Genomic DNA, 141,620 nt, shown 5'->3' with positions numbered 1-141,620 from the left:
CACAGCAGGTTTTTAGCTCTGGGGGAAAGGCAGGAAAAACAACCTAGCAGTTAATTTCTCCATTTATAGTTATTCAAATAAAATTTTTGCCATTCAGCCTTAAAGAGCAGCTGATGCTTCATTGGAAGGGATAGGGAAAACAATAGTGCTCGACGATTTACAATGCAGCTCTGCCCTGGGGCACATACCATGCGTTTCTGTGCTTTTTCCTTCATCTTCTCACTTTCTGCTGTCATTTTGTGGAGCACCAGTGACCGTGAAGCACTCTTTGCCTTGAGCAGGATGCATGTGTGGGCTGCAAAGGGTTGGGATGCTGTCACTTTCCCTGCTGGAACAGGGTGGCAGTGCCATTGTAGGGGCTTTCAGAGGCTGTCCCCTGCCAGGTCTTCCCTGCCGTCCCCCGAGAATTACAACATCAATCAATCCCCAGAGGTGTTTTGGGCATGGCTGTGACTGACCAGCTCCTGTTTTCTCAGGGTGGGAAGATCCCTGTGCGATGGACAGCACCAGAGGCGATTGCGTACCGCAAGTTCACGTCAGCCAGTGATGTCTGGAGCTATGGCATCGTCATGTGGGAGGTGATGTCATTCGGGGAGAGGCCCTACTGGGACATGTCCAACCAGGACGTAAGTGTCGGGGGCTCGCTGCTCTGCCTTACTGGAAAACGATGAGGTTGAGGTGGAGCTGGAGCTGCTCCAGACTCCGCAGCCTCGGTGGCTCTCGGTTTCTGAGATGAAACAGGCTGGCGAGCGAGAGGGATGGCGGGAGGGAATCTGGGAAGAAAAGCCAGTGGGCTGGTAATTGGACTTCAGGAAGCTGCAGCGCCTTTGAAAATGTTCAGAGGGTTTGCAAGCTGGGAAAGAGCTTTGGAAGTGCGACTGCCGCACTCCAACGCAATCCGCCGAGATAATGAGTGGCAGCGCTCTGCCGGAGGAACTGCGGTGCGCGGAGCATCAGAGTGGAGATTAACCTCCTGCTGCAGCTCCTCCCGCTCATTTTGCTGGTGGCAGCGGGTTGGCAGCACTGTCCCCATGCCATCGTGCTCCTCACGTGCCGCTCCGTGCCCTGCAGGTCATCAATGCCATCGAGCAGGACTACCGGCTCCCGCCGCCCATGGACTGCCCGGCTGCTCTGCACCAGCTGATGCTGGACTGCTGGCAGAAGGACCGCAACACCCGGCCTCGCTTCGCCGAGATTGTCAACACCCTCGACAAGATGATCCGCAACCCGGCAAGCCTCAAAACTGTGGCTACCATCACCGCTGTGTGAGTCCCCGAGCAAGGTGCCGCATCTGGTGGGACCAGGATTCAGGGACTGTGTCCTCACCTCAGTGCCTCTCTGTTCCCTTCTAGGCCTTCTCAGCCCCTCCTCGACCGCTCTATCCCTGATTTCACTGCCTTTACCTCAGTAGAAGACTGGCTGAGCGCCGTCAAGATGAGCCAGTACAGAGACAACTTCCTGAGCGCTGGATTCACCTCCCTCCAGCTGGTCGCCCAGATGACATCTGAGTAAGTCTGGTGTCACCGCGTGGGTGCTGGTTTGTGGGACCGGTCAGCACAGCTGTCTGTTGACATCCCTCTGTCTGTCTTGCAGAGACCTCCTGAGAATAGGAATAACGCTGGCTGGGCACCAGAAGAAGATCCTGAACAGCATCCAGTCCATGCGCATGCAGATGAGTCAGTCTCCGACCTCGATGGCGTGACGTCCCTCGCTCGACGGGGAGGGAACGGGGAGGGCAGGCAGCGGAGGTGGGAGGGGAGGAACTGATGGGAGCCGTGGGGCCGCAGCTGGAGAGGGGCAGCCAAGGCCGGACCGCGGAGGACGTTCCTGGGACTCGCCTCGGCCTGGTGACTTCCATCTCTCACCAACAGAAGCACACTTACCGATGTCACGGGGGACAGCGTATAAATAAGTATAAATATGTACAAATCATATATTTAAAAAAAAAGAAAAAAAAAAAAAACACACACACAAAAATAACAAACCCCAACCACCAGTGAAGACAAACCAATGTGCGTTGGGGGGAAACAAACCCAAATCCTAGAGACCAGACTCCAATCCCACCGCCAGTGAGCAGTAGTCAGAACTGAGGAGGAGGAAGCAGGGGGCTGTTGGGGAAGGGAGTGGCGTCACATTGGGTTTCCCATCCAGAGAAGCCTCCGGCAGCGACCACCTTGATCTTCTTTTCTTCCTTGACTCCCTCCTGCCCGGCCCCTCCTGCTGCCCTGCTCCCTTCTCTGCTCGTGGCCTGGTGGAAGCCTCCGCAGCCGCTGACCGTGGTGTCCAGGTGTCGCTCTGCCAACTACCAAAGGACTTCGCTGACCACTGCATGGGGGATCCGACGCAATCCAGTTAATGTCTTCATATTGAAGAAGAGATGTACCTTCAATAGAAAAAAACTTTTGGGTTTTTTTTTCTTTTGCTTGCATTTTTTTTGCAAAAAGGGAAAAAAAAAAAACAAAAACACCACACACACAAAAAAAAAAAAGCCGTACTAAAAAAAACAAAACAAATTCCATCATGGCAAATGGAAAGAGGTGTTCCCATGTGTGTGTGTGCGCGCGTGTACGTTGTCAACCTACTGTGGACTTGCTGCTTGCCCGTGACCAGAGATCACCACCGACCTCAATGCAGGCGGGAGGAGGAGCCGCGGTGCGTGGGTACTGGGTTGTGGAGGAGGAGGAGGAGGAGAGATGCTCTGGGGAAGAGACTGCTGAGGCTTCCACAGCCTCGGGGATCTGCAGAAGATGGCTACGGAGAACTTTATTTCCCCTATCTTGTGGACCTAAGGATTTTGATATTGAGTTACGGACTTAGGTTTCATGGCTTCAGAGGTAGGTCCGTGTGTCTCGTGTACCTCTCATCCTTTTCTGTATGTTTCTGCTTGCTTCCTTGAAGCCTCTTCCAGCGAACATTTTCCCGTGTTTAATTTGACTTTTTATTGTTATTTTTTATTGGTTCTACCACTGGTCTCTTTTGCAAATTGATCTAGTTAAAATTACTAGATGCATGTCAGTGTTTACACAGAATATTGTAAGTCTGGGCAATCTAACTTCTCTCTGTGGATCGTGCGGAGAGTTTATAAAATGAATGAACTCTTAATAAGGCTTTTACTTAGCTGGCTGTGTGCGACTTGTAGAGATCCATCATTGCCAGCACCGAGGCCGGCAGTGGGAGCAGGGACTGGGGGCTGTGGGTGGCTGTAAGGTGCTGGGGCTGCATAGTGCCTCCTGGCCTTACCGTGGTGGTTCAGGTGTCCATAAGAAGCCCTTTACCCTCCCCCCAATGCAGCAAGCATCCATCCATGCCCCCTCCTCCCACCCCCTTGCCCATGCGTACTGTGGGGCTGCCCCGTGTCTGTGCTGTGGGTTTGTCCCACATCTGCGTTGCAGGGATGCCCTGTGCCCATGCACACTGTGGAGGTGCCTTGTATCCTAAGGGCTGAGCCTGCTTGCTTCACCCATGTCCTGCGTGCCAGCGTTGGGGCCACCAGAACTTGCCCTTGTTGGGCTCCTGCCCTTAGGACATAGGGTGGGAGGGTGGAAGCTGGCACGCTGGCAGAGGATGGGCCGCAGCGTTGGGTGCTTGTTGCTCCTCCATGTTTTCTCCCTATGACCTATCATGGTCACACAATACAGGACTGAGCTTGTTTCGCCTTGCTGAGCTCCCCTCAGAGAAAGGCAGGGTGAAACACACCTGGTTTACAGCAGCAGGGCTGCTCCTTGTGCTGCTGGCTGGAGGGCCGCCATGCCTCGGGATCGGCACTGCCCCAATCTGCAAGCTGGGATGTTGTCACTGCACACAGCCTTCAGGAGGGGTGGGTGCCACGCATACTAACGTGCTGCCTCTCACATTGGTATTCGCTGCTGGTGATGGATCCTTTGTGGGTTTTTTTTTATGATTTCTCTTTTATTAGAAGGAAGCAAAAGGCATTTAAAGGGACGGGTGGCAGTGACACGGGCTAAATATCAAGCCTCTAGCTTTGTGGCTGCACATGTGGGGCTGAGGACAATGTGGCAGCGCCGCAGCCTGTTAGCATCAAGCTGCATGCATCTGGCACTTCTTGGGCTGCACTGGGGCAGGCGGTTCCTATGTCCTAGCTTTGTCACCAGCCTCGTGCTGGAGCTGCTGTGATGACACCGAGGCTTGGGGCTGCCCTCTGCAGCAGCATCACACCGGGGCACAGGGCTGGGCAAGGAGTTGGGATGGGGCTGGGCAGTTCCTTGAGGGCTGAAACATGGTTGGCAAGAGAGCTGTCATCAAGGAGTGCCCAAGGTGGGTCACCGTGTCTTGCCTAGCCTGGTGCCTGCAGGGATTTTGGGTGTTCCTTGTCCTTCCGGCCAGAGCTGGGGTGGAAGCATTAGGGCCTGAAGCATCCCAGCACTGGCTGAGCTGAGCGGGTCTGGCTGATGGTCATCACCCCTGGGTTTAGAGGTGTTTGCACATAGGAGATCCCAGGTGCTTGGCCATAGCCATGCGACTGCATCATCCAGGTCTTTCCAAAAGTCTCTCCCATCAGAGATAGACAGGAAGCTGTGCTGGTGCTTCACTGTGGAGCTGGGCAGGAGGCTCTGCCTTGCTGTAGTTTGTTTATTGGACCAAGGAGGAATGCAGATTTGGGCCAGCTGGATGCTCTGCAGCCTGAAGGAGACTGCCAAATGGTTTTGGTGAGGAAAGAGCAAAAAAAAAAACCCAATCCCAAATGGAAAGTTCCCGTTTTACATCATCCTCTGATCTGTGTTGTGCTTGGCATCGGGGTTCCTTTCCTCGATCCTAAATTGGAAGGGACAGCTCGGAAATGATATTCCTTCTGTGTTTGTCCGTGGCAGCTCCTGGGAGTTGGGTGTGAGATCCCCTCTGCTCTCCAGATGCTATCCAGATCTTGGAATTCTCTGTCTCCAGTAGGCAGTGGGAGTGGGCTCTGCTCAGTAGTGGGAATAAAAGGCAGGAGCGTGCTTTAGGCATGGAAAAGGAGCGTGTGCTAATAGCAGCATTATGTGCCTCTTTCTAGAAAGGAAAGGAATGCGCCTTGTGCCATTTAATGACCTTCAAATTAACAGTTCTTTGAAAGCACTTATGTATATTTAATTTAAATGTTGCTGCAAGTCAGAGCGGAGCTGGCAATGAAAGCAGCAGGCGGCCGATTCTTAACTAAGAGCGAGCCCAGACCTCTGCTTCTGAGCCTGTTGGCTTCTGTTGTGTGTGATGCTTCTCTCCCTGCCCCCAGCACCTCCCCGTGGTTCATTATGTGCCATCCCATCGAGCAGCCGATGGAGGGGCAGAGGATGGGATGGGACTTCATGCGTTCACCCAGGTGCTCCTTTCCCCTTCTGCCACGTCCCCGGCGCACAAAGTCCTGCAATGCCTCCATCACCAAATCCGTCACGTCCTGCAGGGGTGGATGCTGATCTTGGAGCGACTGGAGTGCAAAATAATTTTCCAAGAGCTGGAAGGACACATTCTCAAGCAAATCCTTTCCATTTGGGAAGAGCCAAAGCACCAGGAGGGGTGCTGAGTGGAGTGGCCATGGAGGGGGTTACCCCCTCACATGGGAGCACTTGTGGAGGTTAATCCAATCCAAACACCCGCGTGCATTTAAGTGGATTAGCCCAACGAAGTGCTTCCCAAAACAGACGTGCCCTTCCAGAGCAACCGTGGAAGTGGATTAGGCAAAATCTGCTTACGGCTGCATTAACCCCAGATCAGCGTTAGAGGGATTAGCTCAGTTTGTGCTATCCACTTAAAAAATGAATCTGAGTGAGCTTTTCTCCACGTCTCCAAATAAACAAGCCTTGCTCTCCATCCTCGCTCCCATTTCGTCCCTCTGGTCCATCTGTCTGGTGTGTGCACTGCCCAGGAGCAGCTTCCCCGTGGGCTGGGCTCTCTCCTCTGCCTGCTGCTTATCCCCAGGGGTCTCGTTAGGCAATTGAACCCTCTTGCCAAGGTGGGGAGAGAGGGCAGGGAAATTATGGTCAACATCAGCGCAATTATCAACGGCAATTAGCGCTGCGCAAGGACCGGCAGCGGGCGGTGCAGACCCTGCCAGCGGCTGCCCTTGTCCCTGGGGATGGCTGATGGGGACAGCTCGAGCCAGGGGGGTGCCTGTGCTCACACTGCCTTCCTGGGGGGGTGGCTTCACACATTTGGATTGCTGCTTGTGTTGTGAGCCTGGATCTCTGGACGTGGCGCCAAAATGTATGCTTAGTAAATGCACGATGATGGCTTTTCCCCTTCGCCCTTCCCTCCCTCCTTCCTTCCTTCCTTTCTTCCTTCCTTCCTTTCTCTCTCCCTCCCTCCCTTCCTCCTCCCTCCCTGCCCTTCCTCTCTCTCTTCCCTCCTTTCCTTCTCTCCTTTCCACTCCCTCCTTCCTCTCTTTTGTCTCAGTTTTTCTTCCCCTTTCTCACATGCCCCTTCTTCTACCAAGCGCTAAATTACCAAATAAAAGTTTCATTACTACCAGGCTTTGCTAGAAATGATTTTCATTCAGCAGAATGATGAATTTTAATAGGACCAAAATGTCAGCCACGGCTGGAATTTTTTTTTAAAAAGCATTGGCATGTTCACACAGGGGCAGCAATCTCTGGTTATCAGTGCCCAAGCAAAGGGATGCAGCAGTCAATTGCTTTGTTGTTCAACATGTCAGCTTTATGTTTCTGCAGCGCAATTGTATATTTAAAGCATCCGCTTTTTGGAAGGGGCTGAGTGAGCGATGGGGTTTGGCTGCTTGGAGAAGGAGGTGCTCCTGAGAGTGCTGTTTGGGTTTTGCAGCCTCCAGGCTTTCCCTTGGCAGCTCTGTGTACCTTTGGAAAGAGCAGGTTTTGTTGGATGACGGTTTACTTGTTCTGCTGGGCGCTGCCTTTGACATGGGAGACGGCAAAGAGCATCCATTGAGGGTTGCTGTTTCACTTTGCAAGAGCAGCGGACGGGCTTGGCAGACACCAGTGGGGTTGAGCAGCATCGTGACTCTACAACACGTGCTCTGCAGGGCTGTGCATGGGGACGGCTCCTTCTCACCTTCTGTCCCACTCTTCCCTTGCAGGGGCACAGAAGCACCGGCAGCACTGCCGCCTCCTCCACCGACGAGCAGGGCTGTGAGATGGTGGGACCTGCAGCACCCCGTCCTGTACATAACCCGTGAGCTGTCTGTAACAGGTTTTCAACCCCTTGTAATTTCTTTTAATTTCGGTTTTTCTTTGGTTTTTTTTCTCTTTTTTTTTTTTTTTGCCCCTTCCCCGGTTTGTCAATTGTGTTGAAATTGTCGGAGTTTGTAATGGTAACTTTCAGAGGATATTGTACTAAAGAGAGAATTGCACTCAATAAAAATTATGAAATAAGCTTGGTTCCTTCTCTTCCCCTTCCCAGAGGCGGTCTTTCTGCTGCTGCCTTATCTGCAGCTCAGAGCCCGGTGAACATTGGCCATGAATATTCATTCGGGGAGCTGGCAGCGCTCCATCACTCCTTGACTTACCTCGAGTTTTGCTGCATATCAGATTTGGCTCTCCAGTTTGTAAATGAAGTGACTTTATTCCCACTGATCCCTATCAGAGGTTGCTTGCTGCAAAAAAAGAAAAAAAAAAAAAAAAAAGCCACCAGAAGGAATGTTCTCGGTGTGGGTTTTTACACAGGGTGCATTTTGAAACAGTTGTGTGCAGTCATTTTGGGGAAGCTGTGCTGGAAGTGCTGACTTGGATGGAAGTGCGTGGTGAGCACAGAGGCTGTGTGCTTTTCAGGGTATGTCCCAGCCTGCCCACTGAAGTCCAGTGCTCTTCTGGATCCTATGTATATAGGTTCAGAAATAGGTGTTAACATTGGGACGGTGCATGGGGTGGGTGAAAGGACTTAGAATCATTTGAGTTGGAAGGGGTCCTTGAAGGCCATCCAGCCCAGTTCCCCTGCAGTGAACAGGGACACCTACAGCTCCATCAGATGCTCAGAGCCTTGTCCAGCCTGACCTTGAGTGTCTGCAGGGATGGAGCATCCACCACATCTTCCTGTGCTTCTTAGTCTTCGGGTGATGCAGGTGGGATCAACATGTCTCTGCTGCCCCATGATTCTGCGTATGAAGCCCCCAGCAAGGAGGCTGTAGGGTTTCTCAAACCTGGCATCCAGAGGTCAGTGTCCTCATTCTGTCTCCGAGGTCATTAAGAGCTGATGTTTCTGATGGCTGCAGTTCCTGCAGGCAGGATTCTGCTGCCTCAGGCTCTGTCTGCATGGATACCATGAAACCTCAGTGCCTGTGCCATGAAATCCAGCCTTCCCTGGCAGCTCCTGCATACACAATACAAACAGGCAGTGGCTGACTGAAGGCAGAGTTGAGCTTGTTTGTGTGCCCTTACTTGGGTTGATAGTTGATTTAATGGGCAAGCGGTGTGGTTTATATGAATGCTTGTGCTTCTTGGCTGCTCTGGGATTTGGGGTGCTGAGACGATATATCCCTTACACAGGTCACCTGAGGTTTTCCCCTTAAGTACCCAGAAGACATTTACAGCCAGTGCTTAAAGTTCCCAGAGCACCATATCCGGGAATATCCTTTTAATAGGGTCTGCAGGAGCTGTGCTGACAGCTTAATGGCTGAGCTGGGCTCTGCAGGATGCAGGGTGAGCCCAGCATTGCTGCTCCATCGCTCCCATGGGGCGTCCACACACTGCCACGGATTTCCATATTGCCAGGGGAAGCTTCTTTCACCTCCCAGCCTGAACAAAATGGCATTTGGGAAGGCCACACAAAACAGTTTTCCTGCCCTCGCTGCCCTTGCACCCCAAACTGGGGCTGGCTGGACTGGGTCGTCATCAGATGGGGGAACTGCTTTGCCCTACAGTGAGAAGAGAACGGAGGTGGGTTGGGTGCCGAGCACCCCGAGGAGGAGCAGCAATGCTGTGGGGCACGTGAGGGTCACCCGGGGTTTGTCCCCATTGTCTGGTGACAGCCACGTGTCACAGCAGTGGGGCGCAGGGTGTCCATAAGGCTGCCAGCTGGCACCGGGGGATGCAGCATTGAAGGAGGTGGGACAGGCAAGAGCCCATCTTCTCCCACCTCCCCTCCCTGCTGTGCTTGGCAGTGAAAGGCAAATAAAAGACAAACCCGAGAGGACTATAGGCTAAATTGTAATTGGAGCAATATGGTCCGATTATAAAGTTCTGTGCCAACCCGCATTAAATGGCAGCATCTGCTGGAGTTATTGGAGGTGCCTCGTCACCAATTAAAAGCACTCGTTCTTTCCTGAAGGGCTGGGGCTGTACTGGGAGGGCTCAGCCCCAACCCCTCAGTGCCTGCAGGGTTTTGGGGCTGCTCTGCAGGGCGCAGCCATGCTGCGGTCCTACCAGGTCTGGTGGCTGTTCCCCCCTCACTGCTTGTGTCCCACTGCCCCAGGGCAGCACTGCAGGTTGGATGTCCTTGCAGGCCTTTTCCGTGGCAGGAGCTCTGTCTCAGCCTGGAAGCATGATGGACGTGCACCTGGAGGAGGTGACAATGGCTTGTCCAGGCCACCTGTCTGCTGAGCCAGGTGTCTGACGTGTACAACTTCCCCAAAGCTGGACCAGTGCCACTGCACTGCACTGGAGCTGGAGGAAGGGGAGGGATGAGCCAGGTTGGATGTGTGTCCCTGGGTGCTGGTGAAAATCCAAAGTGATTTGGACCATGGGCTTGTTAATGTACAAATGTGTTTACTGGCTCACATCTGGCTGGGTTGGTGGCTCCAGCCCCTGGCACGATGGGCACCAATTGGCACTCAACAGGGCACTTGCTGCAGGAAAGGCAAAGCTGAGCAGGGAACCATCAGTCGGGTTCTGCTCAATAAGCCTGTGCAACCCTGCCAAGTCCCTGAGCTTCCAAGTCCAAGAGCTTCCCTGGGTGCTGCTGAGAGCAGAAACATCTGCCGGTGGGAGAGCAAGTGACCAGGAGGTGTCTCGGTGCTATGGCAACTCTCTAAGCCCTAGGTGTTGATTTAATACATTCTGCCACATCCTGGGATGCTTTACAAACCGCAGCCCCTGCACTGAGTGGGAATCGCTCCCCGGCACGAGGAGACCACCTTGGAGGCTGCTGCAGTGGGGCTATAAATCCAGTCATGCTCCTGCCTGCAAGGATCTGAGTGTCCTGGCTGCTGTCAGCCCTGGCAGCAGGGTGGGCTCTGCTCCAGAGGGGAAGAGGAACACTTCAAGTGTGAAAACTCACCCGCAATCCTGCCCTCAGATGAAGGGATATAGTCTGATGTGTGCTGACCCCAGTGCTCGCACAGCCAGCACAGGTGGCTCTCTTCATAGCCCCTGAATTGCTTTCCCACTGGAAAAGCAAGGGCAGGCTGCTCTGCTTTCCAGTAGCTGCTGCCTTCACCCGACTTCGCTCTCATCTTATCTTAGGAGGATAAATCCCTTTCTTTGCTAGAGAGTAGGTTTAACATAACATCCTGCTAAGCTTTCTGCAGTCCCAGCCGGCCTGCACCCTCCTCCTGGTCATCTCTGTACCCTCTTGCTGCTGCTTTTCCTTATCTAAGTGTGTATCACGTTGGATATTAGGAAAAAATTCATCTCAGGGCACAGCTGCATAGGGAGGTGGGGCAGTCACCTGGAGGAGTTCAGAGCTGTGGGGATGTGAGCAGTGGGCATGGGGGGCTGGGATTAGACTTGGGGATTTCAGGAGTCTTTTCCAGCCTTAACGATTCTGTGAAATGCAACCTCAGGATTATAGGCACCGGATTTTGTAGTAGCCCATAGGTATATGTAGTAGCCCATAGGCTAGCAAGGCAGGAGGCGGTACCAGCTGTGTAGGACCTCAAGCCTAAATGGCCATTAGCATCAGGCTGGCCTTGATTAAGCCTGATGGCAGGTGTGTTATCTAAGGCTTGAGGGGATGTTGGAAGTTTGTTCCACCTGCTTTAAGTAGGCATCCCTTTTCAAAGTGAAGGATCAAATGAAGGGTGCCATGCTTGGCTTGTGATGCTCCAGGTATTTCACGGTTGCGCGTCGTGAAGGGGCTAAGGCGGGCTGCTGAAAAATCACCTGGAAGAACTTGGGTAAGTTTCGGCTGTGCTTTTCAGTGAGGTTTTCCGAGCACGTGGGGCTCTTGGTCAGAGGTATGGATCTGCTCTCAGCCTGAGTGAAGTACAGCAGGAGCTGCAGGACTTAGTGGAGCATCTCTTGCAGCACGCTCCGTGCTGTGGAGCAGGCACGGTGCAGGCGGCAGGGAGCCCGTTCTCTTGTTTCTATCCTTTGTTACGAGCTCTAAAGCGAGGCCGAGCAGTCTGGCCCACGCCTTGGTTCGTGCTACCTGCCCCTCCTTGCTACGCAGGCCACGTGTTAGATCAGCGCTGTTTTTAGCTCGGGGTGAATCTGAACTGAAGAACGCTGTGTGCGATAGCCAGGAAGGAGCTCGGGGCTGGGAGCAGCGGAGCCTTTCTTACGGCAGGGTGAGCTGTGCTAATAAGCCCTTCCTGAGCCGCTCCGCCTGCGGTGATGGGCAGAATGGCCTCCGAGCCTGGGCTAATGAGCGCTGCTGGCCGCAGCACGGCCACAGCCCTGCCTGTGAGGAGCAGCAGAGTGTTGGGTGATGCCAGCAGGGAGCTGCGGCTGCACTGCTGGGAGAGGTGGCGAGAGCCGCGTTGCTGAGCCGGAGGAATATCCTGGGGAGAAAGCAGCACCTGTTTGCAGCCTGTTCTCACCAGGAGCCTGGAACTGCAGTGCTGTGAGGTGGGTGCAAGGTGTTGCTATTGCTCGCAGGCACAGGCTTCTCTTCTCCAGGCCATCTTCTGCTCTGTGCTGCAAGCTGGCTCTGGTGCTTTCAGCTCCTCTCCGAGCACACGGGGGCTCAGGGAGGCAGCGGCGGGGCCCTACAGCAGCTCTCAGCATCACAAAACATCAAAAACACCAAACAAAACCACACAAATTAAAGGCCAGGCTGGATGTGGCTCTGGGCAGCCGGATCTGGTGTTTGGTGACCCTGCACGTAGCAGGGGGGTTGGAACTAGATGATCATTGTGCTCCTTTTCAACCCAGGCCATTCTGTGATTCTGAATCCCACAAAGCGCAAGGGAACCTGCAGCCAGGTGTGTGCCCACTGCCTGCCAGGGCTCTGGGTGAGCTCCAGGCCTGCCTGCAGCTCTGCTGTCTCAGTGTCACGGCGTGCACAGCTCTTCTGTCAGCAGCACGTTGCTGTGGCTTTGGAGCTGCACCGTGTGCCCTCCCGTCTGAGCTGAGCTGCTGTGAGTTGTGCTCTCATTAGATAGCAGACAGCAGCACGGACGGCCGTGACAAGCAGCAATTACGGCACTGACAAAATAAAAGTTTGGAGTTGTTTTGCAAATATTTTTTTCTTTGAAGCCTGCGATACGGCAGCAAGAAGTAGGCGTAATTACACATAAAAATGTATCTCCTTTATAGTCTTTTAATTATCTACTCAGGTGAGCGGTAATTTGAGGGGGGGAAAAGCTTTAAATCTGTTCATTTCTAATAATAAAAAAATGAGGCAGGAGAGCGTTATCTTAATGTAATTATGCGGAGATACAGTTGATGAACTGGAGAGCAGGGATCTGTGCTGCGATCCAGAGACCCTGTGCTCTGCTTCCTCCTCCAGCACTGCCTGCATCCTTTCTCCTTGCCTGTTGCTGGTGGAGAGGCTGTAGGAACTCTAGGAGGCATTCAAGGCCAGGCTGGACGTGGCTCTGGGCAGCCTGATCTGGTGGTTGGCGACCCTGCATGTAGAAGGGGGTTTGGAACGAGATGAGCGTTGTGGTCCTTTTCAACCCAGGCCATTCTATGATTCCGTTCTATACCTCGCATCCTCCAAGCAAGCTCAGATGGGTTGAGATGGAACTTGATACCTGTGATGCTAAACCTATGTGAGTCTTTTGCTGTGCTGCTCTTGGATGAGGTAGCTTTTAAAGGACGTTATTTCCATCAAGCTTTCCAAGAACACAATGAGTGCTGAGCTTTGATTTCCTTATAATGGCTCCTCGGAGCCTCAGATGAGATGAAAACCTGTCTTTTTTGAGCTGTGTGCTCAGCAGTGTGATGTGTGTCCTGTAAAGCTTGCAAGCGGAATAGGAAATCCATCTTCTGGGAAAGCAAGCTAAGGCTCAGGGCAGTAAGGTTATGCAGTGCTGTGGGTGCTCCTATAACTTGCACAGCAACCCATGCCCACCTCTCCCTGAGACTCCTTAGGAAGCTGGAGCTGATTGTGCCTCTGTGTGTGCTTTCCCAGGAAGGCAGAAAGCCTTGCTGCCTCTCTGCTCTTCTTCCGTTATCGTGAATGTCAAGCATTGTACAAACAGAGGCACTAAATGTCAGATCCTGTCCCTACAAGCCCCGCTTGTGATTGGAATGCTCAGACATGCTCTGTGGTCATCTTGCTCCTGTTTCCTTCCTCTGATAAGCGGCGTCCCTTGCACCGCTGTGCTCTGAGCCATGGAGCTGTGCTCTTTGTGCTGCTGTGGGCTTTCACCTCAGTGTCTCCATCCTCTGTCCCAGCTGCTTGAAATGCTTTGGGTCAGCTCTCTGCCTGGCTGTCCTCTTTAGGGATGCTGCTATGTGTCCCAGTGGGTGCTCAGCTTCTGGTGGCAGTCTGGTTTGTGACTGGAGAGGGATAACAAGGCTTCCCCATCTCTGTGGTATTGCTTGGTACCTCTCCAGGCACTGAGCTAGCCCCTTTTCCACCCTTGCAATGCACTTGGTGAGAGCAGGCTGCCAGCTCTCTGCTTGCGTGTCCTTGAAGCTTTTCCCTAGGAACAGAGGATGGGCCAATTCCATGTGCACTGGTGACACAGAACTCTCGACTGTATTCCACTTGGTGCCTTTGAGATGGGATTTCTCGCTTGCGCCATGCCATTGACGCGCAGTAAAATAATACATAAAACACATTCAGTAACTCAAAGCAAATATTGCATGCTGATGCCCAGAAATTTGGAACTCAGCCTGTTCAGTGCAGGCTCACAAGATGCATTTTAATAATTACAAACGAACCTGTGGCGAAAAGAGTCTTTGTGAGCACACCTGTAATGAATGCTGATGCTGCCATTCCCTGCAGAACGCCGATAATCGCATCTGTTGGTGCATTAGAGCTGATTTAGGGGTAAGCAATGGCTTCAATCTGAATTTGCTTTACTACCTATTGACTGTAGCAGGCAGCGTTTTTTCTATTATTGAAATATTTGTAAATATTTTACCAGGCTGAGGTTTTGGTTTTGTGGTGTGTTGTTGTTCTTTGTTGTTTTCTGTAGTGTGAATTGACAGTGCTGGTGTTGGCCCTCCATCTCGCCCAAGGAACTCATGGCTGTCCCCCCCTCACCTCCTTTTGTCACAGTAATTGTTCTTCCCACAGTGCCTGCCGCCTGGTTTGTAAGCTTATTTCAGGCATCACGGTGGGGATTAGTGAGAGTGCTGCCTATTGTGTGAAGGTTCGTGCTATTTAAAATTGGAAATAGAACAAAGGCAATTCAATTCCAGCCCCCTTTCTAGATGGGTAGAGCAGCATTTGCTGGTACAGTCCAGGAAATGTGTGTGGGGGGGAAAAGCAGAATTTCTGGTTGCTGTGTGTGCTCCTTGGCCTTCATCCAGGGATGGGGCAGGTTGGTGTGCTGAGATCCCTTCGGCTGGGGGGCTGGGGAGAGGGAACTGAACAAGGGAGAGTCCTGGGGACCCTTCACACCGTGCACGAGAGTGGCTCTCTGGGTGCTGTTCCTTCCCTGCGCATCCCATCTCCGCAGCAAAAGGAGCAAAGAGCGTGGGGTGTGGATGTGTGTGCGTGTAGGGGGTGGTGAGAAACTCCAGATATACAAAAGCTGGAGCAGCCACAAGCAGCTGTAACCTTAGCAACAGTGTCTCAGGATTTGAATGTAATTATACCTCAAACGTGATAAACACTCCGAAGGACTCCTTATGTGGAGATCATACTAAACAAGTCTTTGAAATTGCCCTCATCAAATATTGATGGAGGGAGAGTTTTAAAAAATAAAATAAATGAAGGCACCCAGAAAAGAGAGAGAAAAGGTGAACCTGTGCTCTTGCCCATGGGCTGTGGGTTAATGGGAACCTGTTGGCTGGGGCAAGCCCCACCAATAGCTCCAGCCCACAACAGAATTAACAGCGAGGGCGGGAGGATAAGAGGAATAAAACCATCAGGTGAGGCAGCCTGTATCGATTGGTGTTTTGTTTTACGTTCGGCGTGCAGGAAAAGCGATCCCAATAAACACCATCTATCTTCTCCAGCTGTGGTGAGGGAGGTTTAATTGCTGCAGGAGGGAGAAGGGGCGGCTCTGCTGGGCCACGGCATCCCATCCTGCTGGCGGGGAGGGCAAGTGGCAGCTGTTGTCTGTGCTGTGGGTCATCAGGGAGCGTCAGGAGGATGCAGGCTGGGGAGAACAAATGTTGTCTGCTGAATTGAGAGCTGGGAGGAGCTTCTGCTGTTCTGAGTTTGCTGTTCTGAGAGGATAGGCAGACTGCACGTGGTTGCCCCTGTGCCATTTGAGCGGTCCTGAGCGTTAAGTGCTTGTGCATGGGTTGCTGCTGCATGGGCTGACAGGCACCCAGGAGGTAAAGGAACATCTGCATGGGTGCTGGGGTGCTGCTGGGGCTCTGTGATGGCTTCCTGGGGCTGTAGGGTCTGTTGTTTAGTAAGCATTTGCAGAGCAAACGTAAGTGGCAGCTGGAGCCTTGAAGAGCTTTGCTATGGAGCAGCGACCAGTGCTGCAGTCAGGAGTTCCAGCAGGTGCAGCTAGGGGCAAGAGGGATGCTTCCACATTTTAGTGGGAGTGATGGGGGTTCCCAATGTGCTGGAAAGATCACCAGCATCTCTGAGGGTGGCAAAAATAACATGCATCCTGCAGAATGACTGCAGCTTGCAAAGCACTTCTCAGGGTAGACCTGGCCAATGCTCGACCAGTAAGAAAGCTTCAGCCACCCTGATCTGCAGAGCCAATCTGAAGCCAAATGATAGGCCAGTTCAGGCAAAGGTTTCAGAGCATGTGACCTAAAAAGTGGTGCCCATACTGCATACCCATGGCTCTGGTGTCCTCAGCTCTGTGCCACAGCCAACACGCTGCTGACTCTTTGCCAAAAACAGTTGGCCAAGCTGCAATGCACTGAATCCTTGTTGAGCACTGCTGGCTATTTTACAGGCTGCTTATGTACAGCTGAAAACCTCCATAGTGCTCGTGCTGGGTATTGCTTATTGATGACATAGCTGGCAGAGGAAATAAGGGGGAGTTCCATCTTTAAAGAGTTTTGCAAGTGTTGGTGGGGTTGGGCAACACAATTTGGCTATGGCTGTTGGGTGGAGGTGTTGGCTGAACAGTGTAGAGGGTCAGGGGGAAAGAACTGATGGCTGTTGTCTTATTTTGCCAAGAAAACAGCAGTGAACTGAAGGCTGCTCTGCCTTCTGCAAAGCTACTGTCTGAAGTTGCTCTCCATCCAAGAGCAACTGGAGCGGATCCTGTGTCGCTCGTGATGGTGAGCAGTTCTTGTTGGATGGACCAGGAAATAGGGGGCTGGACAACACGTTGTATTTGAAGCCTCTGAGAAGGGAGCCATGATGCCTTGTTGCATCTCTAGGTTAAAGACAAATATTGTGGCTTTCCTTCCCAGTGAAAATTACTATTAATTTCCCTTTCTGGAGTCTTTGGAAGGGAAGGAAAAAGATTCCTTTGGGTTCTGATGTAGCATCCCTGAAAAATGCTCCTGATGACCCACAGCACAGTCAACAGCTGCCACTTGCCCTCCCCACCAGCAGGATGGGATGCCGTGGCCCAGCAGCTGGTCAGATCCTTCTGAAGGGAAGTTGCTGCGTTGCAGAGCTGCGAGGTGTGAGTAGGAGGGCAAATGGGCACAACCAGGCAGTGTGTGCAAGGCAGTAATGCCAGGCCAGGTTAGACGTGATGCTTGGTCCTGAACTTCCAGGCTAAGCAGGCAAGCAGAAGCCCAGCTTAGGAGCTGCAGCTCCCGGGGTTGCTCCCCAATGGTTCCTCTAAAGGTTAATTCTCCTTTGGAAGTGCCTAGAAGGAAACCTGGAGCGTTCAGAGAGAATTAGGCTCAGTATAAAAGGTCTTTAAGTTTGTAGGGCTTTTTTTTTGGGGGGGGGGAGTCTTTGCTATTTAAATGTTAAAATTTGCTCCTATTCATTTCCTTTTTTGAGAAATAAAATAAAATGGGAGGAAAAAAAACCACAAAAACAAAACAAACCCAGAACAACAAACTCCTAAGCTTGCCCCCCAGTGCAGGGGCACAAAGAGAGCCGTTCCTAGAGTCAGTAGCAGGGTACGCCGCGCTTCCTCCTGCTCCAAGGTGGCAGAATAAAGAGCTCCTGCAGTAATCTTTTTTTCTAAGAGTTGCATTGTTAAAACCTTCCTTAGGGAAATCCAGGGAGCATAATTGCTCTGGTCTGACTCTGCCCGCTGAGCCGCTTGAATTAAGTGGGTGTTTTGGCATCCTGAGCGGAGCCTTGTGGGAAGTGACCTTCGCCTTCCGCCGCTGCACTCTGCAACCTGCCGCTAATTAGGATGGAGAGAGCCCTGCTTTGTTTCCAAATACTAGTTTACCTCTGTCTTAGCTTTCTGCCGGGAGCCGACCGCGTGACTCGGTGCATAATGAACGGGGCGCAGCAGATGGTAGCGCTCCGGAGCCGCCAAACACAACTTGTAAGACCACAAAGCCGAGCGGGAGGGAGAGGTCGGGCTTTGAGCCGCTCGCTGAGCCTATTCACTGCAAAGCATCTCATTACCCAGCGTTGGAATTAATGGCTGAAACAACGCTTTGTTGGAGGGGAATTTTCTTTTCCGTGGTTGTTGGCGTGGGGTATTTGCAAACTTGGGGGGGCCTGGTTGAAGAGCGGCTTGGCGGGCATTGGATGGGCAGGTTGGAGTGCTTGCCCCGAGGTCACATCTCTGTGCAGTGAGAGTTGCTTCGGCACCAAGCATCGTGCAGAGGAGAGGAGGAGTTCCTGCCTTTTGGAAGGCTTCGTGTTTCCAACTTGAGAGGAGAAAAGGGGGGGGAAAAAAAAAGGACAAAGAAAATGAAGTTTTCAAAGGTAAAATGCAGCGCTTCCCCTGCGGGAGAAGAGGGAAGATGGAGCACTTAAAGGGTTTACGCCAAATTTGTTCCCAAAGAGGATTAGTTAAACTGTGCTAAATTTCTATGTGAACGCCCTCATTCAAATGTAATCCGGTTTATCTTAATTTGCTTTGGAAATGAATTCAGTAAACCCAATTAATGTCACTTCAGTTCTGAGCGAGAGCATCCCCATCGGGATTTACTAACTTTGCATTAATCCACTTTAAATTTGCACCTCCAACTAATACCCACAAACTTTACTCAGCACTCCTTGTTTGACATCTGGAGACGAGCAAACGTGACCCATCAGGAACCTGACAGGTTGATGGGGATGCGCTGCAGACCTCTGCTTGAGCTCTTGAAACACCACAACCCTTCTGAGAAATGCTGCATCTGGGGCTGAGAAGCGTTGGGCACGTGAGTCAGCTCGTGAAGCAGCAGGGTGGAGGAGAGGGCTCCATGCATGGCGCTGGGATGGCTCAGCTCATCTGCACAGAGCAAAAACACAACATCACAGCTGCGGCAAGCAAGTGGCTGGGTTTGCTCGCCTCTGCTGCAAACCACTTCACAGCCTGCTGACACACGTAGCACCATGAACCCCAGCAACCTGTCAGTCCTGCAGGGCTGGAGCTTGCTGCTGTGGAAGTCTGCAGGCGGTGTGGTGGGCTGGAGGAGCAGTGCTCAGGCTCTCAGAGGGCACAGCTTGCCCTCAGCTTGCTTATTGCTGACCCAGGGGTTGCACAGCCTTGTTTACCAAGCGCTGCTGCGGTGATAAAGAGGTTGTTTGGCTGGAAGGCATCTTTATGTGAGCGTAATGCACTTGGCCCTGCTTGGAGATAAGGGATGGAGAGGGTTGGCTGACGTTTTGAGGCCGGCCCTGCCCCTACGCAGGAGGCTGTAGAGGAGAAGGGGAGGCTCCGGGGATGGAAAGCAGGAGGGTGTGGAGCTCTGCATGGAGCTTTTCTCCCCCAGGTGTGTGGGAGGCCTGCTCTGATGTGGCCAGCACAGGAGCAGCTGAGAGAAGCAGAGGACAGAGCACATGATGGCTGCTGGGAGCAGGACTGCCACCAGCACAGGAGGAAAATGCTTTGGGTTGTGTGTGGGCAGGCAGCCGTGGGCTTGCCAAGGTGTAGCAAGGCTCCATGCATGCACCTGCATGAACAGGCGAGCTCCATCGATCAGAGGGCAGAGTGAACGGCCTCACGCTTTGCACGTGTGGTGTGAAAGGAGGATGCTGGCAGCTGCTGGATCAGCCCCCATCCTGGAGGCTTTGCTGGGTCCCTGCTTTGCAGAGGGGCTTCCTTCAGAGCCCTCTCATTCACACTGCAGCTCTGCCCTGTCCTACTGCCCTCTGGAGATGCTCCAACATGGTATTTTTAGGTGCTTCCTCCCTGGTGGTGCTCTCTTACAGCATGTGTTGGTGCTGGATCTCCAGGTACGCGCTCTGTGCAAAGTAGCTGGACTCCAAGAACCTAAGAAGGTGGATAGATGAAAGCTGTTGCTCTAGGGAAGAACTTAAGCAGCCTGAGCCAGGTTGTGTTTGTGCCTCTGCTTCCTCCTTGAAGGTGAACAGCAGTGCTGAGGGTAACTGAGCTCCTCTTGGAAAGGCGGAATGCGTGTGGGGAGTGCATGGTACCAAATGGGATGGGGTGGAGATAACACAAGTGAGATGCACATCTCAGTGAAACCTGTCTGAAGTGCTCAAGTGAACTCAGTTTCTGTGCCAGGTGAGAGGGAGCAGCCTGGCCTTAATGCAATGATGTGAAGATGCTCGTATCCCAGCTCAGGCCCTTTATGCAGCCCCAGCCAAGCAGCACATTTTTATTTTTATATATATTTTTTAACCTCCTTGGCAAGGTATGAGCACCATGAGAACAAAGCTGAGGCACAGGTTAGAACTGTGAAGGGATAACAGTTTGGAGATTATGAAATCCTTCTCCTGACCCCTTCTTCTGCGTTGCTGATGAAGGTGGGCTGGGAGAGAGCTGTTAGTTGAATTGGGCCCGTTTTTGCAAAAGTCTTTAGGAAGTCTGCAGAAGCTCTCAGTGAGCTAATTGTCCACCAGCTTATTCCCACCTCTCTCCTCTTGGTGTCTGTGGAGCTTGGTTGTTTCGTGCCAGCTGGGAACTTTCACCCAAATGAAAGCACCCAGGTGATGGGGGGAGGTTGATAAAGCTCATAGGTCGCAACTGTGTGATGTGGACCTCTGTGGCCTCAGCTTTACACAGAGTGCTAATTTGCTTCCAGCATCAGCACACCCTTCATCTGTGCCCGTGCTGAGATGCAGTCAGGTAGCAGAGTGTCTGCCTGAGCACAGAACTGTGAGCAAGGGCCGGTGATGCCAGCATCCTCCTCCTGTGCTGCGTGAGTGTTATCCTGTGTAAGCTTTCTAGGAGTTGCTTCTCAGCGAGGCAGAGCAAGGCTGGGTCTGCCTACCTGCCATCTCCTCTGCTCCTCACCAGCCTTCCTTGTGTCCCTGGGTGCTGCTGAGCAACGCTGACGCTTGGATAGAAGCGCCGAGTTGGCAACTTTTAATATCGCTGAAACATAATCAGCTTTTGCTTCTACAGCAATTAGCATGTTATTACCCATAATGTTTTGCATGGCAATTTTGTTGTAAACATTTGTACTAATTCACCATAACCTAATTATTTTTATGACATGTAATTATGAAGTATTTTTGGAGGAGGAATGGTTTCATTTTCTATTTATACTATTATTTCCTGGAAACAGCAGCTATTTTGAACACCAGGAAAAACATTCCCTCCCCCCCCTATTCCCCATCTCCAATTAGACTTTTTAATTTTATTTACTGCCACAACTTGTCTGACTAGCTCAGTAGCTTGGACTGTGCTCTTGTGGGGAAGTGTGATGGATTTTGGGAGAGATTAATTGCACTGTAATTTGCGATAGCATAACACTTAGGTGGAAGAACGTCACAGGTGGCTTTCTTCACTGCTCGGTGGGTAGGTGTGACGAGTCCCAGTTACAGCATCTGCTGTAATGTCCCTTTCCTATGTAGTTAAGGAGTGATTAGGTGAAGCTGTTGCCTTTGGAACTTGCCTTGCAGGAATGCAACCAGCCTGAATGCGGGATCTCTTGTGGGAGATACCGGTGGTTTCTGGTGTTGGGAACGTGCTGAAGATCTGGGAGGGCTGCTGTCCCTGGACTAGGACAGCAAAGAAACTGCCCAGCCTGCCTTGTGGCTTTGTGTGGCTGAGAGAATGGGGATGTAGGGTAATAATCATAAAATCATAGAATGGCCTGGGTTGAAAAGGACCAGAATGATCATCTAGTTTCAACTCCTCTGCTATGTGCAGGCTTACCAGGCTGCCCAGAGCCACAACCAGCCTGCGTACCAGTAGGTGTGTGGGGATGCTGGACTCCATTGCTCAAAGATTGGGATATGGGTAGGACAAGAGTGAGGGGGAAATGCCTGAGCTTCAGTAGCAGCTCCAGAGGAAGATCCACGATCTACAGAGGCAAATACAAAAGTAGTGTATGAAACGTAGCGGTGGGAGACTCCATTTTCAGGGAACCTTGTGGGATGATGTGAGAGGTAATCTTGAATCCCTGCAGCCGGGGAAGGAAATTGAATTTGTCTTACCCGCTCCCCACATGTATTCTGCTCGCTTGGTTATTGCAGCAGGCAGGGAGCTGCTCACCCTGCTTTAAAAGGTTGCAGCAGCAATCACGCTGCTGTGTGTTGCACATGCTCAGCCAGCATCTAATGGCAGGAGGCCTCCCTTAATCTCATTCACGGAGCTGCCGTATAGAAAACGTTCAGATTTCAGGCTTAATCTTAACAAGTATGAAACTTGGCAGGCTGAAAGGCTGTATGTCTTGCCTGATCCCCAGTCTGGAAAGGCCTCAAAAAGGAGCCGTGTGTAGCACATTGACATGCTAGAAGGATTTCTACAAAAAATGCTTTTTTAGATGGCCGTGTGTCATATAAATGAGATTTATTTCAATGCCTGTCATGATAGTTGAAGCTGTAACAATCTCAGTGATTGCTAACCCTGTGGCCACGAAAGCTCTGTATGTTTAACACTGAGCTACGTGAGAGGTGAAGCATCCTGGGCTGTGTCCATGTGTGTGTGTGCAGGGTGGTGGCCATGCTGAGCGTGTCAAGTGTTACAAGCAGACTGCTGCTGCAGAAGCTGCCTAAAATTATCTGTTAATCTTGTGATGGTGATGAGGAATGTGAAAATTGGGTTAAGGAGAACTCGGTTGCTTTTTAAAATCATTCTCTGTGCTGGATATTAGTGCGAAGACACACGTCCAGCAAGCCTGCAAGTAATCACAGGTGCAGATCTGAAATGATACAGTGATTTTTGTGACTGCAGGACCTGAGAATTGAAGTGGGCTGGAATGTGGAGATTTTTTAGCAGCTTTTCGCCCCCCCGAATACTAACAGCCTCCACAGAATTCCCTCATAAGTCACTTGTCCAGCAGCCCTGCTTAAACAAGGTTGCTTTATTTTTGGGCTTTTCGTTGCCTGTCAGAGCAGGGAAGGTGACTTACAAAGTTCTTTCATCTCCCAAACCCAGTGTTATCCTTGATCTTTCTGCAGAAGTAATGAATTGAGATTGTGCTGTAATGTCTATCTTATGAAATATCTTGAAAGTGACGTGAACTCTGCACCGAGCTGCGATCCAGCTGATACTGTAACTGAGGTTTGCATTGGCGGAATGCTTTATGCTCAGATGTTTGCTGTGATGTTGGTTTTTTTTTTTTCTTTCTCCCACGGATTACACATGAACGAGGTTATTTGTACACCTACAAATGGTTAAATGTGTCCAGGCTTGGTATCCTGCTTGGTGCCTATCAGTTGAACTTCCTTATAGGCACCTCTGTTACACATGTTGGCAGGGAACTTGAGAAGGTCCCAGGTGGCTGGCAATCATTTCCCCATCCCATGATAACACAGGAGGATCCCTTCTGTGCATGAGTTCTCTGTACAGGAACTGTAAGTCATTAGCAAGACAAGTGTAGCTGGAATTGATGACAACAAGCCAGTCCTGCTATTTTAACAGGCCTAAGGAATTGTATCTGTACCTGAATGGGAGCAAATAGAAGGACATTTCTGTACTTCCAATGTATCCAGTGAAGAGATCAGGCTGTTTGTTTGGCTTGGTCTAATATTACAGAGGTCAGGAAATTGGAAACAGCAGTTCATTGCAGTGGAAGAGTTTGCTAGCTTATAACTGGAAGTAAGACAGTCAAGAGGTCTCCGATATGCTTTGATATTCTAGGAGTTATCATCATTGTGTCACTGCTTTGTTTTGTTTTTTGGTGAAAACAGGTAAAATATAAATCAGAGGTAAAAGGTCACATCTCCTGTATCGAGAACCTTATAAAAAATCCATCCCTTATCACTGCTGGAGGCCTCTTGAAAACTGAGTTAACTGTCTTTAAAGATCACAGGAGCCGTATCGTGTGTGCAGGTAGCCAGATTAGTATTGTAGAAGTGGAACACCAGCATGTCTCATCTGCCTCAGCTCTGCTGACAAAGCACGTTCTCCTCAGCCTTTGACATAACCTGACGTGCTGCACGCTTTACATATATGGAAAAATACTTCTCTATTAGCATATATCGCTGCAAGGCTTAGCAGAAGGGGGATGGAGGCAGCAGCTTGCAACGGGCGATCCTCTTGAAGCAGCTGTCTTAGTGCTTGTCAAAACAGATTGTAAAATGACTTTCAAAGGTCGTGCAAGTGTCAGAAGGTTATTCTGCAGTGTACTGATCTGTGGCGGCGAATGAAACTAAATGCAGAGCTGACAGGTATCTGAAAACCCAAAAAGCCAAACGTGCACAACCTCGTAACGGCCACGAATTTCATTTATTTGCTGTGATTACGCCTGGAACGTGCTGGGGGGTTCTGCAGTGCCAGGATATTGAGGAGAAGTTGCAGGAGCCGACAGATGGGCTCGTGTGTGTACGAGGGAACGGCTGGGGTGTAAGTGCTCAGAATTTATGGTGGCCATAAAGACCTGTGGAAATGATTGATCCTGCTCACTGCGCGCCCAGATAATGACGGGTATTAATATAAAACAATAACCGATAGCCTCTGATCTGGGAATTAAATTTCTCCTTCCATGATGTCATTATGATGTCATGCTTTATGGCCTATAATTTTAAAATCCATCTGGGCTCGGAGCTGTTGTCACCGTGCTGAGGTTGACGCGTATGGCATCGTGCGGTGCGTCAGCTCCAGGCTCTGATGGCACTGATTGAGCTGTTGGGCTGTGCTTTTCATTTAATCTCTTTCTTTCCTCATGACTGTGATTTAAGGTGCCTTCCCCTCCCGATAGGAGAGTTACAGCTTTCTTGGGGTGTATCGTGTTCCAGCCCAACTATGGCTGCTCTGTGTAAACTGGAAGGGTCTGTGGAGGGCACTGAGCGTAGTTCTTGGATGCAGTTTTCTCAGGAAAAAAATGGATTTTGTGGCCTGGAGGTCCTTGCTGAAGTGAGAATGATCGTTAGGGGATGTGAGGTTTTAGGGAGCTGTTGTGGTGTTTGATCCCCACAGTGATACACAGGTGCCCAACGTGGTGGGTGATGGGGTCAGGCCAGACCTACAGTCCTGCCTGCCCAAGGACCTCGCAGTGCTCAGGCCAGCTTCTGCCACACTCAGAGCTAGGGAAGACCTGGGCAAGCAACCTGCTTGTGTCCTCTATCTCTTTCCTTTCAGCCCAGGAGCCGTCCTGGGCTATCTCTGAACGCCAGCCTCAGCAGGCCAGTTGTTTCCTTTCCAAGTGCCTGTCAGCACACAGCAGTCCCCTTCAGACCTCCATCTGTAAGCCGACATGCTGGTTATTTTGAAGAGAGAGGATTATTCTGAAGCGACGCCCGCGTCCCATCCTCCCTTCAGCCTCTCCCCCAGCTGGCTGGCTGGTATCTGGATTCCCTCTGACAGAAGGGTAGGCACAGGAACAAAGTCTGTCATTTTCTTGCAAAGCCTGTGCTAGCAGATTGCAGAGTTTTCTGTCAGTTCATTAATTACGGGGGCTTTAACTTCCGAGACGAGCAAACACTGGAAATACCGAGGTTGCTTCTCAGATGTTATAAATAACCCGCTGGATAGCTCTGAATTGGTGGATGTAACTTGGAAGCTGCCAGGCTTCCCTTGTAGTACCTGCAGCTCTTCTGTGACGTGACTCAGGGCAGCGTTAATTGAGGAGCCAGAGCTGTGCTGGCAATGCAGCTCGAGCACTGTGGAAGCAACAAAGAGTAAACGTGGGTCCTGGAGTGGTGAGTTGTGCTTGGTGTGAGCCTTCTGCCGGGGCATGAGCATATAGGAACCACTGTCCCGAGGTAAACTGATGCTCCTTTGGGATTGTGGCTGAACCGTTGTCTTGAGACCGTACCAGGAAACCTTAACCGGTTGACAGCAAAACTCTCACTGATGTTGTGAGCTTAGTCTCTTTGCTGGCTGCCAGCTACTGCAGGAAGAAAAGCAAATCAAAAGCATGAGCAGCAGAAGCAATGACACTGATGAGGGGGGAAAAAAAGCCCCTGCGGTGCAGCTGGCTACCTCTGGCTACTTGCTCAATGCAACAGCACCAGAGAGGAAATTCCTTCCCAGTGCTCACAGGTGATCAGCTTACACACTGAAGCATGAAGTTTGATTACCCTTGTAACATTTTATTAGCTTGCATAGCTGCAAATGTTATTAATGCTCATAAAATTATCCAGTCCCTTAAAATGTCTGTTCCACTGGTGCGCGTCTCCATGGCTTCCTGGGCAGTGGATTCCAGAAGTGACTGTACTGGGTCAAGTCGTATTTCTCTTTTATTTGTCTCAAATCTACAGCCTTTCTGTTCCAGCAAGTACCCTCTGTTTCCCTTTTAATTTAAGGGGCAGGCTGATGTGAAGCAGCCAACTGATTTTTGCTGCAGGCGTTGCTCTTTTCTACTGCGGTCTGCCTTTCCACTACTTCCTTCGGTTTAGGATCACATGAATGTGCCCCATACCCCCTGGTCAGGAGGGACCTGTGTGTATGTGTGTGTCACACATCCATCCCCAGCCCTCATTGCTCCTTCGGTAGGATGACAGATATCTGAGTGGCGCTGCTGCTTCTGTAGGGGAAAAGAGTCCATGCTCCAGGGAGGGTGTAACCAGGCAGGCCTGTCAGTGTGTGTGTAAGGCTCAGACTGGAACCTGTTTCACATGCAGAGTTTCTTCTTCAGCTTTGGCATGACATCCCATCTTTGTGTGGATCAAAGGCTCTGCATGGCACGTGCACTGGCTCAGCTCGTGACCCTGAATCCAGTATAACCTGGGATTCTACTTGCTCTCCAGATGTGTTATCTCGGGAATCTGAGCAGCTTGATTAGAAAGTCCATGATGTGAAAGGTGGCAGTAATCTGAAAGATATTGACATGCAGATTGGTGAAAGCCAGGTGTGGTTTTTGTTTTCTGTTTGCAGATAAACACGTGTATGGTTACTTAAAAGCACATGTAGATGCACCCATCCATGGAGATGTGTCTATGTATGCATGTCTACGCAGACACAAGCATGCATCTTGCTGGCTGACGTGGGTGCTGGTGGCTATTGCAGGGGATCACCATCCCCTACTATATATCTATGAGGGATGCTCTCAGAGACAGAGTAATAACAGGGAAGAAAAATGTTGCTCTCACCCATGTGTCAGCAGGCTTCAGACACATTGGGGCCCGTGTTTCCAGACAAACCTTTTTAGCTAATGAGCTCAGTAAAAAAAAAATCTATTTCTCTTCTTAAATTCTCTGCCATCCATCTGCCTAATAGAGTCAAGCAGCTATATATTGTGTGTGGGATATGCAGTGCATCATCACTCTGCGGTGTTTATCTCATCACTCCCAGCCTGGTCTCTCCAACTCCATGTCCTCAGGAGCAGCTAGGTTGCCCATTCTGAGCACTTCTCCTGGGAGCACTGTGTTGCAAGCGTGCATTCCCCTCTGCTGTCCCACAGTAGCTCAGGTGTGGCTGTTCTCTTGTTGTCCTTTTGTGTCCCTGTAACACAGGATGAATGTGAGGGGTCCAGTCTGGTCTGGTACCGCTCCAGCTTCAGTGTAGCTGAGGCTGGAAGATGCAACCCCTGAACTCCACTTGTAATGAGGTGGGAAAGCCTCGTCTGGAAAGATATCTCAATGTCACATACCCATATGACAACAATTCTCACCTAAGATCAATATCTTTGGATGCTTCTAACTTCAGCCTCTGGCTGTTGGATTGCAGTTAGCAAGATTAAAGAGCTTCTAATAACAGAAATAATTGTTTGTAGGAATGTAGAGTCCAGAGTCAAGCTGTCTGCTAACCTTCTTGGGAAACTAAATTGACTGAAACCCATAAGGTTCTTACCTGAAGGCTGTTTATGTTTTTTGCCACGCTCCAAATTATTATTGCAGCTATTATTTGAACTCTCAATTTTTGACACTTTTTTTTTTTTTTTTTTTTATTCTTTTGGAAATGTGAATGCAAGAAGTGGACACAATGTTGTTGGCAGCTCCAGGCAGTAACGTAAAGTACATCTCCTTTTATATTCTGCCATGCAGAGGTAGCATGGGTAGCCTCAGCTTGGTGCTGGAAACCTGCATTAGTCAGAGATCTACCCTGAACTTTGCTCGATGCCTCAAGCACGGCTTGCTAAACTCGCATCTGAAACCCTGTGAAGTGTACTGCACTTGAAGGTGATGCATGCACGTGGGCTGTCAGGCACTTAGGGATGACAAACACTTGCAAAATGATGAGTTGGTTGCTTCTTTCCTGGGCTCGGTTCTGTTTGCTGCTCTCTAGAAGTTTGAGTAACAGGGACTCAGGTTCTCTGGCTGCTGCCTCGAGCAGGTGTTTGTCTTCACCCTTATTCTGTCTGTTTACAGTCTTGTATTTGCTTGCATGCAGTTGTTGAAACACCTCTAACTTACCTGGAAAACCCATCTCCCGTGTACTGGTGATCTGCCTGAGGTTACTGTGCTGTATCCTATGCGTTTACTGCAAATGCTCTAATTAGCTGTCCAACGCATCACTGAAAACCTTTGAACGTTAGCGGTGAAACACGTGAGAGAAGCTCCATCTCAGTATGCTGGTTGGCAGCCCTCACCTCTCAGGTGAGGACCTTTGCCCATCCTTTGCTTGGCCCTGAAGCGTGGAGCAGCTGCCGGCAGTGGTTTGTGGCAGTGCATGTGAATGCCTGCCGGCGCTTCCCAGAGATGATTCTGTGCCACGTGGATGCAACGGGGAGACCTTGAGAATGTTTTTCTTTCAGAGAAAAACAATATTCTATAGCAACGGGCTCTGGCCTTCGGAGTGTTTTACAAGTAGAGTAAGGCACAGCGGACACTATGCCAAGCAGGGCTTACATAAATTGCTTTCTGCTCAGATGTGATGCGAAGCCCCACGGAGCAGCTCTGTTTTCTCGCTTGCTCTTGGCTCTGCTTCTCACTGTGTTTTGAGCAGTGATCCAAAAATGCCTTTCCAGGCTTCTGCCAAAGGTTAAGGTGGTTGATGGAGTTTGCCACGCTACCAGCACCGAGCCCTGCAGCCCTCAATGCAGCTCTCTGAATGCAGATAACGGGTATTGAGGCTCAGCTCTTAGCCACAGCCCAGCTCTGTAGTTGCAGATTTTCTCATGTGGTCGACTTTAGAGTTAAGCTCAGAGATTTTTTGAGGAGAAAACAATAGAATTACGGGAGTTTCGTGTTCTGTTCCAAGGGCTTCTAATTCCAGCCTTCCTGGGAAAGAGAAACGCTGAGAGCCAGGTCTGTCCTACAGCAGGGAGCTGCAGTGTTTCCACCATATGTTCTGTGTGCTGACCCGCGGAGAACAGGAGCTTGCAGGTAGCTACCTCTGCTGCCAGAGCTGAAGTGCGAGGCTCCCAGGCGACTCTGTCAGGCTGGGCCCTCGGAACAGAGTGAGGGAAAGCATGCTGGCTGTCTGGAAAGTCTGCCTGGGGCTTGTCTACCCGGTAGCTTTATTTTCCTACAAAGGAAGGAGGTTAACACAGCTCCCAGTACAACCTCTCAGCCTTCTTGCTTTTGCAAAGCTGGAGTTAGAAGCTGTGAGTCGGGCATGAGAAACGTCTCCTTATTTAAAGGGGAAAAAAAAGTATGAGAAAGGAACTGAGCACATCACAAGGTAGCCTTTGTTCTGCTTGGTATTCTCACCTAGGAACTCTATTCTGCTCTGCATTAATCTCTGGTTTGCTGTGTGACCCTGGTGCTTAGGCATAGAATCCTCAAAGGAAGGGTGTGTGCAGATATTCATGGAGGTCAATTCACCCTAGATCTTTAGGGCACCATTTGCTTTTTGTGAGCCATAATTCATGACTGCTGTGATACCTTGATTTCCCCATCATAGAGGGCGCGTGGTGTTTGGATAGCAGGGAGCTGAACTGAGTGGTGATTCCCGAAACCGGAGCAGCAGCGATGAAACATGGAGGAGCTGAGGAAATGACAGCCTTGTGGGTTCTGGACTCGCCGTCAGCGGTGACCTTCGTGATCCTGAGCAAAAGGCCATGGGCTGTAGCAGCAAGCAGATCCTTTCAGAAGTAAGATCTCCGAATCCAGCAGTGGTGAATTAGGCTCGGGGCTGATGGAGAGCTCAGCGTGGGCCTCGGGCTGTGGGATGTGATGGGCAGTAGCAAACTGCCTTGTTTTCTCTCCACCGTTCCTCAGAGCAGCTGCATTTGACAGGAATTAATGGATCTGGAGAAGGATGCCGTAGTTAAGGTGCCCAGGTCAGGTAACAGCAGGCCTGGAGGTGACCGGGTGTGCTCCACCAGCTGTTTGACAGCCCTGCCTGCTGCTGCAGCATCGTGCAATTAGAGCTTTGCAGACCATATCCCTGTGCTTTGAGCTGTGAAGCTCCTAATTCTCAAGCCCTGCTGTTTGGTCCTGGGGGCGTGTTCCACTTCATGAACATAGGCACCTTGCACACCCTGGGCCATTGCGCTGCACACGGAGTGCTGGTCAGACATGTTTACCTAAGACCATTCCATCTCCCCTGCTCTGGTGTTGGGTTTGAGGTTGCTTTCTTAGCATCTCTGATTGCTGCAGCGCTGGGGAGAGCAGGGAATTTTTATCTTATCCCATGCAGCTAATTAGGAAGCATTCCAGCTTGTGCCGTTTGGTGGGGAATGTATCCAGACTGTTCAGAACAGACGCTGCAGACAAAGTAGGAATTCCTGATACTAGTACCTATTTTGGGATGAGCTCAAAGTCAGCAGCCTGTGTTCTTTAACCTTCACGTCTCAAGATTGCCACCCCTCCTGCAGTCATTGGCACCGCTGAGTGGGGTGGGGGGGAAGTAAAACAGCCATCTGAGAGTGGGGAGGTCTGTCTGTCTTTGTCCTGGGAGGGCTGGCTGTGTTAGGGCAAGTAAGCGGAGCATGACTTAGCTGATAGAGGACATTTAGTTTGTAGGGGAACAAACGGATTAGCAGCTCTTAGCAGTCTTTGCCACAGGCCAGCAGCAGCTCTTGCTGGATATCTGGCAGCTCTTGAGTTGGTATCCCAGCAGCAAACCGCATTAGGTGACCTTGTGATTAGATGAGCTCTGCGATGGGATTAGGCTGTGCCTGCAGCTCCTTGGGAAGCTCACACCCTGGGGATCTGTATGGAAGCTGGGCGTGCAGTGAGGGAGCAGCCACAGCGCTGCTCAGTGCCCTTGCTCTGCATTTTCTCACCAGCAACTGCTGGGGCTTCATGAATGAGATGAGGTGCCTGGGGAAGCTGGAAGAGCTTCCTTTGTGCAAGCACCTCCCTGCTCTCTTTGGGGCAGGTCGGTGAGAGCTCCTACCCCCACAGAAGGGGGGCTGTGTGGGTGAGAAGATGTGAGATAGATGGGAGATGTGGCCACTGTGGGCCAGCCCCACGCTGTGCCCTGTGAAGGCAGCATCCATTCCCCAGGTGTTTGTAGTCACCAGAAGGTCTCTCTGCTTTGTCCCTGTAGTCTTGGGCTTTTGTTCTATCATTGATGAATTTGTTTAATCTCATTTTGCTTCCTGGTGGCTGACCCTGCTGTGCTTGTAGCTGTTGTAATGCTGTGTCTGCACAAGAGCTGATCACCTCACTCAGTGGGTGTTGTGGGGTGGTCTCCAGCATGGCAGTATGACCTGAATCCCTCTCGTTGTGGCAAAGTGAAGCACAGCCTGACAGCTTGTGGGGGCTCTGCCATACCACTGCATGGGAGGTGGCCATAGGAGCCATGTCCTGCTGTCTGCTCCGTTCTTCTTACACAGCCTAATAGTGATGAGGTAAGGTGGAATGGCTTTAAACTGAAAGAGGAGATGTTTAGGTTAGATGTTAGAAAGAAATTCTTTTGTTCAGAGGACAGTGAAGCCCTGGCACTGCTGCCCGGAGAAGTGTGGGTGCTCAGGGTCCGGATGGATGGGGCCCTGGGCAGCCTGAGCTGGTGGGGGGCACCCAGCCCATGGCAGGGGTTGGGGCTGGGTAGGCTGTAAGGTCCCTTCCAACCCAACCATTCTGTGATTCCATCCATTGGCAACTTTTTTGGCTAAGCTGGAAGTAAGATATTGTAGCGGGAGTAAGCGTTCCTTCTGATCCAACCTGTGGCCGTGGCTCCTGCCTTCACTCCTGGCTCTTCGTGTCGTGCTCCTGCTCAGAGCTGGATTGTCCCTCCCATACTGGAGCTGCCAGCAGAGGGATGAGAGGGAAGTATCTGCTGTGGGCTGCTCAGCTGTGTTGACTCTGAGGTAGATCTCCCTCCTCTGGGGAGATGCTTGGTCACGCTCATTAACCTTTATTTGGTTTGGCTTATTTACTCGAGTTGAGTTGTAGTGGCTCACGTTAAACTGAGCAAGGCCACTTGAATCTGGAGTGACCATGTCCACATGGAGGGGGTTAATGCAATTTAATCCAAGCACTTTAAATCCACCGTGCTATGATTGGAATGGGTATCTGTTGCTGTCCCTGCAGGGCCTGCCCTGTTTTGGGATCTCTGAGTGGCTGCCCCTCGGTTGGTGAGCCCAGCTCTTGGCAGCATGGGTATCTGTTTGTGCTCCGATCTAAGAATCTAGCTGAAATAAAATGAGTAATGCTAATTGCTGTAATTAGGCTCCTTTTAGTCCCCGTATGAGTCTTCTTATGCACAGGACAGGAGGACAAGGTTCCCAAGAGGGCAGAGTTAACTAGAGGAGTCATAAATCCCTTGCATATTGGCAGGTGCTAGAGGGTTGCACTAACTCTGTAACTTTGTCAATCTTTGGCCAAGTAATAATAAATGATGAAAAAAGGAGCTCCAGCACATGCTCCTGGAAGACCTGGAAGCAGTTGAGCTGCTGCAGTTTTGCCCCAGGTCACATCATTGCAGCTGCAGTGAGTCTGGATGGCTGTGCTCATGCTTGTACATGGGAGGGGGGGGTACCTGGAGCTTCTGCTCTGTTGCTGGTCCTCTGCTTTACCAAGAACTCTCTGGAAGACCTCTGCAGTTCATAAAATCATAGAATCATTAAGGATGGAAAAGACTGCTAAGTTCATCCAACCATCAGCCCGTCCCCACCGTGCCCACTGACCACATCCCTCAGTTCCAGATCTCCATGGTTCATGAATACCTCCAGGGTTGGTGAGCCCACCGCCTGCCTGGGCAGCTGTGTCAGCGCCTCACTGCTCTTTCAGATCTGAGGTGCAGAGCCCTCTGGAGGAAAGGCCGCTTTGTGGAAGAGGTGGAGGATTGGAGGAGGAATTTTTGCTGTGATTTCTCAGAAGCAGAGCCTGGCATTGTGCCCTTGGTGCAATTTGGCTTCCAGAAGCCAAACCCAGCTGGACAGCTGCTGTGTGGCTCCAGGAGGCAGGAGCTGGGCTGGTAGCTGGGATGGCTCTGTCCTTGGAGTTTGGTGCTCTTTGCTGAGCATCTCCATTCAGGAAAAGTGACTGTAGGCCTGCAGGAAGTGGGAAGGAGTTGGTGTCTCTGTGGTGTCAGTGGGAAATGGCAGTTATCCCCTCAAATCTGCAAAATGTGAGCTTCCCTGAAAGTGAGCGCTTAGCGCAGGAGGAAACGAGGAGCCTGAGAAAAGATATTACCCTAATGAATAAACAAATGTTCTAAAAGATGGACTCCTCGCGCAATATGTTATTTTTAACTTAGTGGCAATTTGCATGCTAGTCAATTTGCATACATTAAACACATCTCCCTTTCTGCATCACGTCCCCCTCCCCTTTGCTTGAACATCTCATTATGGTGCTGCTGGGACTGAGGAGCCGGTGCCTCTGGAGGGGAGATTAATTTGCCCAACACATGCTGTGGAGGTTTTTATCACTTGCTGCACATTGGACCTGGTGTCTTTGAAGTCGCTGGTGCCTCGAAGGGCCTTCTGCTGTGATGGAGAGAAGGAAGGGGGAAGGAGCCTGGAGGACAGGTGCATGGGGGAAGGAAGGAGAGCATTTAGCTTGTGTTAATTTGAACAGGAAGAAAATGAGCAGTGCAGAAACTCCCCCCGAAGAGAAAGTCTGGGCATTTTGGGTGGGTGGGTGTTTGTTTTGCTCAGTATTTGCAGTAAAATATGCTGCCTTCCCAGGAGACGCAGACTAAGATTCTAGGGAGGAGAAATATCAGGCAGGGAGATCTTCAGAAGCCTGGAGTAGAGGCCGTGCTGTGGGCTGCAGGCTGGTTTTGTGGCACACGTGCTGCAGATGAAAGGTGGATGTGGAGGTTTGTGTCTGGCCCCCTGCTGCGGCTCAGCACAGAGCTCTGCGTGGGGCTTGAGATCCAGCAGATCCCTGCTGGCACCTGCTGCTTCCACTATGCTTTGGTATCCCTGTGAAGGGCAGGGTGGGCGATGCTGGCTGTCCCTGCCTCTAAGGGTAGGTCTCTCTATAGGGAGAGGTGAATGGGCTATTCTCCATGACCCAAACACTGGCATGAGAGAAATGTTGCTGAAAGCACAAAGACGTGTCCTGATGTTCCTTTGATGGGCATCAGAGTCACTTTGCAGCCGTAAGATCAACATGGAGACTTCCCAAATGCTGCTGACTCTGTGGGAAAAGCTTTTGCTATTGTATAGTGAAGCTTAAGGTGTTGTTTCTTTTTTTTTTTTTTTCCTACAGTTTTAAGAACTGACCCAAAACCCTGGAAATGTTTTGAGGAAGGAATGAAAATTTCTTTCAATTTGTTCAGCATTTTTCAACCGGTTCTGGTTGCAATCAAGAACATTGTACTGAGCTCGAGTGTTTCTTTGAAAGAGCCTTTAAAAAAAATCAGCTGGGGAAATGAATAGAGGAAGTGACCCAAGTCTAATCCAGACTGATACGCTGTAGAAGACGCCTCTTTACGGAGTAACAAGGTCCATGCTCTCTTCCTATGTATCTGTAGGCTTAGCCAGCGCTCCTGCAATGTGGCAATTCAGGAATAAATGTCAGCAGCTCCTTCATGCCAAGAATATTTGGATGTCAACAAAAAGGAGGAATGTTTCTTCTAAGCTGATGCAAACGGTGTGCTGGGATCAGGGGTGAGATTAGAGCCGGTTAGCTCTGATCTCATGCACTTTCTGTGCTCTGAGTGCAGCAAACCACCACGGAGCAAAGGGCCTTGTGCTGGTAGCTGACAGCCTGCCCCATCCTTCCTGAGAAACAGTTAATGGAATTGCTTGTTTTGCCTCTCGTAAATGCCAGCAAGGGGGCACGAGGAGCATGGCACACGTTTGTTTAATTGGGGAGTATTGGGCTGCTGGAGCAGGCTTTGTGCTTTCTGATTTGAACATGGTGAGAGAGCTCCTGCTCCTCTGAGTCTGTGGCAGGGCAGCAGTTAGGGAAGTTGGGGTAGGTATCTGAGGGCAAAATATCTCACCCTTAATGCAGTGGGACTTTGAGATAAGCATGGTGAGGCAGAAATAGGAAAATCATGGTGCTTGCTGGAGGGTAATCAAGCCTGGTATAGCTGCAGGTTGGAAGCCCAAGTGAGTTTGTTTCTACGTCCTTTGGATCGAAGGCATAGAGGAGAGCACTGAGCCAAATCATGGGAAGACTGATCTTTGTCCTGAGTCGCATGAAGCAGTGCCTTGCTGGCAGGATGGGGTGGTGCTCTTTGCTGGTCCTGGGACTGAGATGGAAAGGTGCTGGCAGGAGGTGCTCCTGGTGGTGGGATTGGGCTGGAAGGGCTCTGGCAGGAGGTGGTCCCAGTGGGTGTGATGGAGCCAGGTGATCCCCAGCTCCCTGGGGAGGTATGGGTGGTATAGGGGAAGCCTGGCTTTGTGCCGGAGAGCAGTGCAAGCTTGTCTCCATCAGTCTTGCCCTCCTCTGCTGCTGCTTTTCAAAGGGAGTATCATAAAACGTGGCCTTTGGAGGCCACCCCGCTGTACAGGATATCGTAAGAGCTGCTGAGTGAAGTATCCGGCCTTGCTCAGCCCTGGCTGGCCCCACCGATGGAATTGTTTCCACAGCAAGAGAACAATACCTCTCCTTCCATCCAAGAAACATTTATTACATGATATGTTTCAGATGTCTCTTCGGGGAGGAGGGGAAAAGCAAAGGAGAAATAGATCTCTCTTTTTACGGCGGAGCAGCGCATGTTGTATCCCATAATGGATTAATTATCCCTGTGCACAGGCAGGGAGGGGACGTGCAGAGCAAGTGCCAGGGTTGTGTTCCAAGTGGAGCAGACGTACATTACTCGCCTCCTTTTCACAAAATAAAAGGGGTAAATTAATTAATAGGGAAAGGTTTTGCGTTCATTGTAATTCCTTTTCCCTTTCTCCTTCAATTCCATTAAATACAGGGAAAGGAGTTTAGGAGCCGGATGTGCTCCTCCTTCCTCAGTGCCTGTCAATCTCGCTGCTTGCTTTCATACCTCTGTCTCATTTTCTCCCCATTTGAAGCCCTTGGAGGTCCGAAGCATTTCCTGGTTTCCTTTTGCACGCCCTGAAGGAAAACGTTCTGGGCCAGATTATCTGCTGGTATGAATGGGCCCTGATGCAGACTTCACTAACTGAGTGTTTCACTGTGCTTCTGGAAGCTCCCTTCCATCCATCAGATGGTTGAGGGGCAGAACCATCCCTCCGGGCCTCCTCCTCTTGAGCTGGGGAGGAAGACAGGGGATTAATACTGACAACTGCAAACACTGCCCAGGTAGAATATAGAGGCTCCAAAGCCCATGAGGTAAATGCTGTTACGATGCCATTTCCTTGTTCTTTCTCGTTTTTTATTTCCACCTATCCAAGCTGCAACTCAAGCAAGAAATATAAATCCTGCCGTCCCTGGACTCCATCTGCTCGTGGAGCTAAAGAGATATAAAGCATGTAGCTGGAGTGAGCCAGTCTATTAAGGAATATTCTGTAAAGCAGGCTGAGTTAGAAACGCAGCCAGGGACTAAAGGACACGTAGGAGCAACTGCAGCCTCTCTGAACAAAGCATGGCTTCTCCAAGGCACCTGTCACCTGAAATCTGTCATTCCAGTTAGAAAACTGGGAAAATCCCTGCTGTAATCCCTGCTCCTTTTAACTCTCTGAGCCCCAAAGGTAGGCTGGAAGGGGAGGTGCGTTTGGGTCAGGAGCCTTCAGCTGAAGAGCTGGGCTGCTCCTGGAGCCCCAGTGCTGGCAGCTCAACCTCCTGCCCTCCCCATGAGTTGAGGGAGGGATTTGGCTCCATACCTGAGAGCCGTAGAGCCGCGAGTTCAACCTGCCGCCAGCATCTCTCTCCTTACCCAACCCTGTGACTGCTTCACGCAGTTGGGTTGACAGATAGAAAAATGATCAAAGAAATCCCTTGCCAGAGCCACCACCTGGCCCCTTTGTTTTATTTTAGGGTTTTTTTGTGTTTTTTTTTTTTTCCTCGTGTGTGTGGAAAAAGAAGTGCTCTGATGAGCAGGGCAGGAATTCCCTGCGTCTCGTTCTGTTTTATTCCTTTTATCTGCCTGCCTGCCTGCATGCCTGCTGTGCTCACGTGGCGTTTGCTGATCTTAACAGCGAGTGGGAGTTTGTAGATGTGAATGTGAGGTTTCTCTGTCTGCTGTGTCGATACACAGCTTACAAAGGATGGGATGTCCTGGCTGTGTCCCTTGGAGTTGTAAAATAGGTAATGGGAATATGAAGAAGTGCTGCCCAGCTCAATGTTGCATTCAAAGAGCGGGGAAAGCCGTTTCCAGTAATAGGTTGTCTGTTGTTCTTATGCCTGAAAACGCGTTTAATGAAGCATTTGTTCTTTTACTGCCCTCTCCCTTACTGCTCAGCTTTTTCTCCTGAGCTGGGTGACAAAAGCAAAACGGTGTCCTGATGTGTTTGTTTGAATTCTGAAGTGAATTTGCTTGGGCGATATTCCCAACCTTTCTCTGGTCCCTTTCCAAGAACGTTCAGGCAATGAGATTTTTACTGGCAAAATATAAAATTATGAAAAGCAAATTTCAAAGTCGTATTTGCAGATATATATATATATATTTTTTTCCCCCCTGTACCATTGATACCTGCAGCGCTAAAATATCCCGGCGCGGTCTTAAAAACAGATTGGGGAAGATTTTGATGAATAATGAATTGTGATTTCGTTTCATTCGCCTTCTGGTTCTGGTTGAACTCTTAAGGACCTAACTCTTGAGTTTTTCTTTGCAATCGTGGGGCTAGGAATTGAATTGTTATTATTATTTTTTTTTTCAGATCTGAAATGATGTGTCTTTGTAGCTGAGCTTGCTGAAATGTAGACTTTGGTCTCCCAGCTTTCCCTCAAGCATTGGTTGTGGTCCAGTTTGGACCGCAATGGATTATTTTCCCCATGTTTTGCTGTAAGCAGGCAATTCCAGAAGCGGATTTTTGCCAAGATGCAGCGCTGTATTCCTCAAATTCTGTTGCCATTCTATGTGTCCATTGTTTTTGTTAGGTTAACCTTCCAATGAATAAGCCTTTCCAAGGGTTGTAGGTTGGAATCATTCAGGCGGGAAGGGACTCAGGGGGTCTGTAATCAAGCAGAGTTAGTGTTGAGATCAGACCATTGTGCTCAGGGTTTTCTCAAGGAAAGTCTGAAATCCTCCAGGCTGGGAGACTGCACAGCCTCTATGGGCAGCCTGACTGCCTTCCTGAGGAGACTCCCTGAGTCCTGTTGTTTCAGCTTGTATCTATTATTTCTTATGTTCTGTGTACTGTAGGTGAAAGCCTGACTCGGTCTTCTTGGTAGCATCCGTGAGGGTGACCCTCATTCTGCTGTTAGCCCCTAAAGGCTTTCTCCTTTGGCATTTCCTTCTGGGGCGAGTGCTCCAGCCTCTGACCATACTTAGATGTGATCTTAGAGTGCTGAGCAGGGGAAGGTGTTTGCTGCCTGTTATTTACTGGCTGTGGTCCTTGTCATACAACTGCAGGTGCTGGTACCCACCTGTAGCTCGCCACCAGCCCAGTAACCACAGCCCTCTGAGCATGACCTTCCAATCTGCTCTTTACCCATCCTTCCAGGCTTTAAGTTCTCCAATTGAATGCAAGGATGTTGCTGGGGGACCTGCCAAAAAGCCTTGATTAAGTAAATGCAAATGACACCCGCAGGTCTGTTTTTTCTCTCCTGGAGGCAATTTGCTTGGTCAGGCAGGTCAACTGTGTAGTGGGCAACTGTGGTGAAAGGTCAGAAGTAGCTGTGATGCATCAGGGTGGGAGATGAGAAGTAGTGGTAAGTTGGATTTGAAATGCAGGTGTAATTCTGAGGGGGGGGGTGGGTGGGAAGTAACTTTTCTACTCCACTAGGGAGTGGTGGGATGCTAGGGGAGTCATTAAACAGCACGGTTCATACTTTAAATGTTTACTAAGTGAATGTAAAGGCAATTGTTTGGAGTAGTATTTGTCAGATGAACTCAAACAACAAATGCATTTGAGGAAATTGGATTTGTCCACCTGATATTGAATGAACAGGAGAGGAGGCTAAATTCATCAGATAAACTATACATCTGAGCGGCTTGTTCTCCTCTATCCAACCTCCAGTCATTATTTTAGAGCAACTACAAGTGTTCTGGGCTCTGCAGAAAATTTATAGGAGATAGATCTGGAGCTGCTGAAGCTCGCAGTCGGAGTGATGGACGTGGCAGATAGGGGAAGATTTAGCATTCAGCACGTTGCAGAAGGAGAGCTTTCTGTCTCAGCCCACGGAGCGATGGAGTTCAGTTCTGCATCCCTATTAGGAATTCACCTGGTTTGTTTCATTGCAGGTGGCTGCAGCACTGTGGTGACAGCTGCCACCCCCGTGGTGTGGCTTGCACCTGGAGCCAAACAGAGGAAGCTGCTGAAGCCTGCAAGGAAGTGTTGGCTTTATGGGAAATGGCAGGTCGGGTCTGCTGGGAGCTGAGCACGGCTTGGGATATGGGGTGCCAGGTTCACGTATCAGAAAGGGGCTCCCCAGGGTTAGCAGCTGGGGTCTGGGAGTGTTGCAGAGCAGAGGCCTCTAAAACAGCTTGGATTAGTGGCTGAGAGAAAGAAAAACAGATGAGAGGGTTTCTAGGTTGGGATTTGTTTCCCAGAAGAGCAAATCCAAGGAATTATCTCAGAGAGAGATTCAGAAAAGAAATTATGCAGAATTACTGTCATCAGAGCACAGACGAGTTCCCAAATGGTTTGGGAAGTTAAGAGCAGGACAGGAGGTGACTGCAGCTTGGAAACGCAAGACTTGGGGTAAGGAGCCAAACCTTCGAGCCGCAGAAGGCAGAAAGCTGAAACTGCAGCTTAGGCTGGAAAAAGGATTTGGAGCAGTGAGGCAAGGCAGACCTCCACTGTAGCAGATGCAGCGGAGCAAGCAGGGGAGAAGTCGGGTGTGCAGTGCAGCGTTCATTGTGTTTGCTTTGGAGGGGTTTCAGCTGGGATCCTGAGGCCTGTATGGTCACCTATCTCTTTCCTCAGACATTAGAATCTCTACGTGGAGCTAAAATAATATGTGTTGGGCTGGCAGTAGGCTTCCTGTGCATAGAGAAATTTCCTATATTGCTGTCAGCCCGGTGTTTACCTGCTTAAAACATGATCACAAACCTTTGGGAGCACAAGAAGAGGTTAAAGGAAGACTAGGAGCTATTAAAAGAAAACCTGCTCGTTGTTATGCTTTCCAATTTGGCCCTGATCACGGAACCAAGAGCCCGAAAAAGTGTGACACCAGCTGTGCTCCTGCCTTTCTGACCCAGCTGAAAGCTCCAAGTGACACCAAAGCTTACATGGGGGGCAAAAAGGGACACCCTTTCTGTCTGTACCCCTCTGTAAGGTCCAGATGGATGCTAGGACTTCAGACTGAGCTGAACCTGAGGCCGGAGCTTCTGGTCTGTGGTGGCCAAGGAGGGTGGGCTGCGCTCACCAGTTCTGTGGGATCAGCCTATGGCCCAATTAGGGGTGAGGGAAGGATTTGCTTCCCACAGCTTGAAAATTCGCACTGGTGGTTTGGCTGCTTTTTGCTCTGCGCAGAGTTCACCTTCCATGGAGGGATTAAGTTTTCGAGAACTTCATCTCTCAGTTTCAGCGGCTGCACCTTGGATTTGGTCAAAAAAATGTTGACCAGAGGTTGTGAGTGTAGGCTCCTCTTCTTTAGTCCCAGGAATGGTGCCCCAGCTCCGCAGATCTTTCAATCTCATTCAATTAAAAGCTACAGCAACTCCTTTCCTAGAATAAATAGCATCGTCTTTGTAGAACTGAAATTCAATTTTGCTTCCTTACATCTACGTCCCTGAAAAAAAGAGATGTATGTGCAGACATAGAGATCTTCTCCATCCAGAAGTTGTCCATGGCTCAGGGTTGGTCGGGACACCAGGAGAATCTACCAGCTTCTGAAGAAATGGAGTCAGAGTTCACTTATTTGGTTTGATTTTTTTGGCATTCTTAGCAACGGTGACATTAAGACATCCCAAACCACCTTGGATTGAGAAAGGAGAGCGACTTTATTCACATAAAGTCATCGGAATCGTTGCCATCCTGATTGGAGGACATATTCTCAGCCTTCATTAACAATGAGTAACTCCTACGTTCTTCCAGCTCTTTCTTCTTCTTCATCTCTTCCTTTTCCTTCCGCTTCATCTCCTGGATTTGGGCTTTCTTCTCATTCCTCTCCTCTCTGTCACGGGCCTCCTTTTCAGCAGCTCCCACCAGCACTGCAGCCTGGTGGGCTTTCTCTGGGGCACAGGATGGGGCTCCTCCATGGGAAACCCTCCCTGGGCTGCCCCTGTGCTGTGGACCAGACCCACCTTCTAGAGCTCAAAGCTCCCAGCGCTGAGCAGATGTGTTTGGGCAGGTGAGGTGCGGGATGGCTGCCAGGCTCCAGGAAGAAGAAGCCCTCCAAGGATGTCTGCAGTTCCGACGTGGGGGTATCGAGTGTTTTTGCTTCAGGGCAAACGCTGTCCGCTTTGTAACGCAGCTGCTGATGAAATCATGTCCTTATTCTAAGGAACTGTGGAAAAGAGGCAAATCCATCTTTTTTTTTCTTTCTTTCTGTCCAGGAACGCACTGGCTTACCTGTTTTCCTTCTGGGGCCTGCAGTCTGGCTGGGAAACCTGTCTGGGCACTGTGCTGGTTGATGGCAAGCATCACCTGTGCTATGCTGGGAAGCTTTAGCATTTTGTAATGTTGCAATGGGTGGAGTGCTGTGTGGTTCTGCAGCAGTGTCTTTGAGTGGGCCTCACTGTGCTTCTTGCTTCATGTGCTGTTTTGTCTTCCTGGCTTCGCATGCTTAAAAATTTCTATACCTACTGCATGCTGTGCATCCAGAGACCGTTGGGAAGACCTGCAGGTTCACAGGTGAGGTGACTTACCCCAACAGAGGGAGATGTTCTGCTTGGTGTTCTGGCTGTATGACTTGCCTTTGTGCAGAACGGTCCCAGCAGCACCCTGTGAGTGGAGCATGGGAGCCAGACACTGAGCTGTGACTCTGTCCCGGGGAGCAGAAGTCACTTGTCCCCAGGTCTGCTCATGGCTTTGGGTTGAGGCCGAGAGAAGAGAGAGGGGGAACGCAGCCTTACCTCTGAACGAGCAGCAGCTCCTTTGACACCTGCACTTAAATTCTGAGCCAGATGCCTGGTGCCACTTTAGTCCCTGGCCCAGCTATATTAGAAGCAACACTAATCAGCCTTTAAATGCTAGAGACATTAGGAGAATTATCTCCATATTTTACAGCTCTCTTGCGAATATTTTGGTGCAAGGCAGATGCTAGACTGTGGGTATGACTCATGGAGTGGGGACTCTGCTTTACTGCAGGCTGCGTCCTGAGGTCTTTCCCATATTGCTGCATAACGTTGCCCAGCTCCAGAGTAGGGATATTGAGTATTCTCTAAGCCCAGATTATTGTGTATAGCCCTTGTTGTATGATGCTGCAAATGAGCATACGAGCTGCCCGTCATAATGAAAGGGCAGGGAAATTAACTTGATAGAAGAGGCTGGAGGAAGAGGCTTGTTTGCAGTTTCCCCTAGGAGACAAGCATTAACGCCTTTATGGAGCAGGGTCTGCTGCTTGCTTTCATACAAATCCTGTACATTGCTGGCTTATTTAGAACTCATTTTTACACTGAACAAAGCAGGGACCAAAAAAAAAGCCTCTCTGACACAGCAAAGCCAGCCCTCTTGGACTTAAACCTGTTGCACCGAAGCTTCTGGAAACCTGTGCTTAACGATAATCCTTCTGGTTGTGCTATCAGGTTTTTTTTGGGGGTTGTTTTTCGCAATTTAACTGTGTGAATGAAGTCAGGATTTGCTTTCCTGGACTGGATTGTCCACAGAGCGATGCCTGCAACCTGCCTCAACAGCCAGCATCCCCTGCACTGAGGGTCTCAGGCAGAACAGAAAGCAACCGAGGGGCTGCAGCTTCTCTCCTTGGCCCTGAGAGCTGTGCTTTTGTTGAGGAAAATGATCTCCCTTTCTGCTTTCGCTCTGCTTTAGCTGACGTGAACAGATGGAAGCCCAACCATGACATGGTCCAGTGTCAGCCATCAGTCCTGGGCGGAAGATGGGGAGCTCCAGCCTCCGGCTCCAGCTGCCCATCCTGGCTCTTGCCAGTGCTCTGTGAGCCTCCTGTCCCTCCTTGCCCCATCCCGAGGCAAGTGTTCAGCAGGATATTTCCACGTGGTGCTTATCTCATTGGTTGTAGCAGGGCTTGCTGTGTGCTCAGAGCTTGGGTTGTGTTTTAACAACTTCTCCCTCTGCCCCAGCTTCCCTGCCTGCAGGAGCAAGTAGATTTTTTTCCTTATTGACCTCAGCTGTGAAGACGGATGAAAAGAAATTGCTCAGGGCTGTATTTGCACTTTCTTCTGGACCTGCTGAGTGGTTTCCCTGAGAGATTCGTGGTACAGGGCAGGCAGCACAGGGTAGAACCTTCCACTCTCTCCTTTCAGCATTGTTTGTTCTCAGTCACATCCTTCTGAGAAATGTTTTATTTAGGAAGAAGGAGGTTAGCTTTTCCTCCTGGTCAAAAAAGGGAAACATTTTCTTTAACACAAAGCAAGCAACAGAGAATTGGAATTATTGTTATAATGTTTAAGCTTTGTCAAAACCCCATTTTCCTATGAGAGAAGAGATGGATAGAGGGAGCAAGGCCAAGGAAAGCCTTTGACTCGTGTCGGGTGTTTACGTGCATGAGCATAATTTGTACAATATTTTCTCTGCCTCTCCTCCTTGTCCTCTCACCACGTTCCCTCTGATAGAGTGTCCCTTCCAGGGCCTCCCATCTCTCACATCCTCACAATTTCCTCACAGCACTGATTATTTCTTTGCCATACTCCATGCTCTCTCACCCTCTGCCACTGGCTCTCAAACTTCCTGCTGGACTGTTGGCCACTGTATTCTCTTTTATATGCTCCTTACCACCATAACCAAGTCTGTTCCCCTCTCCCCTTCCCCCAGTCAAGCTGACTTCTCTGCTGTCGCAGTGCTGGGGTCGTCTTTATGGAGCGAGCTGGCATTGCCTCCCTGGAGAAATCTCCACCTGCAGGTGGATCTTGGCTTCTCTCGCCGTTCTTGGCTCCTCTGTTTGAGTCTGAAGCAGTGATTTAGCAGAATTTGTTTTGACAATAGCAAAGGATATTCCCAGCCAATTAAAAATATGGTAATGGAAAGATGGGAAGGAAATGCGGCGCTTCCTCTGCTTGAGGGGTTTGTTGTTAGCTGTTACTGTGCTTAAAGGGATTAAAAGTGCACGCTGCAAGTCCATGTCAGATTGAATGTTAAGCTCCCAAGCTGCAGCCATGCTCTTGAGAGCAGGGAAACAATAATTCACTACGGTTTGAGATAGAAGGATTACTTCAGTAATTTGCTTATTGACTGGTATTCTTTCTCACGCAGGCACGTACATGCATGCACACAAGCACATGAAATTACAAGGCATTTTATTAACATCTCGTGCTGCAAATGGTTGAAATCAAGGATCGTTCAGAGCATGGCCTCAGAAGCAACGGCCAAGATGCTGTGCAGTGCCGAGGATGGGCTGGGTGATGAAGGGCAGAGGTTCTGGAAGATGTGAGCTCGCTTTTCTCCTCCCATGGGAAGTTCTGTACTTCTGTGCTTATTTCTCCCCAGAGTACATCTACCAGCAGCAGTAACAGGTACCCCAAATGGCTCATCCTGCTCTTCCTTAAGGATCCTGTGGCTGTATCCAGTGCTGGGTCAGGATCCCCAGAGGGCAGTTCTGATTCCTGTGCCCAAGTTTTTAGTCTGTGCAAGGGCTCTGCGAGCACTTTGTTCCACGGCAATGGGTCAGTATGGGCACAGCAAGACTCAGCTCCTGGCATCTCTGAGGCACAGCATCTCCTGCCTGGCCCAAGGTCACTGTGGTGAAAGCTGAGGGCTGACATCCACGCAGGGTTGAGCTGTTTTCTTGCCAAGAGCTGGAGAAGCATGTAAAGGGTTACATCTGACGGGGAGCCAAGGCAGACTTTATAGCAGTGCTGTTTTTTAACAGGCAGCCCAGACTTGTAATATCAGCACTTACTGAATTAATTTGCTATGTAGCTCCGGTAAAGCTCAAAGTTCTTTCAGTGAATTCTAGTTTTGAGAAAAATCAAGAAAGTAATTACTTGGCTTGGTCATTAATTACTCACTACTGGACATTTTCGAGAGTGTAGTATGAAAAGCCTGAGGCAGCTATTAAGGGTAGCTCTAATGCTATTGATCTATTTGCGTTTATTGTGGAATTTCTCTGCCTTTATAACATTTCATTGAACTAGAGGATACAGGTGCGTGGGGCCAGGGAGCACGAGCTGTTCTGTGCCATGCCTGCCCTCCTGGCAGGACGGGTGACTTCTCAGTGTCCCCACGGAGGGCCCTGGTGTGGGGCTGGGGTTGGGGGCTGGCCGTTACACGGCTGCACAGCTGGGGTTGCAACGCTCCAGCGTGGCTCAGGGCTCTGCCTCATTCCCCTCCAGCCTCCAGGATGATCAGTTTCCCATTCCCTCAAAGTGCCACAGCCTGGCTGCCACCTCTGCACGTTGGCAAGAGGGAAAGGTGTGAGGCGGCAGCAGCAGCGTGACAGTTGTCTGGTGAGCTGGAAATGCAGCAGGGAATGGGAACAGCTTCTGGAAAAGGGCAGGGTTGTCATTTGGCTTCCAGGGGTTTCTTGAGGCAGATGAGGTCTCACAAGGATGGTGTTGGTTGGGTCAGGGTTTGTTCTGGCTCTGTTCCCAGCAGTGAAAGGTGCAGACATTTCATGTACAAGCTCAGACAGAAAATGCCACTGTGCCGTTATTATTATTATTTTTTCCTGTACCCTGAAGAACAGGGAAAAGCAGCAAGCATTTAACAGTGCCAAAGGGATGCAGCTGCTCAGCTAGTGCCTCCTGGCCTTTCTCCTTCTCCCATCGTATTTGGTATGCAAAATTGAATCACACCCTTCTCACCCCCTTCCCACTGGGGGAAAGGTGGCCTTTAAATCATAATATGATTGCAGACGATGTTGCAGAAGGGGAAAATGAGATGAACTTTAAACTCCCCTTCGCTTTACAAATTTGTTCATGTCTTCCCTCATAGCTGCTTAGTCATGCCTATTAGATTTACCATTTTCTAGAAAGGAAAAGTGGAAGGGAATTTTATTATCTCTTCAGCATCTGACTTGGTGCCTTCCTCCCCTCCTTTGTGTGGTTTAATCAGGAATTTGCAGAGGTTTTGATTGGGCTCCTTTGATCCTAGTGCAGAGTCCCCCAGGTACGGGTTCGTTAGCTCTCATTAGGAGAAGCAGCATTTTTCTGTGATGGTGCAACGTCCTTGTACAGCTAATTGAAGAGCCATCGCAGGCACTTTATTGCTTCGTTACTTTTCGCCGGTGCCTCGAATGCCTGCAATGACCGACCAGGTTGGAAATGAGCAGCATAGAACACAAAGAAGGGAAGGGACCAGTTGTTTAATTAATTAGCAACTGCTGAAGGAAACACTTTGCATTTTTTTTATTTTTTTTTCCATGCAGACGGTGCAAAACTGTGCTACTGGTTGAAATTAAGAAAATGAAATCAAGAACTTGGCAAGTTGCATTAAGGAGGCTGGGTCTACATTTGCATATCAAAGGTAGCCAGGATTCTTGGAACAGTCACACGCATTTTGAAAGGGATTTTGCACTTTGTTCAAAGAGTTAAATCGGTTTTGGGCTATTACAGTTTGCAGAAGGAGAGCTGATTTGCATATGTGCTGTCGGTGGGGATCTCATACCTCAGCCTGGCACGTCCCCAAATTGGACATCAGACAACATGGCCACGGGCCTGCTCCTACCTGTCAGCTCCTCTGGTCTTGCGTTTGTGGTGATGGGATAGAGGAAATGGGAAGGAATGGGCAGGAGGGAGAATATTGAATAGCAAAGAAGAACTTCTCCGCAGCGGGCGGAGAGCCAGCGGGTCTGCACCAGCCGTGGAGGAGCCTGTACTCAGAGCAGGTCACAGAGCTGGATCTCAGCCCTGGCACTTCTGCAGCCATTTCAATTAATGTCATTGTTCTAGGCAGAGCTCCTGGATGGAAAATGTGCACTACTGTGAAATGTGATAGTGCTGTGCCCTGGGGTTCTTCTTTGGAAAGTGCTGAAATGCGCAGTGCCATTTCTGGAGGTGTAGAGGATATGGCACCTGGGGGTCCTGGCCAGCTGCTGCCAGAGTGGGACCCAGTGATGCAAGCTGAAGGTGGATTTAGATGCTGGAAGAGAACAGCGAGGAGATGCAGTCAGTTTTCCCCCCACTGGAAATCATTCAGGCAGTGTTGGATACCAGTGCAAAAGATATGCTGTAATTCCACCAAAGACAGTATTTTCCATGGGAGATGTTTTGCCAGGCATGGGCTAACTAGCCAAACCTTGTGGTAACAGCGTGCCCTCCTGGCCTCAACACCCAGAGCTGGCCACCATATGTTTGTCCCCGACTCTATTCCAGCCAGCATTTGTGACTGGATTTTCAAGCCCGTTCTATCTATCTGCGTCTCTGTGTTGGTGAACAGGTTGCAGAATCACAGAACATCCCAAGTTGGAAGGGACAAATGGTGATCATGGAGTCCAGCTCCTGCCTCCACACAGGAACGTCCATAAATGAAGAATAACTCAAACAGTATTTCTGAGAGATTGTCCAAACACTTCTCGAGTGGCCTTGTGTCACTGCCTGCTTCGAAGGGCACAACTTTGCAGACTCTGCCAAGACTTTGGATTTAGACTTTCCCCAAGCACCTCCTGATGGGAGGGAGCTTGTCCCTAAGGAACAGAGAACAAGGGGTTAATTCTGGCACAGCTCTGCCTGTGTGCTTGTTTACAGCTTGATAGAAGCCATGTCTTATCTAGCACGTCTTCTCTCTGTGCATCTGGTGGGCATGGAGAGCCTAGCCTGCAACCTGGCATGGATCGGCCATTCCTGCCATCTTCTTCCAACCCTGGCTGTTGGGTTTGCAATCTGCCCACAGTGTCAAACGTAGGTGGCTTTGGAGAGCAGAAATATGCTGTGTAAATACTCCTTATTTATCATCTTGTCCAAGGGGACATGCAGGGCAGTGGGAGAAAGGGGTGTGAAGAATGAGTAAAGGACACTTCTGCTCCGTAGCTGTTAGTCACCGTTGTGGAAATACTTTGGTATGGCTGCCAGACAGGAAGGTGCACTCCCCCAGCCTCCTGATCATGTTATTATATTACACCTGCCATTCCTTTTTTTCCACTAATATGTTATTTTTGGCCTGACAGCTTTATGAAGGGGAAAAGAGAAATAGAGAATGAGACGTGCACCCCTACAAGACGCGGTGTTCATTCCTCACCAGTGAGGGATGGGTCTGCCTCAGACATGGGAGATCTGCCGACTGAAATATCTTGCTGTTTCCAGCAGCTCAATCTGCCACCAAAGGGAGATCTCCAGTTTGCAGAGGTGAGGAGATGGGGCCGGATTGGCTCTGGAAAATCGATCCTTCAGCAATCTCACTTTCCTGGCTCCCTGATCTCTACAGGGGTGTTCAGTTAGTGGGAATAACCAGGCCACTCTCTAGCTTGGATGTTGCTGATACGGTGGGAGTATGATGATCTGGTTGACCACATCATCACCTCCGTGCCTTGTTCTTGGCTGAATCAGGCTCTACAGGCAGTAATGGCTAATGTCCTCTGTGAGTAAGGGTTGGTGGAAGAGCAGTGACCCCAGGAGACTTAATGCTGGTTTCATTTTGCAGAGAGGAAGAAGGGAAATGAAGAAACTTGTGGAGGGGAAATGCCATGTCAGACACGGCCACTAGTTATTGTCCTGCATTCAAAGGCCACAGGGCAGAAGGAAGTGTGTGTGGGAAGTGGGAGAGGCAGGAATGAAACCTAAAAAGTTGCGTGTTGTCATTGTGAAAGTGGAAAAAAGGAGTGTGAAAAGGGCAGGAGTTCAGCTGAGCTGGATATTTGCTGGCAAAATGTAAAACGGAAAAGATAAAAAACAAAACAAAAAGACACGTTGGGAATGAAACAGAGAGGGAAAGCATTCCAATCTGGAAATAATCCCAAGCTTTTGTCTGTCCTGAGTTCCATGATTCATCAGTGAGGGTGGTGAGGCACTGGCACAGCTTGCCCAGAGATGTGGTGGATGCTCTGTCCCTGGAGACTTCCAAGACCAGGCTGGATCAGGCTCTGGGCATCCTGATTTAGTTATGGTATCTGTTCATTGCGGAAGAGCTGGACTAGATGATCTTTAAAGGTCCCTTCCAACTCTAAGGATCTTATGATCCTATCAGGTGACTCGGAAAATCCACTGAAAATGAGGGTGCTGTGTGGTGAGGGTAAGCCTTGGCAGCAGATCCCTTTGGCCCTGCTGGTCCCAGTAGGGCTGGCCAGGCACAGGACCTTGCAGGATGGTCTCTGGGCTCCTTGGCCAGGTCATTCCTCTGCTCCAGCTGCAACAGCAAGATGCTCTGAGCTCAAATCCCTGCTGTGCTTCCTCATGATGGGAAGGAGGAGTTTGCAAAGTGAATTGTGCTGCTCCCCTGGGATCCCTTTGTGTTGTTCCTTCTTGCTGTGGTTTGGGGTCATCATGTGGGTGTTGACCTTTGGAGCATGTGGGAAGGTAGAGAAAAGGGTGCAGGGACGGGACTGCTGCTCTGCTGTGTGACTGGTCTGTTGAGGTGCAGCAGGGGAGAGGCTTCAGTCATATTTGCGTGCCAGTTTGATGATCACAGCCACAAAGAAAGCCCAGAGGACTTTATAAGAATGCAGTTGTCAGCTGGAAAAAGAAACAAAAGGCCAAACCACTACACCACTCATCCATGTATTTCTCTGCCTTTGGCCTGTGTGCTCTCCCCAGGATGCTTAACCTCACAGAGCACATTCTTTTGCAATAATATTTGCATTGGGCAACTCATGTGCTGTCCCCACAATGGCCCTTTTTGCTAACTGCATGCCAGTCTGTGCTCGTTTACCGAGGAGAAACAGCTTCAGGCTTTTCCATTCCCACATTTCAGCAGAAATGTCTAATTCCCAGGCATTACGGGAGACAGACTGATCAAACAGAGCAATTAATTCAACAAACAATACAATTAAGCCGTGATCCCAGTGTAGTTTCCACCCAGAAACAGAATCAACAGCCTTCCCAGCACGGATAAATAAACTCACAGATGGAGGCTTTTGTGAGTGGCGAAGTTTTCCCTCCGCAGCTTTCCTGAGAGCGCATAAAATCGCGGAGTACATAAATCTCTGGCTCTCCGTCCTCACGGATGGTGAGGAAGGAACCGTGCGCCTGCTGCGGGGCAGATGTGTGCTGGCTGGAGGCTCGGGAAGGGAGCAGGGGCTGTGCAGAGGCGTGTGCAATAGTGAGGCTGCATTGCAAACAAAGGCTGCTGCAGCTGGCTCCTCCGCCGTCCCCAGGGTCCAGCTCTTGTCATGGTCTTGACACGAAACACATGGCGTGAAAAGCTGTGAAGGAGAGGAGTGACCTGCTTCACACTGGGCTGGATTCACTTGTTACTTCAGAAAGCCGATAGAAATCCCGCTTTCTGAACTGGGTGTCCAAACCGTCTGAGTTCAGGGTGGAACAAAATGCTTTGCTGAGTCCTTGGGCAATATGCAGGAACAAGTGAACCAAGGAGAAAGGGGGGTGAATCTTCCCAGAGATGATGCTGGGTGCACAAAGGTGGAGAGAAGTGGACTGGTGCTTCTGACCCTTCCTAAAATCAACTGGAGACCATTCTGGGAAAAGCTTTTCTATTCTCAGTCATCACTGGCCTCCATCCTGAGCTATGGGAATTAGTGAAATATCACCTCCTGTGAGGGACAACAGTGCAGCAGGATCATCACAGCAGCACAGGGAGGAGGCTGTGGGACCTCACAGCCAGGCTGGAGACCTGCAGGAAGAGCAGCCCTTCCTGGGAGAGCTGTGTGGAGGTGCTCTGGGGTCAGGAGAAGTGGTTGGATGGAGGGGAGCAAAGGATACACTCGGGTTATGCTGCAGTTTGCACAGTGAGGTGGGGGCTGGAAATTTATTTTAGAGTCAGAAGCACAAGGGAGCTGCACGGTTTCAGAGAGGTGTGAAAAGCCTGAGTGATGCACCCAGTGCCTGCAGGGAGCAGTGGGAGCAGGCTTAGGCACAGATGTTCTGGGCAGAGAAAGGAGAGGTTTTTCTGAGAGCAACCCCTGTGGTGCTGCTCGACCATCATCCTGCTGGGAGAGGCTGTCTGGAGGCTGGGGATGAGATGGGTGCTGCAGGGAGCTCCAGCTGGCCCTCAGCTGGCTAGTGGGCAGGCAGGAGGGCTGTGGGGAATCACTGGAAGTCATTCACCCAGCTAAACTCTTCCCCAGGAAGAGATGAAGCTGAGTTCTCTCTTTTTTTCCTACTAGAGGCTGTTTCTGTGGGTTTTTTTTTCCCCCCCTTCTTTCCTCTGCCGCGTTTATCGGATGCATTCCTCAGGATTCAAGATCTCACTGTACACCCAGATGACTTGATTTAACATTCCGGGTCTCTGAGCAGGGACTGGAGGCAGTGAACCTGGCACCAGCCCCTGCTACTGCAGCTTGAGCCTTGGCAGGCTGTTGTGCTAATGACGAAATTAGCTGGGGAAGCTATTTACAGCCTTGGGCTGGGCAAAGCCTGAGGAGTGCAAGAGCTGTGCTGCAGTGTTTTTGGGGCTGGGGAAATCTGCAATGTGTGATATGAAGGCCAGACCATCACATAGCCAGGGCTTCTCATAGAGACAGAGAGATTTGCTTGGGCTGATGTTTTCTGGGGCCTGCCCTGCTGTGCCTTTGTATCTGCTGTTGCCTGTGAAGCGGCGGTTTTGATAATTGCTGAACAGATTTCCTGGGCTTACATCTACTGCTTGTCACATTGACTTGAAGGAACAAGGAACGCATTCCTTTTCTCCTGCCTCGTATCAGAGATCAGAGCCCTTCTGCTTCCAGACAGGGAAACAGCTGCCGTTACGCTCATTCTCCAAATGCTCTTAGAACTGGCCACCCTCCAGCTCCCCTTAGAAGAACCCCCTGGCAAGCTGGGCATACAGGTGGGCCAGCTGCTGCCATGCTGCCATCTGGGCCTGCCTGTAAGGTTGCTGACAAAGCTGAATCCTGAGTGTAGAGAACAGCGAGGGTGAAGCAACCCAGGTTTTTGAGCAAGGATGCGAAGCACTGCTGGCTTGAGACTTGGGAAGGGGGAAGGCTGGAGGTGCAGATGTGTGCTCTGAGCTGACCAGAAAGAAATCACACAGCTGCAGCTCTGTGGTGCTGAGCTCATGAGTTTCGCCAAGAGGTGAAATGGTTGTCTTGGGCTTGGTGCTGCTCCAGTTTGACTGCGTGGCTTTTGGCTGTCTCGAAGTGAGCTTGTGACTGCCTGTGAAATGTCATGGGCTGTCCTGTGTCGCTTGTTCTTTGCCACCATAACGGCTGTGCAGAAAGCCTGGGGCGCAGCTGATGAAGATGGCACATCTGCCCTCCTGGCAATGGAATGGAGGTGGGAACCCATCTTCCAGAGGCTGGCTGTGGTCTGGCTGAGAAAGGACCAGCCATACTGAGCACAGTAATCTGGATGGTTGCTTCTGTGCCTCTGCAGCCTCTGCCCAGAACAACAAGCTCTTTGTAAGTGTTGAAGACTACTTGTGCTGTTCCTAGCAGGGTGTTAACAAGTGCTGAGTCCTAGAATCCTGGATGATACCAGAGATTTACGTTAGGTATTAGGAGGAAGTTTTTTTTCACCCAGAGGGTGGTGAGGCACTGGAACAGGTTGCCCAAGGAGGCTGTGGATGCCCCATCCCTGGAGGCATTCAAGGCCAGGCTGGATGTGGCTCTGGGCAGCCTGGGCTGCTGGTTGGTGACCTGCACACAGCAGGGGGTTGGAACTGGGTGAGCATTGTGGTCCTTTTCAACCCAGGCCATTCTATGATATCTGGTCAGAAACTGTGCTGGGGATGGGATGCAGCCTGCACTGGTGAGCTGCCTCCTGGCCTTGGAGGAAGCCACATCAGGGCAATTGCACTGCATCTCTTCTCAATGCGCACTTGAGTTTACCAGATTAAAGGCAGTGCTTGTGCTTCCTCTTCTTTGACCAGGAATATCGTTGTCTTTGCAGATGTGCTCTGCTCTGGCAAGGTCTGCAGGCCAGTCTGCTGCAGGGATTCCTCAGCAGAAGCCTGAACGGTGTGGGTTCAGCTGTGCTTGACAGGTAAGCTGTGGGGCAGCTGTGTCACCCTGGCCCTTAGTTCTCGCCATTACCTCTCTGCTGTCATTTATAAATTTCAGGGTCCTTTCCAGCAAATACTGTCACTATTCCATGACAAAGTGCACTTCCCTCGGTGGCTTCCCTTTCCATAGATCTGTTGGACAGACTGTTTGTGCTCGTTGACATGGAACAAGCTCAAGTGAAATGAAATCATTTATAAAAGTCAGGAGAGAACTTGGATATTGTAATTCACTTCCTGCCATGCTCTCCAAGCTGCAATTAACATGGACCTGCAAGATTACATGGTGTTACTTGTCCTGTCTCTTTTCAGCCCCTCACTTCCTTTTTCCTTCCTCATTTCCTTCCTTTCTAAGCTGGCCTTATTGCATATCTGTTTTTGCCTCTCTCTTTTTTTTTCTCCTCTCTCTCTGTCCGTTCTCTATTTCATCCTTATCCCTTCTCTTTGTACTTTTTTTTCCCCTCTTTTCCCCACTCTTTGCTTTCCATATCTCCTGTATTCTTTCTTCCTCTTGCTCTCTTTATTCTCCCTCTATATTTAAACCCAGGCAGAAACAAATTATTTATGAAGGGCTATAATTTATGATGCGTCCTTAATGCCTTGGAAGGCACAGATAATTTATTTAATAAGTAAAGACATGATAATTCACAGATGATGATTCCAGTCAGAAAAATTAGTTTCATTAATTTGTTGTAAATTCTCTGCCTTGATTTAGTGCAGGAAGAGTTCCTGAAACCCGATTCAAATCTATGTCTTGGTGGGTGTTTCTTTTTGTCATCACAGAACCAGCATGCAAGCATGCTGCCTTCCCCACCCCTTGCTCTCTCTCTTGCACTCCTGCTTTCTGCTCCTGTCCTCCCAGCACTCAGCACAGCTAGCAGAAGCATTTCTTTGCAGGGCACGTGCCTGGGAGGCCTGAGGTGGAATATGAATGGAGGTACTACAGGCAGGGCTGGAGGTAAAACAGGCCACACTGTCTCAAAAATGTATATTTTGCAAAACTAGACACAGTTCTACAAGATTTTGTCCAATTAACTCAGCCCTAAGAGAGAATAAAAAAGTGGATTTCTCTTTTTAATAGAGTATAGAAGGCACTTTTTCAAATAAATTTCAAGGCAGACCATTTTGCATTAGAATGTTGCTGATAACTGCAGTATATATAAATATTATAGGAAACCTATTGAAGTGATTCATGGTGTACTATTGATCTAATCAGATTTAACTAAGTGTTTGCATCACGCCTTATTAATCACAGATAATAGGGCTCTTAGGACACATTGCAGAATCAGGACTTTTCTTTCCACAAGTGAAATGTTTGCTTTCATAGTGGGTAGGCAGCGTCCAAAGATTCTGGCTGTATCTTGCTGGGACTACTGCAGTCCATGGGACTTCCCCTGGGATGAACTTTGCCAGGTCTGTTGATGCTCTAAAACACTGATTAGGGGTATTGTTCTGCTCTGCAGTTGATTCTGCCCAGCTTAGGAACGTTCTCCAGTTTTCACTGGACAATGATGACAAGATGAACTGGTGTGAATTGCAGTGCTTGATGTTACCACTGGGACTCTACCCTCTGCAGCCCATGCCTGTCCCCAGCCCTCTTCTGCCTCTTTGGTTTGTAAATTCTGTGCTTGTCAGTGTCAGGATAAAGTTCTGTGATTTTACTTTTTGTGTGTGACTGTAATCCCCTAGAGTCCCCTTTCTGTCAGTGCTGTAACAGAAGCCCCATCTCAGTGGTCACATACAGAGCAGTTTGATAAGGAACAGCGATGGGCTGGAGGGTAGCACCATTCGCAGGCGTTATTGCTGCTGGTGTTACTGCATGGAACAGAAAATTGAGCACAGGGTGGGACCCACTTTGCTGCCTACAGGTTTGGAATGAGCTGGTTCTGGGACTCGTGTTTTAGGAATCCAATCTCTGTGGCTTGTGATATACAGTTCTGCAGACGAAGCTGCATTACACAAGTCTGATTTTTGTGCTTGCTGGCTGCCTAGCTATGTAAAAGTTATATGTGTTTCTCCTTGGTTTTGCCCCGTGGTTTGTGTATTTTGATAACCACGGTCGAGTTGATTTAAGCAGGTCTTGAAACGCTGTTTTAGGAAGTTATGACTGTGTATCAGACTGGGTAATCCACCCCTGCTCCACTCGCTCCCTGTGAAATCCAGTACAAAGAACTGTTCAGGACTGTGGTTGGGCTGGGGGAGGTGAACGATTCCCCTTCTGCTGAGGTTGTGTGAAGTGAAAGCCTCTGGGAACTTCAGAAAATGTGATAAGCGAGGGGGTCAAACAGCCGATTAAACGTCCAACCCCTCTCAAATTAAATGTTGTTGCTGAGATTTGGTTGTGCGACTCTTTCAGGTTTCGCTGATCAGCTCAATCAGGAGGAGCTGATGATGAGGTGCAAAGGACGGTTCCTCCCAGTGCAGGGTCCCACGGGTCTTTCCTCTGTTTGGTGGTCTGTAGGAGCTCCTGGAGAGGAGTGGGATGCAAGACACGGGTTCTGCTGCTTAACTCCTGAACCCAACTCTTCCTGCTCTCTGTAAGGGATCGGTTGGCTGGATTTGAGGTATACATGTTGGAGATTCTAGCTGGTATGCCGGGAGCCTCAATCCCTGCCTCTATCCCAAGCCGTGGTGTTGACTTGCTGAGTAAAGGACACCTGCCTAGTGGAGGAGGTCAAGGGCTCCAAGCCTCTTCTCAGCCTGGGGGAGCAGGATTTTGCTGCACTTGGCTGTGCTGCTGGCCATACCTCGCTCATCCTTCTTTACTAGCCATCATCACAACGTGACACGATTGCGTTGTGCTTTATGAGGAGCAGGAGTTACATCTTGGCAGAATTCGTCTTCCCTCCCCCACGCACGGGATGAGGCCTCCCCAGGTGCTGTCTCAAGTGTACACTGGAGCATTTGAAACCCCTCCTTGAGGCGAGACGGATGAGGAATGAATATCCCAAGGAAAAATGTCCCGCCCTCCCCCGTGGCGGTGGTGGTTGAGCAGCACGTTGGAGCCAGCTGTGCAAACACAAGAGGGCTGCACAGCCCCCTCCCTGCTGCTCTGCGAGGCCGTGCCAGCACTGACCTCAGCCCTCAGGTGGACGTCTCCTCCACCTCGCAGCTGGTGGGGCTGTCTCCATCCTGCCGCGGGACAAGAAGCAGCCAAACGTGGTGTTCCTGCAATCTGTGTGAGCCTTGTCCCCGTGAACTGCTTTAGACAGCTTGAATGTGTGACTTGGTTGGGTGCTTGGGGTATGGTAGCATGCCAGCTGCTCTGCTCCAGGCTGGTCAGCAAAGCACTGTGCTGGAGTTTTCCTCCCTGCACCTGCCTGTAAGGTGACCTGCTTGCCACATCTGAGAGCAGTGGGCTTTGTCCAAGTTCTGCCTGATGGTATGTGCTGCAGCTCCTGCCAGCTGCTCCTAAGCTAGCGACTCCGCACTGCACCACACTCACAGGAAAGAGATGGGAGAAGAATGCTTATCTTCCATTTATTTTATGCTGTTCTTGGCCTTAAGTAAAGCCTCATTTTCATCAGGCTGGCACAGAGTGCTTTCTGCTGCTTCCTGGAGCAGCTCCTCAGGTATCTGCCCCTAAGCCTCTCTTTGTGCCTCAGCCCTGTGTGGCAGGAAATAAATGCCCCCTGGTACTCCTGCCCTGCCAGAATCTCTTGGCTGAAGGCAGGGTTGGGGAGTTACCGAGGGGTCCAGCACCTCCTGGAGATGTCAGGCAGAGCTGGGAGGCTGAAACAAAGCCCTGAGGCTGTCCTGGCTCCAAACTGAGCAGATGATCATGGAAAGAGCGTGGCTCGCCTGCATCCCATATGAAAAGGAAACGGGGCCATAGCAGAGCGGCTCATGCTGTCTGCTAAATGCAAGTTCCTGTCCTGAGACCTTTTTCTAAGCACATCGAGGAATATCTGCTGAGGGAAGGCAGTAAGTAGTGAGTCTACAAAGCAATCTGTATGTGTTAATCTCAGATGGTACATAATAATAGTGCTCAGCGCTGGGTAAGTGCTGGGCAAATATTAGTGGCTTGTTTTACTTGTTGCAGGAGCTGAAATTTATCACAGTCAGTAAGCTGCAGTGTGTGTTGCTATAGGAGAGCTGACCAGAACCTGGATTTCTTCCCCAGCCACCTCTGTGAGTCTGGGGACTGGATGTTTTGGGGGGTAGCTGGGAAAGCCCATTTTATTTTCACGTTCCTCTTTTTTCCCTCTCTTGTTTGAGTCTGATTTTAAAGGCTGTCCTGGTTAGTTGCTCCCCACACCATCTACCCATAAAAAACCCCTGCAGAGGCACACCAGGGAGCGTGCTAGAGCTGGGAGGTACACCAGTGTGCTGCACAGTGTGTTTGCATCTGCTCCAGTGTTGGCTGCCCTCTTCCTGCAAGTGACAGGCTCTGGCAAATGCCAGGCTGCTCATTACCTTTGCACTGCTCCATACATAATGAGGTAAAATGAAAACAAGTTCCCTCACTGCAGCTATGTGATCTGGGAACTCATAAAGGCTAAAGTGCTTTTAATTATGAGCTTGTTCCGATTATGCCCAGGCTTTCTGTTTCCTCCCATGGAGCAGACCAGCCCTCTGAGGTCAAGATGAACTTCAGTTAGAGAACTTCTGGCACACAGTTAGGAAAACTGGAGAGTTTCCCCCCTCCTAAAACTAGACACCTGCAATGTGTGATCTATTGTTCCCCAGAGGCCCATTCTCCTGGCTATAATATTGCTGAAAGCAGAACAAACACAATTATTTCTGGACAAGAAAGAGCCTTTCCTTTCTCTCTGGCTCTGTAGCACACCAGGAGCCCCCTGTTCTTCTCCCAGCTGTGGGATTGCAGGCTCTGATGAAGCAAGAGGCTTTAGCCTGTTTGGTTGAACTTCCATCTCCTGGGCTTGGAACTGAGATTTCGTAAGCTGAACTTGCTCCCTTCATCCTGAACTTGGAGCCTTCTCTGGAGAGGGACCAGAGGATCTGCGAGCAAAGATTCAGCCTGGATGGAAGAGACCCTGTTCAGCTCCCTGCTGGTACTGACTGTGGGCAAACTCCTCTCTGTGCCCCTAGGTATAAAAAGGCAGCATAGGAGCCTTGGAAAGGATGTGAACGGGTGAGGAAGGAAGACTGGCTGTGCCCTAGTGTGGGGAACTGGGGCCAGGTACAGCGCTGCAGGGCTGAAATCACCAATCTCTGCCGTGCCATGGGGAGCACAGTGGCTCACAGCACTGGTTATCCATGTAGTAGCAAAGGGAGTGAGGAAGGTGCTCCCACACCAGAGAGCCCGTAAGGTATTTTGGTGCATGAGCTTTCAGTTTCCTAAGAAGTTGTGGGAACTGTCAGGAGTGATTTCGTGTGGATTCCCCTTGCAGTTCACCTGTGGGGCTTCTCCGTGATCAAGCTATGTTGAAAGTACCTGACGAGCTAAAAAACATTCACACCAGACAACTCAGGTCTTTCTATGGCGAAGAGGAATACCTGTGGGGTTAATGTCTGGAAGTCAGTGTGCTTGTGACTGCATTTCTACCAGCACCGAAGGCACTGGGTTAGTTTTGTTCTGGCTTGTGGCAGGTTATCAGGGAAACTTCCAGTGCTCCTGCATCTCTAAGAACTACTGCCCTGTGTTCTGCTGGATGCCTGTGCAGCTGTAATGGTTTTGGCCAATTAATTAGAACTGCTTCCCCTTGTTTTCCCCTTATAAATCACTTCCTCTTTAGCCAGTCCACAGAGAAAACAAGGGAAGAGTGAAATAAGTCTGAAGTAAAATATGAACCTCCCTTTTATTCCATATTTCAGGCAATAGCGGCATGCGGGACACCCAGGGAATAGGTTTTCTGAGCCAATGCTCTGTGAATTCACACTCTCTTTATGAGCCTCTTCAGTGTATAAAGTGAAGTTTTTAATGGCTGTTGCTGTTCCTTTTGAATGGCTGTGAAGTCTGGGTCACCGCAGATCAGAGCAAATTCCCCTCCTCTCCACTGCCATCAGAATTAGCTTTCCCCAACTACAAAGGCTGATGAGGGCGGGTCAGCTCACAGCTCTGCCATGATGAGGATCTTAATCAGGCCCCAGCCAATGTGCTCCTGTTGATTGGGAAGGAAGAACAAGGAGCTTTTTTGTGTGTGTGTTTTGCTTTGTTTAAAGATTTTCAACAGATGATCTTTGGCAAGCTCCACAGGTAGGATGCTCAGCCTTGGGGTAGAGGTGGGTCGTTTCCTTTGGACAGGAAAGGAGGGACTCACCAATGGATGTGAGATTTGCATAAAGGCTCTCCTAAATACATTTGTTTCCTTTGATTTCGACTTGGTGGCCCAAACACCTCCCCCTGCCCTGTCACTCTCTAGGTCTGCTGTCTGGGACCTGCTTCATGCTGTGTTATGTGACCTGGTATGTCCCAGGAGCAGTCCTGTGCCCAGGGAAGGGGTATCTTTGGTCAGGGGGGCATTGTGATGTGGGACAGCACAATGAAAATGGACCAGATTTCCTGTGGATGTAGCTGGATGCAGGTGGGATGAATCTGGGCCTCTGAACTTACTGGTTAGAAGGTTGATGCGATCTTAGCTCGGTCTCACTGTTGTCCCAGCAAAGGATTCTCATCTATGAGCTTGTTCCTATTAAAGCTCACAGGTACAGCTGTGATTTGCCTGGGAAGCATTAAGTGTGAGCTGGGTGCTGGTATCCCACGTGGGCAACGTGATGGATGGATGCAATGTGCAGTGCTCTTCATGTGAGTGCCTGAAGGAGAAAGAAGGAACCCAGCTCAGCTTTCCAAATTTCTTTGGCGAGGTGCCTCCCCGAGGGGAGATTTAAGGTGACAAGTTGAGGATGAGCAGTAAGCTACTGTCACTGTAGATCAAAACTAGCTAAGAGTAGTCGTCAGTGATGCTGAGTGATTGCATAGCTCCTGCCAAGTCGTGCTGTGCTGGTGCTTCTTTGTTCCCCACATTGTTCTCTTGGAAGTTTGTCCTTTACCTGTGTCCAGTGCGATGAAACTCGTCATGTTTCTTGTGTCTGGAGGAATAACACTAACAGTAATTATATGCTTACAAAACAAGTGATGCGCAGCGCAATCAATTGCTCACCACCTGTCCTCTGATGCCCAGCCAGACCCTGAGCAGCAGCTCTCCCACCCCCTCAGTTGTATAGTTATTGCACGATGTTGTATGGTGTGGAATGTCCCCTTGGCTAGGTTGGATCAGCTGTCCCACTTCTGTCCCCTCCTTGTGCCCCCCCAGCTCCCTCCCTGGCAGGGCAGCGCATAAAGCTGAATTGCCCTTGGCTCTGTGTAGCACCGCTCAGCAGCAACTCAAACTTGCATAGGCTTTGCCAACCACACACATGAACAAATCCCACATAGCTGACCCAGGCAGCAATTCCTGCATCAGTGCCAGCAGCTCTGGAGAGGGCAGGAGCAGGCAATTAGAAGGCTATTCAGGACTTGGTCCCCCAGGAGGTGGATGATGCATCTGTATTAACCCTGAGAGCATTCGACTGCATGATGGGGCAGGGCAGGGAGCTGGGCACTGGTACCACTGCCCTCGTTGTCTGAAGCTGTTGTGCAGTCTGATCCCAGCCCCATGCTGCCAATACCTGGCTCTTGGTTATCTCAGGATGCTGCTGAACAGGGCAACCTGCACTATTGGGCTCTTCTATTCAGCAGCTATGCTGCCTTTTGTTTCTGCAAGCCATTGTCTCCAGTTCTATGCTGGATTCCCAGAAACCTCTGCTAGCAAGCTCCAGCTAATGATGATCTGTGCACATGTACTTCTGAAAGCTGTCATGAAAGGGGAAGTCCAGTCACCGTGTGACCTGCACTCCGTTCCTCTTTTATCCCAAAATTCAGAAAGCTTAAACAAAATAGCCCCTTGGCATTGTTCCTAGGAAACCACTCACCAGGCAGTCTGAAATAATCATACAGATAATTGACTTGAATGCTGCTGATACGGACGTTTTAGTCTTCTCTTCCTATTTCAAAAGGAATTGGAAAAAAAGGGCAGTGTTACTGTCTTTTGAGAAGTAATGGAGGCACAGGGTTACACAGGCAGCAATTCTTGGATTTCTTCTGCAGCATTAAGGGAAAATTAGAAAAAAAATGCAAGTAACAGTAAGCAAGTAAATTCTATTCTATTTTAATACAGAACAAAGTTAATTAGTATTTTTTTTCTCTCTGCAGAAGTATCCAAAGGCTATTAAGAGTTCAGACAGGGGATCTTATTAAGCTCTTGTTTTGAAGAGGGATTAACGAAGAAGTTTAGGTGAGAAGCAGATTTTGGTTGACGTGGTTTTATTGTTGCAGTCTCCCTCCCCTTCCGAAGTTTTCATTTTCCAAAACTACAGATTTTAATTTAAAAAAAAAAAAAAAAAAAAAAAAAGAAGAAGAAAAAAAAGAGGGATATTTTTCGGCCTTTCAGCTCGGCAGCACATACAGACAAATAAATTAAAAAGTGGGAGAAGTGGAACTAACCCAATAATCCGTGAAAACCTAATTTCCCTCACCAGCGTCGCTGACGCAAGCATCTCCCCTCTCCCTTCCCATTCTCCAGTTCGGGGGCAGTGATTGGAGAAATTGGCTAACAAGATCAGAAAATTTAATTACTGTTCTGCCTCCCCTTCCCAAGAAATTGGATGTCACACTTCCTTGTAGCCTGGTTTTAAGATGCGCTATGGCTGATTTTTCACATGACTTCAACCTGACTTTCTACCCTTCCCTTTCCCTTTCTTCCCCCTGATCCCCATGGGAATACCCATCCCATTGCATGGTTATGGGGAGGCACTGCAGCTCTGTTGGCAGCCGTGGTAAAGCTCAGCCTCAGCTGGAGCCGGTCTTCATGCCTGGTGCTGGAAGGAGTGCCAAAGGGTGGAGCGATGGCGTTGTATCTCTGTGCACCATGGAGCATCATCTCTAGGTGCTCCTCACCTCTCTGTTTCATGCCCTGGTGGCCAAGAAGACAAATGGCTTCCTGGCTTGTATCAGGAAGCGCAGTCAGCAGGACCAGGGAGGTGGTTGTGCCCTGTACTCAGCTTTGATGGGGCCATGCTTCTAGTGGTGTGTTCAGTCTGGAGAAGGGGAGGCTCAGGGAGACCTCATCGCTCCCTACAACTGCCTGAAAGGAGATTGCAGCAAAGGAGGGGTTGGCCTCTTCTCCCTGTTAACAATGGGATGGGAGGTGATGACCTCACTTTGTGCTGGGGGGGGTGTTCAGATTGGATTTAAACATTTATTCTCAGAAAGAGCAGCGAGGAACTGGCGCAGCTGCCCATGGAGATGGTAGAGTCACCATCCCTGGAGGTAAAGAGAAGTGACACTGAAGGACGTGGTCAGTGGGCATGGTGGGGTGGGTTCAGACTGGACTTGAGGATCTTAGAGATCTTTTCCAACCTAAATGATTCTATGCTGGAGCTTGGCTTTGTCGATAATCATTGCTACTCTCTGCATCTTATGTTGAGATGTGTCTCAGGCCTGGGGCTCAGTGATGCTCCAGCCTATGGAAGAAGTCAGGACCATGGTCTGCAGTGGTGTAAAATTGTACCTGTTCACATCTACCTGTGGAAGGGGGTTCAAGCAGTCCCACGTACAGCTTATGTAGACTTTGCAGGTCTTGGTGAGAGGCTGGAAGGCCCTCAGCTGTGCCACATCTCCATGCCTGTTCCGAGCAGTGCTGGCCTGCCCTGAGTGCTCCTTTACAGCTGCTGTGCATTTCCTAGGGGTCACTCCCCTCATCCCTGGCCTCAGGTGTGCCACAGACTTACTCTTTCTTTGGCTCTTTTGTTGCGAGGGCTGTATGGAGGCAAAAGGTGATGATGGGGACAGGGAGGGCTTTGGATCAGTGTGTTCTTCTTCCTCTTGTTTGATGTCTGGGCCACAGACCAGCACAAGGAAGTTTTCTTGTCTGTTCAAAATTCAGAGCTTGGACCTGTTTTTCCTTTCAGGCTTTCACGGGAGCCCCGTGCATACAGGAGAGCTGAGGCTGTTACTGCAAGCTGTTGCAAGGGTCCGGGCAGGGCAGAGATGAATGCAATGCAGAAAAGAAGAAACATGGCTTGTTTTGTAATGTTGCTTCTATCACTGGAAGGGATCTGAGACGTGTAATTAACTAAGAAGGAGGCTGCTCTGCATAACACAAGCCTGTTGTATCCAGCTCAGCAGGACCAGTGACCCAGGCTTTGGTCTCAAGGCTGGCGATGTCACCAGAATCCCCTGGTAGCAGAGCAGCCTCACTGGAGACAGCTGCTCTATTTATTTTTTGATTTGTATTCCCAGCATGTCCTGTTCTGTGCGAACTGTAAGCCTGCCTTGGAAATGCAGTGCGAGCACCTTATCAGATAATGAATAATGATTTATTGAACATACGGGTAAACACCATAGATAAGGTATAAATACACTTTGGAAATGCAGTTGCATTTGTAAGAATGTATACCAAATCAGCCCCATGGCTTTTGGTTCTCTTGCAGCTGCCACAAAGGCATCTTCGGGGCTGCTGTTTGTCCCTGCAGGGCCCCACTATGTGCATGTGCGTATTTCCAACAGGAGAAACCCAAGGATAGGGAATGAGTGCAAAGTCACCTGCCAGGAGATGCTCCCGTGGGCATTTGATGGCTCTTGCTGCTCAAGCTGGTCTTGTGCGGGCTGAAGTGGTGTGAAGTGCATCTCCACCCAGGTAGGTGATGCAGCTGAAACCTCTGAATAGGCATCTGGTGGTTCAGGTTGCATTTTCAGGGACACCCAGGGTAGCATTAGGGGAAAAGTTAAGGGCTCGTGCTGCCCTGTGATGAATGAGATCTTTCATGTGCATATGGCCACACTGGATTAGTTGTGGTACTTAGCATTTACCTGTAGCACAGTGACTGCTTCTGGAGGAAGATGGAAGGTAGGATTCAGTCATTAAATGCAGGGTAACGTACATGAATATGTTGACTAGTACTGTCTGTGATGCTTTGAGTGTGGAATGGTGAACCTTCTTCCCTTGTGAAATTGCTCTTCTGCAAACACTGATCTGCTCCAGCTGAACTAGCAGCTGGCTCTGTGCTGCCTATGGCGTCTGCCACATCGTGCTGCTGCTGAATTTGCAGCACCTGTTGGTGGAAAACCTGCTGGCAATCCAGCACACCGCTGGGGTTTTAAGAGTTGTCTGTCAGCTGTGATAACACCCCACTCTGCTCCCCTACCATCCCCAGGTACGTGCTCACCCTTCTCTGTGCCTTTTCCCATGTCTCAGGGTCAGCCCCTGTTTGTGGCAGGCTGCCTGAAGTGATGCCTCAGCCCCCCCCTAAAATTCAGATGCTTACAGGAGGTGCCAGAGGAGAGGAGTGAAAGGCAGGAGGTCAGCCTGGCTTCCTTATTTATTCTCACTGCAGCCCTCGGTATCTGCCTCCTCCACTTTCTGGCCATGGTCCCTGCTAGCAACAAGCCTGTATTATCAGCAGCCCCCGTGAGGTCACTGGTAAATGATAGCTGTGCTTTTCCCCTCTGCTTTAATCATCAGTCACCAAAGGTGGAGACGTTCAAATCCTTAAAATGAGAGTAAGTCCCTGTATGGGAACTGCTGAGTCACGACCTGAACCTCTGATTAATCACCTGAGGTGAGCCTTGAGTCAGCCAGAGGAGCACAGGTGAAGGCAATTCACCTGTGCTGCCGGAAGGGGTGGAGCCAGGCTCCACCCCTCCTGGACCTATTTAAGAGCTGGCTACCAGAGGGGAAGGATCTCTTCTGGAGATCCTCCTCTTTTGGTATCTTCTAGTGAGCTCAACCCAAGGGTAAGCTCTTCTACTTATTCTCTTTTGCGATCCTTGTTTGCTTTTGCCTTACTCTTTTGATTATATTGCAATTATAACATCTTGGTTATACAGTCCCATTCCTCCTGGGACTGGCTGTTGGCTTCCTGAACCCCACATGTGACGGGGTTGGAGGAGAGCTGGGGAATGCAGTGATAGTCCAGCTCAGAGCCCGACATTTGGATTGCAATGACAGCAGGCTTCAGAGTTAGGAAATGGATAGAGGTGGTACAGGGTTTTTCAAGCTAGGCTGTGATGATCCTTTAAGACACAGAGGGGATGTGGTTCAGGACTCCTCTGAGATCATCTCTTGCATGCAGGAGGGCTGCATAATGAATGAATGTGGGAATGCAGCTCGTGTGGGTACTCCAGCGTTGGCCTTGCCACCTGCAAGTGGAAGAGTGATTTTCGTGTGCTCTCTAGCAGTGACTGTGGCATTGCTTTCCCCAAGGCCTTTGTAGAGAATGGGGGGATTGCTTCTCTTCTGACCTTAAGATTTTTCAGTGCCTTGCTGTGTGAACGCGTTCTTCTCACTTTTCCCAGTTTGTGCTCATCATTCCTTTGTTTTTCCCCAGCAGGCCCAGTTCACTGTCATGTGTGACTTCTGGGCTACGCAGTAAATTACAAAAGCCCAGGGACTGAGAGCTTGATAAAGCTTTGTGATCCAATCTGTTAGAGAATATAGCCACAGAGAGAATTTGATTTGCATACATTTCCTACCCTGAATTCCTCTGGTGCTATTAGGAGTCACCATAGCTAGCACAGTCTCTGAACTGCGGGGCTTAGATGCATGCAGAAGTACACCTATTTGCTTTCTTGGAAAGAGATTCACTGAAGCATTTTTCACGTTATTGTCCCCCCTCGCGTTCCTTCCCATCAGAGGAGTTTGTGCTGCCGTAGAGAATCTTTGATCTGAGTTAATTCTTTGATGAAGCTTCGCAAGGCAATGGAGAAGCTGAGCACGCTCTGGGGAGAAGGCTTCCTTCTCAAATAGTGTGGAATCGGAATCGAGGTGGTGCAGCCTGTGATGCTACTGGTGGCACCAAGCTGTGAATGTGCCCCAGGCAGGGGGAGAGGTGAGGAATTCTAGAATGGCCTGGGTTGAAAAGGACCACGATGGTCATCAGTTTCAACTCACCTGCTGTGTGCGGGGTTGCGAACCACCAGACCAGGCTGCCCAGAGCCACAGCCACAGGAAGATTTGCCCCAGGGCTGGTTGTGCCAGCGCAGTGGGAATTGGGGTGGGTGGGTAGCAAAGAGATGCTGAGCTCTTCTTTTCCCAGATCTGCGTGTGAGAGCAGGGTGAGAAGGAAGGGCTCTTGGCTTTCACAGGCAAAGCAGAGCAGTTGTAGCCATGGATCCGGCTCCTGCCACATCACACTGCTTCGGATTGATCTTCACCTTGGTGAAGCTTCCATGGCACAAAGCTATGTGCCGGCACCCGCGCTTGAGCCGTGCGCTCTGCAGGACCGGCTCCCGTGGGAAAGTTACCAAGCTGTGCCTCGTTGGCTGTAGTCTTCCCTCCTTCCCCTCCTTGTCTGGCTGCCCGCTTAATTGATTACTTCATTGCTCTGCTGTTGCTTCTGGAGCTGAATGCGTTGAGTTAAACTGCGAGAACAGAGAAAGGAGGCAGTGAATCCGAGTGCCAGGCTTGCATCTGAAAGATTACGGCACAATCTAATGAGCTCATTAATTTCATTTCATTAACCAAACAGTGCTTGTGGAGAATGGCAAATATTTAAAGAAGCCCAGCAGGGTCAGAAACACATTTAATTAATGTTGTCACATGACACTGAGAACAGGAGGGGGGAATAAATCCTGATGCTATATATTAACATCCACGGTGACTTCTCTTTTATATTTTATGTGCTTCTCGGATGAGAGTTCTCCCTCTCTTGGAGGTCTATCTGGCTCCGTTTGTCTCAGGGCAGGAGCAGCTCCCCAGTTTGAACGTTTCCTTTCCTCCCAGGCTTCCTGTGGGGGTGGGCAGAGCTGTTGTTCCCCTGTTTTTGGGCAAACACTCGAGGAGACACAGAAGAGATGACATCTTCGTAGTGGTGCCAAGGGTTGGGGTTAGGGGCGGTGGCAGAGGAGCCTGGTTCCCTGTGTTTCTACTCTTTGGTCAGCCCTGCTTCTCCATTGGGACTGAGGCTTGGGTTCTGAACAAGCACCCGACAGAGATGTTCTCCTGTACTGGGGAAGGTATTGGGACCTTCAAAAACATACCTTTTGCCTTGCAGAGTCCTCCCTTAGATGGAGGACTTACTAATGTTGGTTGTCTATGCTGCATTGTTATCATGGTGACTCTGAGCTCAAATGCTTCCTGTTCATCCAGCTGGGTGCCCAGGGTCCCACAGCATAACAGAAATTTGAAACGCACGCAAACAGCAGGGAACAGAGGGTGTCAAAACCTTTTTGATACCCTTCAAGTCTGTTGCATTTGGCTTGGCTATTTGTAGAGATTTGCGTGCGTCACAGCTACGTGGGATCCCATCCCATCCTCCATGTGTCAGAGGGAATCTGGGCCTGGGGATTTAGTAATGAGCCAGCTGTGAATTTATTCATCTGTATTGGTGAGGTGGGCCTTGCTAAAAGCTCATTTTGATTTAGAGATTCTTTTGCAGTTCTGGGGCTGGGTCCGTGTGAAGCATCCAGTGGAACTGCCTATTGCTTTTCTGATTGTCCTGATACACACTGCTGCTCGGGGGAATCAAGTTTGGATGGATACCCCAAGTGCACCCAAAGGTCTGGCTTTCCCACAGGCAGATTATTTCTGTGGTTTCTGGATCAAGATGCATCCCAGTTAAAGTAACACCAGAGGGAGAGGGACTGTGTCTTTACCCCTGAAGTCTCCTACTTGCTACTTTGCTGTACACTGGTATGTTTATTGCTCTGGGAAAAGAGCTCTGATACCCAGAGAGGGAGAAGGTGGCTCAGATTTAGGGGTCATCTGAGCTCACCTGGGCTGTTGCTGTACCATGAAAATGAGCTCATCTGAGGAAGTGTGAAAGCCTAGTCAGCTTGGCCCATGGAGCAGGGCAGTGCTGGTGCAGGCTGCTTTTCCATCGCATCTGCTTCTCGTGGCTAATGTGCTGCGCTTGGCCATATTCCTTGTTATTACACCCATGTTAAAGAGATGTCTGCCATTAATGTGGTATTGATCATGCGAGGGGCTCAGAGCAGCGGTGCTCCCTGAGCAGGCAGCGCTGGGGCGGCTCACCGTCGTTAATTGCTGCAGCTGGAGGAAGCATAAATCGTGAAAGGCCTATGAATTAGTGCTCTGACAGCCACCTCGGTGTGGTCTGGCACTTCCACGAGTGATTGCAGACGGCTGGGGAGAGGCAGAGGGCACTGGGCGGGAGGCGAGGGCCTTCCTTTGCTGCGCTCTGTGGCACTTTGCCCATTACCCCATCGCTCACCCCTCGGCTTGTCAGGGCGGGACTCTGCTTGATTGCAATAAAATGAAGCTGCACTTGGCGCTGCTGAGTTCATCCTCCATCACGGAGCGCTCACCCTGGTGCTCTCTGCCAGAAGGAGCCTTGATGGGTAAAGCCAGCTGCAAGCAGGGGAACTGCTCCTGGGGAGAGGGACCCAGAGGTGGGGCTCAGCACCCCAGTGTGGGGCTGTGCTGGCAGCTGGAGGGGTCTGTCCCTCTGTGCTGGGGGCTGAGCCGTGCTAGTGGCCTGGGTAAAGTCCCTTGGGATGCTGAGGGACTGGTTGCCATCACTCCTCCCTAGCAGAGAGCAAGGCACAGTGCCCAGAATTGCATTAAGATTGGAGAAACACCCACTGGTGGGAGCACCTGCTGGTTGGTTTGGTCGCAACCTGAGTTGCCCCTTTGTGTTGGCCTGGATAGAAAGTCTTGAAATGAGGCAATTGGGACAGGTGTCCTTGGCAAGCAGGCCAGTCCGCAGGGAGCCCTGGGGCTGGGCCGGATGTGTGTCAGATTAATGCCTGGAAGACGGGTCGCAATGACTTCCATAGTGAGATATTGGCCCGTCCTCATTCTGCCATATGGTCTCGCGTTCGGCTGGGTGGTCCTAATACCAGCATATCATGAGAAGAGGCAAATCCCATCTCTGTGGTGAGGATGTGGCTGTGTATCAGGACGAGCAATAGTGCAGCGTGGCCTGGGAAGGGTTTTCCAGGTCCAGCATGGCCCTGAGACAGGAGAGCTCCTCGATCCCGCTGAAGCAATGGCCCAGAGCAGGAGGCGAGGACAGCCGGAGGCCTGGCAGGGCTCAGCCTGCTCTGGGGGCTCTTGCCAAGTGCCTGTGGTGCTGAGAGGCTGACAGCATTCCTGCTGTCTCGGTGACATGTGCTGCCCTTTCTCAGGAGGGGCTGCTTTTGTCCTCTTTGGAGCTGGCAAGTGCGGGCTTTCTATCCCACCGCCCACAGCATCCTGTTGGACCGCATCTCGCCCATGGGAAAAAGAAGAAAACCACATCCTCACGTGTGAAATCCCAGGGACAGATCTCTGGTGGCTGAGGAAACAGCTGTGCCTTGAGTTGCCTCTTCACAGCAACGCTGCCTTGGGGATCACAGTTTGCTTCTCTGCAGTCGTAGGCATTAAAGCAGTGCTTCCCCATCACTTCCTGACACCCTCAGAAGCCAGGCTGCACAGGGGAGGTGGCAGATTGGCCGGTGACCTGGAAGGACATCAAATAGAAGGATTTAGCTGCCGGAGGGGGTTTGTCAGGGGAGCTGAACTCGTGGGTGGAGAAACAAAAAGCTTTCCAGTTCCAGTGCTGCCCGTTCTGCTGTTTCTCAGAGGAAGAAAAAGCACCTTCAACAAAATGCTTCCTGAATTGCAGCTATTTCACACCATTCCCATTCCCAGCCTCTTTGAGTAAGTGTTTGACCATCTTTTGAAGGTGTTTTCTAGTTCACTGGTGTCATCCTTCAATAGACTTTCTTGCCCTTCTCTCTGAAATTTGGACCGTGACCAGAAATTTGCCTATCCCTTTTAGACTCGAGGTGCTTGAATCCCTGTCAATCGACCAGCTCATGAGAGTGGAAACAAACTTTTCTTTTGAACCTTCCCAGCCATACCACCAAAACCAGGATATATATTATAGGATCAGGAAGAAAAAAAACAGCTTTGCCAGTGTAAAACTTGAAAGGTAGAGAGGAGGGAGATTCCTTGCTCAAGAGCTGAGAGGCAAAGATATTGCTCCCACCTGTAGCAGTGGCACCTTCTGCTGTCAGAATGAATGGCTTAGATTCTCAAGATACTTCAGGCTTCAATAGTTATGTTCTCTTAATTGAGGGTATTGCAGATACTATGGATTTTTTTTAGCACGTCCTTTACTTTTTGTTGTTTTCCATGGTTCGATGGTTGCCTCTGTGGGTGAACTCGTAGCTCTATCCAGAAGGTAAACTGAAATCCTTAACCAAAAAAAGAAAGGGAATCTAAATATAAATCTGTCAAAACCAGACTCTTCTCTGCAGCAGCATTAAAGGAGACCGGTTCATTGCTGGTGGCTGAAGAGCTGAGTGAGTGAGATACGGGATGCTAAGTAGATACCCCCAGGTAATCCAGCTTCTTTTCTCCTTGGAGATGGGACTCAAAGGCACAGACAGCTGTGGGAATTCTTGGCTTTGCAGGAACACACAGAAACTGGTTCCCCAGCCAAGGCTTTGCTGGGCCTGACTTTTGGTGGCTTCCCTGCCCTGCCTCTCCCATAGAGGTTCAGCTCAGGCACTCTGGTCATCACCTGAATTCACAATCTGTTGGGTTGTGGCTGGAATTTTTGAATAACTCCACTTCCAGATACTGAGGCGAAGTGAATCTTCTCTAAACCCTTTTGGAGGTAGGGTTGCAAACAGAATTGTCCGTGGAAATGGGATATGTCTTGTACATCCTGAAAAGCAGTGGGCCACTGTTGCACAGGGGTCCCTACCACTCCACCTCTTCGAGCTTTCCATATTCATAAGACAACGGCTTTATCAGGAAAGGGAAGCATTTTGGGGAAATGTCAATATGAATATTACAGTCTCTTTGCTCTTTGTATTGTCCCCTAAATTGTCAAGGCAAAGCTGTAGGAGATAATGTGCAATTATGCTGTCACTAAAGTTTGTGTAACCATTTATAAAAGCTTTTGAGAGATCTCCTTCTAGGCACAGAGGGGCTGCGTGCTCCGGTCTCCCTCATCTCTCTATGATGCTTTGAACTGAAGACTGCATTTGGCTGCATGTATGTAGGAGAGTGGCTGGTGTTTGGGACCAAACTCTTCTCACCATTCTTCAGCAGTGGCGGCATGAGAGGAGCTGTGACTGGGGCTTCCAGGACCAGCAAGGGCTGCAGAAGAAGGGATACTGAGAACTCATGTGCCCACCTCAGGGAGAGGAGTTTCCAGACCCAGGACGGAGGCAGTAAATCACTCTGGAAGGTGGATCTGGGGCACCTTGGTGCTCTTGGTGATGAAAGTCCTTTCATCCCATGCTGTGCTCCTTGTTTCAAGTTGCTGATGGGGTCTGTGGGGCATTACCAGGGTAGAGGAACTTGGGGTTGCCATCGTGTGGTCCAGGAGCAGAAGTGAGGCTCTACCTTGTGCTGTGGCATTTTACAACCTCAGGGGCAGGCTCTTCTTGCCTCTTCTCTTTCCGCAAGTAATCTCTCCATTTAGTGACAAATGATGTTTTTCATTCTATTCATTATTCATTTACATCATTTAATATTTAAATGTGCTTAATCTTCGAGTCTCACGTTCTGTCAGGACAGGAGCTAGGGAAGCTGGAGAGCTGGAGGTGGTGTTGATAAAACACAACCAAAAGGTGTGGAAGAGCCCGAGGGGGTGGCTTTGGTTGCTTCTGGGATGGGACAACCACTTGTGTTCCCTTAAGATGTGCCAGATCCTGTCCTAGTGGCTCTTCCTGGCGCCTCATTGCAGCCCAGCCCTAGGAGGTGCTGAGGCCTTAGTGCAGCCATTGGGTTGGCATTTCTTGGCATTGTGGAAGTGGCATATTGAGTCACTTGGGATTGCTGACCCAGGAGGATCCCCATACTTTTTCATTTACCCCCTTACCAATGGAGCCAGGCTAATGCACAGTGGGGAGTATTCAGGGCCTGGCAGGCTTTGCATGAGGAGCTTTGCCCTGTGCCATGCTAAGAAGGTCCCAGTCAGCCTATATGGAAGTGTCCTGCTGGATCTGTGCCCTGAAGGCTCCTGGTAGCAAGGCTGGAACTGCTGTGCATGAGCAAGATACAGTGACAGAGCCCAAAGGAGCAGTGGGTAAGAAAAGCCTTCTGCTGCCAAGTGGAGTAGTTTTATTGCAAGCCTTAATGCTATTTACTCTGTTTTCCAAGAGCCCCAGAGCCAGATTTCATGCAGTTCAGCTGTCACTAAAAAGCAAATGTACATTTCTAGCCCTCCTGGCCTTCTTGACATGCTGGAAAATGCGATTCTTGAACGTGAAAGAGCCAGCAGGCAAACACCCGCTCCCTGAAGCACGCTGTCCTTGCATCCCTTTGCAGAGCCTTGCACGGTGGAGGCGTGCTTTTGTACGCTTGGGTTCATCAATACTGAACATCTGTCCAAATTCTCCCCGGCTTGTTCAGGCTGTCTCTGAGACCCACAAGGCCTGGCCTGAAAATGTATTATTCGATAAAATTGATCTGGGTGGCAGTGAGCTGTTTTATTTAATTGCTCTTTCTTTGTTTGCTTGGGCGTCTTCAGTCGTTCTTTGGAATGCAAGTCCATCCTTGCTGGTTGAACCAGCAACCAACAAGTAGCTTGGTGCATGGGATCCTCCTTGCTGGCGTGCTTAGAGCACGCTGGGGCTGTGTGATGGGAACTAGTTCATGCCCTGCAGCTCAGGGCAGATTCGCACTGTGTGCTCCCCACTCCTATTGATATGATTAAATCAGGGGTTCTGATTGCAGGCAGGGGAAGGAGAACTGTCAGACAGTCATCCTAGGGTGGGGTCCCAGCACCTTCCTTCCTCCCAGAGTGCCACCTTGGAGCAGGCGTCCGGTCCTTTTCCTTTTTTTATTTTTAATTTATGAATAAATAATTGCTTGGGTGGAGAATAAATCAGACAGCTCTCTCTCTCTGGGTGGGTGTTACCTCTGCTTGCACCCAGCCTGGCAGCCCCCTCCCTGTTGTAAAAGTAGATGGAACAAAAGTGTTGTCGTGCTGGGCATGTGCCAGCATGGAGATGGTTTTATTAGCATCCAAAAAGCAAACAGCAAAGCTTCTCCTGACCTGGTTGCATCCACCCAGAGATGTGTGGGTGGGTCAGAGGAGGTCAGGAGCAGCTTGGGATGCCAGAAGCTTGGGCAGGGATTTGCTGTGCGTTTTGTGTCGCGTAGCCTTTCCCCTGGTCACCTCTCTGCTTGCACAGCAACAACCTTCTCATCTCACTGGGTGCGAGGTGCTGCTTATGCTGCTGAAATTTGTCACAGGCTCTGTGTACCCCATAGCCAACCCCAACAAGAACAGGTCTCTCTGGAACCTGGGCAAGCTCCTAAGGCTGTAGCACAGCCACCTGCCAGACTGGAGCTGTGGCTGCGGGTTGTCTGGGGTTTGATCCCACTGTGGCTTTGTGGGTCACACTGTATTTGGGCCTTGCGTTCCAGCTCGTTGCGTGATCCTGTGCAGAGGAATGGGAGGCTCGTCTTGAATCTCAATCACTGCTGTAGGGTTTTAGATCTATTTTTGCAGTTCTGCTTAAACTTTCGTATCACACGATGGGTTCTCAGGGAGTTGTGTCTAAATCTAGAAGCAATCTGGTTTTTGTTTTTGTTTTTTAGCACCGCTCCAATCAATTTTGGGTTAAGCTCTTTGCTGCGTTAGTCTTCAGCTTCAGGAGCCATGACAAACACATGATGTCATCAGTTGTGTGCTATCACATGCTTTTAAAATGCCGTCAGACTCGCTAAATATTCAGCGTGTAGTTTCTGTCTCAGCAGACTGTGTTGGCTGAAACTGCTTATGCAAATGAAAAGCTGTACCTCTTCAATAGGTTATTATGAGCTGATCCTGAATAATTGGTGTTGAGCTGAGCAGTAGGTGGGAGAAGTCAGCAGAGGCAATAATTAATCAAGTGGCTTCACGTCTAGCTTGGATGTGGATCCTAGAAACCCTTCTCTGAAGACAGGACGAGCTCCTTGGAGCCCCGTGTGTGTGCCTAACCACTGCAAAGTCCTGGCAAGGACATCTCCCCTATGCACAGCTCCAGCTCGGTGAAAAATTCATTTAGGTTTTGCCCAGCGATTCCCAAGGGAAGGCTGTCAGAAAGTCTTTCTGCTCTGAGCCTCTTAGTGTGTATTTCTAAATTCCAGCCTATATTAATTCACGGCTGCTTTGTTCCCATTTGTTCTTCAACTGAATTGTCTCCTTTTCACCCTCGCTTCCTCCCTCTCGCTCTCTGTATATTTCTAGACCACGTCTCTTCTTGGCTTTTCTTTTGCTAGACTAAGTTTGCTCAGCCTTTCATGTCCTCTCAAAAGACAAAGCTCTCTGTTTCCTATATCACCCCTTTTTTTCCACCTCTTTCCAATCTGAACTGGACCCAACCACCTAAATCACAACTCTTTCCATGGAGCCTGAGCAAGGGAGAGCAAAGAGCCCGCTTTCCAGCCGCGAGGATCAAGCCCCAAAGGGGCATCAGCAGCACTGCCAAGAACCAGGCAGCAAAGAGCTCGCTTTCAGGCAAGTTCTCTGATAAAGGCAGAATTTTTCCTGTTGTAAAGCAGGGTATATGCAAAAAAATGCAGGATTGATTTATCTCAGTGGCCTGTTAAGAGTTAATCGATAAAATAGCAGTTGCCACCTTATTACGAGAAACTAGCTGATTAGAAACTTGATTAATGGGATGATTTTTCATGACTATAATTAAAGCACTGCATGGCTTCTCTTGTAATTGATATTTAATGCTTACATGGAAAGCTGTTTGTCTATGAGAAACAGATCCTTTTGTGTTTTTGTTTTGTTTAATTCCAGTGATTCACCTGTGGATCAGGCATAGGAGGCTCACAGCTCCAGTAATAGGGAAGAAGGGAGAAGATGGGATGCAATTGGCCAGGAGCAAAAAGCAGCCTTTTCATTCCTAGAGAAGTGGGAAAAGATTGATGTTTCATAGCTAATTCCCAGGAGAGTGATGAGTGGGAGACAGCTTTTTCTCATGGCAAAGGTCTTGCTGGTCCAACCTGCAAAGATCAACAGCAAATCCAAGCCAGACATGAGATCCCAACTGCTACCAGAAGTAGGTACAAGGAGGACTCTGCCTGCTCCAGCCAGGCAGATTCCATCTCTTGGACACTAGGAAGCTGTACATGGCAGCAGATGGTGAAAAATCAGAGGAAACATGGTAAAAGGGCCATGGTGCTGCTGCTTGCATCTTGCTCCAGCTCTAGCACTGATGCTGGAGAATCATCCCCAGCCAGAAGTGGTACCTCTGTGTTTAACTGTCCTGGAGGAACTTCTTTTACAGTCTTTGTCCATAAAATTTTGGACCAGTTCCCGAGAGGCAGTGTGATCTCTGCTATGCTGGATGCTGTCTCTGAGAGCTCTGCTCCAGACCAGTCAGTTTGTGTTCCCAGGGCTTCCATAATATCAGCCTGCTTCCCTGGCCTTGGTATTTGTTAATTCTTTATCTAAAGCTGATGCAAGTTTGGATCTTGTACCTTGCCGTGCTCATGCCTGGTGTGGGAAAGGCCTGATCCAAAACCTGTGCCAGCTTCTGTGCCAACATTAGCTGCTTTTGGGCAGGCATGAAGGACGTAGGTGTATGATGGAGGTACAGAGCTATGCCAAGTGTTTGCATACAAGCTTTCAGACCGTAATTCATAACGTGTTATATGGTCTAAATTAAATTACTGGGACATGCTCTATGCATTTTCTCCAGCAAAGAGAAGCGGTTGAGTAGCAGCCGCCATGTTCTGTCCCCTTTAATTAGCAGCATTAAACCAGATTTTCTCCCTTCTTCTCAATGCAGAGAAATGGTAAGTGGCCGTGCTGGCGTATGAACACGAGGCTCGCTCCTCTGCAGCAGCAAGTCTCTGAGTCCCCATGCACCCTCAGCCCCAGCCAAGCAAGGGTGGCAGCTGTGATAGCAGATGGGAGGTGGGCCAAGGTCATACAGGAAGGCTGTGGGCGCTGTTCCAGCCCTCGGTCTGGAGTCTGCCGTGCAGGGAGGTCACATTCAGCCCCGTCCCCCATTGAGTGCAGGGCTCTTCTCATCTGCATCATTCTGCCCGTTGCTGTCAGGGCGGTGGCTTGCTTGGGGTACGTGTGTGTGTGCATGCAGTGAGTGTCACACCACCCCGAGCAGATCTGCAAATCTAATAACAATCAAAGCCGTTGCTGATGCATTATTAAAATTCTGGGTTGTTTTTCTTTCTTGCAAGCAAGAAAACGGAGTATTTGGAGGTGGGTAGTTTGGTGTTAAATTGTGTTTATTGCACGTCTGTTGAATATATAACACGTCTGCGTGACCTCCCCGAAGAGTTAGACAAGCCTTTGCACAACATAATAATTCTCAAACCCTTAGAAATGCATACAAACACCCTGGTGCAATGACAGGAATTCAGACCTCACATGCTGGGTTGATGGATGCTGGGGGGCAGCAGCTGCCCAGATCCATTGAAGTCGTCTCTGACTGTACTGTCCAGGAGCAAATTGTTAATGCTGTCTAAGGAGTGGCAGAAGAATCAGCGGTAGGTTTTAGGGCTGATGTCTTCTCAGAGAGATGCACTGGAAACTCTTGATGGCACCAGCCAGTCTGCAGGCTCTTTTACCTTGTAATCAGCCAAACAGTGAGAAATCTTCATCATAGAAAGTTTCCTTGTCAGTTTTATTTCTGAAAGGAACGCAAGGGAATGTGTGGAGGGTGCCAGATCTGATTTGTTAGGATTCCATTAAGGATTCATTAAGGGAGCACACACAACTTTTTGTGTCTTACCTTTAAAACACAAATGGTTTTTTACTTTGGCTTCAGATGACGTTTGTTCTTTAAAAAATTAGCTGAGCCTCTCCCAAATGTGATCCCAAAGCATTGGTTCAGAGTGCTGGCTTTTGGTGGAATATACCTCATTTCCTCTGTGTGAGTTAGGAGATGGCAGAACGTTTCAGGGTTATGGTGATTGATTCAGAAAGGAGGATAATTCCAACATGTGTGTTTGTGGGGAGGGGTGGAGTGTGGGGGGCAATTCTCTTTTCCCAGTAACTTCTACAGCTCTTTTCATGGGCAAATGGGGTGGGCAGCTTTACTTTCTGTACCTGTATATAGCACTCAGTTAACCCTGATGTTAGAACATGTTGAAGACCCCAAGGAGAGTTAGACCCCTTGGACTGAAATCAGTGGGATTTAGTGGTGCAACTTTTGGCAAATTGGGTTTGCGTATACCTGCAGTTATTTGGTTGCATCCATCATCTCTCCCTGCCTGACAGCTTGTGTTTACTGGAGTTGACTGACTGACAGCCCACTTCCATACCACGGAGTTTGCTCCTTGGCTGATCTTATTTGGATAGCTGGCAGATGGATGTGCTCTAGGTTGTCATTGCCTTTGTTTGCTTTGCTAATATCAGAAGAGTTTCACTAGTACTTACTCTGCAATTTGTTTTGACAAGATCAGAGTGCAGCTTGCTGTTGAAACAGGTCGGATTCCCACATCTCCCAAAGTTTGGCTTGGGAAGGCCAAAAAAAACCACCTCAGTTGGCTGAAATAGCCATAATATAACCCTGGTTGTATATGTATGCGCTGCCTGCAGCACGGGCTGTCGGTGTGTGCTGCCACATGCTGTGGGCACAGAGCTCTGCTCTGGTGTTGGCTGCTGTCTACCTGCAGGAGCTCTGGCTGCAGAAACCCGTGCAATGGAAAGCTTCACTGGTGCAAGCCTTCTGTCAGCTCTCAGCTAATGAGTGATAAGAAGCAGGTTCAGAGGTCTCCCCAAAATACTTGCTGTGGGCTTGTGTCTCCCACAGAAACCTGGGGTGCTGCAGGTGGGCTGTGTCGCAGCAAGACTTTGGTGAGTAGGCTGCTGGCTGTCATATTTACTGATGTGGTCTCCTCGAGAATGTGCTGCTGCTGGGAGACAGGGAGTTGCTGAAGTCTTTTGAGGGAGAGCAGGAGAGAACAGAGAGCTTAGAAAGCTTTTACAAAGCAGGACCTGAAATCTGTCTCCAAGACGTGCTCTGTGGTTCTCGCAGTGAGCTTCCTTGTGGCTCTTGCCTACCTGGATCACATGCCTCTCGTATTTCCCCCTGGTTTTTGAGTCTGTGGAGATGGTCAAGGCCAGGCTGGACCAGGCTCTGAGCAACCTGATCGAGCTGTGGTGTCCTTGTTCATTGCAGGGGCGATGCACTAGGTGACCTGTAAAGGTCCTTTCCAACTCTAAGGGTTCTATGATTTTATAACACGAGTGTTCTGATCCAAAGTCAGTAGTTGGAGAGCTGACATGGCCTGATCAAGTCATCCTGGGACTTGGATTACTGTTAGGTCATCATTTACACGAAGCACTCAACGCATCTGCTTACATTTCCATGGCAAAACCAGGTTTTTCAGCCCTGTTGAGTTGCCAGTGCTCATGGCTGAGCTGAACCCACGTCTGTAATTCAGGAAAGCATGGATGCATTAGCTGCAATCAGCAATCAGGAGGAAATTCCTGGCTGATCACAAACAGGCAGGAGGGAAGAATAAATTAATTCTTAAAAAAATTTAAAAAATTAAAAAAAAAAAATGCAGCTACTTTTCATTTTCCAAAGTGCCCATTTTCTTAACTATCCCTCCAAATTATCATCTCGTTGGATTTATTCTGTTTCCTTGATGTTGTTGTTCTTCTGTTTATCCCACATCACTCAGCAAATGTCTCCCGTCTCCTTCCAGCCAACTTGCACAATACATTACAATTACATAATTACGCCATTGTAATCAAATAATTAAGTTGCACATTAAACACGCATTAGAGCTCACAAAGGAAGGAGCTTCAGACATGGGCACGGAATAGGAGGGAGCGAGCCAGTCAGCGTTGGCACTAATTGCATCCTGCTTTTAATGACTCAAGGACTCTCGGTTTTTGGTCTCAGGTGGCGAAATGGGAGTGGGTTGAGGCTGCTGAGTTTTAAATAAGCAAGCAGGTTTAGTGAGCAGACTCCCCTGTGGAGAGAAACAAGGCTTGGTGACCAAACACACATAGAAAGGAAAGGGAATAATTGCCAAGCCTGTTGCATTCAAGTCTATTGAAATCTGCTTTAATTGAGGCTCAGAATCGGCTCACCCAGGAGAAAAAGAACACCTGTCTGTTACCATCACAAGACTCAGCCACTCTAGTAGGAAAAAGGACGTGGTTTCTTTGGGGTGGGATCATTTCAGCAGTGGCAGAGGAAGAGTGAGTCTGTATGAACCACGTGCGTTGTTTTCTTTTTCCTTTTAGCGTTGGTTGAGTTGGGTGATGCAGCACCAGTCAGACCCAGAGCTGTTGCCTGTCGTTGCTCACTGCATAGGCACGCGTGGAGGGGCTGGCTGGGATTTTCTGTTTAGATCCAGGATGCAAAAACTTGGGACCACTGTGCTTAATTCACACCCTGTAGGCTGAAATCTATGACAAAAGCTGGCCTCAGCATAGCTGTGGCACTACCAAAAAGCAGAAATCTGTTCTCTGAAGACATTCTAGGTGACCCTTCCTGAGGCTCCTGTTTGACAATGGGACAGTAAAGCACCTCTGTCTCACAGGTGATGTATCCCATGGCTGGAAGTGGGCTGACTGCTTTCCAGCAGGTCACTGAGATGTTTTTTGGGCCCTAGGGAGCCATGTGCTGACCTCCCCTACATCTCCCCACAAGCGGCTGTGGTCTGGGGGAACGAGAGGTCAAATTCATCAAAATGGCAGCTGTGGTGGAAAGAATCTCTAGGGAATGAGGGCAAACGTGTGCCCAGTTTCATATACCAAGTTAGAAGGGGTGTGCTGGTTGGCTTTTGCGAGTAGGATCATGGGCCCCTCATAAAAACTTGGGTTAGTATGTCTCTGAGATGGTTTTTAATTTTTTTAATAGGACCTTTAAAGTTGCAGCTAAAAGCCTTAAAATTAGCCTATGTAAGTGCACAGAGACGGTCTTCTGTTGCACAAATAAGCATTAGATGCAGTAAAGTTGTTGATAAATCAGGTAACAAAGGGCTGCAAAGCCTTGCAGTGACCTCAGGGACGATGTGCCAGTCGCTGAGCCTATGGGAAATCTCAGTAGTTGAATGCTGCAAAAGCCAGCTGAGAAGCAAGAAGCAATGAAACACTGCAGAGCTCCATCAAAGCTCCATGCCTATCCCAGAGCCTCTTCTGGGAAGGAAAAAGGACGCAGCAGGGTCTGCACTTGCGAAATGGAGAAGGCATGGTGGCTAAAGCATAGAAGTTCAAACTCTCCCACAGCCATAACTTTGCACGTTTTTTCCTTAAAACTTGAGGTAAAAAAGCAAAAAAACAAAAAAAGTGATCCAAAACAATTTTCACAAATCCCAACTTCAGGCACTTCACATACAGTGAAGTAAAAAATTGCTGTGGATTAGATAAGAACTCCTCGCTCTATCAAATCCAGTTTGCTTGGTTTCTATACCACGTGCAGACACGGCGAAATGCAAATTGTACAGATTAGGTAAGGTGGTATTTAAAAGGAGGAGAAAAAAAAAATCCAGCTATTGAAATAAGATGTGATTTGATTAGCAGAACCAAGGCTGAAAGCGGAGATCGAATGGGCTATAAACAATTTAAGGCTTGGGAGGAAGCCAGCACTGGCTGGGTATTCATTTATGGTCCAACGTGCTTGCTCTGTAATCCACTAGCAAAAAGCAAGCAAGAACGACAAAATTGCTGGGTAGAGTAATCTTTCACACTGAGAGATCATCATGTCATCTTCAGAGATTTCTGAGCATCTCTATGTCCACCTAACATTGAGTATGTACTTAAAATACTGAAATACTGGAGCTGTATATTTCTTCAGCCATCCTACTCCTATTGGCCACACGTGTGTATTTTATTCATCTTACTTAAATCCTGTTCTTTTTATTGCATCCACATCCAGGCGAATCGTAGGAGATACGACTGTGAGTGAACTATCAGCGCACTTCATGGTGCTGTGGTTCAAGCGTGACTTTAAAGCAATGCTTCCAATCGTTTGGATCATCCAGTCATTGCATGGGGTCCTGGGCAACCTGGTCTAGTGCCAGATCTGGAGGTTGGTGGCATTGCTGTGACAGGGGGGTTGGAACTTGGGGATCTTTGGGGTCCCTTCCAACCCAAGCCGTTGTATGATCTGCTTGCTTCCTTCATTGAGCTGTTCCTGCAGTGTTGTTTTTCATGCTGTTACAGGGTTTACTTCAAATTTTTCAGGGGAAGGCTTTGCTGGAGGATTTTTCTGGGTGCTTGAACGTACTGCAGTGCTCTTTTGAGGTTTCCTGTGCTGCTGACTGGATAGGCATGCTGGGGGCTCTTACGAGAATCAGTATTTTCTTACAGCGCTGTTTCTGGGAATTGACTGTTTATATAGCTTGCATTAAAGGGAAAAAAAAAGAGCTTCTGAGAAAAAAGGCTGGGAGGTGAAAGTTGGATGTACTCTGAGGCTGGGAAATCAAGCCAGCACTCCCTCCCCAGCTTTTTGGATGCTGAGTGGTGGGACTTCATTCCCCCCAGTGACTCACATAGGGGTAAATTAGGTGGGGTAAATACTGAAGCTGTCTGCAAGACCTTCCTGTTGAGTATTACTCACGTTGTTCCTCTTTTCCTTCGTTTTCTGGCAATATTGAAGGCTACATTTATCTTTTTGAAGTGACTACTTTTAAAAACATTTTGATTGTCAAAGGGGATGTTGTTTCCCAAGAACTTTTTTTTTTCTGGGAATGGTTTTGCTTAGCAGCATCTCCAGGTTTGAAATACCAAAATCCTTTGCAGAGCAGAATTCCTGTTTGCTTGAATGCTTTTGATCCCCTTTGTAAATCTGTCTGGACGGTCATTTTTCTCCCCTGTTCTTTATTTTCCACCCTGATTTCTAACCTGTCTTCTAATTTGTTTTATGTTCCTGTCCTTCCCTTGGTGATGGCAACACCTCCTAATATAGCTTGGTCTGCCAATTCTATTATTTGCTCTTTACTTCTTTTTCCAGCTCGTTAATGTAGAGGTGACAAAAGATGGGTCTACCAGTGATCTCTGCCGAACCCCACCAGGTACATCTCCCCGAGCTGACAAGCTGCTGTTCATCATTTTGCTTGGTTTATGGTTCCTTACCCGCTTTCTGAAGCACACAGCATCTCTTATGTCCAAGCAGATTTGAATGGGCGCCTCAGAATGATCTTTCATGGGTTGCTGCATCAAATGTCTTCCTAAACTTGAAATACGGTTTTTCTACTCGGTTTGGCTCCGAGATGGGGTAGGCAGGGAGGGGTTGGTGGGGACAAGCAGCATTTCTCTGCTGTATCCCAATCACAGAGAACAGGCTGTGCAGTTAGGGCAATAGCTGGGACGCTGACAGGAGGTGCAGAGTGCAGGAACTGAAGGCCATTGAGCAAGCAAAGCAAGGAGCAGGGGTTATAGCACAGTGCTATTCACCCATCTCATCCCACAGGAGAGCTTCCTTTCGTGGGGGAACTGCTCTCTGAGCACCTTGTTTCTTGCTGGGCCCTCACAGGGTGTGATGAGATGAGAGAAAGGCCATGTATTTCCTACAACCAGGCTCAGAAAGAAATGTGCCCTGGCTTTCCTGCTCTCCCTTGGCTGGACGAGGCTTGGGCACCGCAGTTCCTCAGCCTGGCCCTCCTCAGACCCATCAGGATATCCCAACGTGACCGAGTCTCCTTTTGCTCATAAGCTGGCACAGGCAGGATTTACCTTCTGGCATCTGATTCTTTCTCCCTCCTCCCTGATTGGTTCCGTTTATTAATTCTGTTAATTTATTGCAGGCAGGAGCTTGTTCTGCCAAGTACTAATTGCAAAGGCTATTGTTTCTGCCCTTTTTTAAGTGCGGCAGGAAGATCCGAAATTCCATCCCATGAAAAACGAGAAAAAGGCAAAAGTTTTTGGACTGGATGTAGACCCCTCCCGTGCAGTGTTTGCACTGCAGAGCGTGTGCTGCCCTGCCACTGCCTTCCTGTTACAGGAGGGTGGTCAGAGGGCTGGAGCACCTCTCCTATGAGGATAGGTTGAGGGAACTGGGAAAAGAAGGCTCTGGGAAGACCTCACTGTGGCCTTCCAGTAGTGAAGAGAGCTTACAATCAGGAGGACTGACTTTTTCACATGATCTGGTAGTGACAGGATGTGAGTGGAAGGCTTTAAATTAAAAGAGAGGAGATTTAGGTTAGATGTTAGGAAGAATTATTTTACTCAGAGGGTGGTGAAGCCTTGGCGCAGGCTGTGGATGCCCCATGTCTGGAGGCATTCAGGGCCAGGATGGATGGGATCCTGGGCAGCCTGATCTAGTGGGTGGCAACCCAGCCCATAGCAAGTGGATTGGAACTAGGTGATCTTTAAGATCCTCTCCGACCTAAAGCCATTCTATGATCATGTTGGTGGTGTTTGAGTTGTTCTGGGATTAACTGAGTTGGCCACAGTCTTTTCCTGGTGGAGAGAAGCAGACACACTTTACCCTTTAGAACCATTCTGGAAGAGTTTTCCTCTTTTTTCCTGGCTGGATAACCTGGGTTTCTTGGGTGCAGTGGGTTTTCTCCAAAGCCAGGCATTTGCCTAACATGTGAGAAGGGGAACAGTTTCTTCTTGTCTGACTCTTCTCCAGAGCTGCCATTTGCTGCCAGAGCTTCAGCATCTGTCTGGATTTTAGGATGGGCAGAAGCCATCTAGCCCAAGTGCCTGGCATTGCAGTTCTGCTGCTGAAGGTGAAAACCCCCTCTGGCAAAGCCCGGAGCCTTTCCAGTGGATTTCTATACTGCTGTAAAACTTGGCTTGGAAAACTTGGCTCTCCATGCTGGAAAACCAAATGTTGAAGCCCTTGAGGCTACAGCTGAGGAGTTCTTCCTCCTTTGCTTGACACTAGGAATTCAGAGCATGCACAAGGCTGTGCTTCCCTCGTGTTTTGTGTGGTGTCTATCTCTTGTGGTTCTGTATTTGCTAGCCCAGGCTTTGTTCCCACTGCAATATTTACTCTGGCTTGTTTCCTGTTTATCACATATCATGGCTGGAGTTTGTTTTTGTTCAGCAGCTCAGAAGCCTTTGGAAATTAGTGTTTATAAACAGAGGGATGTTTGGGACCGCATTTGGATCCACAGTAAATCAGCAAACGGCAGTGTTGTTTTATACAGATTACAGATATGACTTTGGACTGTTTCTTTTCTCCTTTGCCCTCTGTCCCGATATCCTTCTCAGTTGGTCTGTTCTCCTGCATGAAGCTCAGACTTTCCCTTTAGTGCTGTCTTGCTGCTGGCACTCCCCACCCCTCACTGTGCAGATGTGCTCGTGGTAGCAGGTTAATGAAATATTTGGGCAGCATTTAGTTTCCACTGTACATCAAGTCTGGATGGCATCCGTGGACAATGCTTTTGTGCGAAGGGAGCACAGTTAAAATCTAGATTCTAAGGAGAGAAGAGCATATATCATATTTAAAGGAGATTTTGAGCTTACAGCATGAAGGAGAATTATATTTTATATCATAACTTTAATAGTTGAGGAGCTGTATCTCAAAGTGCTTTACGAAGGGAGTTCAAGCAATGTGTAGGAAAACGTGCCAGCCATATGCGTAGCTGTATCTCACATGCAGTCTTGGAAATAATTTATTTTTATTGAAGGGATGAATTTGCCAGAATGTCAAGGTTGTCTTCTGCACTTTTGAAGAAGTGCCACGTTGTCTTTCATCTGCAAAGGCTGGTGACAGGAGGGCCTGCCTCACCAGCTATCTTCCCTTTCCAAACTGTGCCTGCATGTTGGTGAATGGAGGCCAGGCTCAGCATCAGCACGTGTGTGAATGAAAATTCACTTTTTCCTGTCAGGCTTCTTTCCTTCTGTTTATCCTTTCTTCTGCTGAGCCTCACAAACTTCAAGGCTAGGCTGGATGGGGCTGTAAGCAACCTGGGCTGGAGGGAGGTATCCCTGCCTAGAGCAGGGCATTGGAACCAGGTGATCTTAACCTTCCAACCCAAACCATTCTATGATTTTATGAAGCTCACATATCTGTTTTCTTCCTCAATCTTGGCTGGGTTTCCCTGTCCCTTGCGATGTGTTCTTTCCTTAGGCTTAATGCAAACACCTGGCCAGGACAAAAGTTTGATCCTACAAGAGCCAAGCAATGCAGCAGCTCCATCTCATTGGCCAGAAGATAAGCACTGCACGTGCAGATCTCCCAGATGTGCCAGGACTTGGTCCAGGACTCTTCGTACATCCTCCGAAAGCCAGATGTAAGGGAAAGGCTGCTCCATGTGGTGCATCGAACACGTTTCATTTTGTGGGCCTCAGATTGAGCAAAAAGGTTTGTAGTCCAAAAATCATATTGCAAATAAATCTTTCTTACTTATCCAATTTGTGCGATATCCTATTATAGGGAAAAACAACTGTTATCTGCCTCGTAAAGGTTAATGTAATAATAAGCAGATACTGACTTCTATTGAGACTAACAAGATGATTTATTGACCCAAGAGGTAAATATGCAGTGAAGCAAGTCAGGGTCAATACTTATCATGAGGAGAATAAATTCTTGTGTTTTTTTATGATATGGAAACCATACAAAATGGTCACGACCAAAATGTCATCTGCTTTTGTGGTTACCATTAGCAAGACGACAGCTTGGTGTGGTAGATGACTGCCAGGTGCTTCACTTTGTACTTTCAGATGAAAAAGTCCATTTAAAAACATTCCTTTTTGATACTTCTAAATACCTAAGAGAGTGTTATTAAGAGCAAAAATACCTTCCTGAAGGTATCCAGACAAAAAAAAACCAACAACAACCAACAATAACAACAAGTCTCATGTGTTATAGTGGTTTTCAGTGGCTGGGTATATTTCTTGGGTAACTGTTGTAATTTTATTGTGTTTTATTTTATTAGAGAAACATTCAGCTTCCAATTTATAAGCCTGGCAACTTTCAACCAAATTGGAGATTTTCTGTACACGTATTCATTTTGATTGCAAAGCCATTTTTCATTTAAGAAATGCTTCAACATAGAAATGTCAAGCATCTCTTGTAGTTACCATGGATAAAGACAGGCTCTGAATGTTGGCACCTGCTTCAGTGCTCTGTTCCTGAGCAGGATTATCTTTTTTAGACATCAGAATCAAGGGGAAAGGGTATAGCACTGTTGTCATCACCACATCAAGGCCCCTAAATCATCCCAAGGGGAGATACTGGAAGAGTTCATGCTACTGAGAAATGTTGGACAGATTGAGTAGCATGAGGAACCTCCTGGCAAAAGAGCTTTGATGTGTCCTGAAAGAGCAATACATTCACATAGGTTTTATCTCTTTTTTTTCCCCAGGGCTCTCAGAGCAAGGCTATGGGATGCGGGTTCTGACCTTCACACCCTTCTCTCTCCTGTTCTCATTGGTGCTGTGTGGTGAGGGGAGGCTCCTGCAGCACCTGCCCTGGGGTAAGGCATCGCAGTTTGTTCCTGTCCCTGCCTTCGAGGTCTGTACCGTTCCACATGGCCTTTTCTCTGGGAGAAAGCATGTGTTCAATGGTGTGAACTGACTCCACCAAGCTGCAGCCTGGCTGAGTAATGCAATCCTTCACCTCTCTCCTCAGAGAACAAAGGGACAGAAGTGCACTGACTACAGCTAGGACATCCCATCCTGGTTTTGCTGCTGTAACGGGCCCCTCTGCTTCTGTCAGAAGGGTTTTGTGTGCAGAGAGATGTAGCAGATAGGCTGTGCTGCGAAGAGTAGCATCCCTTTACAAGCAAAGATGTGCTCTTTAGCTTGCCAGGCAGCGTGCTTGGAGCTCTGCTGCTTCCTCAGGGTGTCCACAAAACATCGTCCTACAAGATGGCACCTACCAGCTGCTCTCACCTGGGTGGGAAATGTGGTTCATTTGCTCTGCTGGCCCTGTGCACAGCGAGGGGCACTGGTGGTGTGAATGGGAGAAACCATAAATGCAGTTAGAGTGGGGAGGGAGAGGAATTGCACCATCCGTTATCCAACTTGAGCAAAGTGACATGAACAGGGATATTATTTTAGAAAGTTTATCTCTTTAGTATCTATGGTGACAAGATGCTTATCGGAATAAGACAGACTCACAGGCTGTCTGCTCCTTGTTATCTCAGTGTAGGATGACAGTATAAGTATCACGTCTAGAAATGTTATCTATCCTTTATTATTTCACTTGTGAGGGGCTAACAGGAGTGTTATCAGGGTGTTTACAATCAAAACACGTGCAGCTCAAGTGATAAAAAGGAGAACAGACATCTGATCTCCAAGGATATGAAGACAATACAGCCTTGAGCTGGAGGAGATGGATCTTATTGGAAATGGTTTGTCGAGCTGGGAATGGACAAGCAAGCCTGCGTGATTGCTCACATCATAAGCTTGAGAGATGGGGTGGGGGAAATGCATGCATACGAGTGCACATACTCTCACAGAAAATGAAAAGGTGATCGTATCAACAGCACTCTCAGCTGAAAGAGAAATATTTTCCAATAATTTTGTTATGATTTTTTTTTTTTTTTCTGTACTCTCTTCTCACTTAGAGCGGTAATGTGGCAAGCTGGCAGGACCAGCAAGTGCCATAAAGTTGCTTGGAGCGAGTCTGAAGCTGAGAAAGCTTACCCAGGCCTGGAGGGTGGAGAACAGACAGCTGGCAAGATCACTTATCAGGGGTTTCCTTTAGATTAGCACAGTGCTGGCCCAAGCTTCTGCAAGGTAAGGAATCAATTTCGGGGTTAGTGGTGACTATAAACCTCATCCTAGATCCCCTTAGGGTCAGGGAGGCTAAATCCCTCGTGGACAGAGGTGTGCAAAGATCTCTCAGACATCAGATTCTCATTAGTCTACGGTGTGAGCAAACCAGCTGCTCAGTGGTATCAAATTCTGATTTTCTTGCTTGGCATGAATGATCCTCAGTTGTTAAAGATATGTGCAACACTGTCCAAACCCAGGTCTTACTCCTGGAGGTGGCTGTGTTCTTGGATAGATAGACTTCATTGGATGTTTTCTTCTTCTGTTGCAATTAAAGACTCCGTTCTCCTAAGATACAACAGTTCTCTTAAGCCAAGCTGAGTGCTTTCATCCCACAAGATAACATGGAGCAGGGAGTATGTCTTTTGGGGGACATAGATGGGGGCCAGGCAAGTTGAGGTACAATGGTTGGGCACGTTCTGGCCTCCTGGTGACAAACCCACCTCTCAACATCTCTTCCTAACTGTGGAACTGGTTTCCAACAAGAGGTAGGCAGCTTCTTGTTTTCCTTCCTTTCACAGCAATTTCAGGGCTCTTTATGTTTGTATGGTGGATAGAAGTGCAACACATTCACACAGAGGGTGGTGGAACAGGTTGCCCAAGGAGGCTGTGGATGCCCCATCCTTGGAGGCATTCAAGGCCAGGCTGGATGTGGCTCTGGGCAGCCTGGTCTGGTGGTTGGTGACCTGCACACAGCAGGGGGTTGGAATGAGATGAGCACTGTGGTCCTTTTCAACCCAGGCCATTCTGTGATTCTTTGGGTAGGGGGTAGGGAAAGAACACAAACATCTCACCCTCAGCATAGCCCTGCATTAACCTGACTGCTTAGCTCCGTATTCATCTTGAGCTGGGTATCACATAAAGAGAACTGCTTTCAACCTGTCTAAATGACTCTCCCATCACTCTCTAATGGCTGTCAACTGCAGATAACCCTTCTTCACCTGTGGAAACTGGCAGCAGCACCTCAGGCTCATTTATGAGAAATTATCTCTGGTTGTGATACACGGTTCCTTTTTTTTTCTCTTTTGAACCCCTAGCTTAGCAGGGCCAGTGGGGCTGTTTTCTATGGTAATATATGACCCATCACTCCTCTCCTGCCCTTCGTCTCTCACACCTTTAATTGCACTTGTGTTTCTGAAGCATATGGAATTCATTATTCAGCAAGCAAGGTCCTTTGCAATATCAGCCTTAATTAACTGTTCCCCTCTGCATTTTCTTGCTCTTATCCTCTCCAAATCTACACACCAAGACAGGCTGATGGCCCCCCACATGCATCAGTGCCAGCCAGCGAGCCATGACCAGATAAGAAGAAATGGAATTCCTTATCTCTTTTTTTTCTTCTTCTTTCTTAAAATACATGCACACACAAACCTGGAAAAGGTCAAGGTTACTGGGATGGGAGAAGGCACTTCAAGACAACAAAACCCCCTTCTCTTTCAAGTCTCCATAGCAACTCGAAGGAGCATCATGGGATGTCAGGATGAGAGAGGCCTATTCTTTTCATGCAACACTCTTTCCACTTCATTAGACTCTTTATCAAGTATCTCTGCTCTGGGCTGAGTATATTTTCTTGTGTCAGGGAGCAGTGCAGACGACTCAAAGGCACGCTGACCTTTTCAGTGGGACCCAGGAGTTCCTTGTGGGAGCTGCATCCTCTTCCCTTGCCTTCCTCCCCCACAGCCCCTCGCCTCCAGTTCGCATGACCTCGGTCTGCCTGGCCTTCTCATCAAAACGCCGTGGCTGGGGAGGGATGAAGGGCTTCTTTAAAAGGAGAAAGGGAGGAGAAAAAAAAAAGAGAGTAGAGTATGAGAATGTCCTTCGCTGGCACTGGAGGTGTCAAGACCCTAGCTGTCAGAGCTGTGCATCTGTGGGGAAGATTAATGACTCAGCTCAGAGAAAATCCAAATAAAATAGGAGAGAATAAATGCCAAGTGACTGTGCGGAGGATGAGGGGAAGAGTGAGGAAAGAGCGAGGGAGTGTGACGGGGCAGAGGTATTCCTCAGCCTCGGAAGTGCTTTAATTCCCCGTGGAAGAACAAGTTAGCATAGGAACGCTCTTTAGATTTTGCCCCGTGGTCTTGAAGGGCCGTGTCTGTCTGTGTGCATCGGGGTGTGAGCAGGCTTATAAAGCGCTGCTTGTACCGAGGCACCAACGCTGTATGTTTCTATCTTTACTTCCTTGGAAAAATACCCACCGTAGAGAAGCCTTTTGTTTTAAGCTTCTTGCCACGCTCGCCTATTTCATCCTCTAGATATCTTGAATTGCTTTGCAAATCAATGCGCTGCTTGTTCTTGGGAAACTTCAATGCCTATTTTATGCTGTGCAGTAGCATGCAGCACAGCGCGGAGGGAATAAAGGGGCTGCAACTGTGCTGTGGTTGTGGGATTGCACTGGAGCAGCAGGCCCTTCGACCGAACCTTCTTGAGATTCCAAGGCGCTGTAACTGCCTTTAGTTTTTACGATGATCCTTTGGATTTTTACTTCTTCCAGGGAGCCGTTCTGTGACAGTTTGCAGCTTAATTTGAACAGACTTCATGCTCTGAGAGCCCAGCTGAGCTTCTCACCGTAACAGCACACGGTGTGAAACTCCGTATGCTGGAAGCCGCGTGCATCGGATGAGGAGAGGGACTTGTTAGCGTGGATGACTGACAAGGCCAAAGTCATTTAACCAAGTGTTTGTAAAGAGCCTTGAACCTGGACATGCTTAGACTGTGTGCTCCGAGCTAGATGATTTACATGGGTGATTTTAGGAGGAAAAACTGTAGAAGAAAAAGCTTTGCACGTACAGTAGGAATCAGGATTATGAATATCCCAGTCCAACTGCTTCGATCCTCAGAGGAGTAATTCTGAAGTGGGAAATCCCATTAACTCATAATAGGGCTCTTAAGTAGTTCCCTATGATGAATTTGTGGCACTCTGCAAGTCTCATAATTCCCAATATACAGATGAGGAAACTGAGGTTAAGTGACTTACCCAAGGTCACGTAGGAAATCAATAACCACTCCAGCCCTCGCCGGCAGCACCTCTCACTGACTGTGAGTGACTCTGAATCAGGGAATGATCTGTGTTGAAAGGGGCCTCAAAGATCACCAAGTTCCAGCCCCTGCCGTGGGTTGATGGCCACCCACGACATTAGGCTGCCCAGGGCCACATCCAGCCTGGCCTTGGGCACCTCCAGGGATGGGGCACCCGCACTTCTCTGGGCAAACTGAATGGTGATAATCGTCCCCAGCGCTGGTGGAGGAAACTTGGTGTCTGAACACAGCCCTAAAGAATGCCCCAGGGTCTCAGGTGAGGTTTGGCCATGCAGAGCTGAGTGGCTGGGACTCTCCCACCAGAGAGCAACACTGCTTTGCTGTTCCTGGCAGATGGGTGTCCTCTTGTTCTCAGGATCCTCAAATACGGATGCTCTGTGGTCTCCTGCTGTCCCAGTTTATCCCAGTGCCCTCTGCCATCTGTCACAGCACTGTTTCTTTCCCGTGGCACGGCAGGCAGCAGCCCGAACCCCACACACTCCATCTGTGTCAGGTGCTCTGGCTGTGCTCAGCGGTGTATTTCTTGTGAACTGAAGCTTATGTCTGAAAACGCAGGCACAGCACGTCTGTGCTAGGTGTGCAGTATTGGGGTGGGATCCTCTTTTTTGTGATGGCAGGAAATTGCCTCATGCAGGACCTCTCTGCTACGGTGAGTGTGAGAGCCTCTGCCAGCACCTGTGCTGTTGGCCCGTGCTCCCTCATTCCTCCTGCTGAATGAGCTCACTGCTCATGTTCCAGCTCCTCTGCTCGTTGCTTTCATTTCAGGTTTGCAGGGGAATACACTGCTGACAAAGGGGTGTTCCAGCACTGGGGGTTGTTCTGTTCAATGCAAGCTTCCTTACCACGTGTGGTGGGTCCTGCAGGAAGGGGGCTGTGCTTCCTAGGGTCCAACCTAGGACTCCTCACAGTAACACTGTGCTCTCCCTATCACTTGTTGCTCTTTCCTGAACTAGCAGCTGGTGTGATCCAGCACTGAGAGATGCAAGACTGGGTGCAGACACCCAGTATCACTCAGGTCTTCTGCAGGAGTTTTTCTCTGTCCAGCTTCCCAGTACTTTTTCTATAGTTTTCCTTCAGCTAACTCATAGCTGTTTGAATTGCTGATTTTGCTCTTACTGTTACCGTGGCCCAGTGCTAATGATCTGTCTCTATTTCCTTCCTGGGTAGTAAAGCGCAGCAATACTCTGGAGCCTGCTGAATGAATGAGCATGTGCTGGGATTAACCTGCTGCCCAACAGCTTGCTGTATTTTCATAGCGCTTCCTGCAGCTGCCAGTCTGACAGGTCTCTGAAAGCTGAGGGAAGTGGTTAGTGATAAGGTATTGTTCTCAATGCCCACTACGCTTTAAGGCCTTGCAAGGACAGCATGCATTTCTTGTATGTCTCCGTTTTCTGATCAGCATCTCTACACGTATTTGTTGCATGCCAGACCCTCAATCCTCTTTGACTTAACCTGCTGAGAAGGGAAGATGCTCAGGAGCATGCAGGTGGAGCAGCAAGCTTGGGTCTATCTGCCATAACCTAACCCAGAGACCACTCTGCTCCACAAGTGGTGCTCCAGCCACCTGCATTGCCAGCACTGAGCTCCAGCTCTATAACCCAGTGGCTGTGAGCAGTTTTCTGAGCGTGTATAAGGCAAAGCTCCATGCATATATGGGGTGAATGCTGTGGAAGAGGTGCGGCCACGTAGGCATCCCCTGTTTTGCAACACGTGGCAGAGCACTCGTGTCTCAGGGACAGTTGTAGCACAGGGGATATTTTGTACTGCAAACTGCAGCTTTAAAAAAGCACTCAATGTTGGTTCAAGGTTTCCTTCCTGAAGCCTTACAGACTGAATATATTCACTGTGTCCTTCTTTATTTGTAGGTTTAAGGCAAGGCAGAATTGTTCCGCTGATTATTCTGACTGCAGGTATTAGCTGTTCCTTTGAATGAGGAATGACTTAGGCCCCCACTCTCTGCTGCTGCACGGTTTGATTTCACCTTCATTCGTATTATGGCAGTTCTGTGAGATCATCTTGTTTTATAGAACAGCTGTGTTGTCTTAATGCAGCTGTAATGTGTGTTTGTCCAGGCATTGCCTTTGGGGGACAGCAGGACTAGGAAGATGTTTTATTAGATCATTCACAAGTCCTAATAATCTCTGAGTCTCTGTAATATCTCTGGATGTCAGCTGTGCTGCTTTCTCTGTGTGGTATGGGATTGTAACCTGAAGATGGGAAATTTCTTGCGTATGATCCCATATCAGTTCTGTCTCGGTTTTAGCTCTCTCCTCCTGGCTGTTTTGGCAGTCAAAGAAGAGTTAGACCCTTGTATGGAAGATCTTAAACCACGTGTTGGGGGCATCTCATGCATGGAGCAGAGCAGCAGCATCAGAAGGGATCCAAATTGCTCAGAGCCCTGCTTGTGTGACTGGTGGCACTGAAGACCTTCCCTTGCAGGCTGGATCCCAGACAGCATTCCATCCCCACATCTCCAACCTCAGTGCCCAGCTGGTGGTGAGGCTGCAGCTTCCCTGGCTCCACAATGTGTTTCATGCATGACGTGCTGCCAGAGCTAGAGCTTGTTGAACCCTTTTGCTGATGTTTCCACAGGCAGTTGTGTGTGGATGAGAGCTCTCTGACCAGTGGTGGATTTGCTCCACCGCTGTGGAGCATACAAATCTACTCCTTGCTAGGCTCCATTGTCTCACAGCTTACCCAGTGCAGAGGACTTTTCTAGACCAGAAATGTCTATTGTGCTCAGAATGGTTTTTTGTTCGTTAGTCTGTGTTGTTTTTTCCTTTCAATAGTAGCACATCCCCTCTCTATATTGCTGTTGTAATGTTCTGCTGTACTGCTCTTCTCTCACCAAGTTCTGGTTGTAGTGTGTTTGAGAGCCAGCCTTCTCCAAATGCCACTGGATTGGCAATTCTCTGTTGCTTGTGTATCTGCTGTATGTTCATTTGCTGCAGCTTTTGCTTCACATCTTTGTGGATGAAGCAGTATTTTGGGCTCACGTAGTAGCTTTTGCACTGCTTATACCACTTAGTGGTTCAGTCTATGTAGTTTCCCTTGGCGTTCAGCTTACTGTCTTCATGGTGTTGTCACTAGTTGAGTCATTTTAACTTGAGTCTATTTAGTTTCATCTTTGTCTCCTTCCTCACAGAGCATCAGGGAGATCACTGCTGTCCAGCAGTCTCTGATGTTATTCTTCACCACCTCTTTGTCTCCTTGTTTGTGAACTGCTGGTTTCATAAAGCTCAGCCTGAAAATGGGTGGCCACCATTGCCCTTGGCTGTTCCAGTCAATAGTTCATAGCATACATGTGCAGCACTGCTTTGTCCAAGCAGCTCCTTGCCTTATGCTGTTTTTCTTAACAAAACAAAACAAACAAACAAAAAAACCAGCAACCATTGGCCGTGTTTGGTGTAACACATAGGGTCCTTTAGTTCCCCTTTTACTCTCACAGGGAATTTCCTACTGCTTGTTCACTGATCGTGTTTGTCTGCAGTTCTCAAGGGCCATCCAGACATTGGGCATCGAGGAGCTGTGAGCACCCTGGAGTAGGGATTGCATGGGGGTCATATAGATGTGTCCCTAAATGGGGAAAGCCCCGTAACAGTTCTTATTCAGCCCTAGGGATGATAAAAGGCTCTGGGCAAGAGGATGGAGACCTATGGGGACACGTGGGCCTGTGCAGCTCAGCCTGCAGCTGCTTGTGCACTTTGGTGGCATTTTGGGGGTCTTCAGAGCTTTTTGCCTCTTTTGTTCCTATTGTACACCAAACAGATCAATACCTCTTTTGAGGTTTTCTTCCTGTGGTGGGCTCTTAATGCTGTTTAGCAACAGAAAGACAAATACCACGTTCTGTCTATAAAGACTGTGATGACACTGTTTCAGGTTTCTATGGATCAAAAATGGCTTTGTGGAGCCTACAGGATTTTACATCCTTTTTTTTTTTTTTCTCTTTTTTTTTTTTCCCCCTCAGCTTGCTGGTGACATCAACACAGGCTCTTGCAGCACAAAACAGCCTTTCCCCAGTGCTGTTGCCTTTTCTCCTTTATCCAGCCCCTCTTGTAATTGCCTATTTTACGGTAGTGAGTTAAGAGTGCCCTGTGGCTGAACACAGCCCCTTTCAAAGCCACCTGCTTAGGGATGGGGTTCAGGGCTACTGCCGTGATCGTGGTTTCCTCTCTTTGTTTGGGTGTTCTGCCTTGCCACATTCATCTTTCTGCTTTGGTGTACCTACAGGAGCCGGCTCGCTTCTGACTCCGAGTTCAGTCTCCAAAGATAAAAGAAGAGAAAGTCGGGACAGAAAGACATTCAGCCTTTCTTCCTTCCTCCACACCTGCTGTTCTCACTCGTCAAGCACTTCCTAAGGGTAGAGTTCTCCAAGTTCCTAGTCATTACCCTTTATGTAAGCATAATATAGTACTGTAACACTCCCTATGGGGAAGCTATCTATTGTAGCAATCTGTAAAACAAAAGCTGGATTGATCCTTCTCCCATTGCTCCCCCAAAAAAAGCTGCACGCTGTTCCTCAAATGGAAAGCCTGAAAGCCTTCATCAGAGGGTAATTCATTTTTACACGACGTTTTTACACTCAAGCAAAACTGAAAGCAAGGCATAATTTGAAGCAGCTAAGGTAGCTGTTAGAGCAGAACCACACAAATAAAATGCCTAGGACGATGTAGTTGAATATATTGCAGTTAGAAAAATGACAGTGTACAAGGAACAAGAAAAGCCAGGCAGATGAATGTGAGTTAGTGAGGAGCAGACTTCCAAAGCAGGAAAACCAAATGGAGAATGTAAACCATTATATTCAGAGGAATCCGATCAGGAGCACACAACATTGTACCTTAACACAGCGGGTTCTCCTGCCTCCAGAGGGGGACAGAGAGGCCTGGCTCCCACTTGTGTCCATCCTACAGCTATATGAGACGTGAAAACTTGTTTTCAGTGATGTTACAGTTTTATAAACTGTATACAGTTTTATAAACAGTTTTGTAAACTGTTCGTGATAATACCCCAAAAAACTGAGGCTGAAGAAATACTCTTCTCATGCAGGAGCGATGAGCAGTTGTGAGAAAACGTTGTGTGGTTTTAGATCTATGTAGGAAAATCTGAGCTGGAGGAATCTGTGCATTTTGAAGTCGCACCCATATTGTTCTTGGATGATGTGGCAGGTAACTCCTTAACTTGTAACTTAAGGTCACGCTTCCTCTGATGATGATATGACCATCTAAACAAAGCTGCCAAGGGAGAGATGCAGAACCTCTGATTGGTACAGACTGGTAGAGCCCTTGAAATGGGCAGCATTCAGGCAGCGCTTCCCTTCAGTGCTCCTGCCATTCCACTCCTATAACAAAGGTTTCATCCCAGTTGAGTCCTACCTAAGAATCAAGGGCACAGGTGATTCACCTGGTTCAAATCCTTTTGGGCTGATTTCCCCAGCCCCACATCTGAGGTTGAAATTTCATCAGTTCTGGCAGAGGGAAAACCCTTACAGAAGTCTTAGCCCAGATGTTTCAGCAGGAATGTTATAGACTAGTCTTGGCTGGGTGTATTACCTGAATTGTAAAGTTCTCCAGCAGTAGTTGAAATGAGAACTTTCAACTTGAATTGAAATCAAGAACAACTGCTTGATGGGAATATAAGCTAGCACATGCTTTGTAAAAGGTGAAATTGATTTGATAGCTCCTGTAAGAACAAGATTATGATTCTGAGGTTGTTGGTATAAAACTGAAGGAAATGCTTTCTCTGTTATTCCAGGTTTGGACACAAACAAGAGCAACAACTGACTAGGGCATGGAAATCATGAGGCATGTTCTTTTCATCAACTTCTGTGCTATTTATTGTTGGCTAAGATTAAGCACACATGGACGGTGATGATTTAGCTGGGCCATAGTGACTTGTTATCTAGGTGAACCATCCTCTTCTTCCCCACTTCATTCTCTAATAAGTACCCGGATTTTTCTCAAAGGCTTTCTGAAGGCTGTGCCATGCCCAAGGACTTTTGTTCCTGCTTTATTGTCTCCTAGATTTAAAAATGATTTTGCATCCAGCACAACTTGTTTGCTATGAGATGTTACAGTGTCTGCTCTGTCTGTGGCTCTGTACAGCAGTTCTTAAGAAGAGCTGTGTTTTTTTTTTCCCCTTTTCTATCATTAACTTTAGTTTATCCATAACAAGTGCTCTGTCTGCTGTAAATGTTAGTTGAAGCCTTACCGAGTGGATAATGCTTTACAGTCATCTCTATCAGCACTTTTTGGTCTCCAGTGATGCTTATAGATGCATTTCCTCTCATCTCCTGGAGCAATATTTTATTCCTTGGCCATTTGCTCTGTGACAGTTTCCTTCTGGTTTTTGGAAGTGATATTCAGTGAATTGACTTGGGAGTTAATACTGACCTGTTTCCTCAGCTTCAACAGCTGCTTGTACCCTGGCTCATCCTGATTTGGAAGCCAACACTGTAATGACTTTTCTGTCAACCTTTTGCAGACAATATTCTTGGCTATACGTCATTCTTTCCTGGAATAAGCTGCCGTGTGATGTTCTGCAAGCAAGCTGAAAAGTGCATCCAGCCCAGTGGTTGGTTTGGGTCCTAATGGGAGGTTCTTGTGATCCAGCCATAGGAACAAGATGTGTGGCACAGCTCTGCCTTCCTCCCAGCAGCGGACAGGTATGGAGAAGGCCTCATCCCACAGGGCCTGCTGGAACAGCTCTAGCTGTGAACCCGTGTCCTCTTAACTTCAGAGCATTCCTAGGGGACCACTTCACCTTTTGCAGAATGATTTAGTAGGATGTGCGGGGTACAGAACACGATTCCTATGTGTTATTTATTACTTCTGCCGTATCTTCCTTGCTGCTTTCCTCGGTGTCATGTTGATTCTCTGGGGACAAAGGAAACAAAGGAGAGAAAAGCGCTCGCAGGCGCGATAAAACAGGAGTATGACTAATATCTCCTCTCTCTCTGCAGAGTTTTTTCACAGATCAGAAATCAATTAAAGGTGAATTTCACCGGGAACTCTTTAAACAATGTAATATTTCATCAGAGATTATTGCAAACTCTTTCGTGTTTGTAGCCCAGGTGTGAATTGCAAAATTAGCCATTTCTTCTAATAATGTTCTCAGAGGTAGCCTTACTCCAGGCACCGTGTGTTTAGTGCAAGCTTGCAGCTGCTGCTGCAGAAGGTGCATTTGTTGTTCCTCCCTGCATCCCGGCAGAGAAATAAGGCTGAAGGAATGGGCTTTGTAATGGGATGGCAGCCCTGTTAGATTATTGCTCAAAAGGAGATGAAAACTGAAGAAACCAGAGGCCGGATTCTGCCGAGAGAGAATGAAACAGGGACTGCGAGATGAACAGATTTGTTTTGTTTTCCCAACCCTCCTCGAGCTGTCTGCCTCACTGTCTAGCACAAGCCTCTGCCTCATGTTGCACCCTGGCGCAATGGCCCTGCTTCTGTCACTTGCAAGCTCTGTCCTGGGTTCCTGGTGTATGTGCCCCCTATCTGAGCTCCACAGTGCTGGGATAGGAAGGCCAGGTGCCTACCTGGAATCCTCGTGGCATCAGCTTTGGATGCAGTGATCCTTCCTGAGGGCATGGAATGCTGAGCAGCAGGGCTTGCTCTGCTCCACTGCAAACTCCCTCTCTCAGCCATTCATCCTCCCTGGAATATGCCCTTTTCAGGATTCATCTGCAACATGATGCATCTTTCCTTATTCCAGCTGATTATTGATTCCTATTTGTGTATCATCGGCCTTACAGAGGCTCAAGGAGGCAAGATTCAGAGGGAGAGGTAACATCTGTTACTAGAACAAGTGTGACATCATTGGGGCAGGGGTAGGAGATGAGCTTTGGGATGCACAAGGCCCACTTCAGATTTTCTCACAGACTTGGTGGAGGGTTTTTTATATCCAGGAGGATGACTGCCTTCCTCACCTGAGCAGGTGCTGCATGTGAAGATGCTCCATTTCCCTGTGGACTCACCTCTCTCTTCTAACACTATCACAGCTCCAGCAGCACAGCTGCAGCCCTCTCCTCACTCTCATTGGAAGCCAGTTAGACCTGGATTAGAGTCATAAGGACCACCTGTACCACTGTGTTCCTCTGTCTTCCTCTCTCTGTGCCTTGCTTTTCTGCCATCAGTTGGCTACTCTGCATGCTTTTCCTTCTACATAGTTCCCCCCTTCTCCAGGAGAGCTGTAGGTTTAGCTTTGTCAGGGTGATGCCAGGACCCAGTAAAGGCAGTTTGCTTTTAAAAATGAATTGGGAAAAAAAACCTAAAAATCAACTCAGTAGAAATCCACCGGTCATAATTGCTTTCCTACAGGTCAGGAAAAAGAAGCAAGCAGTTTTGATACTTTCCTTGAGTACTCTCTTGGGCTCCAATTATTTTCATCTCAAGATGTTTTCTGTGACAGATCAGAATTGTCTGTCTCTAATTCTTGCTGGCTCTCCCTTTCAAGTGCTTGCCCAGTCTTGCCCCAAACACCCCTAAGCTTTTTGCACCCACATCATCTCGCAAGCATCTGCTGCCTGTTACCCAATGACACAGCTCCTTTTGCTTGCTGGGGACCTGCTTCTGATTACTTTCCTCTGATACTCCAAGTCTGTGGGCTGGACATGCTGGTTAACAGGAAATCCCCACCCATCCCTGCAATCGATTTGGGGTTTTTCAGACCTCTGTTTAATCTTCCTCATGCACTTCTTTGCTGCGCTGAAACATCCCAACCCATTGGCTGTTCCTCATAGGGAAGCTGTTCCAGACCTTATACTGTACTTGCTGCCCTACAGCAAGCCTTTCCCAGCTGTATTCCTGCTGCTTTGCACCTCTGCAGCTACGTGATGACACAACCCATGTAGCTACCTGGCTGCATAAAGGAAGTTTATGGGCATGTTTTGTTGCTGGAGCAGCCAGAATTAGCTGCACATTTTGGAGAAGCAGGCCCTTATTTGCAAAGGCTTTATTTTGTGGACCTTTTCAGCAAAACTGCAATTATTATGAATCCTGAAAGAGAATTCTGCAGCTTCCAATTACAATTCTGGCTGCATCCGATTTGAATGTCATTTGCTATTTAGGGAACATTTGAAAATGCATTTTAGGAGGTGTCTTTCATTTCATTTATAGAGGCTAACATTACTTCTAATGCTGAAGGAAATTAAAAAGTACTTCCTGCTTAGATTCAATTAGTTTTAATGAAAAACAAACAAAAAAGAAGGGGTTGCTGTATGGTGGCCACATGGCAGCTTCTTCTGTAGTGAGAAGAAATCAAAGCAGCAGTGCCAGGGTTGTGTCTGTGCTGCTTTGCAAGTTCAGCTGCACCCAGAGCCTCTTGGTGAATCTCTGTTGGCTTTTAAAACAAGAGGCATGAGCAGTGGGAATCACCTACAAATGGTCATAGAATCCTGGAATGGGCTGAGTTGAAAAGGACCACGATGCTCATCTCATTCCAACCCCCTGCTGTGTGCAGGTCACCAACCAGCAGCCCAGGCTGCCCAGAGCCACATCCAGCCTGGCCTTGGATGCCTGCAGGGATGGGGCATCCACAGCCTCCTTGGGCAACCTGTTCCAGTCAATAGCTGCCAGCTGACGTGTCGGCAAGTAATTGAGTTCAGATGGGCTGATGAGGTCATGCGCCATTTTCTGACTTCACCTGTCAGAAATTCAGCAAAATCTGAGGGGTAATGGCTCAAGAGACTTTGCTTTGGGTGCTGTTGTGGGAGGATCAGGGAACGTCTGGTTAATCCAGCCACATGCATTTGATTCGGATCAGATGCTGCCGTGTTGTTTCACCTTTCTTAGATTATGGAGGTCTCTCATTGCATGGGTTTATGTTGGCTGAGGGGAAGGAGCTGACCTGACACAAAAACTGCTGTGACATGAGATAAGAAACAGCGGCCTTAAGTTGTGCCAGGGGAGGGTCTGGCTGCATATTTTCTTAGAGCAGTGAGGCACTGCACAGCTGCACAGGGAGGTGGGGAATCACCATCCCTGGAGGTGCTCAGAGCTGGGGGGATGTGGCACTGAGGGCCGTGGGCATGGTGGGGTGGGCTGGGGTTGGACTTGGGGATCTGAGGGGTCTTTTGCAGCCTTAATGATTCCGTGATTCTATGGCTTGAGTGGGTTTAGGCCACCACAAGAGTCTGAACTGGGTCAGCACTGTGTTCCCACATGAGTAACAGAACTCACAGTACTATCAAACAACGCCTGAGAGTGCTTTCTTGTGCCTGTGTTCGTATTTACTCCTTCCTACATGGAAATATGCACAAGCAGATTAAAAAAGCAGCTTAGTGGCTTCTAGCATTTAGTCAAGTGACTGTTGGCTTTTTTCAAGGGTTCACCAAACTCTATAAAAAGCAGGTTGTTATGTGTTAGACTGCTTTTTGCCTTTTGTTCAGCCTTGTTTTTATTCCCTTTTGGGGTTTTTACTGAAAGAATGAGAAGAAAATAACTGAAGGTGGCATCACGCAAAAATTTCGTGTTGAGAATGAGAGTGCTGCATTTTGGCTTTTTGGGGAACACAAGTGTGATCCTTTGCCCCCCTTTCAAGTCAAGTACCAGTTTAGAGGTAAAGAAAGAAAAAGAAAAAAACCCTCAATCGAGATCCTGCTGCAAGAAAGCACTCCGTTGCACAGTTTTCCTCCTGTGTGTATGGGGAGAGGTGGCAGGGGGAGGCTGACTCAGCAGGGTGCAAGAGAAGGTACTGCATGTGGCAGATGTTGGTCGTGTGGTTTGATGCTCTTCCTGCACTCATGTGGCATCAGCGAGGAGAAGGAGATGCAGGGATGTAAGCAAAACTATTAATCATAATTGAACTTGCTCATCCAATCCACTTCTACCTGATCACACAACAGAAGTACTTTTATTATTTACATTTAAGGTGCATGTCATTAAGGAATAAAGTAAAACATGTGTTTGATATCTGGGAAGTATTCGTAACCTGGTTTGCAGCTCAGAATCCCCAAGGCTTCTTGACTAGGAAACTCCATTCTTAACTGTGCATGCTGGACCTTTGCCTTGATTTGGCTGATGTTTTTAAACTGAGAAAGAAAGCCATGTGTTATGTACAATGGATTTTGCAGGCAGAGATTTAATAAGGGGGATTCATGACGTTTTGTTCAATGGTGCTGTTATCCATATGCCACTTTTCAAAGCCTGTGTGCTTCCTGAAAGCATCTCAGCGTGCTTTTGTAGGCTTGTCTGGTGTTTTGATTTTTGCTTGAAAATGGAGGGCAGAGTGATGGTTATTTATGATATTTAACTCTGACTGTAGTACTGAAGTGTTCATTTGGGAATATGTGCACGAACCAAAATGATGTCCGTTTTCACTCCAGAGTGACCGATCACTTAAAGCTCTCACAAGTGCATCCGTGTGCGGTTAAAATGAGCTGAAATCTGGAGCTTGTGGAGGTGATTAAAAAGATTTAATCAGGCACTGCATTATGTTACGTCATCCTGGTGCTGACATCTGAACCTGAGAGATGAGAGCCCTGGATCTGGGCTGCCCAGCAGCAGTAGGGATCAGGGATGGGGTGGGATGCAGGGATGCTTAGAACAAGAACAAGTGAGCCCAGCGTGGGAAGATGAGCCTTTTCCCATGATGGACTGAGCCATGGAGCGTGCTGCAACCTGGCATCCAGGAGCTGGAATGCTCGCTTAACCCTGGGGGTTGCTGTTCATTTCAGGCCTTCCATCCCTCTTGCTTGTTTAAACATGGATAATCTCCCTGGTACAAAGGGTATTTGTTGTTGGACTTAGCAGTAAAGCTCCTGCAAAGCTCGGGGTGAAGGCAGGGAGCAGCTGGCAACATGTTCCTCTGAGGGCTTCTGCTCTTGTCCCCGCTCACCTCTTCATCTCACCCCTTTCTTTGCACTGCTGTCTCTTGGTGCTTCTCGTTGCACTTCCTTGTCACATCTCTGTTCTAGGGACCTCCTGCCCTGCTGTGACACCAGACCCTGATGGGACAATCCCTGCCCAAAGCACGTGTGAGGTAGGATGGATGCAACCAGCAAAATGCCCCTCCCTTTTTTATTTCAGACTCCTGAAGTCAAAATGGGTGGCAAGTCCTGTTTCTACTCATTCTTTTCATTAAGTGAAGGGGAAGAGTGAGGCTCTGGACGTCAGCTTCAGCATGCCTGGCTCTTGTAGCAGCTCCCCCAAGGGCAGTGCTTCACCCACTCCGTGAACCCCTCAGAGCAATGCAGCTGAACCTAAGCTCACTCCTACATAAAAGCACACAGCTCACACAATGCTGTCTTCTGTTGCACGTTCTGGCCTCTGGTGGCACGTGCCCCTCCACCACGCTGTACAGTCACACTGCCTTGAGTCAGGTCAACATTAAATATGACCACAGGCAGCTCGCTGAAAGATTTAAGCACATCAGCTCTTGCCAGCCGTGCAGGTGAATGAAGGCTTCCCTCCCTCCCTGGCTCTCCATAGAGACCAGCTCCCCGCTGCCTGGCTTGCCAGCCAGCCACACGCTAATTGGGGCTGTCATCAAAAGAAATGAGTTTCCAGGCGAGCCGAGTTCAAGCAGGTCTGGATCTGAAGTGTGCAGCTGCCCATTCCCTTTTGTCTCCCTTTCCCTTGTCTTTCTTTTGCTTCCCTCTCCTCTGTTCCTATTTTTTTTTCTTACTGTTTATTTTTGTATGTTGAGGTTACTCATGTAAATGTGCTCCCTGAGCAGAAGCGGTGGAGCCAGGCATCCAGAGTAGCATGCAGGCAATGCAGGGCTCTGCTAAACAGGCTGAGAGGGTAAGGCTGGGGACGGGACTGTGATTTTGGGCATGGAGCATCCAGCCCCTAGAAAAGGCTGGGGAGGAGAAGGTGATGAAGTGCACAGGGTGAAGACCTCACATAACTGTGTGCTTAGAGGGCCATGGAGCTGCTGACATTACCAGGAGCCATCAGAGCACAACCGTGCTCAGGTGAGGTTGCATCCTTGTGCCATAGGAATTCATTTATCTTCCACTTTGCATCTCTGAATCCCTCTGGATAATCTCTGACCACTCACTTGAGGATGCTGTGCCCCCAGCAGGGCAGTTTGACCCTTCTGTTAGGAGAGAGCTTCTCTATGGCCTCTTAGTTGGTCCTCAAAGCATCAGACCTGAGCATTGATCTTTTGTACCATTCTGGTCAAACATGTCACGTTCCCTTGCTGTGCAGGCAGTGCCACTAATGGAGCTGGACTCAGGATGGATTTTTTTCCCATTTCATCTTATAGTGTTAGGCATTAAATGCTGGGCTCTGCTGCTGCCCGGAGTGACCAGGACGGATTATTCCTCTTTCAGACTCCCTTCTCAGTACAGTGCAAATGTAATTTTTGTTCTCAGAGCATTCCCAGTTTTAACAGCGCTCTTATCACTCAGTTGTCTCATTCTGTCACAGCTGCATAAAGGGTGGAAGTGTGATGAGCCCTTCTGTGTCATGTCCATAAGAAATTCAGGCATCCTTCATTTCCAGCAATTAGCTATCCATCCGTTCTGAGGGCGATGCTCCAGCTATTGAGGGCTGGGATTGACCTGGGGAGGAAGGACTAGAAAGACAAGGGTGGATCATGCCGTGATCGATATGGGACTACTTTCACTTAGTCCTGTGCTGAAAGCTGTGCCATTGATTGAGTGAGAGGAGACAGCGCAAAGCTTGGGTTCTCCTGCTGCCTGGCAGCAGCTGATGGGAAGTGAGGGATGGCACAGGTGATTTGGACCTGTAAATGTTACCTTACTTTTGAGACTGCTTTACCCTGTGTGTCACCACGCTGTCTGGGGTTGGGCACAGCTGGAAGCGTCTCTCCAAATCCCAGTTCTGCAGTGGAGGGCAAACATTGCTTCTCCCACCATGGGGCATTTCCTCTAGCTAGCAAAATTCATGCTTTGGGAGGTCATGGAGCCAAATGCCACCAGTGGGTTCCATAAAGGCTTGGATGATTTTACGGCCAATAATAACGTTTGTAGTTATACATGCTACAGTAAGATAAGGCTAATCAATTCTCATGCTTCAGGTCAGCTGCTGATTGCTGCAGGGGTCAGGAAGGAATTATTTCCTCACCATTTAGTTTTATTTAATTGGCCAGATGCATTAAGAACCTTTTAATTATTATTTTTTTCCCTCTTCTCTCCTCTGAATCATATGGAATTAAGCACTTTCCAGAGATGATGTTCTGCACTGGTAGGGCACCGCTGCTCTTGTCTGGAAGGTCAAATCCTGCCTTATTAAGCACCCTTTTAATGCTGGGGTTTTTGCAGGAAGCCAGCAGGGTGCTTGTACTCCCAAAGAGGATATTTTGTGAGCATTTCCTGATAACTCGGAGGAAAATTCATTCGTTTCTTACAAGCAAATGCTGTGTGTGGGACATGCTCTCAATTTGGTTCCAGAGCTGGATGGGAATTTTCCACCCCTGTGCTGGTGATATGGGCGTAGCAATTGCTGTAATTCTTGATTTCTATCTTACACCTTAAAAAAAGGAAAGGAAAAGAGAAAAAAAATCCAACTGGGGCAAATCCAGTTTGAAGAGCTTTGTTTTGAATTGAGTCAAATTGTTTGCTTTCAGTGAACCAAAGCCTGCAGCTCGGAGCGAATGCAACGCTAGAGAGCTTCTGCCAAAAGTGATTTGGGGGAACTGTAATTGAGATGCTCTGTTCCTTGGCATGAGCTGTCCTATTAGGGTGAGCTCATCTTCATTGCGCTCTGCTGTCCTACCCTCACCCATCATGGAAAGCACAGCTTTGTAGAAGCGCACACTGTTCACGTCTGGCTCTGAAATAACCTTGCACCATCCTAATTAAGGTGAAACCAAGCTTTTCTTCTTTTCCTGGTGAAGCTCACTTTGGGGGAAACTCCATTAGCTGCTGGCTGTGCTGATGGGTTGCAGCCTACCTCCAGGCCAGCCCTGGGCTTGTTCAGAATCCCCACTCTGTTTTAGCAGGGAAGAAGATGGATGCAATCCCATCTAAACCAAAAATTAGAAAGCCTTTGCCTCTATACATGTAGCCTGCAAAGGAGTTTTTCATTTCACAGGCTTTTCAATGGAAACCTGCTTTTTCCAGGGAGTACTGTTAAAAATTAATTTTCTCATTTGATTAAAAAGCAAGAAAAAAAAAAAAATCTGATATGTTTGAAATATTCTCTTTTAAATTATAAGTTCCAGTTGCTCTGTAGGGCTTGCAGATGAGCTAAAGTTATTTCTGTTTCAGACTGACCCACTGCAATGTTTGGATCAGATTTCTTTCCTGATATCTTTTTGTTTCACTTTTTGGGCAAATTTTAGGAGTTGATAAAGTTTTGCCTGGTTTTGGGGAGGGCAATGCATCGAGCATCTCCCCACTCCTGCAGGACAGTGGCAGTGTGCCCTTTCCTACTTCAATGTGACACGTTTCTTTTAATGGGGATGAACAGGAGAGCTCCTGCTTTCATCCTGGCTGCAGAAAAAGAGTTTATTCTTGCTCCTTAAAGTCCCAGGCTCGTGGGTGGGTTCTGGCTCAAAGCAGGGTCTGTGCACTGGTGGGATGGAGCAGTGGGAGCTTAGGCTTAGGGTGCAGCAGGGCACTATTCACTCGCCATGCCACCAAGTGGGGCACTGGGCTTTTGCTGGGGGCGTTAGGGAGGGAATCTCCATCCTGGTTCAGCTGCAAGTCTTTCCTGAAAGGTTTCGTGAGGAAAGAGAGATGGATAGAGGCTAAATGAGTCCTGCTGAAGCCTCCGCATCTGGGGCAAAGCCTGCAAGGTTTGACTTTCCCAAGGAGTAGTAAGGACACAAAGGGCTGCACGCAGCTGAAAATATCCGTGATTTGAGCAAGCAGGAGAGCACTGCAAGGGCATTCATTCTCTGAGCTGATGGCAAGACCCGCTGGGCTGCCACGCTCCAGCAGCCAGCAGAGGGACGCGTCCTTCTGTCCCTCTGTATCTGAGTGTGCCATAATGTTCAGTGTGCTCCTGGCTGGGACACAGCCCTGAGCCAGGCTGGCCCGATGCTCCCAGGAGGGTTTGGGAGGTGACCCCTCACACCTCTCTTTGCACCGAGTGAGAGATGGTGATATATTGAGGATTATTCATTAGACTGATTGTAAAACATAGGTGTGAATTGCTCCCTTCTTTCTCCATTTGTACCTTCCTGCCTTCCGCTGTCAATTAGCTGCAGCCTGTCAATATTGCAGCCTTTTCAGTGCCAAGGTGGTAGTGCTATTGTTCGTGCATTGAGCTGCAATATACAGACCAAGAAATCATTACTGCCATTGCTTTAACATAGGTTGGGAAGAGTGGGGTTCGCCTGCAGCTCTATGAAAAATGCAAGAGAAATAAATCATGCATTGCTTCAATGCTTTCAGCAGTGGTTTGCAACCCGCTGAGCAGAGCGGGCTGAAGAGGTGTGAATGTTTGCTCACTGGTGAAAACCCTTCGATGCCCATTGGGGCTTCTCGAGCGATGCTGCCTCAGTTTCACCCCCCATAGCCTCAGTTCTGTCCCATCTTTGAATGTAAAGTTCAAGTTACAGCTACGTTCCCTCTTGAGGAGCTGCACTGAAGAGAGGGAGACATACACCTGTTCTCCCCGTTGGAAAGATGTCTGCTGTTGTCAAGTGCTGAAGCTTTAAAAATGCAAGTCAGTTCTTCGTCCTGCTACCACATAACACAGTGTACAAATGGGAGAAGCAATGTGACTGGAAATTGCAGACAAATTCAGTATTTTCTCTAATTCTTCCCATAACTTGATTTACTTTTGAAATACTCTGTGGATGCGTCGCCCGTTTACCATCTCTTTGCATCGCTATCACTTTTTCTGCCTTGGCTGATGAAGCACATTCATCATTTCTTTTCATTTGCTGTGGACAAATGCAGTTGCTCTTAATAGCAGCTTGCTTAGGAAAGGAACGTCTGGTGAAACGGTGAAACAGAGTAAGAGATTTACAGGGAAAAGGCAGAAATAGTGTGAAACTGAAGAAAGCCGTCTGGTGACACTGAGCCTGCTGCCAGCATGCTGAGACTGCTTGCTGGCTTTCCTGAGAGCTCTGGGGGAGAGGGAGGCAGGGAAAACACACAGATTACCTCCCTGCAGCCTGTGAGGGCAACCAGTGCAGGATTCCTGCACCTGCTGTGGTTTTAAGAGAAGCTGCTCTCCTTTCAGACCCTTCAAATGTGTGCTGCCAGGTGTGTGCATCCCATGGATGCTGGGGCAGGTGGGTGCAGGAGTGGTCACACGATGTTTCCCATGCAGGACTCAGAGCAGGTGTGAGAGCTAGGATGCCCACAAGCTGCTGCCCACCTCTTGGGTGTACATGCCTGGGGTCCATCAAAGCTGTATTCTTCTGAAGATGCTCCAGTAGCTGCTGCTGTTCCTTAGGACAGCGGAGTGCTACAGATCTGCCTGCCTGCAGCAAAGGCTGCCCAGGGACGCTGGCTTGATTGCGTTTAATTTTGCTGTGAAAATAACCTAAACCGAGTGAAATAAGTGCTTCAGAGATGACATCTTGATTGTAAGCCAGAACTGGGGGGCTGCCTTGGATGGATGTTTCCTGAGCATTTTCTTTGGCAATCATCATCCCAAAGGCTAGTCTCAGAGGAGGGTCACAGATGAGAGTTATTAGCAGAGGTTTTTACCAGCGCGAGACTCGCACTCAAATTTCAATTCAGATAAAATATGCCAATTGAAGTGTATCTTCCAGTGTCGCTTTTGCAGAGAGAGATTTTATTAACACCGATTGCATGGAAACAGAGGTCAGCCGTGCTGCCCTCGTGGAGATAAAAAGACATTAATGCACTTAGGCTGTGACAGCGAGGAGCGGCTGGGTTTATTTTATGTTCCTTCTGACTTCAGTGGGAGTTTTGTGTGAGCAGTGCAGGGCTTCTGGACCTGAGTTCAGTGACAGCATGCTGGTGGAAATAGCCGGGGAAAGGATGTGGAGGAGCAGCCTGCTGTCAGCATGTTGGTGGCGAGGTTTGAGTGGCTCCAGCTGCTGCTGCACGGATTAATGGTGTGGACATTGGGAAGGCTGGAAGCGGATGAGTCCTGAGGATGGGAAGGTGAGCATATGCAGCAGGTATGGTGCAGAAACTCACCACGTTCTCATCTCAGTGCTGTTTCAGAGGGCTGGAAACGTGCAATGGCGTTCTCCCACCGCTCAGCCGCCAGCCTCACCCTGCTAAAAGCCCGAGGTATTGAAGCACTGCTGCTCGCGTGGCTCCCGCCTGCTGCAGCCAGCTGTGATGATGGATGCATCTCTCAATCCTCAGCAGGAATTGTACAACACCTCACGACTGCGCTGCCCGATCGATTAGTACATCTCCTTCCATCAAGCAGACTATTTTGCGTGAGCCTCGAGCTGCCTCTCTGAGCCGTGGGCTCCCACCTGGAGGCACGCTTTGCGTCCACCACCTCCCTGCTGGAGTGGTTGGGATCTGCTCTTGCAAAAGCTTTCTTCTTCTAGGTCACCTCATTAGAAGCTTTCTGATAAATGGGCTGTTCGACATTTTTTGATAGAGAGGTCAACATCCTCTGATAGACTCGAGGATTTTAAGATAAGTGGAGGAAATGGCATTGGCAGGCTGATTTTGATAATGATACTAATCTCGTGTCTGATCTTTGATAATGATACTAACCCCTCAGTGCGCTGCTCGTATCTCTGCAAATGTGGCTGGTATCTATTTTGGCAGAACCGATACCTATTAGTGCACATTATCTTTACTGCAGCCTTTTCCTCGCCTGTTGGCTGCTTTATAAGATGCACACGATGAAGCTTGAATAGCTTTCAGAACAAATTCAATCAGAGCAAGCTTTTTTGTCTAAACGTGGTTACAACCTCCTGAGTCAGCTTTCCCAAACCTGTTACAAGCCTGCTAATTAATTAATAAGAATTAATTAGTCATTGGAAGACATGAGAAGCAGTTCAGCGCAGGGCTGCCCTGCATCATCCCGAGCAATGGGTTTGAAGCACCTTTCATGCGTTAAGTGTGGGAGCAGGTTTATGTTAGGGGACAGCAGAAATGAATTGTTAGGACCGTGGAGCTTTGCCTGTCCTTCAGTCCCAGCAGTTGCAGTGCCTGGGATGCAGAGATGTGGCTTTAGATCTTCTCAGGATATCTCATGAGAATGCTGAGGCTTACGTTACCCTTGTCTACACCCTTGGGATTGTCTTCTCGGTTAATTGCCTAATTGGTTTGAGTTGTTCATTTGTAATTGTGCTGCCTTGGCCACTAATGCATGGAGAAACATCTCGCCCGTGTTGTCCTCTCTTTGGTTTGACATTGGCTTGGGTGTTTTTTTTTCTCAAGGGCTTTGTGCCCAGCATTAGAACGCGGTTTGTGTGGGTCTGCTCTCTCCCCTGTGTGATTTTGGTGTCTCTGTGCATTGCTATATGCACCCTGCAATCCCCATAGCCTTTATCCTCTCTATCTGCATCGCTCTGCCTCAAGCCAAGGGCGCATAGATGCTGGATTTCTTTTACAAGGTGCCAAAGTGACTTTCTGGTGTCTGAGCCAAAACACTGGAGTAAATGGTTTTCCATCTCCTACCATGCTATACTCTGAAATCCCAGTAGAAGCAACTTATTTCTGGGCCTCTTGCTGCCAGGATTTGTCTGTCCTAGCAGAAGATAGTCTGCTTTCTCTGTGTTTGCTAGGCTCTTGCAATTGCTTGCTCCCTGTAGGGAGAAGTATAAAACTCCTACCAGGTGACATTTGCAGAAAGAAATCAATTGTTTATCAACATCCCAGCAATCAATAAATGCAGTGTTAGGTGCAACTGTCTCTATCAGAGCTCAGCCTTGCTTGCTAAGCTGGCAAAGGACACATCTTAGAGGCTCTGGGCGTGCAGCCTTAAGTGAAGCAGTGCCCACTCATGCATCTTACATTGTCCTAAGGATTCCTCACTATATCTGACATACCCCCATGCCTATCTTATTTTCCCCTCCCTGATTTTCTTGTCAACATGGCTTAGCCTGGGAGAGATAGCATGGACAAGGACCTCATACAAGGCTTGGGTTCCCATTGGAGGACCCTGCGTGCCCAGCATTCCTGCTCCAGAACTTCCCCCATCTAACCTCAAACTTGCATCCTCCTACTGGCTGCCATGTGGCCAGGATGCCCTCTTAGAGCCGACACCTCTTGGGCTGGAAGAGTTAATGCCAGCAGCTCACAGACACGCTGGAGAGTTACATCATGTTGCTGTGGAAACTAACTTTCTGAAATCACAGTGATGTATGGTAAAGCTTTGGGTCAGCGGGTAATAAATTCTGTTTAAAAAGTGATTTTTTCCCCATCTGCTGATGTAAACATCATTAAGAGAAATGACGGCTGAGAGATGGATTTCTTTTTATATCAATTTTCAGACAAAGAAAATAATTTTTTTGTAATGAAAAAAAAAAAAAAAAAAAGAAAGAAAAAAAAAGTTGCCAGGGAGCAGAGAGTGCCATAAATAATGAAATAAAGAAAAAACACTGGTGATGGAACAGAAATTTTCCCTGGTGATTGGTTTACAGCTCTCTGTGATTTAATGGAAACTTGCAGCTGCCTGCAGTGCGCATGCAGCCCCACTGCCTCCATGGAGACCCTTCCCTGGCCATGGAAATGCTGGGGATGCAGCGTGGGTGAGTCTTCTCAGCATCCCACCCCCTCTGCTCACTGTCTGGTTGGCCTGCTCTGCTGGCTGGCTTTGCAAGCAGCAGTCTAAACTTTGAGCTTGGAGATCTTCAGGTGATCACTGCAATGCAATTCTGCGCTGTGCATTTCCTTAGCCTGCCTGTTGCCACTGAGGGGCATGTTTCCTACCTGCTGCACTGTCTGGGGCCTGCCATGCTGCTGTTGGGATGATGATGATGATGATGATGATTATTATTATTATCATTATTATTATTAAGTGTTTTCTTGGTTTTGTTTCCACTCTTCAGGAGCCAGGAGTGTCTGGAACAAGGCAGCAAAACTTGCTCGGTTAGACAAAGCAGTGTGACAGTCCCACCTAACAGCAGCTATGCTACTGGGAATGCAGACAAAGGTGTCACCGTGATTAATGGGGTAATTAATAAGCAATTAATGTGCTTTAGAGCATGGCTCTGCCTTTCATCCCAGCCACCCACTAAGCACTGCTCCACTCTCTCTGACGACTGTCAGAGTGCAGAGCAGCTTGGGCTGATGAAGATGATGCTCACAGACCTCAGTGCTTCCAAGAGCACCTCCATGCCACTGCATTGGCACAGCAGGGAGTCTGCTTTGGAGGGAAGGAAAGAAGATTTCTGTTGGTGTGTTTTGGTTTGGTTTTAGAATGCCTTTGATACAAACGCTCTGAAGTTTCCTCCTCTGGTGGCTTCTCTGTTCACATCTCCAAGCTCAGGTGCAGATACCCCAGCTGGCACCCAAACCCATGCTGCCCTCACCTGCAGGTTGCTCTCACCTGCTCCCTGTTGGCTCCTCCTGCTCAACCCACGCCTTTACATCTCCTCTCACAGTCAGCCCAAGTCTCCGTCGTGCCTGGGTGGGTTCTCTCAATTGTATGAAATCCCATCAAGGTGCCAAGTTAGTGGCTAGAGCTGAGCAAGAAGCATATTTTCCATTTCCTGGCAAAATTACTGAATTTAATTTAAATGCTTTTTTTTTTTTTTTTTTTTTTTTGCTCCAAAATGTCCCCGTGAAACCATTAAAAGTTGTTTACATATTTTGAGTCGATTTTGGCATTTGAAAGCAATCGGAATGTAAAAGCAGCTTCTAAGTGAAAAGTTGTTTTTAAATGAAAATCAAAGCATCGCATGCCCTCAAAATAATGAAACACAATGTTTTGATGTTATTGAAACACCTGGGTCACCAGTTCATTTGGAAGCAAGAGAGCATTGGTACTGATGTGTTGTGGTGAAACATTTTTTTGCTAGAAATCGGTGCTCTCCGGATGGGAGATCCCCAGGCAGCTCTGGCAAACCTGGCCTGCTGGTGCAGTGCCATCCTTTCAACTCCCCATCCTCAAAACTTGTGCTCTGTGAGCCGTCCCCAAGGCTGATAATTAATCAGCTAAGCGACTCTACAGAGAAAGAGGGAAGATGGTAGTGCAGAAATAATGTTAGCGAGCAGTGGTGCAGCCAAGGAGAGGAACATGTCTCGCTGAAGCACCCAAGGATATTAGAGAGCATGAATGTTATATTGTAGTGCAATGGAAAAGAAATCAATGTGATAAAACATGTTGACCAGGTCCAGGCTTGCACGCGGCCTTTGAGCCCTCTGATGTGCTCTTATGTTTGTAGGCACTCATCTGAGCACCGCATCCAGGAGCACAGGTTGCACCTCGCCCTGGTGGCCTGACTTTTGCAGGCTTTGTTTGATGTGAGCCCGGCTCAGGAACGGCTGGAAGGAATTCAGGGACAGTGGCAAAAAGGTAAGGCAGCTCCGACACGGCAGAGATGAGAAATTTTGCACTTTGTCATAAGCTAATGGAAACAATAGCAGGAATGAAAGCTGACTGGTTGCTTTTAAAAAGCAGAGAGAATAAAATGATGCATGAAATGGCAAGAAGCATCCTCGACTGAATGACCAGTACATGTGTCATTTGAGCTCGGTGTCTTGGTCATCACAGTCAGTTAGGTTGCCTCCTGTTATGAAGAGCCAGTGCAACTCTGTGTGCTGCTCTGGTGGCTATTTTTTGGCAGATAGAGGTGCTCAGTTGGGAAAATAGGATGGTGAGGCACTGGAACAGGCTGCCCAAGCAGGCTGTGGATGCCCCATCCCTGCAGGCATCCAAGGCCAGGCTGGATGTGGCTCTGGGCAGCCTGGTCTGCTGGTTGGTGACCGTGCACATAGCAGGGGGGTTGAAACTAGATGAGCGTTGTGGTCCTTTTCAACCCAGGCCATTCTGTGATTCTATGAAAATGCTCTTCTCAAGCATTTTGCTCAATTCAGTGTGGTTTGGACACGTCCATCAGCATGGAGGCCCAGGCCCATGGCATCCTAGGGGGCTCTGATACTTTAATGGCCACTTTTATTCAGCCCATGCATTTGCCAGCACAGCTTGCCTACTGTAACCAGTGTGCTCGTGTCATCATTTACTGCTCCTCCAATATTTGTGTCAACTGTGATCTTTTCTGGCAGCAAGCTCCTGTTTTGCCTTCCAGACAGCAGAGAGAAATCTCCCAACACTGCAGAAATCTCAGCACCGGGCTGAGCACAGAGCTCCTGCAGCAGTGGAGGCTCCTCTGCTTGGGAAGAGCCATGATTTCTAGTCAGGTCCCCCAGTTCTTCCACCTCCTTGTTGGTAGCAGTGATGAGAGGGCGAGAGATCTTTCTGCCATTGTTGTGAAAGCCATTGTATGCTGTTGATATATTTAAATCAGGACACCCCATTTCACTCTGTGTCCCCTTGCGGATCCCCACCCAGTGGACTGGGCTGGATGTGGCACACTCAACAGCACCTCTTCAATGCAACTTGACTTTTATTGCTGGTGCCGAGACCATCTACAAACATAGATTTAGCATCAGCCTCCAGGCTTAAGATACAGCTGTTGTATTTTTTTTTCTTTGTTCCTATTCTTTTTTTCCCCCTTCTCTCCTTTGCACTAATGCAATGCTTATTTAGGAACCGCAGCCATCTGTGTCTGCTATGGATAGCACTGTTAAATTTGCTATTGCTTTCTTTCCCCTGGTTTGATGAGACTCTCAGTGCATAGAAAATTTCCCAGAACGGCGGAGACTTTCTTTGATTGCTTTTTTGATTCTCTCCAAAAGAGATTGTTCACAGTGCTCTTTCTGTCCTGGAAAAAAAAAAGGTCAGCAGCGGGAGAGCTGAGGATCCTGCCTTACATTGGGTTAATGAGGTGAATTTATGAAGAGTTGGCCAGACAAGAAGGTTGGTGATATTAGATTAGAGGTGGTGGTTTTATCTGCGAATAAAAAGGGAGGGGAGGAAGAAGGGCTGGGACCGGCGTCCTTCCTGTTCCTCCGAGCAGCTTGTGGCTGATGGTGAGACAGTTCGCATGGGAATTGGGATGGCTGCTGTACTCCAGGGAATTTTCAGTGTTTTTCAAGTGGAAAAATTCTGCCTCGACAGATGGACGGGGCCCTATCCCAAGTTTACAATCTGGCGATCAACGTGCGCAGCGGGAGGCTCAGGCACAGCTCCGTTCCAGCCAGGCAGAGCAATGATGGGTGTGTGGTTTCGCCATCAGGCACTTGGCTATTTTTGTCAGGCGAGGCAGAAAGCTGATTTCTTCCTGTTTTGTCGCTGAGTTACTTGCAAATGGCTCGTGTGCACCATTGTGAGGGGAGGTAAATCTTAAAAATATCTACGGAGAGGAGGAAAAACGTCTCTCATTTAGGTGAAGCGCTGTAAAGAACGCTGCTCTGGACGGAGCCACCTGTCCTACGAGCTATTTGCATTTTAAGACCCTTCTCTTTGATTTTGTTTAGCTTCTTTTTCAGTCAGCTATTCCTTTAAACCCTCCTCCACGCAACCACAGCTCCACTTTGCAGCCCAGGCCCTCTGCTTTGCTAGCAGCCCCCTCATGGAAGGCTAGTAACAAGTTTATCTAAAAATACCTTCTTGTGGGGAATCGTAGTGCCCAGGCATCCATTGCTGGCATCAGGTGCTGCATTTTGGTTTGTAGCAGCTGAAGAGCTGGGACTTTTCTGACCATAAACCCTTTGGATGACTGCGTTTGAGTGCCAGGTTCATTCCTTGACCCCTGTTCATGCTCCTCCTCCAAAGCAGGCTGTCTGTACGCAAGCTGTCTGTGTGAAAGGGCCTCGCCACCCCCCCATGGAGTACAAGGAGTTGTTTGAAATGGTGATAATTAACCCAGTTCAAAACCACAACAGGGACTGTTGCAGTAAGATGGTGGTGTAGGTGGAGAAGTTCCAGATGTCAGGACTATTGGTTTACTTCTATAGGGTTCTCCAAGTCACAGACTCACTGGAAGCTTGTCAGCTGCTCCCCGGCTTCTTCTCATGGCTCTCCATCCTTCAAGAGCACGTGATCCTCTCCTAGGGCTACCAACATGCATCCTCAGAGCTATTCCCTGGGATTCACTGCCAGGATGCCATGGAGCCCAAGGCACGTTCAGCTCCTACACTGGCAATGTGGATGCGTACCTGCGGTGCTGAAGGTGTGTGCAAACATCACTAACGCTCAAGAGGTTTGCAATATGGTTTTGCAGCTGTCAGCGTGATGAATGGATGTTATGTTGTATTTCCTGCTTTATCAAATACTAATTATGTATATGATAATTTTAAGCATCGCGGTTACTTTTGGCTCATTTGTTTTTCAGTTTCCAGAGACATAATATTTCAACACCCCCACTCCCGTTCTTGAAATTCTGCTTTGATTGCTTCTCTTCGGCTTTTGCTTAAGGTTCCCTGCTCTGATGGGTCAGCGTATTGATCCTGCACTTTGATAAGGTCAGAGGAGATCAGCTGTGACATTTCAGAGAGATTTGCTCCTCCCCTAATGGGCTTAGTCATCAAAGAGTTTTTTCAGGGGACAGGGCAAGGGAGAGCTTGGATGTAGACTCTTACATATGTTTATTTAGGCAGACCTGCAAGGCTCTGAACGGTGATATCAGTTGAGAGACCAGAGCATCTGCTGTGCAGGTTAAGACCTCTGCACTTATGTCAACCAGAATAACAGAACTTTACTGAGCCTCCATGTTTATGACCCTTGTTAGAGCAGATGCTGCCCAGGCAGCTGACCGGGTGAGATAGCACCAACAGAGCCCTAAGGGTGGCCTCATGCTGCAGAATAAAAGGTGACCCACTGCCCACATCTGGTACAGCTGCCTCCAGCGTGGTGCTTCCAGGAGCAGCTGATCCCTGGTGATTCAGAGGAAGGTGAGAAAATGAAATAGCTAGCAACGTCTGTCCGGCCAAATGAGCCTGGAGGAGGAAAATAAGTAAGTGAATTCCTTCCTTGTGTCTGCAGGCAACCAGCTGAGTTCTTGGAGAATGAGATTTGACTGTAGCTCCCAGCCTAATGAGGAGCTTCAGGGCTCAGCAGCAGATAATGCAGAATTTCCTGTTCTTGTCATGGCTGGAGGAAGAAGGAAGCAAGCTGGGGCATGCACTGGTTCCCAGGCCAGAGGTGTGCCCTGCGCCATCCAGCCCCACTCCCTCCAACCCTGGGGCTTGGACTTTCTCCCAGGAGCTGGATTAAAGCCTAGCTGTTCAAAAGTTATCTGCTGCTGCTATGCTAATGATGTCAAACGATGAGGGCCCACACCCTTGCAAGGTCTTCCAGTGTTAGGTGTTCCTCCCTGCTGGGAAATGGCACTATATTTTGGGATTTATCTGACCTGAACTTCCAGGCATTGAATCTCACCATGGCTTTGTCAAAAGCTTGGGAAATCCCCTGCAACCTAGGAAATTTCCATGTTTAAGATGCCTAGGCATCTTGTGATCTCCCGAGCATCTCTTCGATAAGCTGAACAAACTGAGCTCAGTTGTTAGGTTTTCCACCTTGCAGCCATTTGTGTGGCCTCCAATTGGATGCTCCCTGGTATCTCCCTTCCCTCTGAGGACACCAATGGCTGTGGGAGAGCAGACGTCAGGTAAAGCTGGCTGCTTGCACATGGTTTGTCCTTCAGCATCATCACCTGCTCAACCAGTTCCCAGTCAGTCAGTACCATTGTGGGGTCATGCAACCACCACTGAGCCCACACCTACAGCAATCTAAGTTAATCTGGTCTGGCAGGCACTCTTTCCCATAGCCCTGCAGCTCTTGTGAAAGGAGATGTGCTGATGTCCCCTGTGTCTGAGTGGCTCATGAGGGTGCTGAAGGAGGGACAGTTTTTTTTCTGCCTAAGACATCCTGCATTTCTTGGAAGTGCTCTGCAAATGCAGAGCTATGCTGTGACCTTGTTAAAGTCCAGAGTGTTGCATTTTTTCACAAGGAGTCAGGTAAATGAGGGTGAAAGAGGGAGTAAAGAGGAGCAAAATGGAGGGTAAAGAGGGAGCAGATGCAAATGGCAAGAGAAAACTCAAATGAATATTCACTTATTCCACAGAAAGCATCTTTAGTCCTCATGGAGCTGAAGCTTTCTGAAGTAATCTCTCCCATTGTCAGAGGCTGTAATTTGCATTCTTTGTTCCCAGAGGCGTCCTCTTGCATTTGGTTGCATCAGAACTTATTTCTTCATGCAGCAGGCATGTAAGTAGGCTGCGTAGTCTGGGGATGACCAGCTTGTGGCTGAGGGCCCACGTACTGTTGAACAAAACTGCCTCAGCATCACATCATCTGCTTCATCCAGGTATGGATCCCTGCTTGGTCACAGATTAAGGGGCCGTCAATTGCAGGTGGATTTTTTGCATTGGCACTTTGTAGGTCAGGGGGGTTTAAACGTATAGGCCATGAGTCCTGGCTGTTGTATCTGCTGATCTCATTGACCCTCCTCTGTAACCTGCTTTGTCCTCATTACATGACCTCGCTTCCTGCTGCCTGTAAAAGTTCCCAGCCAAGAGCATCAGCAAATGGTGGGTAAGGTGCCAAATGGTGTGGGCAGAGAGCAGAGCAGAGCATTGATCTCAACTGTCTGGAGATCCCTGTTGATCCAAGAGCAAAAATTTTTTGTTGGTGGTTTTGGGCTCTGAAGTCAGGCCAACAAGTTTTTGGGATATCCCAGGCAATGGCAGGGCAATTCAATCAGGCTGTCTTATCAGATTTTCTTTCTCTCCTATCTTTCCCCTTTCTTCACTGTCAGGAGAAAAAATCCTGGCTATAAGGGTTGGTTATGTGTTGCTACAGTGGTCAGCTGCAGCTTTTAGCACAGCAAGCAGATAACAAACTATGAGATAGCTTAAAAATCCAGCTGCATGTATGTCCAGTGACACATCTGGCCTCCAGGTCCTTCCCAGCTCACGTCCTGCACGCTCTTGTGCCTTTCCAGCACGGGGCTTAAGCTCAGACTCCCCCAGGAAGGGAAGGACGTGCATCCTGCCTGTCCTGTGCATACAGTGTTCCTCTCCGTGGACTCTTTCCAAGGTGTTGGTCTCCAGAATGCTCCTGGCTGTGCTCTTCTTGGAAGCGATGGTGAGACATCTGTCAGTGTGAGCCCGCAGAGGGAAGCTGAGGTAGGTCACTTCGTAGTCACTTCAGCTAGCTTTTTCTCAAGTGGATCTGAATTATCTCAAGGAAAAAGATAGGGTTGGGTGTCCTGGATGTGATCCCAGTCCTATTTCTGCAACTGTGGCATCTCTCAGTTAGGAGAGGGTAGTGTGAGAGTGGGGTGAGGCAGCAAGTCCCCTGCAAGCTGGGTTGCCATCAGATCATGCAGACGGGTCAGGTTTTGTGCCATGTTCAGTTTAATGCTTTGCAAACACCAGTTCCAGACAAGAAGCAATAGCTCCAATGATGTTTAAACAGGCTTAAAATCTGGAGATGAGATCTGTAGGCCTTGTGCAAGGAGCAGCACGGTGGAGCACTCGGAAGTGGATTTAAGACATGAAGCTGCTTTGTTTTGGTCTGTGTTGAAACAAGATGTTCAGGAAGGTAGTGGAGTCACTGCCCTTGGAGGTGCTCAAGAACCGTGGAGGCCATGGTCAGTGGGTATGGTGGGATGGGCTGGGGTTGGGGATCTTAGAGGTCTTTTCCAACCTTAATGATTCTGTGATTCCATGATAGTGAGGTAAAGCAGTCACAGGGCTCCCGTGATTCAGAATTTGTCTGAGATTTCTCAGTGCCCCCATGCTGAAGGGTAACGCACGTGCTGGGATGGTTGGAGCCTACCTGAGAGTCTCCCTATGTGCCATGGCATGGTGTGGTGTGAGCTGCATTGGCAGAGGAGATGCAGTGGGCAAGCAACAAAGTGCAGGATGGATCCTCAAGTGCCCTGGGACACTGGCTTGCCAAACTTCTTTGTCAGTGGTGCTGTTGACAACTTCCTGCCAAGAAGCATCAGCAGAGCAGGCATGCAGCTGAGATTTCCCTTTTCCCTCTTCCTTTCCTTTCATTCTATTGGTCCTGTTAAACTCTCTTCACTGCACTCACCCTAATGGTGCCTCATTTGGTTTATGTCCTTCAAACTCTTCCCTTTAAACTCTTAGTCATCACTTAGCTAAACTACTATATACAAATATAGCTCTTTTGATCTTCCTACGTAAATCAATACCTCCTGCCCTTTAATCTTCCTAGTGGCTTTCTCTGAACTCCCTCCAATTTACTATCCATCTTTGAAAGTTAGTTGTCTTTTGGGCTTGATTCTCTACAATTCCAAACCTCCTGAAGTCCCAATAGCTGCCCACAGCAGGTGCTTACAGTGGCTTCACTCTGTTCATGCTGAAGAAATGCAAACACTTGCATACAAAGCATCTTGTGCCCCCTTAGGCTGATGTGGCTCCCCATGCCAGAACTAAGTGCTTATGCAGCACAAGCCCATGTTCCCAGTGTAGGTCTCACAGGATGCTAAAAGCCATGGTGCAAGCCATTGGGTGTCATTTGGGATTGAAGGAGAGTTGTAATGGTTGAGTTATCTCTGGAGGTCCCTTCCAACCCCTACAATTCTGTGATTATGGAGAGGAGTTTCTGCTCCACAGTAGTTGATGGCTGTGGAGATGGATCTCATCTTCTCCATAACAGTAGAGCCTGTAGGTGCAAGCAAGCAAACCCAAGATAAAGATTTGTCCCCTCTGAGTAGGTAATGTATGAATCCCTTCCTGCACAGGGCAGCTCACCTTGCCTGGCTGCAGGTGGGACCTCTTGATGGAGCTAGACCATGGGCTCAGCAGGAAACCAGACCTTCTTCTCCCTATCCTTGCCTTGACAGTTACCTCCAGCTTTCTCCTGGGACCATTCCACTTTTGAACTGGGAATGCTGGGAAGGTCATTTCATAGAATCACAGAATCACCAAGATTGGAAAAGAACTCCAAAATCATGCAGTCCAACCGTCCTCGTACCGCCAGTATTTCCCCACTAAACCGTGTCCCTTAGTACAGCAACCAAACATTTCTTGAACACCTCCAGGGATGGTGACTCAACCAACTCCCCTGGCAGCCCATTTAAAACCATTGCAGTAAATGTCTTTTTTTCCCCTTCATCTTTCAAAGAGAAATGTATTATAATAGCAATAACCCCTTCTTTTAGCAATAACCCCTTCTTTTAGCATTTCATTATGGGTCAAATAAAAGCAGATCAGAGCATGAGACAGAGAATCTCACCACTCTGCTTGCCCCCAAAGGATAAACATAGTAGTGCTGCTACGGGCCCTATAGCTTAATTAGTTGCTATTCTCTGCTGTTCTTAAAAAGGATGAAAAAAAACCTTTGCAAAGCCTAGGCAGGCTGTCTGTGTCATATTTCCTGTGTTCTTAGAGGTGTTAATGAATTCATTAATCACTTAATGGCAAGGAGGGTCTTTGGGGACCAGCACTGCAATTTACTGCTCCCAGGAGGCAGACTCTGTCACTGATCTAAAGTTTCAGCTCCGCTAATTTGTGCCAGCAGAGCCACTGAGCTTCTGCCTGCAGCCCGCAAGCATTGTGGCTACTGGGAGCATCACAGCAGCATGCAAAGCATCAGGGTATGCTCACTTGGGAAGCTTATGCAACGAGTAATGGAAAGGAGGAAAGGAGGTGTTCCCCCAGCCTTGCAGTTGTGTTGCCTTAATTCTTTTCGTTGGGATAAGCTTGCTGTTGAAGCCAGTCCTTGCAATTGACTGGGGAGTGCAGCAGGAGCCTTGCTGACTTACAGGAAATGCAAGCTATGGAAGCGTGGCTGTATAATCTGGTCTGGGACTGCAGGCTATGCAATGAAAGGAGTCTGTGAATCTCTTCTAATTGAAGAGTGTCAGGCTGATGTATTTTGACTGAAACTGTCAGTTAAAATGTGAATTTGAATGTTTGCATTTCTGCTCTGCAGAAAATGTTGATTATTTCAGTCTCTCGCCCTTGGTGCAGGAGAGTAGCTTGTGCCAAAGTTCCCTGCAAAATGGCTCCTTTGGCTTCTTTCTAATCACAGGGCAGTCCAAGGAGAGGAGGACATGAGCAGAGCCCTCCTCTCCGCTAATTCCATTCCACCAGCCTGTCATCACTTTGCAATTGCACCTTTTAAAAGATTTTTCTCCCTTGCTTTTCTGTGGCTGAGTTCCCTTTTCTAACTTCTGTCCATCTTTCTCCTCAGTCTGTTGCTTTCCCTGACTGGGAATCAGGGAGGGCAGAGTACATCAGATGTGAGCAGGAGGGAGGGCAGAGTCCATGGATCATGGCTGTCTGTATGCACGTACTTGACTTCCACTGCTGGTACCCCCTCTTGGAGTCATTCCCACACTCTTGTTCTTTGCTCAAAAGTTACTGCAGGGAGGAGAGAGCTGGAAGGCAGGACAGAAGCTGCATGTTGGATCGAGGGAGAGAAGGCAGGAATACAAAACCACTTCATCGTGGAAAACACAAAGGGAAACAATTTCAATAAATGCCAGATGGTCAAAATTAACCAGAGACGTGTAGAGCCCTACATGTCCAACTGTTTGCTTTGGCAGAGATTCTTCAGCTTTTCGAACAAGAGTCTCCCAGGCACCCTTTTCTTCTCCTTGGCTTTCCTCTTCCCCTTTGCTCATCCTTTGGACTCCGCTTCTCATCCCACCCTTCTTCTCCTCTGGGTCTTTTTCCTGCCTCTCCTCTCTCACTGCTGCCCATGAGTCACGTTGCACCTCAAGTGCCTGCTTGCGTTACGGTGAGGGGAGACCACCGCAAAGAAATGTCCTTGTGCAACATCAGACTTGGAGGGCATGCAAGGTGGTGGCTGCAGCTGTCAAGGCCCACTGCCAGCACAGCCCTGTAGAGATGCTGGAGCACTACAACCCTGTGCTTGTTGTTGCTGTGGGTATTAATTTCTTCCTCCCCTCCCCAAGGGCCTTGAGTCAGCTTTGATTTTTTTGTTTCAGCCAGGAATCCAGAAGGAGCTCTTGCAGTTCAGTAAGCAGAGGAGCATGCATGTGTGGCTTACCCTGATGGAGCAGTGGGATGCAGCCTTGTTGGGGCAGTGGGATGCAGCCTTGTTGGGGCAGTGGGACACAGCCTTGTTGGGGCAATGGGACACAGCCTTGTTGGGACGATGGGTTGTGGCCTTGCAGGGGCAGTGGGACATGGCCTTGTTGGGGTCATGGGCCATGGCTTTGCAAGGGCAGTGGGATGCAGTCTTGCTGGGCAGTGGGACATGGCCTTGTTGGTGCAGAAGGATACTGTCTTGTTGGGGCAGAGGGACACAACGTTCTTGAATCCAAGCCAAATGCATGACATGTTCCTCCAAACAATGCAATCAAGAGGGCCCTTGTATGGCACAGACGGAGAGCTCCAGCTAACGACGGGCTCTTTTGTGTGCGCGTGTGCTCTTTGCATTTGAAACATTTATTATTCTAAATTGCCTTCTGCACATTTTACAATAATTACGACTAGTGTTTGCCTTGTTATCTCCACAGTTACTAACAAGAATGCCATCATTATTCCAGTCATTAGCAAAATGGATGTTGTTGTCCAGAGTTGCCGGCTGTGGGCCCGCTTTCAGAAGGAGCCTCATGCTCTCCAACCTTGCCTACTCTATCTTTCTTCCAGGGGAATATTGTTGTTCTCAGTAGGTTTGAACCTGAGGGGGCGGAGGGGAAGCAGAGATTTCATGAAGAAGAATTGCTTTGAGAGAATGCTGGTGGGTGTCAAGATTCACAGCGGTGAGCACTGGGGAGCTCTTAATGGCAGCATCAGTAGGAACGAGAGTAAAGGCAGCCATTTCTCTGTGTTCCTTCTGTGTTTGGTGTATCTTAGGTCTGCTCGTGGTGCTAGGATCCAGTAACTCTTCCTGTAAGAATGTGTTGCTTGGATGTGAAGAGATGCTATCGATCTGACAATGGAGGTTGCAGATGAAGGAGAAAAGGTTGGAATTAAGCCGACAGCACTCAGCTGCTGTAAGGTGAGTCCAGCAATCTGCAATTCCACTGCCTGCTCAAGAGAGCTCCTGGCACCTCTCCCATTAGCAGTTGGAAGCCCCAGCAGATATTACGGACCCGGCGGGTTTCCTTTCATAAACTGAAAACAGGCAATCTGGGTGGGTTGTCTTTCAGTGAGGGTACTGCTGTGGGCTCCCTCCTAAAATCCAGCAACCCTAAAACGTTCAGAAATTCTTCTAGGTTTTGCTTATTTCAGAGGAGGGAAGAGGAAGGAGATTTGTAATCCGGAAGCCTTCCAGTTCTAATGAAAATGGAGAACTTCAGATTTCAAGTCTCATGTATCCTTTTCTTGAAATCTGCCAAAAATATTTACAGGTACTTGGTGACCAAAGGAAGCCTTTTGATTTGGAGTAATATGTTTCATACAAAGTCAGATTATTGTTTGGGTAAAAAAAAAAAAGTATTTAAAAATACTTGGGGGAACCAGAGCTGTTGCTTATGTAGCTCACTATGAGACTCCAGAGGAAAGATCTGATTTGCTTAGAGCGCAAAAGCAATGTGCACAAACACAGAGAAACAAATGGCAAGAAAGGTTGGTTGGTTTGTTTTCCCCCTCCTGCTGATCTCTGGGGCCCCTATGTAAGAACTGTGACATTCTTCCATGGTTCATCCTCATGAGGCTTGGTTCCTCACTGCCAGGATAATCATGGAATCGCACTGGTTGTCCTTAGCTTATATAGCAAGCAAGGGAAAAATGTGAGCATTTTCCCATCTTTTCTAAATACAAATTATTAATTCAAAGAGAGTGGTGTAACTGTTTCCTCATATTAGGTATTTTTAGGTGTGCTCTCACCTAAATGCTAGCTAGCAGGCCTTTTTCGGTTGCACTTGTGAAAGAAAAACAATTTTCAATAGAATTGTATTTGTCGAATGCTGATTAAACTAAATAGTAGAGTTTATGTAGAAAATAAGGTAGAAAATTACATGTGTGACTTACTGATTTAAACTTCTGTGTATCTTAGAAAAATATCACCAGATTAAATGGTGGCTGTGATTAAATATAATTCATAACACAGGTAAGAGGATGACGTTGCTTGTAATGAAAGAAGAACTTTTCACGTTCTACCAAACTTGGGTTACAAGAGAGCAAATAAGATACACGTACAATGCAAGATCCAAATCTGTGACAGAATAAGTTGTAAGTCTGTATATTCTATTACCCCAACGTGTGGTATTTGTAAGATAGTAAGAGCTTCAAATCTTGGGTAAAGTCAGAAGAAAAAAGTGGACTCTGCTTCTGCTCAGCCCCTAAGACAAAATTAGAGCAATTTGGGTTGTTGGATAGCCCAGGTTCAGAAATGTGCCTAATTTTTGGCCCAAATCATAGCACTCTTCTGGTTTGGGACATGTATAGCAATCAGATTCCTCAGTAATTATGGTTCCCATCAAGAGAACCTGTTCTACTCCATTCCTCCTCTCTGCCTTGCAATGTGTGTTACCTGTAGCAGGTTACCAAGCCTGGTAGCATGGTTTCATCAGCATGCTGCTGATATGCAGCCCTACCAGCTATCAGCTGATATGACCCTGACCTCACAGATACTGTGACCTTGTGCCTAGACATCAGGCGTCTTTTGGTGGCTGAAACTCAGATTAAGATGGTGACAATGCTGGGAGCTGGGGAAACTGCTTTACATTTGCAGCCATGAATGAGGACAAACTGGATTAGGGGTAATGGCATAGGAGAGAGGATTGGTTGGAATGATGGCAGTGAACTGGATGTTTGCTGCCTTTAGCCTTTCCAGTTCTGTGCATTTACTTTGCATGTCTTGATCTCCCATCGTGATACAGGGTTTGCAGTGAGTCTGAGTGCTGGTGGAGAGCAGGCATGGAGCTGTACTGAAGATTTACTGTGGAATAATAAGGGAGGGCTTTGGGCCTTTTTATCATCTTATTATGGTCAGCCATTACTGAGGGAAGTGGGCAGAGCTTCAGTGTTCTCCATTGGAATTGCTTGGCAACAGCTGGAGCTTCAGTAGGCTTGGAGCTTCTGCAAATTGTGCTGCGATGCTCAAGTGATTCATTTTGGTCTTCAGAAAGTGCTCACTCATCTTTGAGGCAATAAACCCAACTCCAGAATCTGATAAATCTATTTGCAAACCCTTAAATCTGATAATCTACCTTGGCTGATAATCCCAAGTGCCTGAAAGGAGACAAGACTACCATCTGTCGGCAGCGTTTGTCCATCTGTAGGGTGACCAGTGCTACAGAGCACTACCCTGTTGTCCTGCAGAGCTTCACTCTGGTATGTGTGTGTGGCCTGGGAACATGTGAGCATTTCCTTTGAGAGGCATTGGACTTAGTGACTTCAGCATCCTGTACCAACCCAATGCCTTTCTTCTCCCATGATAGCACTGGTATGGCATCGCAAGGAGCAGAGACCCAGCTCTTTCCATCCACCTCTGTAAGAGCTGTTCCTAAGAAATTTCTCTTAATTAAACAAGATAAAGAGGGCAAGAGAGGCAGAGGGATTGAAAGTAGGACTGAGGAGCTGTTTATGTGGAGTCTCTCCATGGGGGATATTCTTCAGTTTGTCTCAGCATTCCGAGAGTCCTTTAAGTGAGAGGCTGCGGTTTACGGAGTCAACAGATTTAAGCAGGCTACGAATATTAATTATTAATTGCTCTTGGAGAGTGCTATACATTAGATTGGTGAAGTAGTTAACAGCTATGCCTTCTGCTCCCCACAGGCGCGCTCTTGCTGTCAGATTTCTCTCCCCAGCTAAGACCCTGGCGCTAGAATTAGGCCAGAAACTATTTTCCAGTCGAGTGGCTTTTAATGGGCTCTCCAGGATTCTTCTTTGCATCCTGTGAGTGACGAGATATGTGGAGAGGAGAGATGGTGGGATTGATTCGTACCGTAAGAAGTATGAGAGATTTAACTAAGTGGGGATCGGTGCTGCTAGAGCAGCAGGAAGCCCTGTGACAGTTGCATTTTTGCACTCCAGAAGCATCTGTTAATTATCCACAGCACTGGGCAGTGCTCTGGAGGAGCCCACCTGCAGGAGTCCACAGAGAAATGGTATTTCTGCTGAAAGGCAAGACTGGGGTCTTTTGAGTTCTTCTCCATCAGGGACCCTGGGCAGTCTGATCTGGTTTTTGGTGGCCCTGCCCATGGAAGGTGGGTTGAAACTAGGTGGCCCTTAAGGTTCCTTCCAACCCAAGCCATTGTGAGATTCTGTGACCTTGGATGGTGTACTGTGGGTGTACTCTGGGAGCCCTGGTGGGCTCATATGGCTGGGAATTCCTTGACCTCCTCAGCTCTGGCAGAGTGAATGAAGCGTAATGAGCACGATGGTTTGGTGATGGTTGTGTGCCTCATAAAATCCTTAGATTTGGAAGGGACCTCTGGAGGCCATCTAGTCCATCTAGTTTCATCTCCCTGCTGATATTGAGGAGGTGTCGTGGTGTGTCCCTTACTGCTTTTAAAGCCAGTTCTCCCTTCCTTCCTGCATCTCTTTTCCAGCCAGACACTGCAGAGTGGTGGCTTGCATGAAGCCAGAGGCTGAGCTCTGTGGGCTGGAGCCTCACAGGGAGTCCTCCAAGTGAAGGACTGCAAGGGAGATCCACTCACACTAAACTAACTCCCGAGATGAGTCCTGGTGTGGCAGTTTGGGCATGAAGCACCATCCTCATTCTGGAAATCACTCCAGCAGCAATAATAAGGGTAGCGAGAGTGGTTTGGGAGCTCCTTCTGCAAGGAGGAGTACTGTGATCTGTTAGCAGCTGACTTGTTTCTGAACACCTAGCGCATTTTATTCGTGCACTGTATTAAATAGCCTGTAGAATTTAATTCCTCTGGGGAGAAAAAAAAAAACAGAAAACAAAAAACAAAACAACCTCCCCACCCCCAAAGCGCTGTGATTTTGTAATTGGACTGTGACAAAGCTGAATTTTGCCTGATTTGGGGGGGGGGTGTTGTTTTTAATTTCTGCGTCACAACAGGGACATGCCACGATCCTATGTCTAGGCAGACAGTTTGGCATGGAAAGTCACAGCTGGATGCTTCCAGCTCCCCCAAGCAGGGGCTTTTTGAGAGAAAATGCTGACAGATCCGTAGCAATAGCAGGCAGGACTCTTCATAATTTATTTTTAATGCCACGCTGTCTTTAACTGTGCAATTTCCTCCGGGGTGTTTGCTTTGAGATTGCGAGATAATTACATCTCAGAAACCAGGCTAATTACAGTTAACAGCCTGAAAAGCGAAGGCCCCCATTTCCCGCCCCCCTGCCCAAGTTTTTCCACCAGCTTTCCCCTTGCTTGCCCGCCCAGATTGAGGCAGCATGGCCGAGGAAGTGGCTTTGGCAGCCCACTGGGATGCTCGCTTCCCGTCCTCGCCCCAGCGAGGTGATGGCCCCATTGATTTGTGTTGGGTGGAGATGTGGCTGCCCCAGCTGGACCGTGACAGAGGGCTCGATGGTGGGAAGGTCAGCGCTGGTGCGGAGGGAGGAGAAGCTGGCGCTGGTGGGGATGGCCAGGAGGGGTTGGCGGTGTGGTTAGGGGGTCAGTGATCCCAGCTGATAAAGGAGAAGGATGTTTCCTTCTGCCAGGTGGGAAAAAGTCCTGAATTTTCCATGCCTCACCCTACAGCATCCAGTTCCATCACCGTGCATGCATTCAGTTAGCTGGGCTGCATGTCTTCTTCCCCCATCCTTCATACCTGCCTCAGACCCGTTATCACCTGCAATTACTTGTGGGTACACAAGAAAAGAACCACACACCTGATAAGTCTGTGGGCTTGGAGCCATGCTTGTAGCAGAAGCCCGGGGCAGTAGGTGGTGGTGCTGGGTGCATGTGGTGGTCCTGGGATGGAGCTTCTGCTCACCATGCTCAGGATGAACTCACCGTGCTACAGCCAGCAGCTCCCATACACCAGCTGCAATGCTCAGCTCTTTTGGAAATAACTCTGAAAAGCTTGAAAGGCTCAGCCTTGCTCTATCACAATGTGATTGCCAGGCTGCTTGGAGAATGAGAAAGAGCTTCAAAGCATACAAAAAAACCCCCCTTCCTTCAGCAGCCTTGGATGCTGTCTGGCAGAGGATGGGTACGCTTGCTCTTCCTGTTTCTGCACGATCTGGAGGGTTGGCCTCTAATTCTTGCAGTCCTGAAAAATAATTCATTTTCTCTTCTGGGATTCTGGATCAGGGATTAATTTAATGATTTTTCTTTCCCATTGTTTGTTTTTAATGATTAAGGTGATAGTTATAAATTGTTAACAACTTCTGGTAGAAACGTGATCCCTGGGAACTTTTTTACGCTGAATAAAATAACAAGTGAGATTGATTTAGCACAGGCAAGCGAGTTGCTGTGTCTTCATGGATTATCTTAGTTCTGCACGAAGGGCCAGCCTTGGAAAGATACTGAAGCCTAACCAAAATCAGGTGCTTAAGCACCTTCCAAACGAGAGAGGCTTCTGTCAGTAGGGAGTGATAAAACTGCCTGTAAAATCAACCCATGCGTTAGTCCTTGCCTTCTTGGCTGGGTGACTTTTTCAGGCGCATGGTTTTAAGTTGAAGGAGAGAAGATTTAGGTGGGATATCAAGGGGAAGTTCTTTAGCAGGAGAGGGGTGAGGTGCTGGAACTGATTGCCTAGAAAAGCTCTGGATGCCCCATCCCTGGAGGTGTTCAAGGCCAGGTTGGATGGGCAGCCTGGTCTAGTACTAGATACGGAGGTTGGTGGCCCTACCTGCAGCAGAGGGGGCTGGAACTCGATGATCTTTGAGGCCCCTTCCAACCCAAGCCATTCTATGATCCTATGATTATTTCCTCTCCCAGGCTGATGAGCTGATACTGAGTGTTTTTTTAATGGGATGCCTGCCTTTGGTGGAAGCAGCACGTTGCAGTGGACATGATATGGTGCGTGGCTCTAAGCTTGCATGGAGCTGTTGGCGGCATGGCATTGGCTCGCTTTGCTTCCCTGATTTGCTTTGATCTCACTGTTTAATGTTTGTTGATCTACAAAATGACCTTCTGACCGTTATTCCGATGAGTCAGGGCGAGCGGCGGCTTCTGGAGGAGCATCTTCCAAGGATGATCCTCTTCCGATAGAGGTTGTAATTGTTTAATGATTTTCTGTATGGATTTCCATGGGCTGCAACAGGACAGCTGGCACTGGCATGGCAACGGGCTCTTTCTGCTGGTGTTTGCTCCAAGCTGCCTTCTCTCACCCCAGCACCCATTGGAGGGGTGGAATCCAGCCCTCAGGCTCCTGTGTATTATCACAGTCTTTTGATTTGTGTTCGCCTTGATTTTTACTGCTCCAATTCGGACCCAAGTCTCAAACTCGTCACGTTTTTCCAATTAAATCGTTTTGACCTTGTACAAATGGATTGTTGCTCCAAGCACACCTTGTCTCTCTGCCCTCCTTGGTCTGCATGGCTACAGCGGTGCTGTTTTAAAAGCAAAAGCACTGCTTCTGCAGAACCCCCAGGCCATCAAGTCCTTCTCCCTATTCCTTCTGCTATTGCAGACAGTGAAGCTTCTCACCCCTTCCCTAAGCTGAAAAACCCTTTCTTATTGCATTAGCTTTCCCTCTAATTGTTTGGACAGTAAAACACCTCATTCTAGCTTCTCACCTGAATTTATTCAATGTCGGTTTGTGACCTTTTGCTGATGTTGTCCTTCCACCTTAAACAGCACTTTCTCTTCCTTCATGTTAAACCCCCTGATATATGGAGAGAGAACAATTTTATCACCTCTCCACTTTCATTTTCTTAGACTAACAATTCGGGCTCTCCCAGCAGCTGACTCTTGTAAAAAGGCCACCTTTGCTCTGCTGCTCCAGATAGCCTTCCTCTGAGCCAGTTCCAGTCCGATCTCACCATCTGTGACCCCAATTTGGGGTGACAGGAATTGCATGGTGGCTCACAAAGGGTCTCTCCAGACTGTGTGCGGTGACCCCTGCCCCCCCGTCCCACGAAGCAGATGCTGATGAAGCCCCAGTGTTTACACAGGGCTTCTGCAGAGTGCAAGACCGCTCTGCTTGAGGGATGGGATTTTAAACGGTTTGATCCTTTTCTCAATGAAGTTGCAGTTGAAATTCCCATCGATTGCTAAGGTGTGTGTCTGAGACTTAATAAGTTGTGTTGCTTGGTGCCAGAAGTGGTGAATTCCTCTGACATGACAAATCACGTGCCGGAGGCATTGATGTGTCTGACGGAGAGCTGGTGGGAGCAGAAGCTCCAGGATCATACAGTTCATAGCAGGTGATGGAACGGTGGGGCCAGAGATGGCTCCTCTCCTCCTGCCCCCTCTTTACTTTGCTCAAGGGGGAAAGATCATGTACATATATAGAAAGAAGATGCAGAGTTAAACCTTTGGCACCCTGATGCAGGGAGGGAGGATTTCCATGGATGGGAGCAGAACATATCATAGAATGGCTTGGGTTGGAAGGGACCACAAGGATCATGGATCTCCAACCCCCTGCCACAGTCAGGGCTGCCAACCTCCATATCTAACACTAGACCAGGCTGCCCAGGGCCCCGTGCAATCTGGCCTTGAACACCTCCAGGGATAGGATAGAGGATAGAGCAAGAGCTTTCGGTGGGGCAAGGATGTGAAGGCTGAGCAGGAGGAGGGGTTTGATGACAACCAATGCTGAGGGCTGTCTGAGTCCATCTAAATGGGTGGGAGTGTGGGCAGTAGGCGGTCAGGAAGGCACAGGGGGATCCTCCTTTCTGACCATTGCATGCAATGATGGGAAGCGCAGCTGAGTGCTGAGGCTGGCTGGAGATCGACCACAGATCCTGTCTGTTGGAAACAGAATCCTGCTGTTTCCTGATCTAAGCTCCGTAACACAGAGCAGATGGGAAGGTCCAGCTGCGATCAGGAAATCTGCTGTGTGCGAGGTGGAGGCAAAAAGAAGTGCACCCGAGTTAAACAGAAGTGACACAACACACATCTGCAGGCACGGCCCTGGGGCTGCATGGCCCCAGCAGTGCTCACCACGTCCCCCCTGCTCCTGAGCTGCACTGCTGCAAGCTGCGAAACAAAGCAAGGGGAAAATCAGGCGCAAGCTGTGCAATTTGCTGATGATCTGTGTACCTGCTAGCTTGTAACAGATGTTTTCCTTTGCGTGACCGTTTGCGAGCTGCTTCCTTGTCACAGTGTGTAGGAGCTGTAATGCTGCCGTGAGTGATACCTTACACCTGCACAAAGCAATATTCCTGCCTATAAACAAGGTTTGCAATTCTGGAACGCTCCCGTCGCGCAGTTTTATATCCAGTGCAAGCAACAACAAAACAAAGCTGCATAATATTTTCAACACATGCACTAGAATTAAAAAAAACAACACTAGAAGAGGGGATCTGCAGTGCCCACACAGCTCTGACCTCTCTGAGCGATGCCACAAGCAGCCATTGCAATGGGAGAGGCAGCAGAAGGCAGATCCATCACATGGTAGATATGCTTATCATCTCCAATAACGGGAGGCTGCCTGCCATATCAATAGCATTGTCAACAGGCATGTTGGTATTTAGCTGTCGTTACTCTGGCTATTCTTGTTATCCGCACACATGCCTGCTTCCCCTCCAAAATGTCACAAATTCTTGGCCACGGCAGCTTCCCGTGGAAGTTAGCTCTGTATTTAATTATGCATTGTGCAAACGCAGTGCTTCCTTCTGCCAGGCCGTGCCAGGTGGTGTCAGCAGCACAGAAAAGCTGGGTCAATTATTATAGGGCTGCTTCTAGGAGCAAAACATCAGCACGGTGCAACTAACTCACACAGGAGCAGGCTCTGCCAGGCTTTTCAGACAGGGCTGTAACAGATAAAAGGGCTGCAATTCCTTATCTCCTGGGCAAGCTGGCAGGTGAATGGGAATCTGGTGCCTTCCTTTGACTTGTTGCAAATAGAAAGGGGTCTCTGGCTCAGAAAGGCTGATGGTTTTTCACTGGCTTCCTTGGGAGCTGTACCAGTGGCTTGGGATTTGGGATACATCGTAGAATCACAGAATGGCCTGGGTTGAAAAGGACCGCAGTGATCATTTAGTTTCAACCCACCTGCTATGTGCAGGGTCCTCAACCACCAGACCAGGCTGCCCAGAGCCACATCTAGCCTGGCCTTGAATGCATGCATGGACGGGGCATCCGTGACCAAATGTGAAATGAGACGGGTTTTGCATTAAGGAGACAAAATTTGCAGAGTGCTTTCGCCCTAGGATGTGGTAATCTCCTAGATAACCAAAGTCAACTGGGGCTTAAGTGCATACCTATGTGATGGGAGAAGGATGCTCTGCTGGGGAAACCAGAACTCACCCTGCCAAACATGCTCCCAGAAATGCCTTTCTTGCCCATTCTTGAAGTTTTTTTCCCGTGCTCGTTTTGTGCCGAGTTCCCATGTGGAATCACCTGCAGAGATCTGTGCAAACTCGAATTCCCCATGGGAGTGCTGGAGCTTGCTGCATTCTGTCGGGAACGGCTGCTTGCCATCTGCTGTGGAGATGGGCAGCAGAGAGCACGTGGCCATGACGGGTTTGAGTGAGGAACCTTAAAAAGCAGCAGCCTCCAATAGAGCTCTGCTCAGAGCAGCAAGATCAGGCCTTTTGCAGTAGCTAAGATGAGACCAGAATTTAAATTTCTCTGCTACATATAACAGAGAAATAACCCCTCTTTGCTTGCAGAGGCTTGGTGGGAAGTGAGAAATGTCACTATGATTCTGTGTATACAGCCATCTCAGCTATTTGGAGCATATTCTCAAGCCCAAACTTTGGGGATTTCATGATCCTTATGATCTGAACACACTGGGCATGGCCAAAGGTTTGTTGTGCTGCTAGTCAGCGTGAGCTTGACTTGGTGGGGATGCTTGGAAACTGCTTGGGTGAAATGGGAAGCGTGGCTAGAAGCAGTTGGGCACACTCTGCTCCTGTCCTCCAACTCAGTGCCTTCTCTGAATCAGTCTGCTGTGACCAACAGAAGGTGCTGCCTGCTGAGAACAGAGATGGGTTAAGGGTTGAGCTGGGGTGTGGAGCAGTGCTGGCTGGTGGCAGGAGCTAGAGTTGTGGGGACTCTTTGTTTATGCATCCATGCTTTGGAAATAAGACTTGCAAGGCATGGAGAGGGACTGGGAAAGCAAGGAGTATCCCATGTCTTGGATGAAAGCAAACACGTTTTTTTGCTGGAGCTTTGAGGAGCTGCGGTGGCACAGAAGCCAAGATGCACCCTCTGAGACACAGCTTTAAGTAAGGGGATTATCTTGTTCAGATCTCACGGGTATCTTACCTGAAGGGGCCCAAAGTCACAAGCTGACTGGGCAATACGGGGCAAAGATAGAAAAGTGGGGCAGCAATGGCACAGGTTGAGGCAGTGCTGAGGGGCTCAGCCATGGGAACACACCTTGGCTTTGCACGCAAGGGGAGTTCTTCATTCCTTTCCTCTCGCGTTGTCAAATGCATGCCCAGCCAACTGACAAATCCATCTCTTCAGAGATCAATTACAGTGTCTGGCTGCAAAGCCTGGAAATCCAATTAACTCCCAGATATATTTTTTTTTCTGTTAAAAAAATAAAAATAAATAAATAAAGCAAAAGAGGGGAGAGAGAAAGACAAAGGGAGAAAAATACATTCAAGTGGGGGCATAAATCACCTCGGAAACATTCCAAACATTAAAATAAACAAGGACGGGTTTCAACTTCATTTGTCTTTGTGTGAAACTCTGTCACTGATTTATTTTTGCTGCTCTCAGCCTCATTTTTGTCTTTGCTCCCTTTCAGAGTTGTCTTGCTGCCTCTGGAGCGGAGCTCTGGGGCTCTGTGCCTCCTGTGGCTGTGCCTTATCCACACCGTGGTCCCCTCACATCAGGTTTTAGGGTGTTAAATTATTTCTGTCTGGTAGGGCAATTGGATGGTTAGAATGAATGGTTAGAATGGATGGTTAAAATGAATGGCTCAAAGGGATGCTCAGCACTGTCTGGATGGGGCTGGTGGTTTGAATGAGGAGCTTGACCCACCTGGCAAGGAGGATATAGCCCTGCTTCTCACTCACTGATTCCTGACTTTTCACAGTCACCCAGAGAGGTTCAAAGTGAACCTCTGCATCTCACCATTGTATCATTGATCTTTTAGGGAACTGACTTCATTTGACTGGCTCTGTCATCCTCAGGAGGAAACTTTCCTCTACGAAATGGTGAAATAGTGCCTACGTGGAAACATTCTGACTGTGCATGGGCCTGGAGGTAAGCAGGGCCCAGGTAAGGACTGATGGATTTGTGACATTTCTGACTTCTGGAACTGGCCAACGAAGAGCCAAGCAAGTGTTCAGTGATCTGACTTCTCATCGAAGCTAGTGAGTGGCAATGGTAGCGAAGGAGCAATGTCGTGCACACATGAGGTTGGTTAATCTCCCTTTGGACTTGATGGGGCTGCTCTCACCAGTCCTGATAGTTTGGCTTCAAAGGCTTTCTCGAGTATTTGGGAGTGGCTGCAGCATTGCTTCTGGTGTCATGTGCATGGCTCATCAGGTGTGGAGATGAGGGTGGTGCATAAGCTAGCCTTCCTGCTGGAGGTCACACATTAATGAGGAGCACAGGCACTGTCAGTCCAGTGTTTTCACTTTGATCTTGATCACCGTCAGCTAGTGGTGTCAGTAGGAGTAGTTAGAGAGAGAATAAACACTTTCTTACCTAAATAAGAGGCTCTTCTATCTTTCAAGTGCCCGTTATTTGGCTAATTTATCCCAAGTGAGGGTCATTTGTTAACCACCTCTTGAAGAGTTTCTGATAGAGCTGAAGAGAGGGCTGCAGTTCCTCTTCACTGCCAGCCACAGAGGCTGGGCTAGGAGTGCACCTATCCACAGGGGTTGGTACCAGACACGGGTACCCATCATCTCTACAGTAGATGCCAATACAGATCAGCATCCTTGGGATGCTGTTGCCCATCTGGAGTGGCAACAAACTGTGAGGAATACCCTTGGACAGCCCAAACAGAATGAGGTCCTCGTGCTTTGGCAACTGAATACCACCCATCTGTTTCTAAGGAGGCCTTTTGAATTCAGAGTGCTGTGTGGAAGGGAGAGAGTTGAAAATGGGGCAAAGAGTGAGCTAGTGAGACTCAGGAGCTGGGCAATGAGAGCTGATTCAGGAGATGGTCAGGCCTGGATTCTGGGGCTGGAGAATCTGTCTCACTGAGGCAACAGAGACGTGATCCTGCAGCATCTACGCTGCTGTCTGCAGTTCCTGTCCCCCACCTTCAAGAAGCTTTATTTTTCGTTCCAGATGAGAAAGAATAATCCTTGGGGGTGGCTGTGAAGAGGAATTGTCACCCTTCCTCCAGCTCTATCTTCAAGAGGCAGTTAACAAATAACCTTCCTTTGGGATAAATTAGCTCTGAATCCCAATTCAATAGCTGCTCATTTTAAGATGTCCTTGTTACCTTGTGTGAGTGGCTGATCTTCCTTTGAATCCTGCTGTGTTTTCAGACCCCGTGATTGCTACGAGCAATCATGAGCTCCACGTTAACAGCTCATGCACTGATTGCGCTGCGCAGTCCCAACACAACCCTTTGTGAAAAAGTTTCTGGAAGTTGAGCCTCTGCTTTCCGCCATCAGAAAGAGACACGGTTCTCATTCCATCCCAAATTCAGGCAACTGACTTCAAACGGAAACCGGGTTTGCAAGGCCTGGTGAACGGACAAGATCCGTGCTTCGGAGTCCAGCTTTAGAAAGAACATATTTCAGACATCGTCAAGGAAACCTGGTGAAGGCACTGAGTTGGCCAACTGTGCCTGCGGGCAGCCTGGAGCAAAGGCTCTGAGATGTGCAAATCGTAACGCAAATGGGTTTATTTTTTTCTCCAGCCCGGCGTTGTTGCAAAGGAGGAGAGTGGCATAGGATGGCTCCAAAGAAAAGAGAAAGAAAACCTCCTGCCATGTCAGCTTGCCCAGACCTTTCTGTGAGACAGCCTTCCCCAGCTACGTTAAGGGCTGCTTCTTGTGGACTGGAAGTATTGCCAGAGAGTGAGTGATCCTTATTAATGTGCATCTCCAAAAACAACAGGCAGTCTTGCACAGATCCTCTAACACATATCTTTGGATTTGGAGACGTTTGAGAGCTATTTATTCCCTCTCACACCAATATCAGCCATACTGCAAGATGTCTTGAGCTGATTAAAAATCTCTTTAATCAAATACTGGCAGGGGAAGTGTTCAAAACATTAGAAGAATGTCTTTGACAAGCTGCCTCTGCACTGTGAGTGACTTCATCCAGAGGTTGGCCCGGCAGGCTGGCATGTGATGCACAGCCTCCACTCACCTTGCTTTCCAAAGCTGCCAACAAAGTGCAGTGATGATTCTGAGAGCCAGTAGGACACTGTAGCCTGTGTTTGGTTCTTTTCTGTGAGATAGTGCCCCCCAAAAAACCTTTGTTCCAGGCAAAATCCATCACTCCGTTCATCAATCCCTACCTACGCTTCAAATTCCTATATCCCAAATCCATGGGAACGATTTTGAACATGAATGTAGGTTGGAAATCATTGCTGTGCAGATTGTCTAGAGGCTTTTTTTTCCCCTGTTCTATGGCTGAAGTGGACTTCAAAAGGATAAATAAAATCCATTCTGGAAGACCCCCCCCCCCTGCGAGGAGCATACTTCTTTGGAGAGAGGGTAAAAAGAAGCCTCCTGATATTTTATTCAACCAGAATGAAGTGTTTTGATTTTGGGGAATTCAGCTAATTTTCTTACTCCTCAAAATAGGTCAGCTTTGAAATAGAAAATGTCACGCTGAAACAAAAAAACGGAATAGATTTGTTTAGTAAATGTGAGATTATATGTACATACTTTCAGAATTTTAACAAGCTTATGAATGGAAAGAAAGCATCCAGGTTATTTCTTATTCAATTAGACTTGGATTTGGGACCAGTTTTCACTCTCCATAAACTGCTTTTCTATTTCATTTAGAAAATCCCCTTCCTCCACAAAAGCCCCTTCCCCTAGCCGTTACTGGAAATAAATAGCTATAATATAGCTGGAATTAATACAGCTACACTGAATCAACTATGTGCTGAATTGTTTTTCCTCAGTGCTCTCTGAGCACCCAGACCTGCTCAATAGGAAGCATTGGCAGTTGGGGCTACATATAGAAAACCAGGGTGGAGGAAATCTTGTGCCAGCAGCCCTCTTGTGTGGGTCTTTTCCAAGCTTTGACTCTATTCCCTCATTCCTTTGCAGATGTCCTAAGCCACATTTTACTTCCATTATGACAAAAATCGTGCAAGATACTTGTCTTCTTTTATTTATATACATATATTCTGTAGCATTTCTGTGTTCCTACACCTTCTCTCCTTTTGGCATCGCTTATGGATGTGTAAGTAGTGGGTTAGTTTCTATTCTCACTCTGGGGGGTTGGGTTCCAAACTGTTTATTGAGTAATAAAAAGAGAAAATTGCAAGTCGTTGCCCAGGGATAATGTGCTAATAATTTTATGACTGGACAAATGGTTGCAACAGCCCACAAATGGTGGTAGGCAGGAAACCTGGTGTCTATTGCTGACAGAGCCACCCCCGAGGAGATAAATCCCTACTTTGGGTGATCAAAGTTGATGCAACAACTGTGATCTATTAAAAATTACTTTGGAGATGGGTAAGGCAATCATTATTCCTCTTGGAGGAGAAGTGGCAGATATACTTTTTGGGAAGTGTTTAGAAGTGAGCCCTGCATAGAATGAACGCAGACCACCGTGGCTGCTTGCGCTCGGAGCCACGCGGCATACAGCTGCAGGGCTGCAGGCTGGGGGTGCTTGGAAAAACAGAGATTAAAGGGGGTTATTGCTATCAGGCAAACACAAATCATCCCAGAGATAACAAAGGGTTGAAGTTTCTTTCGACACTGACTGTGTGGCACTCGAGTTCATTAGCCTGGCTTTACTGCTGCAGAGCATGGAGCCGGAATGGCTGCTGCAGGGCATACAGCAGGATACACCCTGTCCCATTCTGGGCTGATGTCCCCTGTCTGATTTCTCAAGGAGGACGTCCCCCTCCTGGGGATGGGGCAATCGTCCTGTCTGCACCAATATCTTTCCACAGGTGTGGAGTTTGGTGGGGAAGGGTGAGCAGGGCCCTTGTGAGGTCTCTCTCTGCCCGTCTCCCAGCAGGCAGGAGGAGCTGTACCTCTTCCAAACCCACAGCAGATCCAGCCCTCGAAGCAGGCAGGAAGCCATGTGATGGGGTGTAGCTGCTCACAGCTGCCAAGACCTCACATTTGTATGTTAGTGATGCAGATAGGATCTCATAAACCCGTCTCCATACTGCTTTACTGCTGATTTAACGATCAGAGGAAGAAGTTGACTGTTTATTAAAACATTAGACAGTAAAGTTTAACAATAGACAGTAAAGGGTTTTGTTTTTCCATCCCTCTGATTGTTAAAGCAACAACACACAGGCCTGGAGAGGGGCCTGCTGCTAACCTCAGAATGATGATATGGGGCCATGAAGCTCCTCCAGCAGGCAGGACGGAGCAGCTGGCATGCTGGTGAATCCCATATCTGAAGAAGGCAATCTGATGTAGGGTATTGGGTGCGTGCCCCATCCCTGGAGGTGCTCAGGGCCAGGCTGGATGGGGCCATGGGCAGCCTGAACTGGTGGGGGGCAGCCAGCCCACAGGGGTTGGGGCTGGGTGGGCTGTAAGGTCCCTTCCAACCCAAACATTCTGTGATTCTATGAGTCTAACTGTGAGAAGGGGCAATCCAATTGCTCTAGGGCAGGGGTCTCGTGGTAGGGCTCCTGTTGTTCAGCGGACCCACAAACACTGGCAAAGGGAGCAGATGGAAACAAAACTTGCAAGGCAACAGCATTATTCAGAACAGTGCCGACAAAAGCTGACTGCGAAGAAATGCCAGAGGATTGCAGCGTGCAGGTGATGAAATGGCAGAGGGAATTCACTGTTGGTAACTGCACATGGAAAAAAATCAGCAGCGGCTGTACCTATACAGCAGCACAGTCTCCATGAGCTATTACCTCTCTGGAAGGAGGCTGTAGAGGTAAGGCAGGCTGTTTCTGGAAATGTCAGCAGTGATCACAAAGGCAGTGGCCATCCTAGGAGTTACGGAGAAAGGAATGGAGAGTGAAACGGGCTGCCACTGTGCTGCGGGGTGCGTCCACTGTGCATCCCCATCCCAGGTGCTGCATGAGCTTCTGGTGGCCATGTCTCGGGGCCAAGGGACGATGGAAAAGGAGTTATAGGGACTTCATAGCAGGACCTCGAGAACTTGAGCTGAAGTGGACAGATCTGAAGGAGAAAATGAGAGGAAGAAAGCCCTGGGTGGCTTGGAAGAGTTAAATGTAGAGCTGGACAAGCATCTGCTCTGCATCTGTGCTGATGCTATTTAGAAATCCCAGCCTTGACTCTGCTTGACATTTGGTAATGCTGAACTGGGACAGCACCCAAAAAACCCCATCCATGTTGGACCATCACTAAGAGGTGGCACATCTGACCAAAACCACGTTGCCATTCATTTCTGTGACAGCACAGAATCCTACCTCGTCCCCTGTCCTCGTCCTGCTGACCCCCGTTGCCAGCCTCCCTTGCCCAATTTCAGCAGCACCCTGGGAGGCCCCTTCAGCTGTGAGCCCCTCGCTTGGGAAAGAAAGTGGGGTTGGAGGGGGGGGGGGTCAGAGCCCAGCTGTGGGCTGGGGCAGCAGACGAGTGCTTTTCAAACACTGACTGCTGTGGGTGTATTTCTGCTCGCGTGGATGCAGCCAGCAGTGTTTGTGTGCATGTGTTTATATACACACACACACACATACTAACCTCCACACGAGTGCATGACCAAAATACATCTATTTCCTCACCCCACGCCTTTCTGCAAGCTGCAAAAATACAAAAGAATAAAATTAAGTTTCTTATCATCGCGAAGTCATCAGAAACTAATATTACATCTACTGAGCAGGTTTTTTTTTTCCCCCGAACCATCTCCGCTTCGCAGTCCTAATTCAATGATTCTTTCTGTAGCTCTTTACATTCTATTATTTATAAGAAACAATATTCAGCCCTCCCCTGACAGTATTTGCAGGGCTGCGGGAAGCAGTGCGGCAGAAAGGTGGTAGAACAATTTTGGTTATGTTTCCATAGCTACCTAGCTGCTAAATGTGGTTTATTCCATTTTAAAGTCAACCAGCACACAGCCTCACGCGCACGACAAACCACCAGATGAAGTCTATTCAAACTAATCCCTGGGCTGCCTGTTACAGCCTAATGTCCTTGCGATTTGTGTATTTAAAGGGATACTTGCTGCAGAAATAAATGGCAGGGCAGTGCTCTCGCTGGTTAGAGCAGGATGATCAACATATTGTTTCTTTCTTGCTCTCCTCTCCGACGTGTGTGTTCCACTCGATCCCTGTAATATTATTATGGATATTTTTACTGAGGGCTGAGCGCTGAGGAAGTCGGAGGTAGGATGGTGTCCTCTCGTGGCAGTCAGCATCTCTGCAGCCTGATGGCAGCCGTGCCAGGACAGAGCCGAGCCTGGGCTCTCCTAGACATGCATGGGATGAAACTCTTGGAACAGAGCTTCCCACCTCCCCTAGTGCAGACAGAGACAAAGAGCCTCCTGCTTCTGCTCCACGTCAAGCTGGACACAGCTGCTTGCTCTTGCTTTTCCCGCATTAAAGAAGAACCCTTGGGAAAGGAGTGGCGGGTACCAGCTTTCCGGAGTGGCTTAAGTTTGTCCCATGGAAGTGTGCATCACTAGAGAGCTACTGAGCTGCCGTGGGTTGGTGGAGGACATCTCAGAGCTTGTAATTGTGAGTACCAACACTGCTCGTGCCTGCTGTGAGGGTGGGAGGGGGGTGGGAGGAGGATGAGGAAGAGTAGGCTGAAGGCGGCCTTTGGCAATGCTGAGCTCGTCATGGAGTGATGCCATGAGGAGTGGTGCAGAGAGGAGGCACTCCCAGTGCCCAGCACCCACTGCTCCACCTGCACACCACCACAGCTCTGGCTTATCCTCAGCGAAGGGCTGCGAGGAGCACAGAGCTGTGAGCATAGAGCTCACAGTGCTGCTCGTTTGCAGAGTGCATTCTGACAGCTCAGCCTGACATACCCTGCAGTGGGCAGAGGCCACTCCTGCACGAGCTGTGCTGGCCATGCAGCCTTCCGAGCCCCATTAACAAGGAGACGTGATGCTCAGCATGGCTGGGGCTTAACCCTCAAGCCCCCACA

At 48.7% G+C, this 141,620-nt stretch overlaps 1 protein-coding gene and 2 long non-coding RNA genes across 9 annotated transcripts in view; all 3 read left to right on the top strand.

The window, feature by feature from the left end:
• The window catches only part of EPHB1 (EPH receptor B1), a 42,313-nt gene extending 40,564 nt beyond the window's left edge, over positions 1-1,749 (top strand). The window contains exons 13-16 of the mRNA XM_042878614.1: positions 477-626; positions 1,072-1,265; positions 1,353-1,508; positions 1,594-1,749. Of these exons, the coding sequence (XP_042734548.1) occupies positions 477-626; positions 1,072-1,265; positions 1,353-1,508; positions 1,594-1,702 (609 nt within the window). The 3' untranslated portion in view covers positions 1,703-1,749. The remainder of the gene's footprint in view (positions 1-476; positions 627-1,071; positions 1,266-1,352; positions 1,509-1,593) is intronic.
• Position 1,750: 1 nt separating this feature from the next.
• Positions 1,751-7,334, top strand: LOC122184071. The gene is made up of 2 exons (XR_006180473.1): positions 1,751-2,834; positions 7,040-7,334. It is a non-coding gene; the product is annotated as an uncharacterized LOC122184071 (long non-coding RNA).
• Positions 7,335-48,086: 40,752 nt separating this feature from the next.
• Positions 48,087-137,630, top strand: LOC122183845. 7 transcript variants are annotated; one of them, XR_006180392.1, is made up of 11 exons: positions 48,087-48,256; positions 52,913-53,005; positions 84,940-85,173; positions 86,177-86,287; positions 87,383-87,554; positions 111,078-111,185; positions 111,486-111,609; positions 112,824-112,954; positions 123,307-123,451; positions 134,541-134,650; positions 136,269-137,630. It is a non-coding gene; the product is annotated as an uncharacterized LOC122183845 (long non-coding RNA). The 7 variants fall into 7 exon arrangements; XR_006180391.1 differs by having other exon boundaries at positions 135,892-137,630; XR_006180386.1 differs by having other exon boundaries at positions 135,689-137,630.
• The last annotated feature ends 3,990 nt before the right edge of the window (positions 137,631-141,620 follow it).

This window comes from Lagopus leucura, unplaced genomic scaffold (genome assembly GCF_019238085.1).
Source record: "Lagopus leucura isolate 7727_CA_CO unplaced genomic scaffold, USGS_WTPT01 Super-Scaffold_100021, whole genome shotgun sequence".
In the NCBI taxonomy this organism is placed as follows: Eukaryota; Metazoa; Chordata; class Aves; order Galliformes; family Phasianidae; genus Lagopus; species Lagopus leucura.
This window is presented reverse-complemented; position numbering and strand designations above follow the sequence as displayed.